Consider the following 133114-nt stretch of genomic DNA (forward strand, 5'->3'; position numbering starts at 1 on the left):
TCACAGGCCGTGTGCAAGCCACAGACACAGACACATCAGCCTGTCATAGATTCCCTGATTAAATCTCTTCAAGCTCAGTTCAAAGTGACCATTTCTTAGCTTTAATGCCCGCAATCCTCATCCTCCAGTCCAAGTACAATCCACTCAGTCCTAGTCCGTCACTGATATGACATTCCCGTCTCTTCTGATCTCGAGTGGAATTTCCACTTCACCTCCATTACAGCTTGGGCTCCTTCATTTGCCCCAAACACTTCTTCCATCAACACCTCATAACTTTGCAAAGCCGGAACCTCTCCAAGTCTTGAAGACTGTTCCATAGGTGGGGAAGGGGACAAGAAAAAGCACCTCATCAGAAAGGATCTTGACTGATCTCTCCCTCCTCACACACTCTCGCCCTCCTCGCTCGCACTCCCTCCCTCCCTCTCAAGTCTGTTGATATTACAGTGATCAGTACTTTGTATTTTCCTCTCTGTTCCTCTTAAGTTCCAAAAGTTGCACCTCACATTCTCTTCTTGCTGCTGAATCCTCACTACTCACTATGTTGAAATTCAAACTTGTTACGCCTTCTGAAACACATTTTCTCCCCCAGGATCTGAGAACTCTGGAACTCCTTCCTCCACTAATCTTGACCTCTGCCTACAATCTAAAGAATCCATTTTTGGCATTGCTGCCTTACCATTTTTTCCCCCTATTCTTTTTTCCTGTACACCAGCCTTGCCCCTTCAAGAATTTTCAATAAGTTTCCAAAGACTTGGATTAGATTGCCTCCAAACCAGGATAAAAGTAGCCTGTTTGTGCATTGTATGGTACGCCATTCAAACAATTCATTATTACACTAAATGCTGTATCAGCATGTGTATTTTCCACAGAAATGATTAAATCCCTGAGATATCTGCCGATGTTATTTGACAATAGTTTGACTACAGCGAATGCCTTTAAAAATCAGATAACTGAGGAAGGTGCTGTATCTGTGTCATAAATCTAATACAGGTTCTATCCTTTGAAGATTTTATACAGGGGGAAGGGTGATGGAGAGAGAGGTTCAGTGTCAGCCGTGGCTCAGTGGGTAGTACTCTCGTTTGATTCAGAAAGTTGTGAGCTCAAGTCCCACTGCAGAGACTGGAGCACAAAAATACAGGCTGACTTTGCTGCAGTACCGAGGAAGTGCTGCATTGTCGGAGGTGCCATCTTTCAGATGAGACGGTAAACAGAGGCCCCATCTGCCTTCTCAGATGGATGCAAAAGATCCCATGACATTATTTGCAGAAGAGCTGCAGAGTTCCCCAACTACCCCTGGTGTCCTGGACAATATTTATCCCTCAATCCTCACAAAAAATGATTATCTGGTCATTATCATATTGTTGTTTGTGGGAGCTTGCTCTGTACAAATTGGCTACCAGGTTTCCTGCATTACAATGGTGACTGAACTTCAAAAGTACTTCATTTTCTTTCTTGGATTTTATACGTGCTGAGGTGGGGGAGTGACAGGGGGGATTCTGCCCAGTTGGAATGAATGAGAAAGAATTTGGTCCAATGGATTTCATAAAGGGCTAAATCCATTGGAATTCTATCCAGTGGGAATAGGATTCACTCCCAACATCTTGATCCAAGTTGAGTAACTGAATCTTGATCCAGATATTAAACATTGCTAATTAGCTCATGTTTGAGTCTTGTGCACCTCTCTGGAGGCAGTAGATATTGTGTTTTTTATTTGCTGAATGCGTGATTAAATGGAGTTGGGGATTGAGGTTTGCTGATTATTTACAGAAATACTAATCTAAGCAATAACCAGCAGTTCTTGGCAAACTCATTAACATTTATCCCCAATCAGCTGTTTCTCGTTGGCTGATTTTACTTTCTCATGTCTTGTATTTTTCCAGTCTCCTGTTAATAAACAGAGAACAGAACAAGAATTTGTTCACCCTGCAGCCTCATGGGGTTGAAACCAGTCAAGGTAAGCACACAGTCAAGTCACGTTCCTGTCACATTAGTAATCTCCTGTTAGTAGCTGCATGTGGCACTTCTCTGCTGATGCTGCATTATCATTGTAAAGAAGGTGAACCCACCACATCTGATGGTGTCCAAGACTTGGCTTTCATGTTACCCAGTAGTAAGTAGAGAAAGAGTGGCTTGTCCCCGTCTCCATGTCAGTCCCTGTCCCCAACATTCAGCCTCCACCACCGAGAAGGACAAAGGCAGCAGGTGCATGGGAACATCACCACCTCCAAGCACACCTACAAGTCACACACATCGTCACTGGGTCAAAATCCTGGAACACCCTACCTGACACCCTGTGGGAGCACCTTCATCACACAGCCTACAGCGATGCAAGCAGGTGGCTCAGCACCACCTACTCAAGGGTGATTAGTGATGGGTAATAAATGCCCGCCTTGCCAGTGCCCCACACAAAAACAATTCGATCACTTCTGAGATTCCTTTCGGTGCTGGAAAGCTGTATGTTCTCCATTCATTCTCAGATGCCCACAACTCAGCTGCATTTTGTGTCTGGCTGACTGTTTGCCTTTCCTCGTATTCTTTCCAAAACCGCCCCCACTCCCGAACCAGGATGGATGGCAAGCACGATGTGGCTCTTTTTCTCACAGTCTGTTAGGTAAGGTGTTAATTGTGATCTTTATGTTAATGAAACTGTTTCAGGAGCAGCACTTCCTCCCGAGAGACGCAGATCAATTCTGCGACAGTTTTACACCCTAGCTGTCTCTGCATATTTTCCAGCAGATTCAAGTGAAGACAAGCCTGGTAAGTGAAAATGATTAAACCGCATTACCATTCACAAGATTAACTCTTTCTTTCCTGCCACTCCCCCCCCTCCCCCCAACGGAAAGCATGGAGCCCAGCGGGGGATACAGGTTCTATCCTGACAGTATCAGTGCTTTTCGGCTCCACCCCTGCTTCTCTCCCCCTCCGATCGTGAATAGAGGATTGGCTAACCAACAGGAAACAGAGAGACGCAATAAATGGGTCATCGTCAGGCTGGCAAACTGTAACTAGTGGAGTGCCACAGGAATCAATGCTGGGACCTCAAATATAAACAATCTATATTATTGACTTGGATGAAGGGACTGAGTGCATTGTAGCCATCTTTGCTGACGATGCAAAGATAGTTAGGAAAGCAAGTTGTGAGGAGGATACCAAGTGTCAGCAAAGGGATATGGATAAAGTGAGTGGGCAAAAATTTGGCAGATGGAGTATAATGTGGGAAAATGTGAGGTTGTTCACTTTGGCAGAAAGATTAGAAAAGCTGAATATTTTTTAAATGCAGAAAGACTGCAGAATGCTGCAGGATAGAGGGATCTGGGTGTCCTTGCACATAAATCACAAAGTCATAGAGTCATACAGCACAGAAACAGGCCCTTCGACCCATCGTGTCTGTGCCGGCCATCAAGCAACTAACTATTCTAGTCCCATTTTCCAGCACTTGGCCTGTAGCCTTGTATGCTATGGTGTTTCACGTGCTCATCTAAATAGTTCTTAAATGTTGTGAGAGTTCCTGCCTCTACCACCTCTTCAGGCAGTGTATTCCAGATTCCAACCACCCTCTGGGTGAAAAAAGTTTTCCTCAGATTCTCTCTAAACCTCCTGCCCCTTACCTTAAATCTATGCCCCTTGGTTATTGACCCCTCCGCTAAGGGAAAAAGTTCCTTCCTATCTAACCTATCAATGCCCCTCATAATTTTGTATACCTCAATCAGGTCCCCCCTCAGCCTTCTCTGCTCTAAGGAAAACAACCCTAGCCTTTTCAGTCTCTCTTCATAGCTGAAATGCTCCAGCCCAGGCAACATCCTGGTGAATCTCTTCTGCAACCTCTCCACTGCAATCACATCCTTCCTATAATGTGGTGCCCAGAACTGTTCACAGTACTCCAGCTGTGGCCTAACTAGCGTTTTATATAGCTCCATCATAAGCTCCTGCTCTTATATTCTATACCTCAGCTAACAAAGGCAAGTATTCCATATGCCTTCCTAACCACCTTATCTACCTGTGCTGCTGCCTTCAGTGATCTATGGACAAGTACACCAAGGTCCCTCTGACCTTCTGTACTTCCTAGGGTCCTGCCATCCATTGTATATTCCCTTGCCTTGTTAGTCCTCCCAAAATGCATCACCTCACACTTCTCAGGATTAAATTCCGTTTGCCACTGCTCCACCCATCTTACCAGCCCATCTATATTGTCCTGTAATCTAAGGCTTTCCTCCTCACTATTTACAACACCACCAATTTCGTGTCACCTGCGAACTTACTTATCATACCTCCTATATTCACATCTAAATCATTAATGTACACTAAAAACAGCAAAGGTCCCAGCACCGATCCCTGTGGTACGCCACTGGTCACAGGCTTACACTCGCAAAAACAAACCTCGACCATTACCCTCTGTTTCCTGCCACCAAGCCAATCTTTGATCCAATTTGCCAAATTGCCCTGGATCCCATGGGCTCTTACCTTCTTGACCAATCTCCCGTGTGGGACCTTATCAAAAGCCTCACTGAAGTCCATGTAGACTACATCAACTGTTTTACCCTCATCTACACATCTAGTCACCTTCTCGAAAAATTCAATCAAGTTAGTTAGACACGATCTCCCCCTGACAAAGCCGTGCTGACTATCCCTGATTATTCCCTGCCTCTCCAAGTGGAGATTAATCCTGTCCCTCAGAATTTTTTCCAATAGTTTCCCAACTACTGATGTTAGACTCACTGGCCTGTAATTACCTGGTCTATCCCCGCTACCCTTCTTGAATAATGGTACCACATTCGCTGTCCTCCAGTCCTCTGGCACCTCTCCCTTGGCCAGAGAGGATTCGAAAATTTGTGTCAGAGCCCCTGCTATCACCTCCCTTGCCTCACACGACAGCCTGGGATACATCCTATCTGGGCCTGGGGATTTATCCACTTTTAAGCCCTCTAAAACATCTAATACTTCCTCCCTTCTATTGAATACCAGGGCAGGCTTGAGGGGCCAAATGGCCTACTCCTCCTATTTCTGATCAAGAATTGGACTCTTTACATCTTAACAGCATAGACAGGGAATCAAACCCTGTAGACCTTTGATTTTTTTAAATCAAAATGTTAATAATCAAGGAAATAGTTTCCTTCAACCCCCACTCGGTGTGAAATGCTTACAGACAGAGTGATAAATATACACGGCATTTACATGCTCTGACTGCTGCCAGGGACTGGTCAGATGGGCCAGAATGATTTTATTTTCTGGTGCTCTAGTTTTTATACATCCACCTTTGCCTGTGTTTGCCTTTTGAGAAACAATGTCCAATTCCCCCCCCCCCCCCCCACCCCGTCCTCTTCCCTCGGTGAAACGCCTCGGGAAGTTTTGCTATGTTAAAGACATTTGTACAAGTAAACGTTGTGGCATTATCTGTGTTACATGGAGTATACAGCAGAGAAACAGGCTGGTGTTTATGCTCCACATGGGCCTCCTCCCACCCCATCAACATATCCTTCTTCTCCTTTCTCCCTTAAATGCATCTGTGCTATTCGCCTCAACTACTCCTTGTGGTCGCAAACTCTACATTCTCACTGATTAAAGAAGTTTCTCCTGTATTTCCTATTGGATTTATTAGAGACTTTTATATTTATGACCTAGTTCTGGACAAGTGAATACATTTTCTTAACATCTACCCTATCAAACCCTTTCATTATCTTAAAGACTTCTATCAGGCTACCCTTCAGTCTTCTCTTTTCTGGAGAAAAGAAACCTGGCCTGTACAATCTTTCCTGATAGATATACTCTCTCTGTTCTGGTATCATCCTAGTGAATCCTTTTTGCATCCTCACCATGCCTCAGTATTCTTTATTATAAAATGGAGTCCAGAACTGTTCAATACTCTAGGTGTGGTCTAACCAAGGTTTGATACAAGTTTGACATAACTTCGCTGCTTTTTAATTCTGTCCTTCTAGAAATGAACCCCAGTGTTTAGTATGCATTTTTAATAGCCTTATTAATCCTTGTCACTACTTACAGTGATTTGTATAGCTGAGCTCCGAGCCCTCTGCTTCTCTACTCAATTCAGACTCTTTTATTGTCCATTCTTCTCCTCTCAGCATCTCTCCATGAGGAATTTCACACCGGCTTCACCCATTCCCCAGCGGAGTGCTACATTGCTGCTGATGACCACAAGTGCTATGCCATCCAGACCCAGCAGCACCAACTGTTCTTGACCTTTACACCAGATGCTCCAACCTTTGCCCTACGGAGTATCGGAACCAAAACACTCAACCAGCTGCTGAAAGAAGTTCCTTTCTGACTGGCACGAGCTTGAGCTCCAGACTCTCTGTGATCGTAGTGAAGCAGCTGGCACCTTGCCCTAGGAGATATCATCCAAACGGACGAAACATCCCAATGTCTGTCCTTGGGAGTGATGAGGAGGGAGGTTGCCCAGATAGTTGACCCTCCCAGTTCCTAGGAATGGAAAAGAGAAACTCACTGCCAACCTCTGTTTGTGGGGAAACATCGGTTATGGAAACAGCTGCCGGGGTTACTTGTGTAAAAGTGACTGTGCTTCAGCACAAGTCATTGTGCAGTGACGCATTTTGGAACAGCTAGAAAAAGACCAAGAGCTCCATAAGTGATACTACTTTATCCCATTGGGTGAGCTTTGACTTGTGAAATGGTCTGGATCAGCAAAGGAAAGAGAAGGGGTAAGGGAAGGGGTTCCCTTGACCATTGCCACCTTGGCACATGGTAGCTCCTGTTCATTGACCACGGATGAGGAATTGGAACCTGACGTGAAGGTGTTGATACTGTGGGAGTGCTTCAATTTTGGAAGGAAAGCAAAAGTGACATATATATTTTGTTAAGCGCTATCTGCCATTTTATCCACTGACTGACTGCAGAATCCCCGCTGCATTTACAAAACCCACCTGAACGGCACAGCGGTTAAAAGCATAGTGCCATGGTGGTGGCTGTACACACAAGTAGACTGCCCGCTCCGTCCCCCACCCCACCCCAACCCTTCGACTGCCAGTCAGTGCCAAGTCAGGCTGATCCCAGCCAGCAAGGTGTGCAGTGATGGCTGCTGTGGCTGACTATCCACATAGCACTGTGTTGCGGATCATATGAGATGGCAGAGGGGCAACTAATGCCAGCGGAACCTTGAACAAGCACAGATGGAGAACGTTTTACAAAGTGTTAAAGTGGCAGGAATACTTTCTGTTCCATACCCCTGTATGTTAAGACTTGTGTGTGTCTGTGTATTTCTTGACTGCGCCACAATAAAATTCTCAACTGAATGGCCACTTAAGTTTTGATTTTTATTGCTTTGTTTCCATGGTCCCCTCCCTAATGTCTCATGAGAGGTCACTCCTATGATAAACAATACACAGTCCATCAGTTCCAATAAGTGAGCAGTATATGGCAGGACTGGGTTGCAGAATCCAGAGTTTATAACCAGCTTTGAGCCTGCAGTTCACGAATTGGTAATGTCTTACTGACCCTGGTGCAGTATGAACTGGTATTGTAACTCTTGAATATATCCTTTCGTTATTGGATTCCCACTGAACAAAGCATCAAACCATCCACAGGTGGATTTCCCCAAAAGGCTTACTTTGTGCATTCTGGGAGTGATGTCAGAAAATCACAAGCCTGTGATTTTCTAATCAGTTATAACAGACATAAAGCTCCCTCTACACTGTCTCATCAAACACTCCCAGGACAGGTACAGCACGGGGTTAGATACAGAGTAAAGCTCTCTCTACACTGTCCCCATCAAACACTCCCAGGACAGGTACAGCACTGGGATTGGCTGGGCAATTTGGAGCATTTCCTGCCAGCAATCAGGGGGAACAGCTGCACCTGTGCTGCAGCAACTGCAGAGTGGAGAGAGGAGAGTGGAGACTGGAAACTGCAGCAACTGGAGAGAGAGACTGGAGAAAGGTGAATACAGAGTGGAGAGTGGAGACTGCAGCAACTGGGGAGAGAGACTGGAGAAAGGTGAATACAGAGTGGAGGGAAACCATCAAGGAAGGCTGCAATTTTTCTGGAGAGGTGGGTGTCAGGGCACCTGAAAGACTCTTAAGTTTAAACTGTTTGGGGGAGGGAGAAGAGGCCTGAAGACTCAGGGGTGGGGCAGCCAAATCCAGTAGGGGCCTCTGTATTTGTATTGGTGTTTGCACACAGGGAGCTCCCTCCCCACCCCAACTGCCTGCTCGGGACAGTTGGAGTTGCCCGGGTGAAGACTGTCTTGTTAAAATCAGAAGAGGAGAGTACCGGGCGGCTCCAGCCGTCCCGGGCGAAGAAGCCTCCCCCAACTGGAAGACAACAAACAGTTTTGGACTGATTGTTATAAAGGTGCTCCAACTGGCAGTTGGATCAAACATCCTTTTCAGCCTTTCTCTCCCTTCCTCCACTCAGTCGCCTCAGTCACCTATCCTCCCCTTTTCCTTTACCATCCTACCCCATCCTCCTCTACTCCCACTCCACCTTGTTTAAAGTTTGCTTTATTTTAAATTGTGTAAATTTGTTTTGTTTCTTGGGGGTGGACGTGGCTCTTAGAGCCCATGGCAAGCCCTCCTTCGCCGGTGGCGGGGCCCTCCTGTACATATGCTGCTGCGGCTGCACCTGTTGCCCCGTCACCGTTTGCTTTATTAACATCGAAGCATGGGGTCAAGAGTTACGTCCACCCGAATATGACGATAGAGGCATGCGTGAAAGCAATGGCCGAGGTTGTCGGCCCTTCGGCCATTGTTGCAGCCTCTAAAATGTACGGGAAGGCAGTGTTATTCCTGAAGACCGAGCGGGCGGTGTCCCTGGCTCTGAGCAAGGGGCTCACGGTGGGCGGGACCTTTCTGCCAGTGGACCCCCTGGAGGCCACTGCGCAAAGGCTCATTTTATCCAATGTCCCACCCTTCATCCCTGGTGGGCTCCACTGTAAGGGAAAGGCATGTTCGTAAGAACTGCCCCAACCTCCCGGCTGCCAACTCCAACTCGGCGGCCCAGGGTGGCGACGCTGCACCTCCTCCCAACCCCCCTACACCTCCACCAGATACCATTCAGTCGGTACCGGAGGCTGTGGTTTTCACGGCCTCCGGCAGGGAAGGGGGTGACCGTCCAAGTGGAAGGAAGGCGCGGAGGAGAAATAAACATCGAGAGGCGCGTCCCCTGGACACCGTGACACTACCCGAGTCTGAGTTCAGCACAAAGCCCGATCTCGGGAAGTCAACTTGCCCCAGGGCTGGGCTCAGGCCCAGGGTGAATAAAAAAAAGGAGAGTGTGGAGGTGGAGGCCTCTGATGATATGGAGGTCTCTGAGCCTCTGCGCCCTGGTGGGAAAAAGAGGAGAAGGCACCCCTCCACAGAGGTAATGAGGGGCCCTGAGGCGCAGGGCCCATCTGTTGGAGGGGAGCTGTCTCCTGTCTCGGGTCCCCAGGTTTCCCCTACCGCTACCACCAAGGCTATAAAGTCCGGGCAGGAGCTCCCTATTCCTCAGGATGGAGGGGAGGGGAAGGCCCCGGTACATGAGGCCCCTCCTGAAGGAGTAAGTGGGGCCCTGCTTGTGGTGGGGGAGCCTGGGGACTCCGCCCATTCTGCCACTGCTACTGGGTCGGGTGCCCTGAGTGAAGGGGAGGGCGAGGCCCCAGAGGGTCGGCCCTCCCAGCCAGAGTCCACCACCAACCTAGAGACACCCGACCCAGTTATAACCGAGAATGCTGCCCCATCTGCTGGGCCTGTGGGTGCTGGCGGAGCGGGAGATGGCCTCCTCTCTCCGCCTCCAGTCTCGGCTCCGGCTGGTTTTCCGGAGTCGGGAACTTCTGTCTCCCCTGGACCACTCATTGGCCTGGGGACAGAGGTGGAGGGGGGTCCTGATCCGCTGGTGCCTACAGGCTCCAGTTTCACAATAGAACCCAGAGAGGACTCCTCCGCCATCGATCCTGGGGGTGGGATCGTGATGGAGGCGGGACCAGCTGGCGCGGCCGGGACGTCTGCCCCACAGTGTGCAGTGGGCGTGTCGGCCACTGGCGGTGACGACCCGGAGGAGGATGGGGATTCGGTGGGGGGCACGGAGGATGATCTTGATTCCATCGCCAGTGAGGTGGTGGAGTCCCTCGTGCCTCCCACCGAATCTCCTCTCATCCCCACGGCGGAACTCCGGGATTTCCTCACGGTTTGCAGGGGCTGCCGCAATAAAGTTCAGCTGGCCCTCGACCGCTGGTCGAATCTGGCGCTGATCATCCAGTCCGTCCGTGCCGCCCTGAAGATAACAGGCAAGCGCGCGGGCGTGAAACTGGTTGAGAGGCGCCGTTTTAATGTGTTCCTCAATGGGTTGCTGGGGGAGTGGAAGGCCAGGTGCACTTCCACTCCCTCCTCACAGTGAGCTGTTGGTGACGGGTTTTAAGTACCTTTGACATGAAGATAACCATAGCCAGCCTCAACATCAACGGCAGCAGGGGGTCTCACCGCAGATTTCACAATCTCTCAGTCCTTAGGGAAGGGAGATACGCGGTGAGCTTTCTGCAGGAAACCCATACTGTTCCAGGAGACAAAGCCACCTGGCTCCTGGAGTGGCAGGGTGGGGTCTACATGAGTCACCTCACCCCTATTTCTAGTGGGGTGGCTATCTTGTTGGCCCCGACATTTCAGCCGGAGATCTTGGGGGTCAAGGAGCTAGTGCCGGGCCGCTTGCTCCACCTCGCCGTTCGCCTGGGTAGCGTGCCGCTCCACTTTGTGAACGTGTACGCGCCCAGGCCCGGCGCGTTGCAAGCGCGCTTCTTTGAAGAAGTGTCCGCTCTCTTGAGCTCCATCGATAGCGGCGAGTGCATCATCCTCGGGGGGGGTTTTAACTGCACCCTCGAGATGGGGGATCGCTCCGGTCCCCAGCGCGGCCAAGCGTCGGTGGAGAAGTTGAGGGGACTGATCAGCTCCCTTAACTTGGTGGACGTCTGGCGGAATCTCCATCCCGACTCCAGCGCCTTCACGTGGAGGTCTGGAGGAGGGGGGTTGCGAATCGACCGCCTCTACATTTCGCAGGCGTACGTCTCCCGCGTCTCGGCGGCCTCCATGCGGCTGGTGCCGTGCTCGGACCACCGCCTGGTGTGGGCGGAGTTCACTCCGCTCCGCACGCGGGCGGGGTCCGCGTACTGGCACTTTAACAACCGGCTGCTGGAGGACGAGTGATTTCGGGACTCGTTCTGTCGATTCTGGGCCGACTGGAGAAGGAAGCAGGGGGGCTTCCCCTCCTTGAGGCTATGGTGGGATGTGGGCAAGACTCACATCCGCGTCTTCTGTCAGGAGTACGCGAAGGGGTCGACCAAGAGGCGGGAAGCCGAGATCGGGCGCCTTGAGAGGGAGGTGCTCGACTTGGAGTCCCGCCTCGGTCATGCCGTCGTGGACCCGGCCCTGTGGCAGGCGGACAAAGAGAAGAAGGGCGCGCTGAGGGACCTGCAGCTCATAGGGTCCCGAGGCGCGTACGTGAGGTCGCGGATCCAGATCCTGGAAGATTTGGACCGCGCCTCACCCTTCTACTCGCTGGAAAAATGGCGGGGGGTCCGTAAGCAGCTCGTCGAGCTGCTGGCCGACGACGGATCCTCCATCACGGATCCGGAGGGATTGGGCCTCCTGGTCCGTACTTATTACAGTGCGTTGTTCTCTCCGGATCCGTCCAGCGAGGATGCGCGCAGAGTTTTGTGGGAGGACCTGCCACAGGTCAGCCCGGAGGGCGCCGAAGGATTGGAGGCTCCGCTCACGTTGGCGGAGCTGACTGGCGCCCTCCACCAGCTCTCAAGGGGCAAATCCCCAGGGCTGGATGGGTTGACCGTGGAGTTCCTCAGGGCGTTCTGGGACGTCCTGGGGGACGATTACGCGCGGGTCATGGAGGAAAGCCTGGCGACCGGGGAGATGCCCCTCTCGTGGCGCAGGGCGGTCATCGTCCTGCTGCCGAAGAGGGGCGATCTCCGCCTGCTTAAAAACTGGCGTCCGGTCTCCCTCCTCAGCACGGATTATAAGATCTTTGCCCGGGCTATGTCTACCCGCCTGGGCTCCGTGCTGGCCCACATGATCCACCCTGACCAGTCCTACATGGTCCCGGGCCGGTCCATCCAGGACAACATCCACCTGGTCCGGGACCTGATCCATCTTTCCCAGAGGACTGGTCAGTCAGTCGCCTTTCTCTCCCTCGATCAGGAGAAGGCGTTCGGCAGGGTGGATCACGATTACCTTTTCGGGACTCTGCGCGCTTTCGGACTCGGGCCGCATTTCGTGGCCCGGGTCTGACTTTTATACGCCGCCGCAGAGTGTCTAGTCAAAGTTAACGGGTCCTTGACGGCGCCCCTTCGCTTTGGGAGAGGAGTGCGTCAGGGATGCCCCATGCCCGTCCAATTGTATACCATCTGCGTGGAGCCCTTCCTGTGCCTGCTTCGCAGGAGGTTGACGGGATTGGCTCTGCGCGAGCCGGCCATGCGGGTCATCCTCTCGGCTTACGCCGACGACGTGCTCCTCGCAATCACAGATCCCGTTGACTTGCGGAGGATGCGCAACTGCCAGCAGACCTTTTCTGCCACGTCCTCCGCGAGGATCAATTGGGAGAAATGTTCCGGACTCCTGGTTGGTCAGTGGCGGGTGGACTCCCTGCCGGAGGAGATGACACCCTTTGCGTGGAGCACCACACACCTCCTCTATCTGGGAGTCCACCTTAGCCCCGCTGAGGAAGCCTGGCCGGCAAACTGGCAGGAGTTGGAGGCGAAAGTCACCGCTCGGCTGGGGCGCTGGACAGGACTGCTCCGAGTGCTTTCCTACAGGGGCCGAGCGTTGGTCATAAACCAACTGGTGGCCTCCATGTTGTGGTACCGGTTGGTCACTTTGGCCCCGCCCCCTGTATTTGCCACCAAGATCCAGAAGAAACTCGTCGATTTCTTCTGGGGCAAGAGGAAACACTGGGTCTCTGCCGCAGTCCTGAGTCTCCCGATCGAGGAGGGCGGTCAGTCGCTGGTGTGCGTCCGCACCCAGGCTGCGACTCTCCGCCTTCGGACCCTGCAGAGATACCTGTACGTCGAGCGTCCTCCCAGATGGTGTGCGCTGGCGACGTATTTTTTCCGCCAGTGTCACTGCCTTCAAGACGACACGCGGCTCCCGGTGGAGTCCGTTAGCCGCGCCTCTCTGAGGGAGTTGCCTGTCTTTTACCGGGATCTATTCCGAGTCTGGAACATGGTCGCCTCCAGTCAGGGCGCTCCCCCGCCGGCGGAGGAGAGCGCCTCGGCTGTCCGGGCAGCCGACTCCGGGGACGGTCCGGCGGGCGGAGGAGTAGCTGAAACCCCCGGGACGCCCCTCACTGCGGGTGGCAAGGGGGCTCGGGAGTGCAGGGCGCTCCCGGCCGAGCTGACCCCCGCTCGGCCGGAACTGCTCATCGGACCCAGGACCCGAAACCCTCCTCGGGAGCTGGTCCCGCACAACCCGAGCCGCCTCTCGGAAATGCCCTCCGTGCCATTCCAATCGGCGCGGAGGGGTTTCCTGTACGGGCTGCTCTTGCACACTCTCCACTTCCTCGCCCTCGTCAGCCGGTCGGACACGCCCTGGCGGTCCGCGTTGCCATCTGGCGGCGAGGGGAAACCCCGATGGAGGTCTCTCTACGCGGGAGTCTTCCCCCTTTACATCAGGGACCTGGGGTGGAGGGTGCTGCACAGAGCAGTCCCGTGCAATAGACTTTTAAGTAGGTTCACGGACTCCCAGGCCGCCTGTACTTTCTGCAGGTTGGACGAGTCCGTGTTCCATGTTTATACGGAGTGTGCGAGGTTGCAGCCCCTCTTTGAGTATCTGAAGGGGCTGCTCCTCAAATTCTGGCTGCACTTCAGTCCCACGCTCCTGATCTTTGGGCACCCAGTGCGGAGGGGCTTGGGCCGGGAGGAGGATCTCCTCGTCGGTCTGCTCCTGGGCCTGGCCAAGGTGGCAATTCACAGGTCCAGGTTGCGGGCAGTCGGGGGTTCCGTCCTCCCTGTTTGCCTGCCCCTCTTCCGCGGTTACGTTCGCGCCCGGGTGTCCCTGGAGAAGGAACATGCGGTGTCCGCCGGTACGCTTGAGGCCTTCCGCGACCGGTGGGCACCGCAGGGACTGGAGTGCATCATTGACGCCGAAAATGGCATTTTAATTTGAGTTTTTGTTGATTTATCTGGTTTTAAATAAAGTTATTTTTAAAAAAAATGTAAATATAAAGGGGGCCTGAGGAATAAAGGCCCCCTCAACATGAAAATATATAAGGGGCCTGGGGTATAAAGGCCACCTTAAAAAAAAACGGGGGTTAGATACAGAGTAAAGCTCCCTCTACACTGTCCCCATCAAAAAAAAACGGGGTTAGATACAGAGTAAAGCTCCCTCTACACTGTCCCCATCAAGCACTCCCAGGACAGGTACAGCACTGGGATTGGAAAAAGAAAAAGAAAACGGGGTTAGATACAGAGTAAAGCTCTCTCTACACTGTCCCCATCAAACACTCCCAGAACAGGTGCAGCACAAAAAAAAACCAGGGTTAGATGGAGTAAAGCTCCCTCTACAAAAAAAAAACAGGCCTTCCTCTCCATCAACCTCTCTTCCCTGTGATGACCCCCCCCCCCCCCCCCCCCCCCCCCCCCAGCAAAGTATTTGAGGGACAACTTTTTTTTTTCTCTCAAACTCTATCTTATTCAACGGTGGATGTGACTTTTCAACCGCATGGCTTCACAGTCCTCTCCGGTGGTGGGGCCTTCGTATGCTGCTGCAGCTGCCCCTGTATCCCCATCACCATTTAAAATCTTGACATCAAAGCATGGATAGAGTGAAGAGTTACACCCACCCAACTATGACTATTGAGGCTTGCATTTTTGGCCCCTAGGCCATTGTTGCAGTCTCAAAGGTGCACTGGAAGGCAGTGTTTTTCCTGAAGACTGAGCGGGTGGTGGCCCTAGCCCTCAGCAGGGGGCTCACTGTGGGCGGGACCTTCATGACAATGGACCTGCTGGAGGACACCGCACAGTGTGTGATTCTATTCAACACCCTGCTCTTTTTTCCCTGATGAGCAACTCCTTCCCCACCTTCTGGGGGAGGTGAGGTCGGGGCTCATCCCAATCCACTTCGAACTTTGGGAAAACAGCCTCCAACATGTCAATCCTTCCGCCGCCAGCTACTCGTGAAACTGGTGCGGGAGAAGAGCACAGAAGGCCATTTTGCTGTTCAGTTCCGGGGACGGCCTACCGTGTCTTCTGGACGTTGGACAGGGCGCAGTGCCATGTCAGCAAGTGGGTGGGGCACGTTCATAAGAACTACCCCAACCGCACGGCTGCCAATTCCACCTCAGTGGCCCAGGGTGGCACCGCTGCACCTTTTCCCCCACTCCCCCTACACCACCTAAAGACACCGCTCAGTCGGTGCCGGAGGCTGTAGTTTCTAAGGCCTCCGGTGGGGAGGGGGTGCCCGTCCGAGTGGAAGGAAGGCGCGGAGGAAAATTAAAAGCCGAGAAGTGTGTCGCCTGGACCTCATGGCACAACCCGAGCCTGAATTCAGCCCAAGGCCCGCTCTCGGGGAATCCACCTGCCGCAGGGATGGGCTCAGGTCCAGAGTCACCAGGCAAAGGGAGGGGGTGGAGGCCTCTAATGACTTGGAGGTCTCTGAGCCTCCGCACCCCAGTGGGAAAAAGAGAAGGGACCCCTCCATCGAGGGAACACAGAGCCCTGAGGTGCAGGGCACATCTTTTGGAGGGGAGCTGTCTCCTGGTTCAGGTCCCCAGGATCCACCTGCCACCACCACCATCAAGGCTGCAAAGCCTGGGCAGGAGCTCCCTAGCCCTCAGGATGGAGGGGAAGGGGAGGCCCCTGTATATGCAGCCCCTCCTGAAGGAGCAAGTGGAGCCCTGCTTCAGGTGGGGGAGCCTGGGGATGCCTCCCATTCTGCCACTGGGTTGGGAGCCCTGAGTGGAGGGGAGGGCAAGGCCCCAAAGGCTCAGCCCTCCCAGCTAAACTCCACCCCCAACCAGGAGATAGCCAACCCGGTTATAATTGAAAATGCTGCCCCATTTGCTGGGTCTGTGGGCCCTGGTAGCGCAGGAGATGGCCTCCTCTCTGCGCCTCCGGTCTCTGCTACGGCTGGATTTCCGGAGTCGGGAACTTCCATCTCCCCGGGCCGCTCATTGGCCGGTGGTGGAGGGGGGGTCCTGAACTGCTAGCGCCCATCGGCTCCAGTTCCACAGGAGAACCCAGAGAGGACTCCTCTGCCATCGAGCCCGGGGGGTGGGATTGTGACGGAGACGGGACCCGCTGGCGTGGCTGGGTCATCCGCCCCACAGTGTGTGGTGGGAGTGTCGGCCGCGAGCAGTGACGACCCGGAGGCGGATGGGGAGTTGGTCTGGGACACAAAGGGCGATCTTGATTCCATCGCCAGTGAGGTGGTGGAGTCCCTCATGCCTCCCACCGCTTCGGCTTTCATCCCCACAGCGGAACTCCGGGATTTCCTCGCGGCATTCAGGGGTTGCCGCAATAAAGTTTAGCTGGCCCTCGGCTGAATCTGGCACTGATCATCCGATCCGTCCGTGCCGCCCTCAAGAAAGCAGGCAAGCGCGCGGGCGTGAAACTGGTTGAGAGGCGTCTGTTTAACACGCTCCTCAATGAGTTACTGGAGAAGTGGAAGGCCAGGTGCATGTCCGCTCCCTCCTCACAGTGAGGAGTTGGTGACGGTTTTTAAGTACCTTTGACTTGAAGATAACCATAGCCAGCCTCAACATCACTGGCAGCAGGGGGTTTCACCGCCGATTTCACAATCTCAGTCCTCAGGAAAGGGAGATATGCAGTGAGCTTTCTGCAGGAAACCACACCGTTCTGGGAGATGAAGCCACCTGGCTCCTGGTGTGGCAGGGTGGGGTCTACATGAGTTACCTCAGCCCTATTTCTAGTGGGGTGGCTATTTTGTTGGCCCCAACTTTTCAGCTGGAGATCTTGGGGGTCAAGGAACTCGTGCCGGGCTGCTTGCTCCACCTCGCCGTTCGCCTGGGTAGTGTACTGCTCCACATTGTGCATGTGTAAGCGCCCAGGCCCGGCACGTTGTAAGCGCGCTTCTTTCAAGAAGTGTCCACGCTCGAGCTCCATCGATAGCGGCGAGTGCATCATCCTCGGGGGGGGGGGGGGGGGATTTTAACTGTACCCTCGAGGTGGCGGATCGCTCTGGTCCCCAGCGCGGCCAAGCATCGGTGGAAAGGTTGAGGGAACTGATTGCTGCCGGAGGAGTTAACACCTTTTGCATTAACACTCTACTAGGGTGCTGGACAGTAAAGGCCTGCTACCTGACCCAAACCCGCTGGGCCCTGACACGGGTCTGGTTCCGATCAGACTGGGTTGCACTTCTGGGTCTGGCATTCAGGGTCAGGTTGGGTCAGGCATGCTCTATCTCAGGTAAGTGGCTCCACTGTTATGTAATTGTTTGACTAGAAAAAGGTGTTTTTTTTTAGTTAATTGAAGCTTGTGCAGATCAGCAACAAAGGGAAAAATGGAAGGTTAGTGAACTGATAGTCGGGTTGGGTGCGGAAAAAAAAAATGGAAGGACTCGGGCCGGGTCGGATGTAGTTCTTTCGGACTTGGGTCGGGTTTTTTTTTGCCGTCCCGAGCAGGCAACTGGACAGGACTACGCTGAGTGCTTTCCTACAGGGGCCGAGTGCTGGTCATAAACCTTGGTGGCCTTGGTGCTGTGGTACCGGTTGGTCACTTTGACCCACGCCCTGCATTTGCCACCAAGATCCAGAAGAAGCTTGTCGCTTTCTTCTGGGGCAAGAGGAAACACAAACTCTGCCACAGTCCTGACTGAGGAAGGTGGCCAGTCGCTGCTGTGTGTCTGCACGCAAGCTGCGAGTTTCCGCCTTCGGACCCTGCAGAGATACTTGTACGTCAAGTGTACTCCCAGATGGTGTGCGCTGGCAGCGTACTTTTTCCGCCAGGGGCACAGCCTCCAAGATGACACGCAGCTCCCGGCGGAGAACATTAGCTGTGCCTCTGAGGGAGTTGTCTGTCTTTTACCGGGATCTATTCAGAGTCTGGAACATGGTCACCTCCAGTCAGGGCACTCCCCTGCTGGGGGAGGAGCGCGCTTCGGCTGTCCGGGCGGCCGGCACCAGGGACGAACCGACGGGCAGAGGAGTAGCCGAAGGCCCCGGGCCACCCCTCACTGCAGGTGATGAGGCGGCTTGGGAGCGTGGAGAGCTCCCAGCCAAGCTGACCCGCGCTCGGCCAGAACTGCTCATCAGACCCAGGCCCCAAACCCCACCTCGGGAGCCGGTCCCGCACAACCCGAGCCGCCTCTCGCAAATGCTCTCCGTGCCATTCCACACGGCGTGGGGCGGGGGGGGGGGGGGGTTTCCTGCACACTCTCCACTTCCTCGCCCTCGTCTGCCGCCGGGATACCCCGTGGCTGTCCATGTTGCCTGTTGGAGGTCTCTCTACATGGGAATCCACCCCCCTCTACATCGGGGACCTGGGGTGGAGGGTGCTGCACAGGGCAGTCCCATGCAATAGACTTTTAAGTACATTCACGGACTCCCAAGCTGCCTGTAATTTCTTGGGATTTGGCACTAAAGTGAGGGAGTGTAGGATTGAGAACTCTGCTCTCCTATGCTAGAAAATCTGATTCAAGGCAGGGAGCTGCCAGCTCTTAACACAATTCACAATTACCTAGCCTTTCCTTTAAGGTCATTGAATTATTCAATACATTAAAAAGACATTAATGGTTTATTTTTCTTGTGTTGGAGTAGCAGTTTGTTATTTTGCTGTTTTATGACATGCTATTTACTGTGACGCCCACAATTGTTTCTGTCAAAACTAAATTAATCAGCCCTTAAAGCTAGTGAAAAAAGGCTACATTTTTTGAGATAACAGAGAGCCACCCTCACAACTGAGCCAGAGGACATTGAAAGGAGCTGTCTGTGTCACTGCCTGGCTGTCTGCCTGTGGAGCATTTTCTTTAAAAATCAGATGAAAAAAAATGCAGCTAATTCATTTCTCTGACACCTCTGCCTCAGGACTAAGATCCCAAGGGGTACATTTATACAGCTGGCTATCAAAGATTATCCTTTCTGAAGAATTTGCTAACAGGACAATGCGGTAACAGTTGCATAGAATTATACAGAATTAAAAACACAAACAGGCTCACACTGGTGTTTATGCTCCACGCAAGCCTCCTCTCACCCTATTACATATCCTTCTATTCCTTTCTCCCTCAGGCTTACTAGCTTCCTCTTAAATGCATCTATGTTATTCACCTCAACCACTCCCTGTGTTAGCAAGTTCCACGTTCTCACCACTCTCTGGATTAAGAATTTTCTCCTAAATTTCCTATTGGATTTATTAGTGACTTGTATATTTATGGCCTCTTGTTTTGGACTTCCTACAGTTGGAAACACCTTCTCTACATCTACTTCACAATCTTATCAACTGAGCCATAGCAAACAACTAAGTCAACAATGACACTTCAGGTAAAGGAATGGTGGAAGAGCAGGTTAGACCAGAACGAAGGGCAGGAGGCCTCTACCTCAGCTCCTAGCCGCGGCTTCTCTGACCAGGCTAACTCCCAGACCATGATTCCCCTAAAACTGGGCCTCAGTGTAGGAGAGGCCAAGTCTTGAGGCCCAATTCTTTTCTTGAATTGGTAGGCAGGCATCCGAGGGGAAATTCATGAGCAGTAAATGTGAAACAAGTGACTGGTGACACTTTGCGACCATGAAAGTCATACAACTGCTGGTCTTACCGGAGCAGATTCCTAAAAGTAAGGCGTCTTTGCCCACCATCTGTCCCTGGGGTCCTGCAGGCAGTGTCGAGGGTTGAGCGTGGTTAGATATCGTGTTGGAGATCATGTACCAATGGCTAATGGGGAAGGTTCCCTGCAGTACTAGACAGGGCAGCACTACTCCTACCCACCTCATGCACCAGTAGCTCCATTTGGCCAACCATTAAACAAGATGGTTCAGTGCTCTGTTCCTCCAATACTTGCTCACACATTCACACCTCTACAATTTGTTTTATTTCCCCTCTGTTCCCTTTGGAAAGCTGATAAATGTTTTAAAACCATATTCAGCCTAAGCAAAGCCTAGAAGAATTTTTGCCGCACAATATGATCACTTACCTTTAGTTAGCCGCATTTCCCTTTAAATATCCTGCCCCTCCATCTCTACCTTCCTTGCAGCTGGGCCAACGTGTACAGTGGATGTAATGTCAATCATTTCACAGATTCAGGCTAGGTCGGGTCACTACACCACTGGAGCTGTGCAGTGATCACTCTGTCGATGACTGCATGATCGACAGAGTCCTGGGTTAACCTTCCTTCAATCTGAATGTTCTTAAAATGCAAACTTGGATCCAACCAATGTTTATTTCTTGCACTGTGAACCCTGGGTTTCCAAATTTAACATGTACCCCCTCCACCTAATTCTAGAATTACAGGTGGAATATTCCTTTAAATGTTCATTGTCAATCACATTTCCATGGCGATGGACTGATATCAAGGTATTCAGAGGCATCGGGTCCAAAGAACAGAATTAATCCCTAGTTTTTCCTGCGTCTTTCTTGTTTAACTTTTTCCCCATCTCCGCTGAAGGTACTGAATGTGGCCAAGGCACAAGTTCCACTGGGCAAGGGCCGTTTCTCCTGTACCTCACCCAAGTGGGCATCCTTCATAGTGTAAGCCTATAGGAAGGCTATTCAACTGTCAGGGCATCATAACCAAGCCCAATTCCCCCCAGTCCATCCTTATTCTCACTGAGTCTTGCATCCTTTCTTGCTGTGCAAGTCATTAAAATGCAGCAAAATAAAGCAGCCCAGAGACAGGGATTGATCATAATGTTCAGAGTTTATCTAAATAGTGTCCTTCATCTTACATTTGCTTCTGTTAAACATTTTCTGTCGTTTAACACTGATGGGAGATTCACATCTCAGGTGTATACACAGGCCACACAACACACACAATATTCTAAGCCGCTCCTCTAATGAAACAGTGATTGCATAGTAACATCATAATCCTACTTTGGATTCAGCCGTACTGGTACTCAGATGTTCACTTGATCAGACACAGGTTATTTCAATTTTATCCTCCCTGCCCCGCTTCCTGCTGAGGTACAGGTACCAGTCAACTTTCAGTGTCTCCTCCCAAGTGGAGGGACTTCATGAGCAAGTTTGAACTGCAGGAGTTGTCAGGATATTCAGCAGTTGGGGGGAGGAGGAGAAATATTGCTCAATCCCACCTTCACCCGACATGTGCATGCATCCTAGCAAGAGTTACTGAGTAGTGATCAGGTACCGGCATCCTGGCTGGTTCCCCACTTTCTGGTCCAGAGCTAACCAAGCCACTTGTAGGAACCACCCGGCCCCTCACTGCCCTCACCATGATGAGGTGACTTAGCGTCATTTACATCATGTTTTGGTTTTCCCTCCTCCGCTATCCTCTCTCAGCGGCCCCTCATTTCTCATCATGCTCAACACAGATTGTGATGGTGACCCTCCCTACCATCCTCCCAAATAAATTAGCAAATGGCATGTAGCAAAAAAAGTAACCTATTTGAGAGATTTCTTTTTAAATGAATCTTTTTACCTCGTTACATTACCACTCCTGCACTAGCCTAGACCCTTGCACTTTGCATATTATCCTAGGCCTCTGATGACCGGAGATCTGCGGTTAGCAGTTACGTAAACATAGCCTGTGAACAGCCCTTCTCATCTCTTTGGAGGTGCCTTGGCCAACAGTGGGACGGGAGAGATCAATGTGTGGTAGGGTGCAGGGATGTAGAATGTCAGGTACAAAACTAAGAGCCCAACATTCTATGTCAGACTAGTGCATCTGACTCAAGGTTCCAGGTTCAAGACCAATCAAAAGGCTTGAGCACCCCAAAAAAAAAAATCAAGGCTGACGCTCCAGTACAGTACTGAGGTGGTGATGTACTATTGGTGGGGCTTTCTCTCAAGATATTCAATTGAGGCCGCATCAGGTGGATGCAAAAGATCCCGTGGCACTATTTCAAAGGGGATGGGGAGGGAAGTTCTCACTGGTGCCCTGGCCAATATTTATCCCTCAACCAACATTACCAAACAACAGATGATCTGGTCATTATTATATTGCTGTTTGTGGGAGCTTACTGTACACAAACTGGCTGCTGCGTTCCCTGCATTACAATAATAACTACACTTCAAAAAAGTACTTCAATGGCTGCAAAATGCTTTGAGATTCTGGTGGTTCTGCAAAGCACTATATAAATGCAATTCATTTTTTTTTTTAAAAAGCAGAAAACCATTGCGCCACCTTGATTACCCAACCTTGCATTCCCCCCAATAGCAAGGATTGAAAGGTGACAGGGTGCTGCAGTCAGTCTCTCGTTGCAATCAATCATTGAGGCACAGTTGATCTTACTCTCCAACCAACATAGAGGCCACCTCAACAATAAACTTCCCGAAAAATCCAGATTTTCTCCATGGTGGGATTTGCACTTGTGGGAGATCAGAACAGAATGCATCTTGTGGACATGACTGCGAATCAGGGCAGAGTGGGGTGAGCGAAAAGTCTGGCCATTTTGTAGTGAGATTGAAAGGTCTACACATTGATCACCGCAGCAAAAGGACAGAAAAGGAGGAAGTTTCAAATCTCCCACATGGAAAATGTGGACACATATGAGGGGAAGTTAGATGTGTACAGAGTCGAGAAGAAGCGCAGCACAGCTGAGGATATCCTTCAGTTTTCCTAACTTGAGACAAAGCAAGGCATCTTTAAAGAACCCGGATCTGACATCAATGAGAAACTGTTTCAACTGGCAGGGGTTGGCAACACGAGGACACAGATTTAAAGGTAATTAGCAAAAGAACCAGGGGGAACACAAAGTTTTTTTTCTATGTGCCGATCTGGAATGCACTGCCTGAAAAAGGATGGGAGAAGTAATTTCAACATTGACTTTCAAAAGAGATAAATACTTGAAAAGAAAAAATTTGCAAGGCTACGAGGAAAGAGCAGGAGATGTGAGACTAATTAGACAGCTCTTCCAATGAGCCAGCACAGGTATAATGGGCTGAATTGCCTCCTCCTGTATTGTGAGATTGTATGACATTCATCAAATACAAAGCTGACTTCATGTTGTCTTTGTTTTCTTTTAAAACTGAATTACTTGCAATTTTTCAAAACATCATTGCTTACCTCAAAGATTCACACAAATCTGCAAATGAGCAATTCTGTTAGGCTGCATCAGGTCTCTCAAACGCCCCAAACTGTTTCACATGAAACAAATAATATTTTTGCGGTGCAGTCACTATTGCTACATCAGGGAGTGCAGCAGCCATTTTACACACAGCAAGGTGAATGGTCAGAGAATCTGTTTTTCGCTGTTGGTTGAGATGAGGGAAGAATGTCAACTGGGACACTAAGAATAATCTTCATGCTTTTCCTCTAATAGTGCCACGGGATCTGTAACACTCACCTAAACCAGCGAGGCAGGCAGACGGGGACCTCAGTTCCAAATGGAAATTAATTTCACAAGAGGGTCAAAACCAATGTAAACCAATCCAGATTTTGGATAGGATGCAAGAATTTATTCCAACAGTCACAGAATTGAGTTTCAATAAATGCTGTTTGAAAACTGAATGGGCTGTATCCCTGGTACCGACTGGTCAGCAACCCCCATACCCTTTGCAGATTCATCTAAATGCCTTTAATCCAAAGTTTCATTCATTCCAATCTGGGAAGTATGCTTGTCACTGAGGGACCTCTGTCCAATTTAACAGCCAGCAACAGAGTGCTGTCTAGTGAGATATATCCAAGCATGACCCTGGCTGGTGAGCTTCATTTCCTGGCCAGGGATGCCCAGCCAGGGCTCCAATATGGGGAGGGAGGGGCTGCTGCTTTCCACCTCTCCCATTCCCCAAAGAGGTGGAGAGAAGAATAAACTTGCATTTATAGAGCGTATTTCACGGCCAAAGGAAAGCCAGTGCTGTAATGTAGGAAATTCAGCAGCCTTAAACAGTAAGGAGATAAGTACCTAGATCATCTGCTAGTTGAGGGATAAATATTGTCCAAGACACACACAACTCCCTTGCTCTTCCTCCAAAGTGTGTCATGGGATCATTTACATACACCCGAGGGGGCAAACGGGGCCTCAGCTGAAAAGGCAGTGCAGCACTCCCTCAGTACTGTACTGGGAGCGAGCGCCTAGATTACATGCTCAAGTATCGAGAGTGGGATTTGAACTCTCAAATCTTTCAAAGGAGAATGGTTTTAAAAAAAGATACGGTCAGTTTGATGAGAGACAGCCCAAATGCACAAATTCATACTGGACATGACACAAAAAAAGTGAAAAAATGCTGCAGGGGAGTTGAAGTAAAATACAAGGGTTTGGCATCTGCTTAATCAGAGAAATGAATGAATTTGGTCCCGTGTTGTACTTCTGGGGAGCTGTGGGGTGTGTTGAAGGTACGGACTAAATGTTTCACAGGGTCAGCAGGCTCTGGCTGGGCAGAGTGTTGGTCACCTCGACCAGCTGGTCATTTATAAGGTCATCGGACAGCAGGGGAAGTGAGCAGAGACGGCATAAAAGCGCTTTCTAGTAGACCAAGGGCACTGAATAGCAATCAGAAGCAGAATAGTCAGCTTAATTTCCCTAGAACTGTCACTGCGGGCAATTATAGGCTCAGCTGAAATCAGTAAACTCAACACAGACTGGAGACAGAAACCTAGGACCTTCCTGGTCCCACAGTTCAGTGCTACTCAAATGATGCTTTATCCATCAGCAGAGCTCGTAGGTCAGTGGTTTGACAAACTGCAAGAAGCACAGTCCCCATCAGGTTCTCGAAGAGATACCGTCACCACCAGGACCAAAAGATGGGCAGCTGAGAGAGGAATGTAGATCCTACCCATGACTTTCTCTCCCCAAGAGCCCACCCTAGTAGTGAGTGAAATTTTCACAGGGTATGACTCTATCCACAAATAGATCAGAAAGGGTCCCTGTAAAGGTTACAAGGAACATGAATTGCATATTATAGATAACACCCTTTAACTGTTAACCCTTACTATTCCCTTACGTTATCCTAAGCAAGTACCTCAGCTTCTGAACCAAATGTATAAAACCCACATGTCAAATCTCGAGGCATTAAATGCAAAATTACCAGTAGGGCTGGTTACACAGAGCAAAGGCTGGAGGCACACAGACAATATACTGCATTATAGATCACACAATATCATACACTTTTGCCTTGATTGAACTACGACTAAAGTGCTACACATCACTAAGTTAATCGCTTTAATACAGATTGCATTTAGGGAATTAGAAACAACCTCACTCATGATCTGTAAACATGCTGCTTTTAAACAAGGCAGGAAAGCGGTTATTGTCACAAAATGGCTTCCCTGGTTCCCAGAACACACAGCAAGCTCCGACCCACTCAAGTCACTTTTCACCCCTCTCTGTTCCCAGAGCTGAGTGTAGCCTTCCTGTCGTGTCTACTACCAAGTGCAAAAGGATTAAGTCCACTAGGTAAATGGTAACCCAAACCATTCAACTCCCAGCTGTCTTCATTATTAAGACAAGGCGAAGTGGTGAAAGGCACAGACTGGAATAGAAGCCTAACAGGGCCCACGGGTTGTCGAGAATCCTTCTCCAACAGATAGAACTTCCAAACTACAGCCGACAGCCTAACACTTTCCCACTCAAAATGGCTGTAGAAAGTGCGCACAGAATGTTTCATAGATGCTTAGAGTTAGCAAAACTGTTTTCTTCTGTAAAATTCTCCACCCCAACAGCTCGACTCTTCATGGACTATGGTCCCATGGTTGCCATTCAGTATCTTCTCCAAGTGGTCTGTGTTCTAGTGCCTGTAGCTGACTATTCCACTCTGGAGGGCTTCACTGCCATGCCTGATCCTGTGCTCTCACAACTGACTGGTTTTTGAGCAGCAATTGCCTCATAGTATCTAGGAGAAGGGATGTTGACTGATTTCTCTAGACCAAGTGCCCCTCCTGCCAGCCAGGCACACTCACTACAGACTAGTGATTGGACCTGGCCCCTTTCCTGCCTGTAGAACTCAGTTTCACACTGCAAAGTGCCTTGAACCAACTGCCTTACAGCCCTCAATGTGCAAGGACTCAGTCACACTTGGAATCAAAATAATTTTGCTAAAATAACTCCTTGATCCTCATGCGTGTTTCTGGAAAAGTCGTTCGAAAATCATGAGGTGGGACAGTAAAGTGAATTGACAGGAGTTTTACCAATTGAAGATTAAAATTAGCCAATTCTATATGATGTACCCATTCATATTTCATAAAGGTGCAGTACTATCAAAATTACTGCATGAGCAGCTTCCCCTACAGACAGGTAATGTGTGGACCAAGAACTGAAAAAAATCTATATTAAAACTTACATCTGGATGCACTTCCCATCAACTTTTTACATCATAAATTCTTATCTCCATATTTAGAATGGGAATTGCCATATAATCATGTCACGCTGCAATTATACATCCTTGCCAGTGGTAGAGCTACAGCTTGACAAATCTACATACAAATCGCGTCAATAGAAATATGAAAGATGGAATGGACAATTTTTTTTTTTTTTTTAAACGGGGACTAAATTACATCCTAGTCACAGCCCGTTCAGTTCTTGGAAACAGTAATGAATGGAGAGCGAGCTAGAATGCAAAAGGCGAAGCCAAAAGGGGTAAAGGAGTTGCTTCTGAGCTTTTTCCAAATAAAGAGGAAGGAAATTCCACACAAGGGCATTAAGGGCTATGGAGAAAGGTATGAAATGTGGAATGGAGGTACAGATCATCCATGATTAATTGGGGAGAGCATGGCTCGAGGGGCTGAATGGCCTCCAGTTCAAGTCCTTCCATGAAGCAGTTGCACTCTGTTCATCGCTTGTCTACATGATTCTCAAACACTTAGTCCACAACTTCCAAGATGGAGGAAACAGTCTACTCATAACAAGCAGACCGGTCAAAGACATCTCACATCCTGACATGTAGGCAGCCATTTTAAAATGGCTAGGTTTCTAAGTCAATTGTATGACTTTCATGTTATTAATACAAGAGTTAGGAATAGGAGTAGGCCATAAGGCCCCTCAAGCCTGTTCTGCCATTCAATAAGATCATGGCCAAACTTCTACATTGAATACATTTTCCAACCCTATCCCCATATCCCTTGATAATGCCCAAATATTTATGGATCTTAGTCTTAAATGTACTCAAAAACTGAGCATGCACTGTCCTCTGGGGGAAAAAGAATTACAAAGGCTCTTTTCAATCCAACAGCACATCAAGTTACAAGGAACCCACCGAACAGATGACTCTAAGACAAGAACGCTCCACGTTTAAAAGTAACCTTGGGTAGTGTTGCAGTACCTTAACTCCACTGCCAAGTAGTGCTATTGTTCTCGACAACCCCAAATCCCTCCTCAGTAGCAGCTTCTAGTGGTAGAAAGAATACTGCACTTGCTGCTGGAATGGGTAACTTGAATGCTTGGAACGATCCTCATTGAGAAAAAAGTATTTTTTTGTTTGACTAATGTTGCACAGGGTGTAAATCGGGTTCATTCCTCTAGAGTTTGGAAAAGGGGAAAAAACCAAACTTGACAATATGCCACAATGTATAATGAAGGGCGAATTTCCTCAGGGCTCCTTCCAATGGCCACTGTAACTTCAATGGAAAAACCACTTACTCACATAAATAGGTTTTCTGTGAAAGGTACAATGGCACAGGAGAAGCAGCTTGGGTGGTTGAAATTAATGATCCTTTGCCTGCTTTCAACTGTGCTAATCAAACAGACAGAGCACATCAGAAACTGTAGGATCTGCCTGATGTAATGTAGTGCGTGTTGTACAGTAAAGACAAGCCGGGAACTTTATTCACATTCGTTTTCTTGTATTTTTTTCCTTTTCCAGGTTACATTTTGACTCGAGTATTTCACGGAGGTCATAGCAACTCCATTAGTTCATGGTCCAATGCACTGTTGACAGTGAAAACTCAACATGGCGTCCCCATCCCCGTTAGTTTGCTGTTGCTTTTGTTCTTGTTAAAATCAGCCTTTAAAACTGGTTAAGCTCTCTCTATTTTGTACAGCACAGAAAAGAAGCCCCACTGCCAGGTTATCCAGTTGCTTGGGTTAGTTTTATGTACAGGTATTAGGCATTGGGGATCCTCTTGCACAAACAAGGATAGGTTACACCTTATCTGGAGCACGCACAGCACAAGTTTGCTCACCATTTACAAGACAACTCTCAGAGCAGTAGTCGGGTGAAAGAAATGGGAGGCAGGGGATAAGCAAGCAAGCCAACCCCAAAAAGATAAAAGACACATTCATAAGTGAAGGATATTTTGAGTGAAGCAGAGAGCAGAGAGAGGGGAAAAAAAAAGAGAAATTTAAACTTTTGAAAGCAGGAGACAAAGCAGTTTGGGCTGCATTTCCTCTCTATGATGCTAAATCCAGTTCCTTTTATCCACTGCAACAGAAGTGTAAATCCATGATGAGCTGGGTCTGCACAGGCAGGGGGAAGCTGGCTTGAGAAGTGTAGACGCTGAGGAGCTGGCTCATGGACACAGACTTCCCAGACTCGGAACCAAAAAAAGCGGCACTGGCATGAAAGCAGATTCAGAGTAAGGAACAATTTACCCCATCGTCACATTCTGTTGCATTAACACTAAGCAAGCATTTCTGCTCAACTGCACGCATCATTCAGGAAACTAACAACAGGGAAGGAGGGAATACCAGTTTGTTGAGTGGGGTTCCAAAAGGTGGTGTGGGAGCAGACTTTGTTTTCTATAAGAACCAAGGGAAGACATAATGGTCTAAAGGATTAGAAGGGAAGTGTTCCAGTCTTTTTGCACTTGTAATAAAATGTTAAGCTTAAGGTTAAATTAAAAAAAATTCACCCACCCTCAATTTTCAGTGGTAACATTTAAACAGCTAATTTAACATCAGTGACCAGAGAGTAAATTGGTTGTACAGGTATGTCTATCCAGCCCTAAAAGAGTTATATACAGATACATTTTACAATTACTTCATACATTTTTAATATAAGGAATGACTATATCGATTAACAGCGAGGTGGGGCTTCAAGTTGTTTGGTATTCAGCCATCACATTGAGTTCTGCAAAGGAAGTGGGAACCAAAAGGGTGAGTCATCTGACAGCTATGGAGAAATTCTGCTCAATATCCTCCATCACACTCACCATCTCTCAGAAGGGAGTGTCTTCCTGCTAAAGGACAGTTCTTCAGGCAGTAAGCATCCTCCAACACCCTGCTCAAATGACTGTTCCCCGTGTGTCAGCCTAGACAGCAAACTATTGAACAATAGCAGCGCATTAGAGCAGAGTCTGATCCCGCCTTCACCAGACATCTGCACAGGCCCAAACTCTAGTAAAGCAACCAGGAGACACACAGCCCACTGTCCTTTCTCCTCAACCTGGGGCTACTGAAGGGACAACACCATCCGAGCGAGTGCTAACTCAGCACACACTGCAGGTTGACCCTTCCTGGTCCGTGCTCTACATGGTGCCAAGCTGTGGGATGGGAGGTGCCTCTCTGCTCGCTGATATCTTGAAAATGCAGGCAGTGAGGCTTGCAGCTATCAAATTTGACATCCCTCGTTACCGAAAGCATTACAATCATTAAGCGCTTCTGTCAACACAGACGACATGGACCGCGGGCAGCAGTTACATCACTAATAGTGTTGACTTCACTGCAATTTGGCGCCAGCCCGGCTCACCCTTTCCCTCTTCCGCTGCCACGTTTGATGCCTCGCATACCAAAGAACCTTTTAAGTCCCTCAATAGCAAAAAAACCTCTACAATCACGTAAACATATACTGTACTTAAAGGACATCACATGATACTAAGATGTCACCAGACGTGGCGCATAGATATATGGACCTTCACACACACACATGCGCACGCACACACACACACAACCCCCTCACACGCTCAGACTTAAACAAACACACAGTATAGTGTAAGAGATCGATTACATGTAGGAGACTTCAGAACTGTTGAGACAGTAATGCGCATAGTCGCTTCGACACGGTCTCCTTGCTTGTGCGTAGTGTGAGGCGATACATCTGGGGGAGGGGAAAGAGAGAGGAAAGCATGAGCTCACAATGCAAGTCACTTCCATTTGGCACCTCCTGCCTCAACAAGAGCAGAATGAAAGGTTCCCACCCAAATCACACCCACTAAAGGGAGTGCCACTGGTTTGTTCAGACAGGATATCAGTTTGGACACAAGTAAAGTCAAGGAGGAGAAAGCACCCTCCAGCCCATTGAAACCTACAATCTCCCATATCCTGATACTCCCCCCATCCTTTTCTCACCCAACATTCACCTCCAGGATCCTTCCAGCAAGGGGAGCTGATGGCACTGAGGCTAAACTGCCGCCCTGCCAGAGTCACCCCCATCAGCGACCATTTAACTGCAAGCACAAACTGCAGATCGAAGCTTCAGGTTGCCAATCTACAAGCTCAGGGTCACACCAGGCATTGTCGCTACTCACTGACCCATCGGGGAATAATAGCACATGGCTCTCAAGAAATAAACTTGGTAATCTGATCTGCAAAGCCTGATGCACCTGTCATGCCGCCAAGCAACACAAGAAAATTGGGAGATTAAATGTCACCAACCTGTGCCTGACTGTTGGGTTCCAGCCTCAACAAACATCCGACCTGGATGGATTTTGTGTGAATGACTCCCGCACCGACAAAGTTGTCACGATTGGGGTCGACATCTTGCAGCAGAGCAGATCCGAATCCTATCAACTGCGAGAAGGAAAGAAGGAAAAATAAATTGAAGTGTCCCAGCAAAATCCCAGCCAGCAGTACTGCTCTGCAGGGTGAAAACCTCCTACAGCACCAGTCCCACTCAATAAGTTACATAAACTTTCCACAGCCTCACTAATTCCCTCCCTGCTATTGCTTGAAGTGCCTACTGGACTCCCACTTACTTGACACTAGTGTGCAAGGTAAAGTTCCATGACTAGCAACTACCCTCTGGCACCTCATCCCCAGTGATCATTCTTCATGTGTTATGGGATATGGCAAGAGCTGCTGGGCTATTCTACACTAACAAGATAAGGCTGGAAAATAGTGATGCATTTTGAGCACGACCAACACCATTCTTTATTCCGCACTTCACTGTTTTACTATATTATAACGTGCAAACTGCGTCGAAAGCAGCGAGACTGCTGCAAGCACTGGGCATCACGCATCAGAGCTACACAGAGAGACCAAGGAAGGTGACAATGTTTTACATTCAGGAGACAATGTAGCAAGGTTCTCCAGATTTTAAAGGGGCAAAGAATCCCAAAAAGCCACTGGACCACAAACCACAAACTCTAACCAGTGGGTGCAGACTCGGTCACAGTAGGGCAAGATCAACAGCTGCTTTAGAGTCATAATACAAGAAAGAGGCAGATAGTGTCAGTAAATTCAAAGGGACCTTCACGATTTTTTGGCAAAAGAAATACTTATCAGGAATGGATAAACAGGCTGTGTATTTTTTCTCTTGAAACAGGAAGGCTCGGGGATGGGGGAGGCGACCAATAGAGGTCTTTAAAATTATTAAAGGTCTTGATAGAGTAAACATGGAGAGAATGTTTGCACTTGGAGGGAAGGGCAAAACTAGAGGTCATCAATACAAGGTAGTCAAGAAATCTAATCGGGAATTCAGAAGAAACATCTTTAACCAAAGAATAGTGAGAATGTGGACCTCACTACGACAGGGAGTAGATATGTGAATAGTATAGATGCATTTAAGGGGAGGCTAGATAAACATATGAGGGAGAGGGGAATAGAGGGTTAGGCTGATCATAGAATGGCTGCAGCACAGAAGGTAGCCATTTGGCCAGAGTTATACAGCACAGAAAGAGGACCATCGTGTCTGTGCAAATCGTGTCCCTACTGGCTCTCTGCAGAGCAACTCAGCGAGTCCCTTGCTCTTTCCCTATAGCCCTGCAAACAGTCTTTAGGTACTTATCCAATTCCCTTTTGAAAGCCACAATTCGAACTGCCTCCACCACACTCTCAGACAATGCATTCCAGATCCCAATCACTTGCTGCATAAAACACTTTTCCCTTGCCTCTTATGCCAACCATCTTAAATCAGTGTCCTCTGGTTCTTGATCCTTCTGTCAATGGGAACAGTTTCCCTCTGGTTACCCTGTCTAGACCCCTCGTAATTTTAAGCACCTCTATCAAATCTCCTTTCAACCTTCTCTTCTCTGAGAAGAGCCCCAACTTCTCCAATCTATCCATGCAACTGAAGTCCTTCATCCCTGGGAACCATTCTCAAATCTTTTCTGCACCCTCTCTAAAGCCTTCACATCCTTTCTAAAATGCGGTGCCCAAAATTGGACACAACAATCCAGTTGAGATTGAACCAGTGATTTAAAGGTTCACCATAACTTCCTTGCTTTTGTACTCTATGCCTTTGTTTATAAAGCCCAGGATCTTGTATACCTTTTTAAACCACTTTCTCAACCTGTCCTGCCAAAGATTTGTGCAGATATATCCAGGTCTCTCTGTTCCTGCAATCCCAGATGAGGAAGAACAGGAGGAGGCTCGAGTGGAGCATAAATGTTGGCATGGACTGGTTGAGCCGAATGGCCTGTTTCTGAGCTGTATATTCTATGTAATCTATGTATGGTTTTGAATGCTGGGACTAATGGGATAGGCCAATTCTTACCCCAGCTGAAATCAGTTAAGAAAGCCGTGTCTTTCCTGGTCAGTACTGTTCGCTGCCATTACACATGGTGCACTTACCCACTGAGCTATTGGAAAAAAGGGGAGCTTTAATCATTAAAGGGCTAATGGATGGGAGGGAGAAGCTTACCTTAGCCTTTGTGACCTCCGCATCCATGGGATGATTAGCTTTAAAGATCTTCTGTGCTTCCTGCTGTGGACTAGAGAGACAGCAAGTGGAAAATGTGCCATAAATAACGCAGGCATCAACAAGTGAAAGCTTACTCAGATCATTAGAGGAGTTCTTCTGCAATTGCAATGCCTGGCAGTTCGTGCCATCTGAAAATTTTCTCTATACGCAACCTCTCCATCGCCCGGCACTCCCTCCATCACACTCTGCTGCACCACTGCCCTTTCCACCACCCCAGACTCTCCGTTCTTTCTGTACCTGCTAAGCTGCTTCCAGCGCTGGAAGAAGTCTTCAGACGCCATCTCTGTTGGCTGGAAAAACTTGTTAACGGTTATGGGTAGCTTTAGGGTGATATTCTGCAGGGTTCCGCCATATCTACCAACAAAGGGAGAGAGAATTAGCAATTGCAGTTTTTAAAAAAAGTGATAAGATTTAGAGAGGCATGATTCATAATTAGTTTAATTATTCTTTCACCTGGGTTTAAAGTCCCATGCAGAGGAAATTAAGGCTTCTTGCTTTTGGAAGGAGTAGGCTACAGCTGCAAAGTATTAACCTACACATTGCATTTAACTAGTGAAAACAACTAGCACTTGTTTTGCTAATCCAACAAACAGCCAGATGGGTACTTTGGTACATCCAGCATCAAAGCACAGGGCATTTGTTAGATCTCGCTTCTATTTGGTGTCAGGAGAATTTTCCGTCTTACTCAGTTTCCCATTATTCCAAACAATTACTCCCTTCATTTGCTGTCTGAGTGAGCAGAGGAGCTGCCTGCTGTCAGACTGCTCAGACTGAAGCACTCGCGAGAGTAAAAAGGACAGCAAGAAAAATAAAGAGGGAAAGAGAGCGCGTGCGCGATTTCAGATGCAAGAGGGTTATAGGGCAGAGGATATTAGGACCAGAACAAGGCAAACCCAGTACCTGAACTGAATGTTCAGCAGGGGGGCTTCAGTGAAATCCGACAAGCATTCGATGTTAATCACTTGCTGAACCTGTGCTCCACCTTCCACGATTGGCTCCACAGGCTTGGCCTGAACATTCAGCTGTGGCAACGGTGTTAAAGAATTTAACGAGTTATCTATTGCATGGCACCCACTTTCTTTGCCTCTTCCCTAATTCTCTCTCCTCTCCTAAATACCCCTCAGTTGGGCACAGTTGCATGGTCAGTGATTGCCCTTCAGCACCTTAAATCCCTGAACTTCAGTTGAATACAGACACAGCAAGTTGGCAGACTATTCGACTGAAGACCATCAGTCAGCCCAGTTGTATTATGTATGCATAGTCACGCACATGTAACACACACAAAGGACACCTACATAGAAAACCTAGATAACCAGAAACCAGGAACATTTCCCCATCTCACCCAGCAGCAAAGTCAAATGCAACATCCCTACTGCCAGGCCAGATTCAGATCAGCTAACTCTAAAGGGACTGATCCTGGCTAGCTTTGAGGCAGACGTGCCAGCTATGGCTCAGTGGGGGAGCACTCTTGCCAGAGTCAGGGGGTCATGTGTTCAAGCCCCACTCCAGAGACTTGAGCACATAATCCAAGGTGACATGCCAGTGCAGTACTGAAGGAGCACTGCACTGTCAGAAGTGCCATAAAAGATCCCGTTTAGAAGGTGACCAGGGGAGTTGTGTTTGTCCTGGGCAAAGTTAAAACAGATTATCTGGTCATCACATTGCTGTTGTGGGAGTTTGGCTGCCACATTTCCCACATTACAAGAGTGACTATGCTTCAAAAGCAAGACGGCTGTGCCCCGTCCCACCTCCGCTCCCTGTACCTTGCTTTCAAACACAGAACCTAGTATTTTCAGTAAAGTTCCTGCTATCTTCACAGAGTTGATCTGGGTCTAGGCTGGAACACCACTGAGGATGTTCACACTGCTGGTGAGATGAATGCTATTGCACAATCTCAATGAAAATCGGATGCATTTTCGTAGGTGCCATACTTCAGATGATATCCCGTTTGCCTGCTCAGGTCCTAGAATCAATGAATGATCCAGCATGGGAGGCCATTTGGCTCACCATGTCTGTGCCAGCTCTTTGAAGGAGCTAATTAGTCCCACCGCTCCCCCCGCCCCTGCTCTTTTCCTAAACTCATTCAAATTTTCCCTTTCAAATATTTATCAAAATCAAATTTTGAAAGTTAATATTGAATCTGCTTCTACTGCCCTTTCAGGAAACACATTCCAGATCACAACTCGCTGTTAGAAGAAATTCATCTCCCCACTGTTTCTTTTGCCAATTATCTTAAACCTCCCTTCTCTACTGATCAACCCTCCTGCCAGTGGGACAGTTTCTCCCTATGTGTTCTATCTACCCCATCACAATTTTGAACACCTCTATTAAATCTTCTCTTAACCTTCACGGCTCTATAGGAGAACAATCCCAGCTTCTCTAGTCTCTCCACATAACAATTAGAGTCTGTAGCACTATTTGAACAGAAGACTTCTTTCATGTCTTTGATGATGCTTCAGAGAGACATTATACACAATCTGTAACCTTCCTTTTTGAAATCTTCACTGCATCCCATGATGAACAGATGCACACTCCAACTAAACTCCTTTCCAAGCCGATTGGAAGCAAAAGGATATCACTCTGCAGCTCACCAGGGCAGCTGACATTCAGTGTGAAGTTGAGGAACTGGACGGACGTCTTGTTCCCAAAGAACAGGTACATTCGACCTAGACACGGAGACAAAAGACAAATAAATCAGTACTCTCATTGACAAGGTCTTTGGTGAGGCTAGCCAAAACAGACAGCTTCGAAATTGAGAGACTGTTTACTAGGAATTTTAATCTTCTAAATGGAAATTATATCCTAGCAATCCAGAGACCAGGAAGGCACCAGTTTCACTTCCTGGTCTGTGCCAAGTTAGCTCGCAAAGGCATTATGAAATTGGCCTTGGGGTGTCCCAGGAATCTGGACCTTGGACAGAGGTTGGGGTATGCAGTCATTTTAGGGCTCCCACTCCCCCAGTTGAGAATCCAACCTTACTGGAAACAGCATGTGAGTGGATGTCAGGTTGAGGTCAAGATCCAACTTGGACTGTGATGCTTTTGGTGACATTGCTGGTTGGGAACTTACAAACTGGACACTCACACGCAGGGCCACTGGTGCTCATGGGAGCATGATGCAGCAAACCAGTGCCTTCAGGAAGAAGGGACAAATGCTGTGGGTGGAGGAATACCAGTCTTGAAATTTAAAAAAAAGTTTTTAAAATGGCAGTAACAGACTTTGCCAATACACGTGCGTCAGCAATGACTGTGAGCACGGGTCCACGAGATATCAATTTTATCCCAACTAAGGTCCGCCAATCTGGTGAAAGACAAGAGTCACTCACCCAGATTCTGTCGGTATTCCGACTTTATTCCGATCTGCAGAAGCTGGTTTTCGAACAGGACTCCATTGTTTTTGCAGACAAACCTACATTGGGGGCGGCAAAAGGAGTGGAAAGAGGAAACAAAAGATCAGCTGACAGCGACAAGCACCATTTACATCTACAACCAGGACAGTGCAGACAAAAAGCTGCTGAAAGGCTCAGCCCAGACCAGTGCTGTCACTTGCATTTTAGCACCACACACTAGAAAATCAGCATTAACATTTACTTATCCTTGCAAATATAGATTTACAACTGATAGTGGGAGCAGACACCAACAGCATTGCATTACAGTTCAAAATACTCTCTTCAGATGCAAGCCAAGCAGGGAAGAATAGAATATATTATTCTACTTCTGGGTGAGTACAAGAGGCCAAAATGTGGATATTCAGCTATGAAATCCCAGTGACAACACTGCAGGCTCAATCCCATCTGAACCCAGATTTCTCTTGAAAAAAAGGAAAACATTCTAAAAGCAAAATGCTGCCATCCTTTTGTACGTCTATACTGAGCTACGAACGTTTGGAACAGGGCGTCAGGCAAAGGCCAGGGTCATCTCAACAGTCACGTGACATCAACACCAACAGCATGCCACAATCGAGGCCCTTCCTGCTTCAAAACCTGACATGCACTGCCCATCTCCCCAAGCACGTTTACACTCTGCTGAGCTTCGATGTGAGTGTGCGACCCTAATATGTAACTAACGGCTCCACAGTCAAACAGTGCCCAGGTTTCATAGAATCAGAAATTGCCGCACATGGAAGCAGCCATTCAATCCCTTGTCCCTGTGCAGCCATCATCTCCAATCCCATTTTTTTGCCCCGAACATATCTTCAAGTATTTATTTAATTCCCTCAAGTGCTAGACTTTGCTTCAACAGCCCCTTTAGTTAATGTGTTCCATTTTCTAACTAGCCTTTGAGTTAAAACATTCCATTTCTCCCCCTTTTATATATCTAAATTTATGCCCCAGTGGATGCACAGAAGGTACAACATGGACACAGGCCATTCCACCCAACTAGTCTGTCATTGGCACCAATTCCCTGGCCTGTACACATAATCTTCCACCTTCTCAAAATTCATCTAAACAATGAGCATTTCTACTCGGACCCTGCTCAAATCCAGCGAATTACAGTCCCAACTTTTCCAAGTCGCTGATTCCTGGCAACTTGCGAATGAATCTACACTGCAGTGGCTCCAATACTCTCCTCCATAATGGGATACCTATTACTAACTGTACACTTTGTGTAAGGGGCGAAAATATTGCTAGTGAAACTGTAGGCTTTGGAAACCAGACAATGTAAAGGATTCCAAGTCAGAAGCCAAAATGATTCTTATACAAATTGACTTTCTAGTGGGACTTGGCTTGTCAGATGGCGGTCGCATTACCACCACTAACCAGCAGGTGGTAGGGATGTGCCCTGCAACCCACAAGCAAAAAGATAGATAAATATATAAACACATACCACAGGATTCCTGCCCTCCCTTTCTGTTGGCGAGACGATCACGTTCCTTGCTATTCAAATGATCAATAAGACTGCAGGAATGTCAGGCTACATCAATCATCCTCACACCAAATGGTCCACTTAGTGGTCTGGCTAATGCCATGCAGTCACCTACCTGACCAAGGCTAGGGCCGTACAACCAGCAGTGCCAGCTTTTCTCAAGTTGGGAACTAGACAGGGGCCTAGTAGTTGGACTCAAACTTGGAGATTTGCTTTGCTGCTGAAAAGTCATGCTTGTTAACTGATAACCCAAGACACAAGTGGAATCGTGGGACTGTGTTGCGAATAGGGAGGCCACTCCACCAGCTCACAGAGAAACAGCAGGCGGCCAAATCAGCCCCTCAAGCTGGTTTTGCCATTGCCATTCAATTAGATCATGGCTGATGTGCATCATTACTCCGTTCACCTGTTCGGCTTAATACTCTTGCCTAACAAATGAATCGAAATCTCAGTTTTGAAATTTTCAACTGACCCCCAGCATTTTTTTTTTGGGGTGGGGGGGGGGGGGGTGGAGAGGAGGGGAAGGGGAGAAGAGCATTCCAGATTTCTACCATCTTGTGTGTGAAGTGCTTCCTAACATCTCTCCTGAACGGCCTGGCTCTAATTTTAAGATTATGCCCCCTTGTTCAGGACTCGCCCACCAGAGGAAATAGTTTCTCTCTATCTACCCTATCAAATCCTTTAATCATCGTAAACACCTCATTTAGATCACCCCTTCATCATCTGCAGGGAACAGAAACATAGCCCTCAAAATTTAATCTTTTCAGCCTCCAGTTTAATTTTGGTGCATCTGCATTGCTCCCACTACAACGCCAATATATCCTTCCCGAGATGCAGTGCCCAGAACTCTTTGGGTTAAAGAGCTGGTCTATTTAATCCTATTCCCTGTGGGGCAAATTCAAAATTCAGTTCTGTATTTCAGAGATGTCAAGACAAGCCATTAATTAAAACAAGACCAAAAATAATTCTGACTGCCCGGACCAAAAATTAACACATGGATGTGACAACCAGGCAGCGATCACCTGACACAGACTCCAGGTGCTGAGCTGCATGTTCTACAGAGAGGGATCGGCCCTAATACAAAGTCAAATCCCCCTCGACGCCCAACATCAGAAAAAAAGCAACATGAAGTGGACAGAAAGTGAAGTAACCTCCTTACTTGTTGAGGAGATCGTCAGCATCAGGTACAGGCAAAGCAGGGTCCTCAGAGCCAGCAGCAGGCACAGTCGTGACAGTGCTGAGGGGAAGGAAAAAAAAAAGAGAGAGCGCGGGCGAGACGGGGAGGAGGAGGAGGAGGGCGGGCGAGACGGAGGAGGAGGAGGAGGGCGGGCGAGACGGAGGAGGAGGAGGAGGGCGGGCGAGACGGAGGAGGAGGAGGAGGAGGAGGAGGAGGGCGGGCGAGACGGAGGAGGAGGAGGAGGAGGGCGGGCGAGACGGAGGAGGAGGAGGAGGAGGAGGAGGAGGGCGGGCGAGACGGAGGAGGAGGAGGAGGAGGGCGGGCGAGACGGGGAGGAGGAGGAGGAGGAGGAGGAGGGCGGGCGAGACGGGGAGGAGGAGGAGGAGGAGGAGGAGGAGGAGGAGGAGGGCGGGCGAGACGGGGAGGAGGAGGAGGAGGAGGAGGAGGAGGGCGGGCGAGACGGGGAGGAGGAGGAGGAGGAGGAGGAGGAGGAGGAGGAGGAGGAGGGCGGGCGAGACGGAGGAGGAGGAGGAGGAGGGCGGGCGAGACGGGGAGGAGGAGGAGGAGGAGGAGGAGGGCGGGCGAGACGGGGAGGAGGAGGAGGAGGAGGAGGAGGAGGAGGAGGAGGGCGGGCGAGACGGGGAGGAGGAGGAGGAGGAGGAGGAGGAGGGCGGGCGAGACGGGGAGGAGGAGGAGGAGGAGGAGGAGGAGGAGGAGGAGGAGGAGGGCGGGCGAGACGAGGAGGAGGAGGAGGAGGGCGGGCGAGACGGGGAGAGGAGGAGGAGGGCGGGCGAGACGGGGAGAGGAGGAGGAGGGCGGGCGAGACGGGGAGAGGAGGAGGAGGGCGGGCGAGACGGGGAGAGGAGGAGGAGGGCGGGCGAGACGGGGAGAGGAGGAGGAGGGCGGGCGAGACGGGGAGAGGAGGAGGAGGGCGGGCGAGACGGGGAGAGGAGGAGGAGGAGGGCGGGCGAGACGGGGAGAGGAGGAGGAGGAGGGCGGGCGAGACGGGGAGAGGAGGAGGAGGAGGGCGGGCGAGACGGGGAGAGGAGGAGGAGGAGGGCGGGCGAGACGGGGAGAGGAGGAGGAGGAGGGCGGGCGAGACGGGGAGAGGAGGAGGAGGAGGGCGGGCGAGACGGGGAGAGGAGGAGGAGGAGGGCGGGCGAGACGGGGAGAGGAGGAGGAGGAGGGCGGGCGAGACGGGGAGAGGAGGAGGAGGAGGGCGGGCGAGACGGGGAGAGGAGGAGGAGGAGGGCGGGCGAGACGGGGAGAGGAGGAGGAGGAGGGCGGGCGAGACGGGGAGAGGAGGAGGAGGAGGGCGGGCGAGACGGGGAGAGGAGGAGGAGGAGGGCGGGCGAGACGGGGAGAGGAGGAGGAGGAGGGCGGGCGAGACGGGGAGAGGAGGAGGAGGAGGGCGGGCGAGACGGGGAGAGGAGGAGGAGGAGGGCGGGCGAGACGGGGAGAGGAGGAGGAGGAGGGCGGGCGAGACGGGGAGAGGAGGAGGAGGAGGGCGGGCGAGACGGGGAGAGGAGGAGGAGGAGGGCGGGCGAGACGGGGAGAGGAGGAGGAGGAGGGCGGGCGAGACGGGGAGAGGAGGAGGAGGAGGGCGGGCGAGACGGGGAGAGGAGGAGGAGGAGGGCGGGCGAGACGGGGAGAGGAGGAGGAGGAGGGCGGGCGAGACGGGGAGAGGAGGAGGAGGAGGGCGGGCGAGACGGGGAGAGGAGGAGGAGGAGGGCGGGCGAGACGGGGAGAGGAGGAGGAGGGCGGGCGAGACGGGGAGAGGAGGAGGAGGGCGGGCGAGACGGGGAGAGGAGGAGGAGGGCGGGCGAGACGGGGAGAGGAGGAGGAGGGCGGGCGAGACGGGGAGAGGAGGAGGAGGGCGGGCGAGACGGGGAGAGGAGGAGGAGGGCGGGCGAGACGGGGAGAGGAGGAGGAGGGCGGGCGAGACGGGGAGAGGAGGAGGAGGGCGGGCGAGACGGGGAGAGGAGGAGGAGGGCGGGCGAGACGGGGAGAGGAGGAGGAGGGCGGGCGAGACGGGGAGAGGAGGAGGAGGGCGGGCGAGACGGGGAGAGGAGGAGGAGGGCGGGCGAGACGGGGAGAGGAGGAGGAGGGCGGGCGAGACGGGGAGAGGAGGAGGAGGGCGGGCGAGACGGGGAGAGGAGGAGGAGGGCGGGCGAGACGGGGAGAGGAGGAGGAGGGCGGGCGAGACGGGGAGAGGAGGAGGAGGGCGGGCGAGACGGGGAGAGGAGGAGGAGGGCGGGCGAGACGGGGAGAGGAGGAGGAGGGCGGGCGAGACGGGGAGAGGAGGAGGAGGGCGGGCGAGACGGGGAGAGGAGGAGGAGGGCGGGCGAGACGGGGAGAGGAGGAGGAGGGCGGGCGAGACGGGGAGAGGAGGAGGAGGGCGGGCGAGACGGGGAGAGGAGGAGGAGGGCGGGCGAGACGGGGAGAGGAGGAGGAGGGCGGGCGAGACGGGGAGAGGAGGAGGAGGGCGGGCGAGACGGGGAGAGGAGGAGGAGGGCGGGCGAGACGGGGAGAGGAGGAGGAGGGCGGGCGAGACGGGGAGAGGAGGAGGAGGGCGGGCGAGACGGGGAGAGGAGGAGGAGGGCGGGCGAGACGGGGAGAGGAGGAGGAGGGCGGGCGAGACGGGGAGAGGAGGAGGAGGGCGGGCGAGACGGGGAGAGGAGGAGGAGGGCGGGCGAGACGGGGAGAGGAGGAGGAGGGCGGGCGAGACGGGGAGAGGAGGAGGAGGGCGGGCGAGACGGGGAGAGGAGGAGGAGGGCGGGCGAGACGGGGAGAGGAGGAGGAGGGCGGGCGAGACGGGGAGAGGAGGAGGAGGGCGGGCGAGACGGGGAGAGGAGGAGGAGGGCGGGCGAGACGGGGAGAGGAGGAGGAGGGCGGGCGAGACGGGGAGAGGAGGAGGAGGGCGGGCGAGACGGGGAGAGGAGGAGGAGGGCGGGCGAGACGGGGAGAGGAGGAGGAGGGCGGGCGAGACGGGGAGAGGAGGAGGAGCGCGGGCGAGACGGGGAGAGGAGGAGGAGCGCGGGCGAGACGGGGAGAGGAGGAGGAGCGCGGGCGAGACGGGGAGAGGAGGAGGAGCGCGGGCGAGACAGTGAGAAAGAGAGCGAGAGAGAGAGACAGAGAGAAAGAGAGAGAGAGAGAGACAGAGAGAAAGAGAGAGCGAGAGAGACAGGGAGAGAGAGCGCGAGATGAAGAGAGAGAAGGAGGTTCAGAGAATGCATTAGAGGGGTGGGTGGGTGGGGAAGACAGCATACAGCACAGTTCTGTTATCAATATCATTCAGAGAACAAAACAAGAAACTGTTTTCAAGTGTTAGAGACTGAACTGTTAATCTTACAGGTAAAAGGGTGCATGCACCTCAAGCCGAACTCAGGTAAAAAATTTTTAAAACATGAACACAGGCTGGATAATGTTTACTTACAAGTATACACTTGTCTACACACAAGTGCGAATATATACACACGCACACACAAAGCTTCTCACTCCTAATCGTCTCTTTTCCTTGAGACTCTTTCTAGAGTTATGACTCCTTTCGCAATTCGGCCTCAGAGATCTCATGGCCAAACCTATTGCTGTCCTTTTTGCACGTATGCATGCACATACTCATGCTCCAGCACAAGTCACTGGGCAGTGATCAGGAGCAGAAATCCTGGCTGATTTTGATCTCTAGCCAAGGCCGACAGAGTCCTGACGTAGGGCCCCCAATTTCCTCATCTTCTGAATGATGCGTTGCCATACGACTATATAGATATCTCACTCAGCTTATTATATGCAAGCCTAGACAGCAAATCTTACCAAACTCATTTCATGCTGGAGCCCAAGAGCTAAGTGGGTTAAAGCTCTGCCTGATGCAGCTCTGGTACCTACAGACCAGCCAAGTCTCAGCTTGGATTGACCATCTGTGCAGAGAGTTAGCAGATCCCAGAAAAAAGATAGCTGGGTGGGCTCGGAAAAGTTTCTTTTTTAAATATAGGAAGTCTTTTCTCACTTAATACGGACCACACAACTCAACAGCATGTCTGACTACAACAAGCATGCTTTCAGGGACCCATACAAGGTATTTTTACTTCCAAACTTATTTCAAGGCAAGTGACATTCACCGGATGCTCTTCAGCTTTTAAGTAATGAGTCGGTTGTGCTGCTGGGCTTTGCTGTGCAACGGGGAGACTCTGAACAAACTGGAACTGTCTCCCCACATTTACCTGACAGAAACCTGGCTCCAGCGACCCGGGTTCAATTCTGGGTACTGCCTGTGTGGAGTTTGCAAGTTCTCCCTGTGTCTGCGTGGGTTTCCTCCGGGTGCTCCGGTTTCCTCCCACAAGCCAAAAGACTTGCAGGTTGGTAGGTAAATTGGCCATTATAAATTGCCCCTAGTATAGGTAGGTGGTAGGGAAATATAGGGACAGGTGGAGATGTGGTAGGAATATGGGATTAGTGTGGGATTAGTATAAATGGTTGGTTGATGGTCGGCAGACTCGGTGGGCCGAAGGGCCTGTTTCAGTGCTGTATCTCTAAACACTAAACCAAGCCCCTTAATCTGATTCTTGGACTCACAGCTGCATGGCTCGCTGGCCCATCTTATACTGTGCGAGTCCAGTTGGCTCCCAATGCAAAGGTCTTGGGCAGTGGCCTTTGACATTTGCCAGATGCGCTAAGCAAGGAATGCAGTTGACCTTGATCAACCAACAACTTGCATTTATCGAACACCTTTAATGTTGCAAAAAGTCAAGGGATTTCACAGGAGTGTTATCAAACCAAATTTGACAGAGCCCCATGAAAGGAGATATTAGAGTAGATGACCAAAAGCTTGGTCCAAAGGAGTGGGCTTCAAAGGAGCTTCTTAAAGAAGGAAAAAGAGGTGGACAGGCAGAGGGGTTTAGAGAGGGAACAGCTTAAGGCCTATACAGCTGAAGGCATGGCCAACGGTGGAGTCATTAAAAATTGGGGATGTGCAAGAAACCAGAATTGGAGGAGCACACAGTAGGGCTGAAGGAGCTTACAGAGATAGGGAGGGATGAGGCCATGCAGCCAGCAAGTTTTCAGTTGGTGTTGGCAGTGGCTATGCAAGACCTGTGCCTTCAGGATCCAGTGGCGTTAGCTCAGCCAATGGAGCAATATTCAAGCAGCTTAGTTCATGGACAACTGCTTTCCATTATGGAATGTAGGCAGTAGGGGAAGAAACCAGCGTCTGCCTCCAACTCCACTCAAGACAATGTAGAAGCACAACGATTATCTCTCGCTCCACTATTTGCTCAGGGTCTGGTGACAGCAAACTACCCCCTTCTCAATCACAGTGCACCCTCAGTGACCTTGTAGCCAAGTGTCTCGTCAGCCTCAGTAATCCCTCATTATCAATCGGGTGCCCAAGCTGAGGATCACAGCACCTTAACAGGCTGCACATAAGAGAATAAACTCGTGGTGCCCAGTTACTCAAGTAATAGATATTGCTCAGTGTCAGAAGCAACTGCACAACCCAATCATCCACCTAAAACAAGTAATCCTCCTTCCAGCTATACAATCTATTTATGACAGCGGTGGGGGGTGGGGTGGGGAAGAGGGGGAACATGCACGAAGACAAAAATCTAGACTTCTCTAACTAACTACAGACAGCAATCAATAACCTTAGTCTACAAGACGTGACGTTATTTGGACCTTCATCTTTCATTGGTGGATGAGTTTTTTTTTTAAAGTAGACTAGGGAAAGACAGGGAACATAGTTAATTATTCTAGCAAGATATACCGTGACTACTTTCCTCACCACACACACTCACCCCTAGCTAGTCACAGATATAGATTTACGAAAGTCAGTATTTCAGTTTTGGAATCGTATGGGATTGCTCCTTCGTCTTATAGGAATCACGGTCAACAATTCTACCTGTTTATAGCGAGACCCCCTGGTTTACTTTGAAAAAAATGTCAGATTCTGGAACTCTGCAATTTCTTCTACATTCCACAAAAACTATAACCAGTGGGCTGGACAATAAATTTCAGAGGCGTTTCTATCACCTCTCTTAGTCTAACACACAATTCGTAGAGCAGAAATATCTGCCGTTCAACTCAGTTGGTGCTGGCTCAGCTATTCTCAGTCAGGGCAGTGGTAGGGACCCTACACCACGACTGGAGCTCACTGACGTGAACAAAATTGTCTGGGGTTTTTACTCCTGATTTGATATCCAATGACATGAGTGCATAATAGTCAGGGACAGCGTTGTGGTTGGCTCCAATTCCCTTACGATTAAATAACCCATCAGCATTCACATGCTCTAGGCTCATACTTGAAAGAATGGCCTTTGATCAAGATCAGTCAGGGTGACTGGAGCCTCTGGATTTGCAGCCAAGCAAAAGTATCAAGGCCTTCAGAACAGAAGGGCAGAAAACAGGACAGGGAGGAAAATAAAACAGTGGAATTATGCAGCATGGCTAACTGCGCAGTGATGTGTAGAGGCCAGGAGACTCCTCACTCAAGGATGAGAGGAGAAAAGGGCCAGGAAATTAACAAAAATGTTTCCTCAAGCCTAGTGCACACATCTTCAATGGTCCTAAACGGGAGATGCAGGTGCAAGGGTGAAAGAGAAAAGGGAAGCCAGTTATGGAGGAAGAGGCTGGGATGGTGCTCTTAATTGCTATGTCATCGAAGAGATAAAAAACATTTTAAAGAGTGTATATATTAACCTTCACAGCGAGAAAAGACCATTACAAATAGATGAACACACAATTGCCAGACCACAGGAGAAACAATCACTGCAAGTTAAAACAGATAATGGAATAAGATGATTGGCCTGACCATCAATGGATAGGACAAGTGATCTTGGTCTTCCTTCAGCAAATTCTGCTCAATTCTATACTTACTGCAGTAGGAGTTTTGCATTAGAAGTTCCAGATGCATGAAATTGCCAGTTTGTGGCCGATAAATCACTTGTCCTAACCCCAAGCTTCATTTTCATAAAATAAAAATCACCCAACATTCACTAAATTGAAAATAAATTAGAAAACATTCAAAAAAAAAAATCACTAGTGCACTCCATGCCATTTAAAGTCAGATCAGATTAAAATCTCCATGCAGAACTGCAGAGAACCAGGCCTTCACTCAAGTCACCTCAAACCTCAACGCAGATCGAAACTGAGCGATCAGGACATATGACAAGACACAGACATTCCCAAGCTGCTGCATACAAACATACACACCCAAACACAAAAATAACCACATCAACCTGGTAATCCAAAACAATCCTCTTATTTTTGATGAAATATATACTGCACATTTAGGGTCTAGTGGGTTGAAATCTGACTGCATACCAGCAAAAATCCATTTTGAATGATTATTTTTATTCATATGCAGGATGTGGGCATCGCTGGCAAGGTCAGCATTTATTGCCACCCCAGTTACAACTGAGGGGCTTGCTGGGCCACTTCAGAGGGCAATTACCACCTTGGCGTGGGTCTGGTGTCACAGTCCCAGACCAGGTAAGGGCAGCAGGTGCCCTTTGCTGAAGGCAATTGGTGAATCAGTTGGGCTTTTAATTACTATTCCAAGTAACTGTTATACTACATAGCATCAGCATATAGGACACATTAACATGCTCATGTAAAATTCCTTTGTCTGCTATTTTAAAAATGCAAACCCATTTTGAACTGAAACAAAAACATGACTTAGCAGGAAGTTGAATTGTTTTACAATTAAAAGTACTGGAGAGAGACAGTTGCAAGGTCCCTCAACTGCCTGGACACTTTCCAACACTACAGCCAAACAGAAATGCAGGAGTACATTATATGCTGTAAATATTTGGAGTACAAATATTCTTTTTTGGACCCTTGACTGTTTTGGAGCTGGGGTTTAGACAGTCCAGCTCCACTCAGTAATACGTGGCTTACTCTGGACCCAGGGCTGCGTCCACCAGCAACGACGCAGGGCTCTCACCGGGCAGATCCAAGCTTCTGCACGATCCCAAATCACAGGCAAGCGTGCAGAGGAACAGAAAAAAAAAAGGAGAAACCAAATCACAATGCAGCCGCTACACAAACTACTCAGAAAGATAAAGTCACAAGGTTTCACCTTGAAATATTTGGATTTTAAAATCAGTTTAGTTTCAGCAGTTTGTGCACATCACGGCTGGGGAATGCAACATTTGCTCCCAGGTCAGGTCCCGCAGAGACTAGACTTGGAGCAACACTACCCCACCAAGCACTCCAGACTCTCATGCTGCACAGTTTAGGTACAGAGTAAAGTTCCCTCTGCACTAACCCACTTCAACCACACGCTCAGAAGATTGCTCCTTCCTGCAGCAGCATGACATCTCAGTTTCCAGTTATCGTGTGGTCTCTGAATAAGATTGCTGATCGGTGCCAAGTCAGGAGCTCTGGACCCAACTCAAGCTTTGTTGATAGCAAGAGAAAGGAGTTTAACCAGAGACGACTCCAATCACATTTGGTCAAGGCTAGAATCGAACTCTTGTCCCAGAGGTGAAAAGAGTCCTAATATCCCTTCCAGAGACAGATTTTAAAGGGCTTTAAGTACTACAATGCAGGTTCTTCTATTACACGTGGACCAAAATACATGGTTAATGTCTATTATTAGAGAATTAACCGCTGACAAGGGGAAGAAAGTGTTTGAATGCCTGCTCATGCCTCTAGGACCAAAGTTAAGATCCAACCTAGACCTTTAACATAACATGGATTTTGCTGTGGCAGCTATAAGGGTCCAAAGTGGATCAAGCTTGCGGAGGGAGCCATGATCCACTTCAAATCTCTGCCGCTGCATGTGAAATTGGCTGCTATCTGTTTAAGGGAATCTCTGCCTTGCACAGGTCCTTTGAAAACTCCAAAAACAAGGGAGGATACAAAGAGGAAAACCTTGTTGACTTTTCAAATTGAAAGGTGAAGCAAGTGTTTTACAAACACAAAATTAAGCACCTGAAATAGCTGGCACCACTAAATAGTGATCAGAAACATTCCCATGCACTTTGCATAATGAATTACATTACTGTTACCATGGGAGTAAACATGGCAGCCATTATGGCGCACAGCAAGGGCCCACAACCAACAAAAACTTGACTGACACTGTCACCGAGAAGTTCAACATCTCATTTGACAGTGCTGCACACCCTCAATGCTGTACTGGAATGCCAGTCTAAATTGTCTGCTCAAGTCCTGAAGCAGGGCTTGAATCCACAACCTTTGTACTCAAGAGACGAGGGTGCTACCAAACTGAGCCAAGCCTGACACTTGACTCGTTAACGTGTGAAGGTTATTAGCACCAAATGGCTATAGCAGCATTGCGTACTTGAAAATGGTTACAAACTGAAACTAGGAAAACTTCACTCGGGACCTCACACGGCAGGAGAGGGACTTGTTCTTTTGCATGCTGGAGTTGATCACAAATCCTAGGAGCTCACAGGGTTTATTTTTCCTCTTCTCATCTGAAGGTATTAACTCCTTGCTCAGGAACTGTTCCACGAGTACAGGGCCACAAACACAAATCAGTCACTGACCCCCTCTGTTATCCAGCGACTGCTGGAAACGATGCATGCACAGGCACTGGTGAGCTCACTGTGTGATTAAGCTGGCCAACAACGCTCACTGTCCAAGTTTGCAACTTGTCACGTCGGACACCCACACTGTGTCCCATCGCCTGTGCGCCAAAGCAGTTCGTACCAATACAGTAAAGTCAGCACCTGTGCATCTTCACTCGTTAACGTACAGGTAACGGATATACAGAGGCTGGTCGGGTGCCAATAAACAGAGTTTCGTGGTTGTGTCAAATTTAGAACAAAATCTTGACCAGAAAATTGTTTTTCACTCAATTCTTTAGGTATTTAATCATCAACACCTAATGACAGCAGTATCAAGTATAAAACAATTCAACAGAAGCAGCCCTTTCCTTTGTGAGCCATGGGGAAAAGCTCAAATACAACTTTGGAAGTGTGTGCGTACTTGGGATTGGAAGACCATTCGCCACCAATTCTCACTCCAGCCATAGGGTGGAGTACTTTGTGGAAAAGCACTTCACAAAGGGGCATTGAGCAGGTAACAGACTAGCCTTGCACAAAACTCTTTTTTTTTTGTTTAACCAACATTGACAATAATGGGGAGAACACAAAGGCTCAAGGAGCAGGGGATAGTGTAAGTTTTTTCAAAGCTGCTTTATGAAAATCAGAAAAAAAATAAAAATTTATACAAATATTTTTTGATGCCCTCATCATAGAAAGTTTACAGCACAGAAAGAGGACATTTGGCCCATCGTATTTGTGCCACCATCTTCCTCCACTGCCCCCCCTAGCATGGCCTGGCAGCTGTGCATTTGCCTGAGTAAAGCTGCTCTAGTCCTGCCCAACAGTGAGGGGAAAGCTGAGCTGGCCAGGCCTACAGTGAAGCAGTGAGATAATGAATGCTTTCAAAGACCATCTTACTTGAATTTTCTAAAGAATATATACAATTATTCTGAACAAAACACTGTCCTGGAAGCACCCCGTTGGAGCACTCTAAATATAACCTCAACAGAAACACAATTATCTCGCACCCAAGCTGCAAACCTCACAAAGGACTGGCGACTGACAGCACGCTGCCCACTCACCGGGAGAAGTTGTCTTCAGACCCAGGCGCCAGAGCACCAGTGGCGGGTACCGCATCAGAAAACACATCCACCAATAGGCTGCCTCCGCTGGCAGGCGCGCTCTTTAGGCCCAGAAGGTCAGCGGAAGGGGAGGGTGTGGACTGGAAGAGACAAGACGATCACAGGTAGAATAGTTAGAAATCACATTATTGCACTGCAAGTTGGCATTTATAAAAAAACACCACAATACCCACAAAAGGCTGTTTCACTTTGTCCAGAACAGTAGAACCAGAGGACCAACCTGCACTTGAAGGGAGTAAATTCAGAAACTAATTAAATTTTTTTCCCCCCCAGATTGAGTGGGTGATCGATCACTATGAAATAGGCTCCCCAGGGAGATGGTGGAAGACTTAGTATTGATTCATTCAAATGAGAGATTTTTTTTTTCCAGAAAATAGCATTTTGGGGATCCAGAGTATGAGTAATTTGAAACATGCGTGTGCTGAGTGTATGAGCTTGGGAGGAACAGGTGACTTTGGTCCGATGGTTCCCAAAGCTCTCCAGCACTGCGGGGTTCCTCACCTCATGTCTGGGTCTGTTGTAGATTCACTGATAGAGATTGATAGCTGTGATTAAACAACGACTCCATTATCACTGTATCATGCGACCACCAGAATGGTAGAACTAGAGGGACCATGATCTTTTATCATCTAGCAATTCCTCGGTTCCTACAGCCAAAGTGCTAAGTGAATCATATCCTATCTTGTCAGTATCCTGAGAAATTCCAAGACTTGGTTAAAAGGGTTTATCCACAAGTTACATTTTAAAAAAAAACTTAGATGCACAGAATATATTGGGAACACTCAGGTGGTTCTGGTAGCATCTGTGGAAACACCAAATAAGTTACTGTTTGTGGCCTGAACCCAATTCTGAGAAAGGACCCATTTCTGCTAACTTGGCCATTCTGTTTTTCTTTCAGATTTTCCAGCATTTTTTTGTGCTCTAGTGCACCTAGGCAATGTTCCTTTTTCTGTATTATTTAATTCCTTTCCTTCACACCTGGCCACTTTGTACAGATCAGATGCAGAAGCTGTTTTCATACCACTGCATTTAATACAGCACTTGCAACATTGCAGTACTCCCTCAGTTCTGTGCTGGAGTGTCAGCCTGAATTTTGTGTTCAAGTCTCTGGAGTGGGACTTGAACTCACAACCTGACTCAGAGGTGAGAGTGCTACACACTGAGCTGTCTTGTGGTGCTTGAACCATCACAGCAGTAGTCAATAGATGCTTTCCACCAATACTGTACTCACCACCGTGCTGGCATTCACAGCAGGCTCAACACCACCGTTAACCTCAGTTTGCTCCTTCTTTCCTTCTTCCATGTCTGTCACAGTGCCTGGTCCCTTCTTCTTCTTGAGCTTCGCAAGGATAGAGGATTCCCGCTCAGGGAATGGAGGCATCTCTTCCAGTACGGTGGCCTGATAAGGGACAGGGAGAGGTCAAGTTACTTGGCTGGGACTGAACTCTGATTATTGATGTCTCTTCTCACCCCTCCCCTTATACCGAGATATAGCCCATAGGTACCAGCAGTCCTGAGGTATCTTTACCCAAATAATCAATCCAGGGTTGTGAATTTTTGGAATTCTCTACCCAGGGCGATTGGATGCTCAGTTACTGAGTATATTCAAGGCTCAGAACGATAGATTTTTGGGCATTAAGAGAATCAAGATATATTGGGATAGTGTAGGAAAATGTAATTGATGTAGATGATCAGCCATGGTTTTACTGAATGGTGGAGGAGGCTTGAAATGCCATATTGCCTACTCCTGCTCCTATTTCTTATATCTGCATATGTGAGCCTAGAGTGCTGGCAGACTTTTACCATGGGAGGCATAACAGCTTTCCATCAGAGGTCATTACAAAACAGTCAGTTGGTTGAAGCAAACTGTTGTTCCCTTACCATGGCCCCAGCAGACAGCTGCTAACTCGGTATAGATCAGGAATCGAACTGGAGACATTCTACTTTGTATGGCTCAATTTTTCATACTCGCTTTACCAACTGTGCGAAACTGCTGTTTCATTTAAACATCTCATCCGATAAACAACAGAGTGCAATACTCCCTTAGTACCGGCATGGAGAGTGGCAGCCTATATTGTGCTCAAGTCTTTGGAGTGCAACTCAAACCCGCAAGTCTCAGTCCAGAAATAGTTTCTCCCAATCTACCCTGTAAGCAGCAATAATTCGAAGCCAAAAGCCTCAGGCTAGAGCTTTTTACATACCAGAACGTCAGTGCTGGCAATTGAGCTGAGCTTGAGGTACTCAACGGCACGCTGCTGTAGCTCCACGTCTGAGTTTCTGAGCTGGCTGTCGCTGCGCAGTACGTCCTGGATGGTGGTCTTGGTCTCGGGGAAGAGGTTGACAAACTTGATGTAAGAGGAGAGCAGCAGAGCACGGGTTGGAACACTGCACAAGTGGAACTTGGAATGTAGCAAGTTGAACTGAACCAGTGGACTGAAATGACAGGAGGAAAGGGGAGGAATAAAAACGTTCATTAGAAATAACCACACACAAGCATATGGAAAGTGATGGGACAGGAAAAGACCAGCTGGTCCACCAAGCCTGCCTTACAGTTATGACTTAAACATCATGATTCACAATATCCTACCATCAGCAGCCACCTTCCAAACCTGCAACCTTCACCACGTAAAAGGAGAAAGGCAGCGAGTACACGGGAACCCTATTACCTCAGGTTCCCCTCCACTATTCTGACATGGACATATATCAGCCGTCCCTTCGCCACTGTTGGGTCAAGATCCTGGAACTCCCTCCCTAACAGCACTCTGTGTACCTACATCACATAGACTGAAGCAGTTTAAGAAAGTGGCTCACCACCACCTTCTCAAGGGCAATTAGGGGATGGGCAATAAATGCCAGCCTTGCCCACATCCCAAGAGTGAATTTTTTTTTTAATATCCTGGGAGAGGCAAAAGAAAACAGACATGATGTTGCATTTCCCTCTTGCTACTCTGACAACACACAGTCATCGCTGCATTTAGGATGCCAATACACAACAGGGAGAAGGGAAAACAAATTATATTGCAGCCTTTATACTTTATTATACAGCCTTTATTCATCAGCAATCAGCTATAGGAAAAATCCCACTTAATATTTTTAACGTTGTGCCAATATACTTCTCGCATAAAAACAAAAACAAAGATTACAGGGAAACAAACTGCAGGTAAGTTAGCATCTGTGAAGAGACATTTTGGTGTATGCCCATCAAACCAAAGAGAAAGCAGTGCAAAATGGCTGAGCACCAACATGCAAACAACTTGACAGTATTTTTCAATGAATAGCAAGTATAGAGATGTGGGACATGGATCAAGTCTCAACCTTACACAAGGCCAGGGCAGCAGGCACATGACATCACTGCCTCCAAGTCACACATGATCCCAACTTGGATATGTATCAGCCATTCTTTCATGGTCACTGGGTCAAAACTGACAGCATAGTGGGAGCATAGACAATTATTACCAACCTTGCCAGTGACATCCTAGGGATAAATATTTTTTTTAAAAACAGACTGGGAGGAGAAGGGATGGTATCAACTGCTGAGTAGAAGTAAAAGCTAAAGGGAGGGCAAATCACCCCAAAACGGAAAGCTTTACACTGACAAAGTAAGGGGTGCTCTTCCAAAATTGAGGTTGGGGGGCGGGGGGGTTGGAAGTAGAGGGAATTCTACTCTGCATCAGACCTGTGCTACATCAGAGTGCTTGATGCTGACAAGAAATGACAAACACAATGCGCTGATATCTAGCAAAATGATTCACACAAAAATCCAGGTTGGATCTCAACTAAATGGAGGGAACAATGAGTTTCTGACAGAATACACCATTACGTAACACTGGCATCCTCCCAACAGTTTGCACTGAAAAATATACTTCTTCTGTGTCTATGGTGTTATAAAGGAGCAGTATGACATTTAAGGCCCTTGCCTGTTCACACACTTACTCAACTTCAAAACAGTGCCAAGTGCCAGGGTCTCAGTACAAATTAGCCACCTGAATCTGGATAAAGTACCAGGCTGAAAGCTTACGGACCATCTCTTTTACCTTCTCCAGCTCACCTGGATCGTGGATCACCCGCAATGAGATTCCCAAATTCTCCCAGGATGTATCCGCCCACCTTTACCATGTTCTCATGACAGGCTGGGGCCTGGAGTGCCTGAAGACCAAAATCGAAATAGTTTAATGTAGACGGACATTTTGCGTGCAAGAGGGGCTCTTTTAGCCACACTGCCAACACCACCCCCCACTACCTACACACTAAATTTAGGCCCCTCTCATGTGCTGCTTTTACTTTATAAAGGGAATGGTGTAATTATTCAATATATTTCTGAATGCTGTAATCAATTTTGCAATCAACACTTGTGCAAAGTATTCCATATTCTGCTACCTCAATGTTTCTTTTAATTGCATTCTTTACACACCATGATTATCTTGAGACCACAGCCTTGCATCTTCAACTTATCTCCAATGGACACAATGTCTTATCCTTTTATCATTGATAAATACATTTGAGATTACAAAACAATCATAAGAATGACAGATTAGCCAGTTCCTGGTCAAGGCAAAATGCAGATTAGACTGGGTGTCATTTGGACAATGGCTGGTTTATACTTTCAGTACAGCTTAAAGAATGGAAACTCCCGCAATGGCCCATCAAGTGGGTAAACACCTTATCCAATGTGGTACATGACCTTTGGATTGCTAGTCCAGTACTATAAACACTAGGCTACCATACCCCATCTTCCAGAATCAGAGCAACCAAAATACTTTGATCCTGATGTTCCCCCTATGTGCCAATATCACAAATGTTCCTTCAACAGGTTAAAAAGCAGCGAGGAATTTTCATCTAATGCTCATTCAATAAATTAGCAAAACTTCCCAAGGCAATTCACAAGTGGATGTCATATTCTAACAGGAGTAGGAGAGATAGCCCACTGCTAAGAGACAGGTTTCTGAAAATGGTAGTTATAGGAAAAAACGTTTGAGAGTGGAGTAACATGTCTAAAGACTCAGTCACCAAAAGAGCTGAGGTAATGGGGAATAAGCAGCCAGCCAGAATTGGAGGAGAATTTCCTACGTTCCCACGAGCAGACAGCCAGATGAGACAATGGAGCAGATCAATGGAAACCACAGAGGGATTTGAAGGCAAGGACAAAGATTTTGAATTTGATGTACTGAGGGAAGGTTGGCAAGGATGAGAACTTGTGGGAGATTGGAGGTGAGTGGAGAAGTTCTGGATGAGGGAGGGGTTTGACAGGTTAGTGGGGAAGGGCCTGTGGGGAAAAAAAAAAACACGTGGAAAAGGCATGAATGAAGGTATCAGCACCAATAGAGGTGACAAAGACAGAGACTGGTAATATTTCCAGAGGCAGAACTAGGTTCTCTTAGTAATGGGCTGGCTGTGGAGTTTCAAAATGAAGCTCAAATTCTAATATGTCTCGAACTGTTTTAAGAAATCCAGGTCAGATGTTTACCTCGAACACAGTCTTCGCTGCATAACCTTGGACGTCGTCACGGTTAATTACGATCTGAATGACTCGGTACCACACTTCCTCGCTGACATAGTCCCCTGCAATGCGGATGAGGTTCAGGATTGTGTCCACGTACCATGTGTAATCCACTGCATATTTCTCTGCTAGAATGGCCACCTTCAGAACCTAACAAGGATTTAAAACAAAGGAATATCGTGAGAGGTGCATCCTTTCTAAAATACTGCAGTTGCCCGAAACTGATTACTGACTCTGTTAAACAAAGCGGAGCAGTACTGAACCACATAAACTAGGATCTAGTGGCCTTCCTGGTCGGTGTGTGGATACATATAACCCAAGAGGAGGAGAATCCATTTCACTCATTGTTGAGAGTTCTTTCGTTTACACGCGCTATTGTTTTAAATTAGCAAAAGCGAAAGAAAGGGAAACTCACAATCTCTTCACGAATGGAATAGTCAGCTGTTTCCAGGTAACTTAACATTTCAGCCACAATTTGTGGTGCGTTAGTTCGGTCACACATGGCATATAGGAGGTCTGCAGCTCGTTGGCGAACACTCACATCCCTCTCCGTCTATTCAAGAAAAAACACACTCACAGGATAAGCAAACAATTGCATCTCACAGATGTACCTGCTGGAGTATCAATCCACCTGAGAAAGTGCAACTTTAAAATAAAGTTATCATACGAGAAATGTGCAAAAGTAAGGAATTACTATGCAATGTAACTGACCAATGCCGAAGAAAAAGAGAATTCATTCAAATCTGCACACGTGTGAGCATTGTTACTAAATGGGAAGACATCACGAGCCCTTTCTTTTGCTGGGGTCATGACTCCACGGGGGCTGCTAGCTCTCCAAAACCTTGTCTTAGAGTAATTTTCTTCATTTTTGAGCCTAGACAGTCAGCTATTCACCTGTGTGAGGCATCAAAGCCACATCCAATCTCATTTTAGCCCATACATGTACACATTCCAGAGAGAGATCATGAAATGGTGATTACGAGCAGATACCATGACTGACTGCTCCTTCTCTAGTCCAAGTCAAAGTCAATTACAATACCCAACCACTGCCAGAGACCAGCCAACAGTCCATGAATCAGAGATCTTTCTGGTCTGTATGGCTTATTCTGGGTGCTGCCCTTTCCCACAGGACCTCTTTAGAGGGGCTTTGTACTATGGCAGTCATGCACTGAGGAAAAAAATCAGGGACTGAATGTTGGGTGCAAGTCTCTTTGACGACCAAAGATCTCGTGTGAAATGAGATTTATCAGTAGCAATTCAATTCCCACAAAATAAAACTATACCTAATTTCACAACATAGTGGTCTGGAATGAAGATTCACAGAAGAGACCCAACTTAATCATCCACTCATCGTGCTGATCTCAAACTAGGGCAGGGCAGTATCATCCTGTCATTTTGATACTTCCTATTGCAAATGATATTTGCAGTCTAGCTTCAAAATGGCCAGATGGTCGAGATACTGGAGGAAGATCAGCAGTTATGGAACCGTAGCTCAATGCCTCACGAGAGGAGGATTTGCAGGACTTTTAAATGAAAAAGACCCCCAGGTGAAGGAGCACGATCCAAAGTTGAGGACTCTACCAAGGTTGGAGAGAGTAGGAAAGGTGAGGAGATATAAAAGAGACTTCAAGTTATTTTTTGAAACTTTCATTTGCATAGCACCTTTCACACTTTACAGCCAATGAAGTATTTACAACGTGTAGTCACTGTTGTAATGTAGGAAACACAGCAGCCTATTTGTGCACAGCAAGCTCCCACAACAGCAATGTAATAATAACGAACAGATAATCTGTTTTTGGGTTGTTGATTGAGGGATAAATATTGACCATGGCACTGGGATAACTCCCCTACTCTGGGATCTTTTACAGCCAGTCAAGAGGGCCTTGGTTTAACATCTCACCTCAATGTGCAGTGCTCCCTCAGTATTACACTGGAGTGTCAGTTTTGATTTTTGCACACAAGTCTCAGATATGGAACTTGAACCTACTCTGACTCAGGCAAACATGCTACCAACTGAACCATAACGGACGCTAGCATCAAGAAATAATGATAAGACACTAAGCTTGGATTTTAAGAGCCTAGAAGATGTATGAGGAAGGGAAGATACAGAGGTAAGGAGAGATTGCAGTTGTTGGGAAAGAATCAGTTAAAACATGAGATGAGGGAGGACGATGAAAAATGCAAAGGGAAAAGTATTAAGCTTAAGAGAAATAAGAGAGAAGTTCAGAAGGTCAATGACCATAGCGTCAATTAAATAAAAGGGACACAACAGAACTGTTAACAGGCAGAAAAGGTTTAGAGACTGGAAATGAGAGAAGAAAAACGGAGAAATATTGCTCATTGGAGAGAGGAGGAAGCGTGTTCTTATGTTGGCGTTGTTGAATCTATTGGGGTAGAATGGAGGGAGATCTACCCTGTATCGAACTGTGTTACACCTGGTTGTGGGAGTGCTTGATGCAAACACTAGGTACCCGAAGTTGAAAGAAGGGTTTCATTCTGCAGCATCAACCTTCACCATGACGGGCGCATTTTAAAAGACAGTACTGATGTTGCTCACCTTCAGCGCGTTGATAACCGTTTCAATGTGGGTTTTGACAGCCTCGTGAGAGAATTCCGATCCCGCCAGCAGACACATGCTTTCCAGAGCCAGGTATCGCAGGTTAGTCTCACGGTGCTGCAGGAACTGGCCGAGTTGGTTGCACGCACGCACTAACAGGTTTGGCTCGCTGCCGGGAAATTAAGAAGGCGTTGGTATTTTTTTTTTTAAATATGTTTTTAAAACAAGTGTTTCATCTTCCTCCCTAGTCGTACCACATTGACAAACTAGCTTAGCACCCAAGGCAGTGATGCCGACTCCGGATACGAGTCTCACAACAATGTAAGCTTGCCAGTGAATCAGAACAAGTGCAGCACTCGGCAATACAGAAGCAACTTGCAGGTCCCATGACACCCAGAAAGGAGTGGGCAAGAAATCTACACTTGGCCCTCTGGTTGTTAAGAGAGTGCACAGAAGCATAGGAACATAGGAAATAGGAGCAGGAGTAGGTCATTCAGTCCCACGAGCCTGCTCCGCCATTCAACTGGATCATGGATGATTTTCTACCTCAAAGCCATTTTCCTGTACTATCCCCATATCCCTTGATATCTTTAATATCTAAAAAGCTATCGATCTCTATCTTGACATAATCAATGACTGAGTCTCCACAGCCCTCTGGAGGTAGAGAATTCCACAGATTCACCATCCTCCGAGTGAAGAAATACTTCCTCATCTCAGTCCTAAATGGTCTGCCGCTTATTCTGAGACCCCTGGTTCTAGACTCCCTAGCCAGGGGAAACATCCTTCCTGCATCTACCCTGTCGAGCCCTGTAAGTTTTGTATTCCTTCAATGAGATCATCTCTCATCTAAACTCGAGAACATAGGCCCATCCTCCTCATTGGACAATGCCACCCTCCCAGGAATCAGTCTGGTGAACCTTTGTTGCACTCCCTTTATGGCAAGTATATCCTTCCTTAGGCAAGGAGACCGAAACTGTACACAATGCTCTAGGTGCTTTCTCACCAAGGTTCTATACAAGTGCAGCAAGACTTCTTTACTCCTGTATTAAATCCTCTTGCAATAAAGGCCAACATACCATTTGCCTTCCTAATAGTTTGCTGCACCTGCATGTTAGCCTTCAGTGACTTATGAACAAGGACACCCAGGTCCCTTTGGACATCAACACTTCCCAATCTCTCATCATTTTTCCTACGAAAGGGGATAACGTCTCATTTTTCCACATTATATTCCATCTGCCATGTTCTTGTCTACTAATTTAGCCTGTCTAAATCCCCCTGAAGCCTCTTTGCATCCTCCTCACAACTCACATTCCCACCTAGTTTTGTGTCATCAGCAAACATGGGACCTTCTGGTCCACACATCCAAACCATTGATATAATTTATGAATAGCTGGGGCTCAAGCACTGATCCTTGTGGTACCCCACTAGTCACAGACTGCTAACCTGAGAATGACCCATTTATTCCTACTCTCTTTTTGTCCGTTAACCAATTCTCAATCCATGCCAATATATTAATCCCATGTGTTCTAATTTTGCTTCCTGAACTCGTGTGGAAAGCCTTCTGAAAATCCAAATACACCGCATCCACTGGTGCCCCCTTATCTATTCTGCTAGTTACATCCTCAAAAACTCCAAGAGGTTTGTCAAACATAATTTCCCTTTCATAAATCGATGTTAACTCTGCCCAATCCTACCATTATTTTCCTAAGTGTCCAGTTGTAACATCCTTTATAATATATTCTAGCATTTTCCCTACTGATGTCAGGCTAACAGGTCTGTCGTTCCCCACTTTCTCTCTCCTTCCTTTCTTAAATAGTGGGGTCACAAGTGCAATTCTGTACCTACTTCCCATGCTTACCTCTCCTCAGTGATACTTTGATGCAACTGCAATCAAAAGGCTCACTGATACAGGGAAAATTGCAGCCTTCAACTCATGCCTTACTGCCCCATCTGCAAATTGGTGTCCCTGGAGGTCAGGTGCTGCCACCACCCACCGTCCCGTATGAATTTCTCTAATACACCCTCTGGGGTACAAATCCCAGAGAGCCCAACCGGCTCTGTGCAAGCCCAGAGAGAGACTGAATGCTGGTGGGCTATTTCACTGCAGAGTACATCAAAGACAAATGTTCTAAACTAATGAACAAGCTGCATTGTTTACATTGCACCATACCCTACCCCCTGAAGTCACGCACAGATGTCACGTCACATACCTGTCGTAATGTATAATAAGGCTGATTGCTTCAAAAAGAATTGCATTCTTAGCGTTGGAGTGTTGTACCTTCTTGGATTTAGGTGGCTCCTGAGCCTTATTCAGGATAGTCTCCATACATTCAATCAGGCGACCCTTCACAGCAGTGTCCTCTGCAAAGGATGAAACAGAATGAGTGGAAAACAACTATCCTCACTAGCCCAGGGTGCCAAGGTCAATTAGAACACCTTTTCTAATGTACTGGTTGAGATCCGCCAACAGCACTGTGCAAGCAATTGAACCAATCTTAAATATCTTTTAAAAAAAAGGGGAAAGTTTTTTTTGTTGAAAAACAAACCTCTGGTGATAAGGTACTACTAAAGTGTTTTTTTTTAATTCAGCGTAGCTTATTAAGGACTTTAGATTGGAGTGGGTAGAACAAGGCCCCTAGTGTAATTAGTATTGATTAAATTCAGGGAGTAACTAATTAATCGAAGGGTAAGTCATGACAGGAGAGCTCAGCCCCATGATATGCTCCTCCTGCGCTATGTGGGAAATCAGGGACACTTCAGGGAAATGGGCGAGGTCTTAAATGAATACTTCTTGTCTGCATTTACCGTGGAGGTGGTCATGGAAGCTAGTCATCAGGGACACTTCCAGTGTCCCTGATGACCATGTGTGCAGGAAGTGTAGCCATTTGCAGCTACTGGCTACCCGCATTATGGAGCTGCGGCTGTGGGTGGATTCACTGGAGCATCCGCGATGCTGAGGGTGTCGTGGATAGCACATTTAGTGAGGTGGTCACACCACAGGTAACGGCTGCACAGGCAGAAAAGGGATGGGCGACCAGACGGAGTAGCAGGCGCAAGCAGGTAGTGCTGGAGTCCCCTGTGGCCATCCCCCTCTCAAACAGATATGCCGCTTTGGATACTGTTTGGTGGGGGTTGGGAGGGGGAGGGAAAATGACCTCCCAGGGGAAAGCAGCAACAGCCAAGTTCGTGGCACCACGAAGGGCTCTGCTGCACAGCAGGGGAGGAAAAGGGTTGGAACAGCTATAGCGATAGGGGATTCTATCGTAAGGGGCGCAGATAGGCGTTTCTGTGGCCGTAAACGAGACTCCAGGATGGTATGTTGTCTCCCCGGTGCTAGGGTCAAGGATGTCTTGGAGCAGCTGCAGGACATTCTGAAAGGGGAGGGTGAGCAGCCAGAGGTCGTGGCCCATATTGGTACTAACGCCATTGGCAGGAAGAGAGATGAGGTCCTGCAAAGCAAATATAGGGAGTTAGGCAGAAGATTAAAAAGCATGACTTCTAGGGTTGTAATCTCAGGATTACTCCATGTGCCACGTGCTAGTGAGGGTAGGAATAGGAGGATAAGGCAAATGAATACATGGCTGAAGAGCTGGTGTAGGCGGGAGGGCTTCAGCTACTTGGATCATTGGGATCTCTTCTGGTGTAGAGGTGACCTGTACAAGAGGGACGGGTTGCATCTGAACTGGAAGGGGACCAATATCCTTGCGGGGAGGTTTGCTAGTACTACTCGGGAGGGTTTAAACTAGTCTTGCGGGGGGTGGGACCCAAAATAATAGTCTCTCCAATGAGATAGTTGAGGCAAGTGTAAAGGATAAAGCAAACAAGTCCAGTAGGTAGGCCGGGCAGGACAGGGATCAAGGAAGGTCTGGTAAGCTAACCTGCATTTACTTTAATGCAAGAAGCCTTACAGGTAAGGCAGATGAACTCAGAGCATGGATCGGTACATAGGATTTATATTATAGCCATTACAGAAACGTGGTTGAGGGATGGGCAGGACTGGCAGCTCAATGTTCCGGGGTACCGATGCTTCCAGCATGACAGAGGTGGAGGTAAGAGAGGAGGGGGAGTTGTGCTATTGATTAGGGAGAACATCACGGCAGTATTTAGAGAGGATATCCCGGGGGAATGTCCAGCGAGGTCACATGGGTAGAACTTAGAAATAAGAAAGGGGTGATCACTTTGATGGGATTATACTATAGGCCCCCCAATAGTCAGAGGGAATTGGAGGAGCATATATGTAGGGAAATCACAGATAGGCGTAGGAATTATAGGGCTGTAATAGTTGGTGATTTTAACTTCCCTAATATTGATTGGGCCTGCCTTAGTGCTAAGGGATCAGATGGGGAAGAATTTGTTAAGTGTGTCCAGGATAGCTTTCTGAAGCAGTATGTGGATGGCCCTACTAGAGAAGGGGCTACACTCGACCTCCTCCTAGGAAATGAGGCTGGGCAGGCGGTTGATGTGTCAGTGCAGGAGCACTTTGGGACCAGTGACCATAACTCTATTCGCTTCAAGATAGTTATGGAAAAGGATAGGACTGGTCCTCAGTTGAAGTCCTAAACTGGGGGAAGGCTAATTTCGATGGCATCAGACAGGAACTCTCAAAAATTGAATGGGAGAGGCTGATTACAGGTAAAGGGACATCAGGCAAGTGGGAGGCTTTTAAAAGTGAGATAGGAAGAGTTCAGGGCCGACATGTTTCTATTAGATGGAAGGGCAAGGCTGGCAAGTCTAGGGAACCTTGGTTGACGAGGGATATTGAGGGTCTGGTTAAGACAAAGAAGGAGGCATATGTCAGGTATAGGCAGCTGGGATCAAGCGAGTCTCTCCAGGAGTATTGGGAATGTAGGAGTACACTTAAGAAGGAAATTAGGAGGGCAAAAAGAGGCCATGAGATTTCCCTGGCAGATAAGATAAAGGAGAATCCTAAAAGATTCTTTAAGTATATGAAGAGTAAAATGGTAGCTAGGGAGAGAGTAGGTCCCCTTAAGGATCAGTGTGGTAATCTATGTGTGGAGCCACGGGAAATGGGCGAGGTCTTAAATGAATATTTCTTGTCTGCATTTACCGTGGAGGTGGTCATGGAAGCTAGTGAGTTCAAGGGAGGGAACAGCAATATCCTGGAGCATATCAACATTACAAAGGAGGTGGTGTTGGAGGTTTTGAAGCTCATCAAGGTGGATAAATTCCCAGGGCCTGACCAGGTGTATCCTTGGATGCTATGGGAAGCAAGGAAGGAGATTGCTGGGGCCCTGGCAGAGATTTTTGTATCATCGTTAGCCACAGGTGAGGTACCAGAAGACTGGAGGATAGCTAATGTTGTGCCTTTATTTAAGAAGGGCAGCAGGGATAAGCCAGGGAACTACAGGCCGGTGAGCCTTACATCAGCAGTGGGAAAGTTATTGGAAGGGATTCTGAGAGACAGGATTTATATGCATCTGGAAAGGCAAGGTCTGATCAGGGACAGTCAGCATGACTTTGTGCGTGGGAAACCATGTCTCACGAATTTGATTGAGTTTTTTGAGGAGGTAACCAAGAGGATTCACGAGGGCAGGGCGATGGACATTGTCTACATGGACTTTAGCAAAGCCTTTGACAAGGTCCCGCATGGTAGGCTGGTCCAGAAGGCTCGAACACATGGGATCCAGGGTGAGCTAGCCAATTGGATACAAAATTGGCTTGGTGATAGGAGGCAGAGGGTGGTAGTGGAAGGTTATTCTTCAGATTGGAGGCCGGTGACCAGTGGTGTGCCGCAGGGATCAATGCTGGGCCCTCGTCATTTATTTTAATAACTTGGATGTGAATGTAGGGGGCGTGATTAGTAAGTTTGCAGATGACACCAAAATTGGTGGCATAGTGGACAGCGAAGAAGGTTGTCTAAGGCTACAACTGGATATAGATCAACTGGGAAAGTGGGCAAGGGATTGGCAAATAGAATTTAATGCAGACAAGTGTGAAGTGATGCATTTTGGGAAGTTAAAACAGGGCAGGACATATACAGTGACTGGCAGGGCCCTGGGGAGTGTTGTTGAGCAGAGAGACCTTGGGATGCAAGTACATAGCTCCCTGGAAGTGGCAACACAGGTAGACAGGGTGGTGAAGAAGGCGTATGTCATGCTTGCCTTCATTGGCTGAGGCATTGAGTACAAGAGTTGGGACATCATGTTACAGTTGTACACAACGTTGGTTCGGCCGCATTTGGAGTACTGTGTGCAGTTCTGGTCGCCGCACTACAGGAAAGATGTGATTAAGCTAGACAAGGTGCAGAAAAGATTCACCAGGATGTTGCCTGGTTTGGAGGGCTTGAGTTATAAAGAGAGATTGGATAGGTTGGGTCTGTTTTCCCTGGGGCGAAGGAGGCTGAGAGGGGACATGATGGAGATATATAAAATTAGGAGAGGCATAGATAGGGTAGATAGCCAGAGTCTGTTTCCCATGGTAGGGGTGACTAAAACTAGAGGGCATAGATTTAAGGTGAGCGGGAGGAGGTTTAAAGGGGATCAAAGGGGTAAATCTTTCGCTCAAAGAATAGTGGGTATCTGGAATGAGCTGCCTGGGGTCGTGGTGGAGGCAGGAACAGTAGCAAGGCATCGAGGGATATGGAATTAATGCAGGGATGTGGGATTAGTATAGATAGGCATTATGGTCGGCAAGGACACAGTGGGCCGAAGTGCCTGTTTCTATGCTATACGACTATGAGTCTCTTCAGATTTGTGACACAGACACACACATATGCAGGCTCTAGATCTGAGGTGTCCCTATGAAGTGGGTTTCTGAAGTCTCAACTCAATTTCCACCTTACATTTAACAATTATCTATCAACTGACTATGAGCAAAGCCATGAGTAATAATAGTAGCAACCAATGGACTATTCAGTCACAATAACATACAGTCGTAAGCAGCTAGGTGCCTTACCAGGTGGAGGATAGCACTGTAGGAGTCTTAGCAGCTTGACAGAAAGCCAGGGTGCTGGAACAAAGTAATATGTGTAATCCTGCAGGTCAGTGGAGGCAGATGACACAATCTGTAACAACCATGAAAAAAAAGAACCAAACTATTGGTCAATTGTAAAAGACACTTCTGAGCGATGCCAGACAAAGCATAGATTTTGATACCAATCTTGTACTCGAGAGAAATGTTAGTTCTGGGGAATGGAACACTTTCTATCTCAGGCATCCACCACCAGTATCAAACATGCCCAGATCAGTTACAGCATGGAACAAACACAAACTGCTGGAAGTGCTAAGCAGGTTGGGTCGATGAAACATTAAGGATTTAAGGATGCTGCCTGACCCACTGAGCAATGTTCCCTTCCAAGCTGCCCAATTGTGCAGCAACCCAAAAGTTCCCATGCGCAAGCTGGCCCTTTAAGTTACTGTGCGTGTATAGCCATGCGAAAAAATTTAAACGGACCTGCGCGCTTAAATGAATTGGCCGAGAACTACAAAAAATTAAATTATAGGGTACATTGCTGCTGAACATTTCCAGCATTTTCTCTTTATTTTAGATATGCAGCAGCCACAGTACTTTGCTTTTGTATCACTTACAGCACAGGTTTGCTGTAAAGCAAAGCCCCTTCTACTCTGCTCCAACAGCCTGTCTCAGAGCCAACTTCAGAACAGTAACTTTTACTGCACAAGTAAATGGGCATCCTGCAGAGTCTCAGATAGAGATTGCCTCCAACTTCCAAGTAGTTGGCAGTTTGGCATTAATGGCTAATGAACACTACAAGCTGGAATGAAACTGTCCAATCTCAGTTCACTTAGAATGCATGCCTTCATTTCCGCCCATACGGATCCTGGAGAGTTTGGGCTGGATTTAAAGTCACCGCCCATTGGTAAAGATTAGTGTCTAACTCATTGCACCATTTGATTTCAAATGGTTAATGCATGATCACTTACCCGACTAAGTCTGGAAACGGCCAACGAGACACACGTCTTGAATTCATCGGGGTTCTTCTTGCTCAGACAAGTGATAAGACTGGTAGCAGCAGTCACAACCCCCTGCAATGAACCAGGACAAGTGTGAAACAGGTTTATTGCACATAGATTGTCCAAGGCCATGCGTATTGACACGTTGCTTTGGAAAAACAAAATCATATTTGAACTAATAGGCTTTGATGCTGTGCAGTATGGCCCTTGCGACACTCATCACTCACACGTGGAGAATGTGGCAAAGTGGTAATGTCATTGGACTAGTAATCCAGAGGCCCCAGCCCTGGGAACATGGCTTCAAATCCCACCAAGGCAGTTGGAATAAAAGCTAGTCTCAGTAATGGTGCCGCAAAACTATCAATGGTCATAAAAACCCATCTGGTTCACTAATGTCCATTAGAGAAGGAAATCTGCCTACAAATGACTCCAGATCCACGGCAATGTGGTTGACTCTTAACTGCCCTCCAAAATAGCCTAGCAAGCCACTCAGTTCAAGGACAATTAGGGATGGGCAACAAATGCTGGTCTGCCAGAGACACCCACATGAAACCATGGAAGAATTTTTAAAAAATCTCATCGCTCTCAGCACCAGTGACAGGCCTGTAACCGGCAGCACTTCATCTTACTGTTGCAAGTCCTTTGCATGAGGTGTTAAACTCCATTTGCCTAGTCCAGTGGTTCAAATAGCTGCTACTTTAAGATTGGGGAGTTCTGATGGCTTGGCTAACATTTTTCCCTCAACTAATATCACAAAAATTATTAACTGGGCATTCAAATAATTGCTGCTTGTGGGATCTTGATGTATGCAATATGACTGCCATATTTGAGACATTTGAGAAGGCATTACATGAATGCAAGTTCTTCGTTCCATCACTCAGTAATCCCTCATTTAAGCTCAGAAGACAAGACCTATAATTATACTCCAATAAAATAAAAGCAAAATATTGCGGATTATAAGACCTATAAATTATACTGCTGGGTGCTCAATAGGATGGCACTCTCAACATCATGCTTTGCTAAATTCCTAGCGACAACCCTGCTTCTGGCACCTTACCCAAGTGGACACTTTCGACTTGCAAGTGCTGGCAAATATTCTTTATGGTCCTCACAACCCAACCCAATCCAATCCAATCCAATCATCAACCAATTCCAACACTCTATGCTTTCCAAAAGCAATCACAGGGAAGGAGACTGAGCTGATTTTATTTCTCCTTTATTACCTAGAATATTGAAGTTAATTGTAGCTTCTGACAGATCAGCTAACCAAAGAGGGAAAGAATTTGGGATAAAAACAAGAAATGCTGGAACCACTCAGCAGGTCTGGCAGCATCTGTGGAAAGAGAAGCAGAGTTAACGTTTCGGGTCAGTGACCCTTCATCGGAAGGGGCCTTTCTGTTCAGTACAGCTCTTACCAAAAAGTGAGCTAGAATTTTTTTTTTTGACTTAGATTTTTTTTTTAAAAAGACAATATATTTGTTTACCAGATGCTGGTCGTTGAGTAGATGGACCACTCGGGATGTCCACTCGCCCATGGGTACCAGGTCTGGAGAAGTCTTGTAGAGACGCAGCAGACACAAGGCAGCACTCTGTTTTACACTGTCCATGGTATCACTGTCAACACACCAGTAACAAGTTTAATGGAAGAAATGAATCCTGGAGTTGGAGGCACTGATTACAGATAGTAGAGGGGGAAAAAAAATTCTAAAATCTCGGGCTTAGGTTCATCAGGTTGAAGGATTTGGATACTGGACGTGGAATACTTTCCTTTTGGGAACTCAAGGTCAACATCAAGCATGAATTAGACACATTCCTAGGTCAGGTACAGCACAGATTAGGTAGAGAAGTGTTCCCCCCCACTTTTCCCCCCCAATATTGTGTTTTAGCCCCAACCTCAGAACAATAGTTCTGAGCATTAATGTGGCATTTCCCCATTTCTCATACCAGCCACCCTCTGAAACAAGGGCAATTATTGTAAAATTCAGAGAACTGTTTACCTGCTGCTCACGATCATTAGGAAATGGATCAAGATTGCCCTACTTCACTTTCTATAGAACCATAACAGCCAGTTGATAGAGAAAACTATCATAAAAAGTAGACAGCAGTCACATGAAAAAATGCTTACCCAGCCACCAGGATTTTGGGAATCTCGGAAGCAAATGCCTCCGCCATTTCCCTGCTCCCAACGTTTGCGATGCAGTGCAGAGCGAGACACATGAAGATGGGGTTGCGGCTGGCCAGGTCGTTCTTGATGGCGTTGTTAATCAGACGGATCAGCTCACTGTTAGAGTTCACCAGCACAGAGATGAAAAGGTAACCCTGAGAACATTGAACACATGCCTGAACCTGGACTTCTGAGGTATAAGTGGCAATCTTAGAGGAGTCTCAGTAGACTTAACACTCAACATGTCTAGCCAACGCAGAGCTGCAAATATTAGCCACAATCAGAGGAAATCATGATTAAACCATAGAGCTCTGGTTAGACCACACCTTGACTACACATCGTCTAGTTCATGTCACTGAGACACAAGGGACATAGTCAAGTACTTAGAGGCAGTGCAGAAAAGGGCCAAAAGGCTGATCCCAACTGTCAATGGTCTGAGTTACAAGGAACAACATGGACACAGTTTTTTCTTTTAAGACTACGAGACAGTTCATCTTCGAGAAGAATGTAATTGTAAGCACTACGGAAATCTGGAATATTACTTTATATTAAATTGAAAGAGTGGCACAAGTGATCACATGGTCAAACAGTGAAAGATAAATGCAAGAACATGCAAATAATCATGGACAGGAAAAGACATTCCGGTCCATCCAGCCTGGCACACGATTGAGCACAATAAATACATTCTGCATCCCACCCAAAGCCATGCAGGACTATTACCAGGAAGCTCTACTTCACACAGAGTGATCAACACAAGAAATTAATAGAGCAGGGAGATGTAAACTCTTCAATCATTTAAGAATGTAGTTCTTCCCACTGTCCTGGTCAATATATATCCCTCAAGCAACATCACTAAAACAGATTATCTTCTCATTAGTTCATTGCTGTTTGTGGGAGCTTGCTGTGCAGAAACTGCCACTCTTCCCTGCATTACAACAGTGATTACACTTCATTGCCTGGAAAGCACTGAGACTTCACGAGGCCATGAGAGGAGCTTTAGAAATGCAAGTTCTTTCTTTCTTTAGAAAATATACATGCACGGCTTTCAGCCAAGAAGAGGACCAGTCTCAACTGTAGTGCCCTCCTTGGTTGAAGGACATGTTGGCCCTTGCTGTTTGAAGTTCAGGCATTCGGGAACTTTGGTGAGGCAATCATCTGACACGTTAGAGAGAGTGTTACTAATCAGAAATCTTGCTCAATGCAGTCTCCAATTTCCTTCCTATCACTGTATGCAGCGAATCTGAAGAAAATAGGTTTACAAGAGGAACCAATTTAATCTCATTAGAAAATCAGCCCATGCAGTTCTTTAGCAGGGTATAAGTTTTCCCCTCAGCACAACCCGCTGCCCAACCCCCATCTACCCCTGCCAGTTTTGATTGAGCAGAGATACTCACAATCTGTTTCTCCGTGTACTTATTGGAACTGAGCAGGTTGACTGCCTCCATGTGGCCAAAGTCAATGTCATGGCCGAGCAGGAAGATGAACAGCAGCTTGCAGACATACTTCTTCTTACTGTAACCATCCAGTGCCTTGTCCCCTGCAGCGGAAAAAACAATTTCATAGAATGTGCAGCACAGAAACAGACCACAAGATGTTATTGGAGTTGCTCATCATCAACATCAGAATAGGATTTGAAACTTTTAACTTTTTGTAAAGATTATCTCCTTAAACTCTGGAAACCTTGACGGACTGATGTTTATGGGTTTTTTTTTTAAGAAACTGGTCCATGCCAGGAGTGGAGAAGAAAAATCAGCCTGGTTTCTTGTTCCTAATTTCCGTTCAGTGACCTATGTTGGAAAATGTGCCTGTGTGGCCATCAAGTGAGACTAGGATTGGGCTAGTATGTGATGCTTTGCAGAGTCAAATAACCTGCCAATATTTGCTGCCTAGGTTCACAACAGTCAATCAAGCAAATAGCTAGACTGCCACCAGCACCTGTGAAACTGTACTCAGAGCGTAACTTTTTCTAGGGGAGGAAAGAACGGGCCCTGTGATTAACCAAATTATTTGAGCTGAGGCTCCAGACATACTGCTGACTCATGTGAATTTAATTGTGTTGGGAGCAAAGGGGTGGCAGGGGTGGTGGGGGGTGAAATCAGCTGACACAGCGCAGGAAGAGGAAGCCAGGACATGCTGAGGGAAGTTGTTATTGCTTTCTTTCAGTCCCGTGTTGATTGCATTTTGACTTTAGGAGGAGAGATGTAAAGGAAATAAAACACATTCTGGGACTAAGCAGAAAATCAAAATTATGCTGACCCACTTGTGTTTGGAGGAGCCTGGCAGTCCCACACTAACTGGGAAACTACAACTATTATTATGCACAAACTACCACTGCCGCAGCCAGACTTGCAAAAGCAATCCAGTTTCCCTATCTCAATATTTGAAACTATATGTTTCCCAACTTGCATTCCTGCTAACACCAAGACTTGTATTACACTGAAATCCATTCTCTCCTCTCGGACAGCAGTGTGTACAGAGTGCAGAAAGGAAAAAAAGACATACACTCAAGCAACCTTTGCCAATTATTGTTAAAAAGTAATGTTCTAAATGTATTTGAAGTTTCCTAGTTCTCTCAGGTTATCTCTCCTCCCCTGAAGACAGGAACAGGTGCTCCAGTACATCCCTACAGGTGCAAGAAGCCTCCTTCAAACTCAGCCATTCTCCATTGGCAGACTGCACTACCATGGAGTCCTACACTCCATTTTTCAATACAGACCACTTGACAGAGACCAGCTGTTGGAAACCTGACCCATTTCCTTTCCCCCCCTCTTACCGGCACACAGACAAACTTTATCACCCAAACTCTTAACCGCTGGAGTAGGGAAACTTCTATTTATGTCTAGCACAAATCAATCAGCATATCATGTGATACTAGGATGGTAGAAGCTGAAACAGATGGACCATGGTCTTTTTTCATCTAGCGATTCCTATGTTTAACTGAAGGCTAGACGTGCAATTAGTTCCTCCACTAGAAGCACAGCCTCCTATTGGCACCATTGAAATGTGGAGGAAAAATGCAACGTGCAGGAAGAATATCAACTGGTGTCCTGCTACTCTGTCTCACTGAGGTGCTCAGTATGTGAACTGTGAGCCCAGACAACAGTTACAGGGTACCTGAAGCATTCAGCTCTCACACACATGTTCATTCAACCCCTTGCATCTCTCCCCATCTCCTGTAGGACACGCTATTTGGAAACTGACTGATCTCTCAATTTCCAACAAAAATAGTCAGGAAAGAAATTCCAAAACAGACCAACATAGATATTCATTTTGAAGTAAACAGGATTAGGCAAGGTAACTGACAGGGCTGAGGAGGAACCAAGAACACAGTTGCTTGTACACTTGACTGGAAGAGGTTCAAGCTCCACACACCAAACACGCCAAACTTATTTTGGTCTTTAAAAAAAACTGAACTAATTTTAATGCATTTCATAGAATGCACTGCATAGAAACAAGCCATTCAGCACATCTGGTCGATGTCAGTCTTCATGCTCCATGAGTCTCCTCCCACCCTATTTCATCTAACCATCTCAACATATCCTTCTAATCCTTTCGCCCCCATATGTTTATCTGGCTTCCCTTTAAATGCATCTATGCTACTTGCCTTTTTTTAAAAATTCGTTCATGGGATATGGGCATCGCTGGTTAGACCAGCATTTACTTCACACCCCTAATTGCCCTTAAGGTGGTGGTGAACCACCTTCTTGAACCGCCGCAGTCCATGTGGGGTACCCACAGTGCTGTTAGGAAGGGAATTCCAGAATTTTGACCCAGCGACAGTGAAGGAACAGCAATATAGTTCCAAATCAGGATGGTGTGTGGCTTGGAGGGGAACTTGCAGGTGGCGGTGTTCTCATGCATCTGCTGCCCTCGTCTTTCAAGGTGGTAGAACTCACGGGTTTGGAAGATGCTGTCGAAGGAGCCTTGGTGAATTGTTGTAATGCATCTTGTTGATGGCACACACTGCTGCTACTGTGCGTCAGTGGTGGAGGGAGTGAATGTTTGTGAATGGGGTGTCAATCAAGTGGGCTGCTTTGTCCTGGATGGTGGCAAGCTTGTGTTGTTGGAGCTGCACTCATCCAGGCAGGCAAGTGGAGAGTATTCCATCACACTCCTGACTTGTGCCTTGTAGATGGAGGAGGACAGGCTTTGGGGAGTCAGGAAGTGAGTTACTCGCTGTAGGATTCCTAGCCTCTGACCTGCTCTTGTAGTCACGGTATTTATATGGCTACTTCAGTTCAGTTTCTGGCTTATGGTAACCCCCAGGATGTTGATAGTGGGGGATTCAGTGATCGGAATGCTATTGAATGTCAAGGGGAGATGGCTAGATTCTCTTGTTTGGGATAGTCATTGCCTGGCACGAATGTTATTTGCCACATATTAGCACAAGCCTGGATATTGTCCAGGTCTTGCTGCATTTCTACATGGACTGCCTCAGTAACTAAGGAGTCACAAATGGTGCAGAACATTGTGCAATCATCAGCAAACATCCCCACTTCTGACCTTATGATCGAAGGAAGGTCATTGATGCAGCAGCTGAAGATGGTTGGGCCTCAGACACTATCCTGAGGAACTCCTACAGTGATGTCCTGGAGGGGAGATGATTGACCTCCAACAACCACAACCATCTTCCTTTGCGCTAGGTACGACTCCAACTAGCGGAGAGTTTGCCCCGATTCCTATTTGGCTCAAGTTTTGCTAGAGCTCCTCGATGCAATACTCGGTCAAATGCTGCCTTGATGTCAAGGGCAGTCACTCTCACCTCACCTCTTGAGTTCAGCTCTTTTGTCCATGCTGGAACCAAGGCTGTAACGAGGTCAGGAGCTGAGTGGTCCTGGCAGAACCCAAACTGAACGTCAGTGAGCAGGTTATTGCTGAGCAATTGCCGCTTGATAGCACTGTCGATGATGCCTTCCATCACTTTGCCGATGATCTGGAGTAGTAGACTGATGGGGCAGTAATTGGCCAGGTTGGATTTGTCCTGCTGTGTGTGTACAGGACATACCTGGGCAACTTTCCACATTGCCGGGTAGATGCCAGTGCTTTTGCTCTACTGGAACAGCTTGGCTAGTGGTGTGGCATGTGGCAAGTTCTGGAGCACAGGTCTTCAATACTTTGCCGGAATGTTGTCAGGGCCCATAGCCTTTATGGTACACAGTGCCTTCAGTCGTTGCTTGATATCACGTGGAGTGAATCTGATTGGCTTAAGACTGGCAACTATGATGTTGGGGACTTCAAGAAAGGAGGCAGAGATGGATCATCAACTCGGCGCTTCTGGCTGATGACTGTTGCAAATGCTTCAGCCTTATGTTTTGCACTGATGTGCTGGGCTCCTCCATCATTGAGAATGGGGATATTTGTGGAGCCACCTCCTTCAGCCAGTTGTTCAATTGTCCACCACAGTTCACGACCGGATGTGGCAGATTGCAGGGCTTAGATCTGATCCATTGGTTGTGGGATCACTTAGCTCAGTCCATCACATGCTGGTTACGCTATTTAGCACGCAAGTAGTCCTGGTTGTAACTTCACCAGATTGGCACTTCACTGAGGTAAAACTGGTGCTGCTCCTGGCACGCCCTCCTGCACTCTGCATTGAACCGGGGTTGATCCCCCAACTTGATAGTAATGGTAGAGTGAGAGATATGCCGGACCATGAGGTTACAGATTGTGGTTGAGTACAATTCTGCTGCTGCTGATGGCCCACAGCACTTTATGGATGCCCAGTTTTGCATTGTTAGATCTGTTCAAAAATCTATCCCATTTAGCACAGTGGTAGTGCCACGCAACACGGTGAAGGGTATCCTCAAAGTGAAGTCTCCACAAGGACTGTGCGGCGGTCACTCCTACCTATACTGTTATGGACAGATGAATCTGCGACAGGCAGATTGGTGAAGACGAGGCCAAGTATCTTTTTCCCTCTTATTGGTTCCCTCACCACCTGCCATAGACCCAGTCTAGCAGCTATGTCCTTTAGGACTCGGCCAGCTTGGTCAGTAGTGGTGCTACCGAGCCACTCTTGGCAACAGTCAATTAAGACCCCCACCCAGAGTACATTCTGCACCCTTGCCAGTCTCAGTGCTTCCTCCAAGTGGTGTTCAACATGGAGGAGTACTGATTCATCAGCTGAGGGAGCAGTAGGTGGTAATCTGCAGGAGGTTTACTTCCCCATGTTTGACCTGATACCATGAGACTTCATGGGGTCCAGAGTCGATATTGAAGACTCCCATGGCAACTCCCTCCCAAGTGTATACCACTGTGCCGCCACCTCTGCTGTGTCAGTCCTGTTGCTGGGGCAGGACATACCCGGGGATGGTGATGGTACTGTCTGGGACATTGTAAGGTACGATGCGGTGAGTATGACTATGTCAGGCTGTTGCTTGAATAGTCTGTGGGAAAGCTCTCCCAACTTTGACACAAGCCCCCAGATGTTAGTAAGGAGCACTTTGCAGGTCAACAGGGCTGGGTTTGCCATTGTCGTTTCCAGTGCCTATGTCGATGCCTAGTGATCCATCTGGTTTCATTCCTTATCAACTTTGTAGCAGTTTGACACAACTGAGGGGCTTGCTAGGCCATTCCAGAGGGCATTTAAGAGTCAACCACATTGCTGTGGGTCTAGAGTCATATGTAGGCCAGACCAGGTAAGGACGGCAGATTTCCATCCCTAAAAGGATATTAGTGCACCAGATGTGCTTTTACGACAATCGCCAATGGTTTCATGGCCATCATTGGACTAGCTTTTAATTCTAGATTGATTAATTGAATTCAGCCTGTTTCAGTGCATTCCACCTTCTGCCATGGTGGGATTCGAACCCATGTCCACAAAGCAATACCCTGGATCACTGGGTTACTAGTCCAATGACAATACTATATGGTGTTTCCCCAATCGAGAGCTCCACTTGAGTGTCTGTCAGCTCAAACCACAAGATATCAGGGAGATGCACAAACCTTGACAGGGTGTTTCACTCTGTGCTCGGCATGTGGGGTCATGGGGCTGTGTAGAAAGGAGTAGCAAACAGCCTCTGCTTACTAGCTCCCTAGATGGCATGATTGCAAATAATAAGGGGGAAAAGGTAGCAGGGTACAATTTCTGCAGGCTACTAATTCTGGTTGGTGTCTTCTGCAATAGTGTATTATTCACCCCAGTTACATTGTCCATCAGGCCCACATGCTTTGGTTAAGAGGACATGGGATCCCATCACAAAACACATCTTATTATGTTTTGTCAATGCTGCTTCTTTGGGCAGCCAAGTGCATGGTGCTTGCCAGGCCTGCAGTCAGTCACCAAAATCCATCACCCCTCCCACCCTCCCCCGACCCCCCATCAGCACAGGGTACACATACCTTTGAACTTCGATCGGATGTTTGCCAGCTCTTTGTTTATTCGTTTAATTTCCGCTTCTTTGCTTTTGCCTGAAAGAAAAAGAGGGCATCAACAATGTGGAGAGACAGGAGCAGGTGTAATTGTTCTCCTTAGAGCACAGAGCAGAGATTTAATAGAGATGTTCAAAAATCATGAAGGGCTTTGATAGTTTTCCCCCCAGCTACTCTATTTTTACTGGCAGGAGGATCGATAACCAGAGGTTTAACTTAATTGGCAAAAGAACCAGGGTGGGTAGGCGAGAAACTCCTTTTACACCAGTTATGATTGAAATGCACTGCCTGAAAGAGTGGTGGAAGCAGATTCAACAGCAACTTTGAAAAGAGAATTGGATAAATATTTGAAAAGGAAACATTTGCAGGGCTATGAGGAAAATGCAGGGAAATGAAACTTATTGGACAACCCAGACAAGAGCTAACACAGGGACAGTGGGCCGAATGGCCTCCATTTGCACTATGACTCAAAAAAAATATTATCCAATTCTTTTTAAGCCAGATACCAAGAAGTAGAAAACACAATTTCTACAGTGCAACTAATTGCAAGCACCAAATTCTATGACACAGATATTGTTTCAAAACTCGGGACCTCGCAGATTGGCACTTCAATTCAATCTGGCACCATTAGATGTCACTAGATCACGGCTTTGAATCCAGCGCACATTGGAAATGGGGAGAAGATGAGGAGGAAGTCTCCTCTACCAGCAAAGAAAGTCAACAACTTGCATTAATGTTGCGCCTTCAACATAGTAAAAAGTCCCAAAATGCTTCTCAGCAGTATTTACCAAACAAAATTTGACACACAGCCACGTAAGGAGGTATTATGACAGGTGACCAAAAGCTTGGTCAAAGAGGCAGGGTTTAAGGTGCTCCTTAAAAAGGAGAGAGAGTCAGAGGGGTTTAGGGAAGCAATTCCAGCACTTAGTGCCTCGGCAGCTGAAGGCACAGCTGGCAATGGTGCAGCAATTAAAAATCGGGGATGCACAAGAGTCCAGAACTTGCAGACTGCAGAGCCCTCGAACGGTTGTAGGGGTTGAGGAGGTAAAATTAATTATTGTCTGTCTTGAGCCAGTTCCCAATGGTGACGTCTGTACACCATATGCTGCCTTGAAACAATTAATCAGACATAAATAGACAACTGAGAGAATGGCTTATGAGGGGGGGGAAAAAAAGGAAAAACGCTTCACTGGTACACTGGGGGCGCGGTCTTTCCTGGGCATAGGCTGAAGGAAAGAGAGAACTTTAAATAGCATTTACCAGTGCTAAAGCTTCCCCAAGTGTGCTTGGCTTTGACATGGTGATGGAATTTTTTTTTTTCCATTCCATTTCCCTCACTATGTTGAGTGCAAAATTTGTAAGAAAGCTCATTGTCCCAGTTGGGATGGATGGATTCATTCACATCCTGAATACAACATGTGCAATTTTTTTTTTAAAAGACAAAACTAGGTGAAATTGATCTTAGATTTCCAGGGCCCCAAGTGCAAGATATCAAGCGGCAAAAAAAAAATCCAGCAAGTTAGGAAATTGCGACTAAGTGACACTAATTCCAGATTTTAAAACCCAAGCCTAGACTACGTGGCTGTTGCAGTCAACTCTGACTTGAGTTTGTTGCAGTACTGAGGAACTGCTGCATTGTCAGAGGTGCCATCTTTCAGACGAGATGTTAAACTGAGGCCCTGTCTGCCTGTTCAGGAGGATGTAACTGGAAGCCATGCCTGTGAAGCACTTTGGAGAGTTTGTTTATTTGAAAGCCCATAGATAACAGGAGGAAGGAAAGACAAAAGGAGGAGATAAGGCATCACAGTTTCAAAGCCCTAAGCAAGTACAGAATTTTGGCACAATGAGTGACAATTTCAACACATGAGGATACAGGGAGAAGGAAGGCTTTGTAGATTGCTGTATTAAACAGCTTAGGTGGAATGAGAAGGGAAAGCGCAGAGTTGATGTCAACAGTTGTGCTGCTTGCATACACAGAAACTTAAAACAATCTGCACCAAACAGATGCTAACCGTCAATCTGAGAAGAGGTATGTTTAAGAAAGAAATTCCAATGACCCCAGATAACAGAGAACCATTTGACACTAACTTTCGAGAAGGAATGACTTGCATCTATATAGTATTTTATCACACTGTGCAGAAATGTCTCAGAAGTACTCCAGATGCAATGAATTACTTTCAAACAATTCATTTATGTAGGCAAGAGCTTTGAGCATTTCCACACAAGATACCACAGTCCGCAAAGAGATAAACAGCCAGTCTGTCATTTCTTTTTTGGTTAAGAAGGAAATACAGAGATGCGAACATACGAATTAGGAGCAGGAGTCGGCAACTCAGCGCTTCAAGCCTGCTTCTCTATTCAATAAGTTCATGGCACAACTGATTACTCCACATTTCCACCTACCCCCAATAACTTTCCACCCCCTTGCTGATCAAGAATCCATCTACCTCTGCCTTAAAAACAAAGGCTCTGCTTCCACCACCTTTTGAGGAAGAGAATTCTAAAGACACACGACCCTCAGAAAAAAATTTCTCCGCATCTCGGTCTTAAATGGGCGACCCCTTATTTTTAAAGTGACCCCTAGTTCTAGATTCTCCCACAAGGGGAAACGTCCTTTCCACATCCACCCTGTCAAGACCCCTCAGGATCTTATATGTTTCAATCAAGTCGCATCTTACTCTTCTAAATTCCAGCGGATACAAGCCTAGCCTGTCCAACAGTTCCTCATAAGACGGCCCGCCCATTCCAGGTATTAGTCTAGTAAGCCTTCTCTGTACTGCCTCCAATGCATTTGGTCAGGATGCAGAGAAAACTCCGTTCTTCTCCAAATAGGGCTGTAGGAGCTCAACTTCTCCATGGACCAGTGGAATAGGTAGAACGGTGTTAGTTTGACATTCCATTTCTAAGAACAATGCCACATAACACTGTTTCAATACTACACTGGAGTCTCATTGAAACATTTAAAATTCTGAGTGGGCTTAGCAGGTTTAGATGCTGAGAGGCTGTTTCCCCTGGCTGGAAAGCCTAAAGCTATGGGTACAGTTTCACAATAAGGGTCAGCCATTTAAGACTGGGGCAAGAAGAAATTTCTTCACTCAGAGGTTTGTGAATCTTTGGAATTCTCTACTCCAGATGGCTGTGGATGCAGCGTTGTTGAATATATTCAAGACTGAGATCGACAGATTTTTTTTGAATACTAAGGGAACCAAGAATGTAAGAATTGGGTGGGAAAGTGAAGTTAGGTTGAAGATCAGCTATGATCTCAATGAATGGCACAGTAGGCTTACAGCCTACCCCTGCTCTTAAACCAGAGCTTACAACATTGGGCTAACATACACAAGACCAACATAGTGATATTTTAAGATTTTATGCATTTTACATTGAAAATAGTGTTAGCTTGCCCAGTAACCTGCTGGGTTACCAGTGTGGCACAGTACAAAATGACCCAGGTTTGATTCCTGATCTGAATTGTGTGATAACACAAACGGCCCAATCTTCCAGGTTGCCTGAAGACAGTAAATGGAGCCTTTCCAGTCAGAAAGCTCAAGTTCAGTTACCAGTGCTCAACTAGTTGATCTGAGCTCAGGGTTGACAAGAGATGTTAAAAATGGCCTCCCTGCTCCCTGAATGAGGGAAGTGAATGTCAGCAAGGATATTCAGTGCCTGTGTGGATGATGGTTGGCAACATACTCAACAACTGAAGCTCTGCCAACACTGGCAGCCTGTGCTCAACATGAAATGGGGCTCTACAGTGCTGCTGTAGAACTGTAACCCAGTGTAAATCAGCAGCTTCAGGAAGGGAGAACACTGGAGAGAGGGAAATACACCCCAAAACGTTAAAGGTTAGTAACCTCATTTTCTGAACCAAGCATGTATTTTATTCTGGCCACCTGGTCCAGAAGTCATCAAAATCGATCACAGAACCCCCACCCTCAACAAACCTTTCACCCTCAAGTCTTGATTATTTCAACTAATTTTAGTGTCAACATCCTCCCCCTACCCACACAGCTGTAGGAAAAACATTCAGCTCCTCTGAGCTGTTCTTTCAGGTTGTTTTACACCATGCCTAACCCACCAAGAACAGCAGTCACACGTTGCACTTAGAAAAGCCAACAGCACTGATCAAAAGCCCATCACACAGCTAATGTGCATTCCTGCAAAGCACCTCTGAACCCCAGGAGCAGCCTTTCCATTCCCTCAGCAGCCGCAGAGGCATCCAAACCAAACTCCTCCTCAACTCTGTAAACACATCTATCACATTCAAAATCCTATGCCTGATCACATTTCCCATCTACAAAACATCACATCCTGTTAGCACATATTGTGTCAGCTTACTCTATTATAAATTCCCACGTCCACATTTCTAATGGGAACTGCCTATGTAATCTTGTCACACTGTAGTTACAGCATCCTGCCAGTGGTGACACTGTGGTGCCTCAGCTTTATATCACCATCTACAGAGAAATGCGCATGCTCCAACCAACTCTGCTTTCCAAATGTTCATATTTAACTCTAACATAAAATAATACATTCTGTGTTTGATTTTAAGATAGGCACTGAAAGACATCTACACACCCAGGTTCAATTATCCCTCATCCTCTAGCCCACTAAACTTGAAGATGTTCTGTAGTATTACACGATCAAGAACAGAATATATAAATAGTGTCTCTTCCTGCACCTTGAATCTTCAGTTTTAATCAGGACTTGGTCACACTGCCTACTAATCCAACTCATTCTCTCTTAGGAATGTCAATCATAAAATCTCTTGCACACCAGTCTCCTCCCAAAATCTTTAGTTTTCTTTTTAAAAACACAAGCTTGGTGTCAACTAAAGACTACCTTAATTTTCTTTCATATTTCTCGAGCTTACATATTAGCACTGTGGGTCTTTGCTCAACACCAAGATTATTTAATAAGGTCAAAATTAAAGCACCTCGACCCCACCTAGAGCAGCCACATCCAAGCCATTCCCCTCCTCAGTTCCCCTTCCACTTCCAGACTGAAGTGTCAGCCGTGGCTCAGCATAACACACTTCTGATTTAGGTCGTGGGTTCAAGTCCCAGTCCAAGGACTTGAGCGCAAGATCGAGGCCGACAGCCCATTTCCAATACTGAGGGAGCGCGGCACTGTCAGAGGTACCCGCTTTTGGATGAGGTGTTAAACTGAAGTCCCATCTTCTCTGGTGGAGGTAAAAGATTCCATTGGCACTATTTCAAAGAAGAGTATGGGAGTCTTCCCAAGGGCCAATATCTCACCCGCAAAGAACACAAAAAAAATATTTTCTGGTCATCATCACATTGCTGTTTGTGGGAGCTTCCTGTGCACAAATTGGCTGCCATGCTTCCAATACGGTAACAGCAACTACACTTCAAAAGTACTTCACTGGCTGTAAAGTGCTTTGGGACATCCTGAGATCATAAAAGGCGCTATAGAAATGCAAGTCTTTCATCCTTTTATACATGACATTTTCCAAGGTGCTAAGGTTTCAAGGAGCTCACATTGCTGTTCTGCCTATGCTCACAACCATACAAAATAAACTCCCACCAGCTTAATAACAGGACCCAAAATAACTGGCCCAGCCTGACATTGAAGTTTCAACAATGGATAGAGCTTGATCCTTGGTCTTTAATTACGGTTTTGATCAAAGATTTGGTTTTCTCCCCGGGGGTTCGTTTTTCATCAATGCAAACTCCTGCAGCTGGGATTGCAATTCTTGGTAGCTGGTGTGCAAACAGGCCGTACCAAAATTCATAGGATTTATATGCTGTAATTGCCCAGTAGGTTTCTGACTGCAGGTGGACCATCCAAAAAGCAGGGGGAGGTGAAGCAGCAGAGAATTGTGCATCACAGAAGGAGGCCATTTGGCCCAGCTCCCCTGCACTGGCTCTCTCAAACAGCTATCCATTTAGTCCCAATTAGGGCGGCGCAGTGGTTAGCACCGCAGCCTCACAGCTCCAGCGACCCGGGTTCAATTCTGGGTACTGCCTGTGTGGAGTTTGCAAGTTCTCCCTGTGTCTGCGTGGGTTTCCTCCGGGTGCTCCGGTTTCCTCCCACATGCCAAAGACTTGCAGGTTGATAGGTTAATTGGCCATTATAAATTGCCCCTAGTATAGGTAGGTGGTAGGGAAATATAGGGACAGGTGGGGATGTGGTAGGAATACGGGATTAGTGTAGGATTAGTATAAATGGGTGGTTGATGGTCGGCACAGACACGGTGGGCCGAAGGGCCTGTTTCAGTGCTGTATCTCTAAAAAAAAAAATTCCCTGTACTTCTACATACATTGCGCTTCTTCCAATATTTATCCGCTTTACCAAAAAATAATTCTGATGCCCTATCAGCACTTTCGCAGGGGGATAGGGAGATAAAGGGGAGGGAGCTAAATTCTGTACTACTGTACTCTTAACGACCTAGCAGTGTGGCACTGAGCCACACAGCCCAGAAATTCCCACATTCGACTCCCATTCTTTAGCAAGATAGCTAAGCTCAGACGGAACAGAGCTGGAATACAACAACCAGATGTGATGCTCCTGACCTAGGAAGAGGGAGTTGTAATGTTGTTAGTTGTTGCCACAGTTGATTTCCAGGCTTGTGGTGAGATAGGTATTGGAGGGTGGGGGTAAATAGGATGAGAAGAGAGAAACTCTGCTTGGCTTTGTGTTCTAACCACTATTCAGTGACCCGTCCAAGGGAAAATATACATGGACATCAGATGAAATCGCCTGGTTCAACTGAATAGTACCTACAGTCATTGTCTAGGTTATGCAGAATATTCACAAGTGAAAGGTAAGAATGTGAAATAGTGAAATTCGGAGGGACCAGGGTGTCACTGTACACAAATCATAGAAAGTTAACATGCAGGTACAACAAGCAATTAGGAAAGCAAATATGTTATACTCCAATCCCTTTGTAATAAAGGCTACGAGTGAAAAAGTCTTACATGTACAGGGCCTTGGTGAGACCACACCTGGAGTACTGTGTACAGTTTTTGCCTCCTTACCTAAGGAAGCATATACTTGCCTTGGAGGGCATGGAACAAAGATTCACTAGACTTATTCCTGGGATGAGGGGATTGTCCTACAATGTGAGATTGAGTAGACTAGACCTATAAACCCTAGAATTTTTAGAAGAACGAGAGGTCATCTCATTGAAAGATAAAATTCTTAAGGGCCTTGACAGGGTAGATGTTGGGAGGATGTTACCCCTGGCCGGGGAGTCTAGAACTATATTCTTATGTTACAGTCACAGAATAAGGGATCCGCCATTTCGGACTGAGACCAGGAGAGATTTCTTCATTTAAAGGTTTGTGGATTTTTGGAATTCTCTTCCACAGCGAGCTGTGGATGCTCAGTCATTGAGTATGTTCAAGACAGAGTTAATAGATTTTTGGATATGAAGGAAATTAAGAGATTATGGGAATAATGCAGAAAGGTACAGTTGAGGAAGATGATCAGCCATGACCTTATTGAATGGCAGAGCAGGCTGGAATGGCCTACTCCTGTTCTTATTTCTTATGTTTAAGAGAGGTGTCAGGGTGGGGTGGGGTGGGGGAAGGAGGAGGAGTAGGGAGGTGTGCTGATAAAATGCAGACAGAACAGTACATCTTACAGCAAAGAAAACAGCAAAAAAAGGTACAGTCTTTCAAAGCTAAATAACTTTTTTTTTTAAAAAGCAGATCTGAACAAACAAATCTCAAATGGCCTCAGTTTAGTAATTTTGCTGAATGGAAACATTAAAGCATTGCAGTGAGATGTCCAACTATCACTCTTCCCTATTCTGGGATTGACCCATAATGCTCGACCTGGGTATGGGGCATGTTTCATATTCATTTCTGAACAGAAAAGAGGAGGGAGGCAGCGGCGAACCGTTTGATGCATATTGATGGTCATGCATTGGGAAGACCAACAGAAAAGTGTTGCTGGTCCTTTGCAATCCACTCCATCGCAAAATTAATCTGGCACTGGTCTGAAACTGGATCAGCAAAGATCAGCACAGAACTGGAGAAGTGTGCAGTCATTAACGTTTATCAGTGGTCTCATAACAGAGCTGTACATGTGACCCTGATGTTGGTGGTCAAGGTTCAGTACCAATCAAGGTTATTGGGAAACTGGGAGACAGTGCAACAGGGTGCCTCTGCAACAGGACTGCAGTGGATTTTGGTGCATTAACCACAGAGTTTGTGATGAATGCACTCTAGAACTACAGAACACCCATACCAAATTTGGCTTACTTTAGTGCCATTACTGTGTTAAGCTGAGTAATCAACTCCACCCATTTTGTACTGTGCCAGTCAAGAGGACTAAAATCTTGTGCATTTACTGTTCGAATTGGCAGTCTCCATACGTCAACCCACCTTTAAAGAAACCCTCTTATTTCCTGACACTCTGTTAACAGCATCCCTCATTTTCAGCATAGGCAGTCATTACTGCATTTAATATCTTGCCCCATCCAGTCATAGTTAATATGCTGGATCGGTTAGGGGAAGGGATGCAAGCAACAAATATGGAATTAGATATGCTAGTTCTAGTTGTAAAATAAATCATGGAAATGAGGTAACAAGATTCGATCTGCTGCATGACCAGTGATTGTCCCCATCCTGTTTAAAATGGAGCGCTTTGCCCATTCACAAGGCATTCCTACTCAGCAACCGTCCCCACCCATCCCACCCAGTGCCAGAATCTCCAAGTGCTACTTGCTTTGGGTTAACAGGGGCACAAACCACTGGGCAGGGGGGCCACAATTGGCATCCAAAATGGAGGCTGCGCACCGTGACCCCACCACGGCCAACTCGCCACCTTGCCCGCCATCAAAAGGAAAGGTCACCAACTCTGATGGGATTGGGCCGAAAGAACCTTCCGGAACCACCGCCACCGTTGCCAGGGGTGACAACGCTCCATGGCATCGAGATGGAAACTGTGCCCCCCACCTGCAAAAAAAACCTCAATTTAACTGGGGTGGGGGGGGAGGGTACATATAGTGAATAAACTAATTTTATGATTTTATAAATTATTGTTTAATATTAAAAAAAAGGGGGGGGCAGATAAATTATAAATGGGCTGAAGGGCTCTGCCTGCCCTCCTTCCCCTCCCAATCCATCTGCAATCACTTACAGTTCCTAATGTCCGAGATAAACACCGCCAGCCCCCTCATCCCATCGCCTTTGGACACCGCCGGCATCTTCTCGGGTTACAAACTGCCGCCTCGACCAGGAGAAACGGGCGAAAGGAAGCGGCAGAAGCTTTTACAATGAAAAGATTCACACCAGGCCTCGGTCTGCCTGTCACTGTGCGCCTGGATCAGCAGGCCGGAACTGGTCGGGGGCCTTAGCAACACCCTCCTCCAGCCTCATTGGGTGACGTGACTGTCAATCATAGGTCCCTCCTGTCTGATTGCTCTCTTAAGTGTCCGTCATTAGGTTCTATCGTTCCATTGGTCAATAGCATGTCAATCAGCGATAGGCGGGATATTCTCAGCGCTCCACATCTTCGTCCCGGCCATCCTAGATCATTGGTTGGTGCACAGGGCAATCAGGATTTACTCCTATTTTATTGGCTAATATCCACGTCAGTCATAGGCAATGACAGAATATATTGGCTGAGGGTCGATTTGGTACCACTCGGTGGGCAGGATCGACTCGTACTTTGCGTATTGATTGAAAAACACCCTTGTCAATCAAAGCTTTGGGTCCTCTGATTGGTTGGAATGATAACCGTAGAGTAGGCGGGTTGCACGGTTATCATCTCGGGAATAAGGCGGCGGAGGCGAGGAGGAAACGCCTCCATGTCATGGACAGAATTACCGATTTGAGCAAACAGTTAAATATCTCGTCAGTTTGTTAAGGTGGCGGCAAATAGTTTTTCCATCCGGTGGTTAGTTTCAAATGGAACCAATTGATTGGTTGAGAAACCACTTGGCAGCGGATGTGCCGCCTGTGTCTACCGCTGAATCGTCATCAGATCTGCCAATCACCACGCGGTTCTTGTCGATTGGTCAGGGAAGGTGTCCATCAAACGTCGGCCCTGCTAGATCCCGCCCCAGATTGCCCAATGCCAACAAAAGGACCTTTCTCCAAAATGAGGCTGCCAATTATTAAAGTAATCTATATTGTTTCCAATTAATCAACGAACCAACCTCAGGACTACGATAAAGACTATGAGCTACGAACAGGGGTGCAATTACATAGAATCCACAGCACAGAAACAGGCCATACAGCCCAACTGGTCCATGCTGGTGAGGTGAGAGTGACTGTCCTGAACATCAAGGCAGCATTTAACCAAGTATGGCATCAAGAAGCCCTAGCAAAAGTGAAGTCAATGGGAATCGGGGAAAACTCTTCACTGGTTTGAGTCATATCTAGCACAAAGGAAGCTGGTTGTAGTTGTCGGAGGTCAATCATCTCAGTCCCAGGACATCACTGCAGGAGTTCCTCAGGGGCCGTGTCCTAGGCCCAACCATCTTCAGCTGCTTCATCAATTACCTTTCCTCCATCATAAGGTCAGAAGTGGGGATGTTCGCTGATGATTGCACAATGTTCAGCACCATTCGCAACTCCTCAGATAATGAAGCAGCTCGTGTCCAGACGCAGCAAGACCTGGACAATATCCAGGCTTGGGCTGATAAGTGGCGAGGAACATTCACGTCACATGAGTGCCAGGCAATGACTATCTCAAACAAGAGAGAATCTAACCATCTCCTCTTGATGTTCAATGGCATTACCATCACTGAATTCCCCCACTATCAACATCCTGGGGGTTACCATTGACCAGAAACTGAACTGGACATAAATATTGGTTGGGAGACTGGGGGAACACCTTGCTCATCTTTAAATAGTGCCATAGGATCTTTTACGCCCACCTGAGGGGACAGACGCGGTCTCAGCTTAACCTCTCATCCAAAAAGATGGCAGCTTTGATAGTGCTGTACTCAGTGTCAATGTAGCATGCTCACCTCTTGAGTCAGAAGGTTATGGTTCAGGTCCCACTTCAGACACCTGAGCCTATAATCCAGGCTGATATTCCAGTGCGGTATTGAAGGAGTGCTGCACTGTCAGAGCTGCCTTCTTTTGGCTGAAACATGAAGGTAGGGCCCTTTCTACCCTCTTAGATGGATGTAAAAAATCTAATAGCACTTTTTTGAAGAACAGCGAGAAAGTTCTCCCTAGTGTCCTGGCCAATATTTACACCTCAACCAACATCGCTTAACTACATATTCTCTTGTCACTATCATATTGCTGTTTATGGGAGCTTGCTGTGTGAAAATTGGCTGCTGCATTTCCTGCATTACAGCAGTGGCTACACTTCAAAAAGTATTTAATTGGCTACAAAGCACTTTGGGTTGTCCTGAGGTTATGAAAGGCACTATATAAATGAAATGCCTTTCATTCTCCAACTGTGGAGCACTCCATAGCAAGACAGATCCTCTTCTGTCTCTCTTTCTCACATACACATATTTTCCAATGCAGGTCACTAGATAGTGATCTAGAGCAGGAAGCCTGGATGATCAGGAGTTAGGATTAGAATCCAGATGGCGAACAGAACCCATTCTGCCGTCCAGGCCACTTGTACACTAGATGCAGCTCAGAGACTATGCCAGTATTTCAGATTCCAAACATGGACCCAGGCCCGTCTCGTGTGTTGTGCTGAGCACATAGCCGCACCATCACTAAGACCGCCTAGTTCCATCTCTGTAACATCACTCGATTCTGCCCCTGCCTCAGCTCATCTACTGCTGAAACCCTCATTCATGCCTTTGTTACAACTAGATGTGACTATTCCAACATGCTCTTGGCCAGCCTCCCACAAAGATGTGACAAAACACATTGATGAAGGAAGAGCAGTGGATGTGGTGTATATGGATTTTAGCAAGGTGTTTGATAAGGTTCCCCATGGTAGGCTCATTCAGAAAGTGAGGAGGCATGGGATACAGGGAAAGTTGGCTGTCTGGATACAAAATTGGCTGGCCCATAGAAGACAGAGGGTGGTAGTAGATGGAAAGTATTCAGTCTGGAGCTCGGTGACCAGTGGTGTTCCGCAGGGATCTGTTCTGGGACCTCTGCTCTTTGTGATTTTTATAAATGATTTGGATGAGGAAGTGGAAGGCTGGGTTAGCAAGTTTGCCGATGACACGAAGGTTGCTGGAGTTGTGGATAGTGTGGAAGGCTGTTGTAGGTTGCAACGGGACATTGACAGGATGCAGAGCTGGGCTGAGAAGTGGCAGATGGAGTTCAACCTGGAAAAGTGTGAAGTGATTCATTTTGGAAGGTCGAATTTGAATGCAGAATACAGGCTTAAAGACAGGATTCTTGGTAGTGTGGAGGAACAGAGGGATCTTGGGGTCCATGTCCATAGATCGCTCAAAGTTGCCACCCAAGTTGATAGGGTTGTATGGTGTGTTGGCTTTCATTAACAAGGGGATTGAGTTTAAGAGCCGTGAGGTTATGCTGCAGCTCTATAAGACCCTGGTTCGACCACACTTGGAATATTGTGTTCAGTTCTGGTCGCCTCATTATAGGAAGGATGTGGAAGCTTTAGAGAGGGTGCAGAGGAGATTTACCAGGATGCTGCCTGGACTGGAGGGCATGTCTTACGAAGAAAGATTGAGGGAGCTAGGACTTTTCTCATTGGAGCGAAGAAGGATGAGAGGTGACTTGATAGAGGGGTACAAGATGATGAGAGGCATAGATAGAGTGGATAGCCAGAGACTTTTTCCCAGGGTGGAAAGGGCTATCACCAGGGGGCATAATTTTAAGGTGATTGGAGGAAGGTTTCGGGGAGATGTCAGAGGTAGGTTCTTTGCACAGAGAGTGGTGGGTGCGTGGAATGCGCTGCCAGCGGTGGTAGTAGACGCAGATACATTAGGGGCATTTAAGCGACTCCTGGATAGGTACATGGATGATAGTAGAATGAAGGGTAGGTAGTTAGTTTGATCTTAGAGTAGGTTAAAGGTTCGGCACAACATCGTGGGCCGAAGGGCCTGTACTGTGCTGTACTGTTCTATGTTCTATGTTCTACAACTTGAGGTCGCCCAAAACTCTGCTGCCTGGGTCCTAACTCGCACCGTCCCATTCCCCTATCATCCCTGTGCTCACTGACCTCAACTGGCTCCTGGTTAAGCAACACCTCGATTTTAAAATTCTCATCTTTGTTTCCAAATCCCTCCATGGCCTTATCTCTCCCCATCTCTGTAACCTCCTCCAGCCTCACAACCCTCCGACATCATGGCATTCCTCTAATTCTGGCCTCTTGAGCGTCCCCCGATTTTAGTCATTCCACTATTGGCGGCCGTGCCTTCAGCTGTCTGCGCCCTGAGCTCTGGAATTCCTTCACTAAACATCTCCACCTCACTTATCCTCCTTTAAGACGCTCCTTAAAACCTACCTCTTTGACCATGCTTTTGGCCATCTGCTCTAATATCTCCTTATGTGGCTTGGTGTCAAAATTTTGCTTTATAACGCTCGTGGGATGCACCTTGTGATGTTTTATTGTGTTAAAGATGCTCTATAATGCAAGTTGCTGATGAGCTGCACTGGGAAACCACTTGTGATAAAAGTTCTCTTGTCATTTCAATAATCACCCACCAGGAGTCACCATGCAGCACAGCCTGTCACTGTCTGTATAATAACCACAGACAAATTCACACATTTTAAGACGATCAATTCCACAAATAAGCCTTGCACCCACCTTTCTGCCTCTGCAGTTAGTCACCGGACAGTCTGGCCCCAGTAAAGGGAGTTAACCCTTTCACACAGCTCCTGCCTAGTCCCATTCACATATCACCCCCTGTGCTCGCTAACCTAAATTAGCTCCAGGTCTAGCAATGCTTTGATTTGAAAACTCTCTAACCTCGTGTTGAAATCCACCCATATCTCCACCTCCCCGTCCTCCCATCTCTGTATTCTCCTTCAGCCCTGTAACCCTCTGAGATCTCTGCACTCCTCCAATTCTGACCTCTTGAGCGTCTCCGATTGCCTTCACTCCACCGTTTGCACTGTGCCTTCAGCTGTCTGGGCCCTAATCTCTGGAATTCCCTTCCGAAACCTCTCCATCTTTCTCTCTCCCACTCTTTACTCCTTTAAGACGGTCCTTAAAACCTACTTCTTTGACCAAGCCATTTATCCTGATAGTTCCTTCTGTGGCTCGGTGTTAAATTTTTATTGATTACTTTCCTGTGAAAGGCACTGAGATGCTTTGCTGTGTTAACAGTTATATAAGTGTAAGGTGTTGAAACCTCCGGACTTGAAACAGCAAACCTCTGACTCGAGGTGAGAAAGTGCTACCTACTGAGGCACAGGCTGACACTTCACAGACAAATTCGACTTCTCGGGGAAGTCACGTGGAACAGTCAGATAACACGCCAGCTTCCCTTCTCTTTGAACCTTACACTTTGTGGATTTGATGTGCTGGAGGAGTTGATTTTTGTCTTGTGTGGGCTGAGGCGAGAAATGCCGTCACTGGGGAAGTGAACACGTTTCCCAAACAGACCCAGCAGCATTCTGGGGGTGGGGGTGTGCATCACAGTAAAGGTGTTTCCTGCAATTCATTGCTGATTAAAAGAGTGACATTGGTTCAGTATTTGGGTGGGAATATCCCTGCTCTACAAACAGGGGTTTATTTCCTTTAAAACTGTCTGTGTTCTGGCCCTGGGATCCGATATTTCACATTCTTATAATGGGATCACTGCATGTATAAAACAGCTTCCCATTCCAGTGTCCGAGTGCAGCATTCCAACTCAGCTTTAAAATGTTTGGATTCAGAGTCAATTTCCCTACATTTTAGCCTACCACACACTTGAGCTGCAACCTCAGAGGAATGTCATCTGCAGCACCAGGGTCACCATTTTCCATTGCCCTCAGTCTCTCTGAGTGACACTGCCAATACTTCATGCAAACTAATTCCATGTAAAAAAAAAACACTTGCATTTCTATAGCAAATTTTAAGACCTTGCGATGTCCCAAAGTGTAGTCATGGTTGCAATGTAGGAAACGTGGCAGTCGATTCGCGCACAGCAAGCTCCCACAAACACCAATGTGATAATGTTGGTTGAGGGATATGTATTGGCCAGGACACTGGGGAGAACCACCCCCCCCCCACCGTCACTCCTAACCTGTTCTTCAAGATAGTGGCCGTGAGATCTCTTACATCCACCTGAGAAGCAGGCGGGGCCTTGATTTAATGTTTTATCCAAAAGACAGCACCTCTGATAATGCAGCACTCTCTCAGTACTGCACTGGGAGTGTCAGCCTGGATTATGTGCATGTTGGGACCTTTACAGTGAGCATCTAGGTCGGATTTAAATCCATGTCCCAGAGCTTTACCAAGTAGTTACCATTATTTGTTCCTCGGATGAAGTTGTCATGTCAGGAATGCACGTTGTGATATTATAAATGCATTTGTGACAATTGATGGGAACCATGGCTTAGTGGTTATGTTACTGGACTAGTAATTCAGTGGCCTAGAGATATGTGTTCAAATGACAGCTGTGAAATTTAAATTTAGTTATTTAAATAAATCAGGAATTTGAAAAAAAGCTAGTGACAGTGATCATGGAACTACTGGATTGTCATTTTTTAAAAATCTGCTTCACTAATGTCCTTTAGGGAAGGAACTCTGCTGTCCTTACCCAGTCTGGCCTATATGTAACTCCAGACCCACAGCAATGTGTTTAACTCTTAACTGCCCTCTGAAATAGCTGAGCAAACTACTCAGTTATAACAAATTGAGCTACATCAAAATAACCTTCACCACATAGACTACAATGGTTCAGGAAGGCGGCTCAACAGCACCTCCTCATGGTGCAGGGAAATTAGGGATGGGCAATAAATTTATTTTATTTTATAATAAAATCGGCTTGTTTTGCGTAAATTACAAAGTGCTCCAGACAAGAAGTTACTGGTGAAAAATGACACAAAGCTGCAGTCTCAGGGCTATTGTTCAGAAACCAGGAAACTTTAATTGTGTTGTTCAGAAAGTTTGCATGTTACAAGCCCTTTCACTTATTGAATTGCTGAGAGACAATATTCACATAGGCTGCAAGATAGGAATCTCTCAAAGATGCGCGGAATTAGAAAGGCAAAGACAGTTTCATTTGGCCAAGAATCAGTCACTCCCTCTGCCCCAGTGTTATTTCCATAAAAAAAAAGTTTGAGAATTCATGTCCCTCTTTAATGGGACTTGATACAACAAATTAGTAATCCAGAGGCCCAGGCTAATCCTCTGGGGACATGGGTTCAAATCCCACCATGGCAGATGGTGAAATTTGAACTCAATTAGTAAATCTGTTTACAGATTTAAAGTATTTGGTAAGAGAAGCAAAAGTGACATGAGGAAAAACTTTTTCACGCAGCGAGCGGTTAGGGTCTGGAATGCACTGCCTGAGAACATGGTGGAGGCAGGTTCAATTGAAGTATTCAAAGGGGAATTAGACAGTTATGCAAAAAGGAAGAATGTGCAGGATTACGGGGAGAAGGCAGGGGAATGGAACTGAGTGAATTGCTCTTTCGGAGAGCAGGTACAGACACGATGGGCTGAATGGCCTCCTTCTGCGCTGTAACAATTCTGTGATCTGGAATTATAAGCTGACCTAGTGGTGACCATGAAACCATTGTCAATTGTTGTAAAAGCCCATCTGGTTCACTCATGTCCTTCAGGGAAAGAAATCTGCCGTCCTCACCTGGTCTGGCCTACATGTGACTCCAGACCCACAGCAATGTGATTGACTCTTAAATGGCCTAGCAAGCCACTCAGTTCAAGGGCAATTAGAGATGGGCAACAAATGCCTAGCCAGTGACGCCCACATCACACGAACAAAAAAAAACAGGGAGAAAGTATTTCCGTTGCCCGGGGAGGGGGCGGACGGGGGGATGTCTGGAACCAGCGGACACAGATTCATAGTAATTGGCAGAAGAACCAGAGGGGGAGATGAGGAGACTTTTTTTAATGCAGCGAATTGTTGTGATCCGGAATGCACCGCCTCAAAGGGCGGGGGGAAGCAGATTCAATAGTAACTTTCAAAGCAAATTGGATAAATACTTGAAGGGGAAAATTTGTAGTGTTATAGGGGAGGTGCAGGGGAGCAGACCTAATTGGTCAGCTCTTTCAAAGAGTTGGCACAGACACAATGGGCCTTCTGTTCTGTATCATCCAATGATCAGTGGTTTTCCATTCAAAATCCGTAACTATAAAATACTATCTTTGGATTAAACTATTGGATACAGGGGTAAAAAAGCTGTTTGAGTGACAGTCAAGAATTATCCAATCAGGGAATGAAGAGGCTGCTTCTTTTCCAATTGGCCATGAGTAGGCGGGTCACCACAAGAATGGACATGTTGGGTGACCAATGATGGGAGGTCATGTGATGAAACCTCCAGGAGTTTGTCCAGACTTGGCAATTCTAGCTCCCAGTGAGTGTGGGTTGTAGAATCAGGTTGACTGTCTTGTAGCCTTACTTCTGATCTGTGCTCCCTGCTAGCCTGACTCCCACCGGGGAGCTGGGCATTGCAAAACCATTAAAAAAACACTACCAGGAAATTTTTATTAAAAAAAAAAGTTTATTACACACATGCTCTGGCACTGAAAGCATTTTCCTATTGACTCTGAAGAGTTCACGAGGCGCACTTGGAATGTCTTGAGGAGCTGCTTTCAGCATAGAGCGTTACTGAACCATGCGTATGATGTCACTAGGAAGCAGTTATAGAATTGGAGCTTCTAATTACAACATCTGCGGGCTTAATAACACAATGGCGTCTGCATTTCCCCCACCTGTCGGGGGCAGGGGAATCCTAAATTCATATAATCTTTGTAATTGTTTTAAAATGCTGCAGTACGTGTTATAACCCTGTAGAGGACACTCATTCAGTTGTCTACTTGAAGATGGCCTATTTGCCAGACACTAATGATGGAGAAACGGAGAACTGAATCCCAGAATTCAGAGGCGGGAGATTTCTTTTCAGCTGTATTGCTTCTCTGTTTTGACGAGCTGACAGTACATCACCAAGGACGAAATTAGCCCTAGTATCTGGAGAGGGAGGGGAAAAACATTCTCAAATTAGATAAAGAGGAGCTGAACTGGTTGCTGTAAATCTGACTTTTCACCTCTGCGGTATTTCCAGGTTTTTGAAGAGTGGAAGAGCAGCTGATGTAACTCAAGGGGTTGTGGTTCGGTGGAGCCAAGATTGGGTTTAAGAAGCCTGTAGGTAGGAAGGATGGTTTGAACCTGTTTAGTTTTCTCCCACATTCCTGGGAAAGAATGACTTGGAGGAGAAGACATATGATGGATGCAAAAAAAAAAAAGACTTCTCATTTCTGTAGTGCCTTTACGACCTCAGGACAGTCCAAAGCAATCACAGCCAATGAAGATCTTTTTTGAAGTGTTGTCACTGTTGTAATATAGAAAACGCAGCAGCCTATTTGTGCACAGCAACCTCCCATAATAAGATTATGGCCAGATCATCTGTTTTAGTGATGTTGGTTGAGGGGTAAATATTGGCCCAGGACACCAGGGAGAACTCCCCTGCTCCTCTTCGAGTAGTAGCCATGGGATCTTTTACGGGCGCCGAAGACGGCAGATGGGGCATCAGTTTAATGTCTCATCCAAAAGACAGCACCTCCAACAGTGCAGCACTCCCTCAGAACTTGTGAATCAGAGACAACAGTGCTACCACTGAGCCATGGCTGACACCCTAGAGAGGAAGGGTGTGTAGGACTGTATACTTGGAGTTTAGGATTAACAAGAGAGGAACAGTCAGAGGAGCAAAAGAGACAGAGACAGAGAGTTACAGACAAGCCACCGCTCAGGGCAGAGATATGTCTCAGACAACAAGCCTTTTGTTGAATCCTGGTGCTCACTGATTACATACGATTAGCATTTATTTATGCAGCACATTTAGCATAGAAAACAGCCCAAGGTTCTTTGTAGAGACCAGAAGAAAGAATAATTAGAAATAGTAAAGGAATGGACCACCAAACCATTTGGGGTGGGAACTGAAAGCATGGTTGGAAAAATGGTTTTCAAGTAAGCTTATAGAAGGAGAAAACCGAAATGGAGGGCTTTAGGAAAGGAATTCCGGACAGTAAGACCAAGACAATAGGGGAAGGTTGCCCAAAAAGCCAGGACATGGGAGGGGTTACCAGGCTGGAGGAGGTTACAGTGGTAGAGTAGATAGACCATGGAGGGATTTGAAAATAAGTATGAAGATTCAACAGTCGATGCATTGGGGGAAACCAACTTAAAACTACAATAACCTGCATTTATATATAGCACCTTTAATGTTGTAAAACGTCCCAAAGCACCTCACAGGAGCAGAATCAGACAAAATTAGACACCACGCCAAATAAGGAGATAGTAGGACAGAAGAGGTAGGTTTTAAGTAACATTTTCAAGGATGAGAAAGGCAAGGGAGGTTTAGGAAGGGAATTCCAGAGTCTAGGCAGCTGAAGGCATGACCGTCAATGGTGGAGCGATTAAAATCATAAGAGGCCAGAATTGAAGGAATGCAGCAATCTGACAGGGTTATGGGGCTGGAAGAGGTAACAGACTTAAGGAGGGGCGAGGACAATGATGGCACAAGGATCGGTGAGGAGGACATTAGAGAAATTGAGCCTAGGGAGTGACAAAAATGAATTCGAAGACAGAAGGGCGGAGATGAGCAATGGTGAGGGGCTGAAAATAGGAAGTCCTAGTGATAAAAGGGATCTGGGGTTTGATGCTCAGCCCTGGATCAAGCAGAATACATTGGTCTTACACAGTGTGGTTCAGCCTGGGTGAGTGACTGGGGGTGGAGTGGGGGGCTGCCAAAGGTGAAGTCAATGGCTTAGTCCCCGTCTTCAACTGGAAGAAGCTGTGGCTTTTCATGTCAGTGTGATAGCATGGAGCTGCTCATAGGGTCAAGAAAGGTCAAGAAAGCCATCAGCATCCAATTGAAGGTGGCTCTTTGTCTTTGGTTGATGTTGCTGAGAGGCAGGATGAAGAAATAGGACAGGGCCAAGAACGAATTCTTGAGCAGCTCCAGAGGTGACAGAAGAGAGAAACCATTGCTGGAGTCACAATGACTGCATTTGATCAGGTAGGAGTGAGATTGTGCAAGAGCCATACTGCAGAACTGGACAGCAGAAGAGAAGTGTTGGACAAGGATGTGGTCAACCACTTCTAATGCCACAGGGCGGAATAGAAAGAATGACTCACCAGGGTCATTCCTGATTTTGGCCAGGGCAGTACTGCAAGAAAGGTAGAAACTGAGTCTGAGTGAGTTTGCAGACAGATGAGAGGCGAGGGAGGACCTTAGCGAGGAGACGGTAATTGGGGCAGAATGACTCGGATGAGGGTGAGATATCTGAGAAGGTGGGTGCAGGCGGAACTTTTGAAAGGGAGAAGGACGATGCTTGAGAAGGGAAGCCATTAGAACATACAAACATAAGCTGGAGTGGGCCATTCGCCCCTTCAAACCTGCTCTGCCATTCAACAAAATCATGGCTAATCCTCTACCTCAACTCCACCTTCCCGCACTATCCCCATATCCCTTCATTCCCTTAGTGCCCAAAAACCTATCCATCTCTGTCTTGAATATATTCAATGACTGAACATCCAACGCTCTCTGAGGAATAAAATTCCAAAGATTCACAACCTTTGACTGAAGAACTTTCTCCTTTTCTCAATCCTAAATGGCTGACCCCTTATTCTGAGACTGTGACCCTGTGTTCTAGATTCTCCACATTTTCTCAGTATCTAGCCTGCCAAGCCCCCTTAAGAACTTTACATGTTTCAATTAGATCACCTCTTGTTCCTCTAAACTCCAGGGAATATAAGCCTAATCTACTCAATCCCACCTCATAGGACAATCCCCTCATCCCAGTTTAGTAAACCTTCATTGCACGCCCTCTAGGGCAAGTACGTCCTTCCTTAGGTAAGGAGAACAAAACTGCACACACCTGTATAATTGTGGTAAGACTTCTTTACTCTCATACTCCAACCCCTTTGTAATAAAGGCTGACATACCATTTGTCTTCTTAATTGTTTGCTGTCCCTGCATGTTAACTTTCTGCGGCGAGTGGCAACACTACACTGGTTGTGGATTGGCAAAGCATGCCCAAGATAGGATCCCCTCGGGAGTGCAGGTAACATTTGACATTCGTTCTATAATGTAATGTACCTGTAACACTGGAATGCAAAGTCCGAAGATGCAGACAGCCACAATGTTGTCCTTCAGCCACTCGATGACCTTTTCATAGCATGGCTACAGACGCAAGGAAACAAGTTAAACTTTTGGGAGAAGTGAGCATCACATGAAGCTTTAAGGCTTAGAAGGGACAGTCCATGATGCCGTGCAATACTCCAACCCTGGAGTTTCCCTGAATTGCAACACTGCTTTAGTTATATTTTCAATTATGAATTAGCAATTATTGACTCCTTCTCTCAAAGGAACATAGGAGCAGGAGGAGGCCACTCAGCCCCTCAGCCTGTTCCGCCCTTCAATGAGATCATGGCTGATCCGTGACCTAACTCCATATACCCACCTTTACTCCCATATCCCTCAATACCTTTGGTTGACAAAAAATCTATCAATCTCACTTAAAATTAACAATTGAACCAGCATCAATTGCCGTTTCTGGAAGAGAGTTCCAAACTCCTACCTCCCTTTTCCGTGAAGGAGTGTTTCCTAATTTCACTCCTGAAAGGCCTGGCTCTAATTTTTAGTCTGTGCCCCATGGTCCTAGATTCCCCAGACAGCTAAAATTGTTTCTCTTTATCTACCCTATCTGTTCCCCTTAATATCTTGAAAATTTCGATCAAATTACCCCATATTCCTTTAAATTCCAGTGAACACAACCCCAGTTTGTGTAATCATTCCTGATACCTTGGAGTGCAGGTATCATTCTGGTAAATCTATGCTGCACTCCCTCCAAGGCCAATATATCCTTGCTAAGGTGTGGTGCCTAGAACTGCTGACAGTAACTCCAGTTGTGGTTTAACTAGGGCTTTGTATAGCTGAAGCATGCCTTCTACTCACTTGTATTCTAGTTCTCTAGATATAAAGGGCAGCATTCCATTAGCCTTTTTGATTATTTTCCGTACTTGTTCATGACATTTTAATAATCTACGTAGCTGGACCCCCCACCAAGTCTCTCCTGCCGATTCCGGTTGGGAGTCAGGTTCCATGAACAGAACAATCTCCACGTGTGAGCCAACATTCTTTCTTTTAATATTCATTCTTGGGATGTGGGCATCGCTGGCAAGGCCTGTGTTTATTGCCCATCCCTAGTTGCCCTTGAGAAGGTGGTGGTCCTTTTTTTGGAACCGTTGTGCAGCCTGCATTCATCCCCACCCACCGCCCCCCTCCCCCCGTGCTGTTTGCCACTCCACTCCCCAAACCTACCCGCACCTGCCTGAAATTGCGAAGGTCTGGCAGATGGAGCTGCCAATTAGCAGCCACATCTGTGTGCTAATATTACAATGGAGCCCTGGGACCAATTCCTAGAGATCCTCAGACCTCTATCTATTGGTGTAGGATCGTTCCCTATGGCCATTTGCTGCCTGATGCTGGCCTTAACCAAATTCTAGATTTATAATTCAAAAAGAAAGACTTGCATTTATAAAGCATCTTTCATGACTGCAAAACTTCCCAAAGTGCTTTAAAGCCAATTGTAAAGCACTTTTGAAGAGTGCTTACTGTGGTAATGCAGGAAATGCGGCAGCTAATTTGCACACAGCACAACAATGTGACAATGACCAGATAATCTAGTTTTTAAGCAATGTTGATTGAGAGATAAATATTAGACAGGACACCAGGGAAAGCTTCTCTACTCTTCTTCAAAAGGTCTTTTACATCAACCTCAGAAAGCAGATGGGGCCTCAATTTAACTTTTCATCTGAAAGACAGCACCTCCGACAGTGCAGCACTCCCTGAGTATTGCGCTTGGAGTGTTGGGCTTGAATTACTGGGATCAAGTCTCTGGAGTGTGACTTGAACCCACAACCTCCTGGTTCAGGGGCAAGAGGGCTTCCCACTGAAGAAATTTCCATCAAAGCTCAAAACGTAAGGATCCCTTGTCATATAAAATAAACAATAACTTGTACTTACATAGTACTTTTAACTTCATAAAACATCCCAAGGCACTGCACAGGAGCGTAATCACAAACTTCGACACCAAGCCACGTAAGGAGGCATTAGGACAGGAAAAGTAAGTTTTAAGGAGCATATTAGAGAAGAGAGAGGGAGAGGTTTAGGGAAGGAATTCTAGAGCTTAGGGCCTCAGCAGCTGAAGGCACGGCCGTCAATTTTGAAGCAATGGAAATCAAGGATGAGCAAGAGTCCAGAATTGGAGGAGCACAGAGATCTCAGAGGGTTGTAGGGCTGGAGGAGATCAGTGAGATGGGACCTTCCTTAGAGCATACAAACTTTGACTCACATCGGTCCACCAAGTTTCAGGCATAGTCGAGCAGTTGCTGACCAACTTGAAGCAGCACGAATTGGGCACTTTTGTTCCGTTCAAGACGCTGAACCAGTCATTGTAATTGATGACACCACAGCACCGGAACTGGACAGGGAAAGAATCACACACATACACGGTCAGTTTCACTTCCGACCAAATCCCTAACCAGTAACAGCCGACGGGGAAGTAATTGGCGGAGTGACCTTACATCTGTCTGCACAATGTCCCAGCCGTTGGTCAGCCCGGCGTTTCCAGATGTGTTGTAGAATTGCAGCCCATTCCTCAGCTCGTCCTTTGCATACAAGTTTATCTAGGATTAATCCACGATAAAATCAGGACATGGGTTTGCATAGGTCATCAATCAGCGCCAATACCAATAGCTGGGTGGCTGATCGGATACTACTTGATCAATGAATTCTAATATGAGGAGACAGCTGGTCGATCAGATCTGATACCTTAGGCTGGCAAGCTGATTGATTGGAGCCAATACATGACCCCAGCTGATCGATTGGAGCCAATACCTGACCCCAGCTAATCAATCGGAGCCAATACATGACCCCAGCTGATCGATTGGAGCCAATACCTGACCCCAGCTAATCAATCGGAGCCAATACCTGACCCCAGCTAATCAATCGGAGCCAATACCTGACCCCAGCTGATCGATTGGACCAGCACTGTTTTGGGATTTCAATGTATATTACATTGGTGCCTGTTTGACTGGGGGAAGGGGAGTGGTGCCAAGGACATTGACATTAATGTTTGGGCAGTGCTCAAAATGGAAAAATAGCCCCAGAATCCACACTTACAGTTTCCTGGTTACACAGGAACAAGATTCCGATGATCATTTCGAGGAGGAAGATGATCAGAAGGACCACGAAAAACTGCAGGAAAGGAGAAGGTCGTGAGAAGTCAGAATCGGAAACCGACTGAAATCAGAGACACGCGGTACTGCCCCGTTGTGAGCAGCAGACAGTGATGGACCAGACCATGTACAGCCTCTGATCCATGGCCCAACTAACCCGGGCCTGGAGATTGCAGTGGGAGAACCAAACCTCAAGCTTGGGTTCAAATCCAGCCCAAACTGCAAGAGTGAAAGTCTCTGCTATCCGTTGGATTTGTGGGTGTTGTTTGAAGGTCCTTGGTTGAGTAGGTACAGGAGCACAGCAGATCAGTAAATTGCACACTTCCAAATAGTGCCGTGGGATCTTTTTACATCCACCTGAGGGGCCTTGACTTAATGTCTCATCTGAAAGACGACACCTCCAACAGTGCAGCACTCCCTCAGTACTGCACAAGGAGTGTGAGCCTGGATATTGTGCTCAAGTCTCTGGCGTAAAGACATGACCTATTGACCCAGAAGCAACAGTGCTACCCACTGAACCACAGCTGACACATAGAGTGACAGAATGGATTATGGACTAGAGCTCTCACTCTCATACCAAACCTGAACTAAACAAAAGCTCCTCCCTTTAGACCTGCCTAGACCAGTTGGGCTGAATGGCCTGTTTCTGCATTGTAAAACCCGACGGAATTTGGTACTCACGCTAAGCAGGAGGCAACGGTTTTCAATCACCGCTCCGAGGCATCCGAGGAATCCCACGATCATGATCACCGAGCCCGCAGCAATGAAGAAGTTGGCCGCGGTGAGTGACGGGAAGGATGACGAGAGTGTCACAAAGTTTCCCTGCGTTATCACTAGCCACACTCCGACTCCCAGAATCCCACATCCTCCCAGCTGTAACAGGATGCAACAACTTTCATTTATGTAGCGCCTTTAACGCAGTAAAAAATGTCCCACAGCACTTCACAGGCACGTTATCAGATAAAATTTGTCACCGAGCCATATAAAGAGATATTAGGACAGGTGGCCAAAAGCTTGGTCAAAAAATTAAGGAGGGTCTTAAAGGAGGAGAGTGGTAGAGAGATACTTAAGGAGGGAATTCCAGAGCTTAGGGCAAAGGAGGCTGAAAGTGCGGCTGCCAGCAGATGGGTGAAGGGAAATCAGGGATTTGCAAGGGGCTAGAATGGGAAGAGCGCCGAGTTCTCAGAAGGTTGTAGGACTGGAGGAGATTATAGAGATAGGGAGGCCTGAGGAAATGGAGGGATTTGAGCACAAGGATGAGAATTTTAAAATTGAGGGGCTGCTGGATCAGGTCAGCAAGGGTGAAAGGTGAATGGGACTTGGCGCGAGTTAGGACACAGGGCAGCAGAGGTATAAGTGGAAAGTTAGCAAGTTGGGAAGCTCCCTTAGTGCCTCTGTTGGTTAGGTGTATCCCTAACTGTGGTGATGAGCGGTACTCACTGCAAAGGTCCCATCTGCAATGTCTGGTCACTAATCAGTTAGCCAATTCTAACCAGCACTGTGCTAGGGGCTTTATATTAGAGAGGCAGAAGAATGAATTACATTTATATTGTGCTTTTCACAACCTCAGGACATCCTAAAGCAGGTTACAGTCAATTAAGTACTTTTGTTTGAAGTATACGAACATACGAATTGGGAGCACTCGGCCCCTCAAGCCTGCTCTGCCATTCAACACGATCATGGCTAATCTGATTGTAACCTCTACTCCATATTCCCGCCTAACCCCAATAACCTTTCACCCCCTTGCTTATTAAGAATCTATCTATCTCCGCCTTAAAAATATTCAAAGACTGCTTTCATAACCTTTTGAGGAAGAGAGTTCTAAAGACTCACGACCCTCTGAGAGAAAGACTTTCTCCTCATCTCTGTCTTAAATGGGCGACCCCTTATTTTTAAACAGTGAACCCTAGTTCTAGATTCTCACACTAGAGTATAGTCGCTGTTGGAATGTAGAAAACCCGGCAGCCAATTTGTGCACAGCAAGCTCCCACAAACAGTAATGTGATAATGACCAGATCATTTTTTTTTTAAGTGAGGTTGATTGAGGGATCAATCAAGGACAACGGAGATGACCCCACTGCTCTTCTTTGAAATAGTGCCATGGGATGTTTTACATGAGAGGGGCAGACTCCGTTAATAGTATATCCAAAAGATGGCACCTCTGAGCATGCAGGTACAGCAAGCAATTAGGAGGGCAAATGGCATGTTGGCCTTTGTTGCAAGGGGATTGAAGTACAGGAATGAGAAAGTCTTGCTACAATTGTACAGGATTTGGTGAGAGCACACGTGGAGTACTGTGTGAAGTTTTGCTCTCCATATCTGAGGAAGGATATACTTTCCTTGGAGGCAGTACAGCGAAGGTTCACTAGATTGGTTCCTGGGATGAGAGGGTTGTTCTACGATGAGGGGCTGAGTAAATTGGGCCTATATTCTATGGAGTTTAGAAAATCAGAGGTGACGTCATTGAAACACACAAGATTCTGAAGGGGTGTGAAAGGGTAGACACTGAGAAGTTGTTTCCCCTGGCTGGGGAATCTACAACATGGGGGCACAGCCTCAGATTAAGGGGTCAATCATTTAGAACTGAGATGAGGAGAAATTTCTCCTCATCTCAGTTCTAAATGATTGACCCCTCATTCAGAGGGTTGTGAATCTTCAGAATTCTCTACCCCAGAGGGTTGTGGATGCTCCATCGTTGAGTATATTTAAGGCTGAGATAGACAGATTTTTGGTGTCTCTGGGTATTAATTGATATGGCGAGCGGGCGGGAAAGTGAAGCTGAGGCAGAAGATTAGCCATGAGCATATGGAATGGCAGAGCAGGCTCGTGGGGCTATATGGTCTACTCCTGCTCCTGTTTCTTATATTCTTGCGTTCTGACAGTGCAGCACTCCCTCAGTACTGCACTGTGAGTGTCAGCCTGGATTTTGGGCTCAGGGTTTCTAGAGTGGGACTTGAATCCATGATTCAACTACACCCCAGCACTGACTACACTTCAAAAAAGCTACCTCATTGGCTGTGAAGTGCTTTAGGACTTCCCGAGATCGTGATAGGCGCTATATAAAGACATAGGTTGGTTTTACTTCAGTAACTGAGCCATGGGTCAAATGAAAGAGTTTCCACGGCAACTCGGGTCATTAGTGTACTTGGAGCTGCGTTGTACAAGAACGCAATGCTTTTGCAAGAGCTGATCCCATCGTCCGATGATTTGGATTTGGTCGCTGCTAGCAGGTCACATTGCTGGGCACTGCTCCCACCTTCCCTTGGCAGTGTTCAACACACGGAGCCTGAAGCCAAGGTCTATTATGCTTGGCTCAGGATCTCGACACAGTTGCACTGAAGCCAAAGAATATGAATAAGGAGCCCCCCAGGAACTGGAGCCGATGCTTACACATGAATGGGAGAGGCCCTGACTGCTCTTTTCCAGTTGAAACAGAGCATGAAGACAGAGTCCTCCATCTTATTGAAGGGATAGGAAAGCGTTGGGGGAGATACTTATTGTTTAAATAACTCTCCACCATATTTTATATCTGAAATTTAATCTGGACGGCCCCTGGTCAGGGTTGATATTTTATGATTAACAAAAACATTTTTAAATCATCTGTTTTCAGTATTAAAAGTACTTTGGCCCGTCTTCTCTTTTACTGGAGTTCCAGCCTATCATTAGATGTTGCGATTACATTGATGACTTTGGACTTGTTTTCATCACAGCTCTTGTAATCGGGGCTCACTGACATCGTCCTACTCAGGTCATAAATCACAGAGAAACATCATAGGGAGGAGGGAGATTTAGGCAGTGAGCTGTCAGGAATCTAAACTGACCTGTCTACAACAAGGCTGCCGCAATGGGTTTGCTCCAAATGTGACTGTGACAGGACAGGCTGTGACCTGTGACAGAGAGGACCCATTGTGTGTCAGGGTCCTACTCGCGGTGCAATTGAGTGGGTCTCAAACCAGCTTTCAGTGGGAATGGGTCCAAAGTGCATCTCACTGGTGCAGCAGGGGCCACCTATAAAGGTTTCGGCAGATTAGTGGGAGCTTTACTCTGCATCAGCCCTGACCTCACAGTGCCAAAATTCACTGGGATGAACACAAAAGTTACCAAACAAAAAAAGATAGAAATGTGTTTACTCACCCAAAAGATGAGGTTGAAGATGAACAGCAAGTATTTCATACATTGCAGACAGCTTTGCCCCATATCGAGCTCCTTGATGTCTAAGAGTAAGAGAAAAGACAGGTGGAGATGATACACCCTCACAATGTTTTCCATCACCTCCGAACAGCCATCTTTGGCAGAGCAGGTCTCTGGATCAACACAATCCCCACAAATGGGGAGCTTTCTTCTGCTTGTTTGCTCTCAGGATATGGACGTCACTGCCTAAGCCGCATTTATCTGCATTGGCTTTCAAAAGAGCTGGCACAGACTTAATAAGCAGAATGGCCTCCTTCTTTGCTGTACTACTCTATGATTCTATTGCCCATCCCTAGCTGCACTGAGAATAAGATGTTAAACTGAGGCCCCGTCTTCCCTCTCAAGTGGATGTAAACAATCCCATGGCCACTATTTTGAAGGAGAGCAGAAGAGGTCTCCCTAGTATATCGGACAATATTTATCCGTCAACCAATATCACTGAAACAGGTTATCCGGTCAGTTTCACATTTTTGTTTGTGGGATCTTGCTGTGCAGAAATTGGCTGCTGCGCCTCCATTACAGCAGTGACAACACTTCCAAAGTACTTCATTGGCAGTAACTGTTTTGGGTTGTCCTGAGGTGGTGAAAGGCACTATAGAAATGCAAATCTTTCTTTTCCCCACTTCCCTGCCTAGTGGTCAAAGCACTGGGAACTTGGTGTTGATTCCCACCGTACACAGAGGTAAACGTTCTCAGCCGCAGCTGCATCCCCTGTGCTAGGGAGAGGGTAGAAACAGGGTGCAGTAATGCCTGTGTCTGGTGGGAGGGCTGAGCCTGGACATCTTCCACAGTTCAATAGCTTTCGAACACCTACAGTCTGGCCCCAGACATAAGGAACTGTACGCAGGTTAGGGCAACAGACTCAGGACGACAAGGAGAGAAAAATGGAAGAACACTGACTGGGTGCTGGGTTCTCAATGAGAGAGGAGTGTGCCCACGAGCGTGTGTGCGTGTGTGTAAAATAGAGGCTGTTTCCCTGTTACAGCCCCTCACAAATGGGAGACATAGCCTGTACAGCCCAGACAGAAAACTAGTGTCACCACTTCGGTGACCAGAGCAGCACATTAGAAACAGAGAGCACGAGGTACACACCTGGATATGTAGATTGGAAAAAGACTCAGACATGTTGAATGAAAGAGATTAAAAGTCCAGTATGACTTGCCTTTTGTTATCTGTGTGCAACAAAATGGATAAATCGTGTTCCACCCAAGCTGAGGATTAAACACTCAGGGAGAAGGGAGGGTAGAGAGTGCTGAGGGGCGATAAGGAGAGAGGGAAGAAGTGGGAAGTGATCTTACAGCCAGATACACTGCAAGGGGTCTAACATCAGTCATCGATCTCTGGAAACTCTCACACAGAATGCACTGACTCGGCAGCCTTTAACCATATATGTGTATAAAGAAAAATTCACCACCGTCACACGAGGTCTGTTATCCATTTCCTCTGGAATGTGCTGGAATTCCACACAGGACTGAAATACAACCCAAACAACAGCACAATCGTTGCTGTTTACCCACGGGGACACACACTACAGTCACAAGGTCATGCTCAAAGACCGGTCAAACAGTTCATCTATCTTAGGCTTCATCACCATTTTATAACATGAAAACATTGTTACACAAGATGTCTGAGTCCACTTTGCTTTTTTAATCGTCCGCCTCTCACGAAGGACTTGGCCGTCTCTTACCAGAACACAATTTCATTGCCACTGATTGCCTTGCCAGTACCAGCAACAACTTACATTTATATAGTGTCTTTAACGTTGTTACGACCCAGTGAGAAAGGTATCCAGGTGTCCCTTTCAGCCTTCACCTGGTCTTACTGTAACAGGGTTTAATTTTAAACACACTGTGTTTTTAGTTCCCCATTAGTGAATCATTGTTCACCGCTTTCCAATTATAAGGCAAAGAAACCAGCACAAACAGGCTTTCTTAGGTTTAAAGAAGAAAAGTTGAAATTTATTAAACTTAAACTCTAATTCAGTTGATTCCAACGGATACATGACGTGCCCACACTAGCATGTATATACGGTACGCATATGCAAATAGAGACAGAAAAGAGCAGAAGCAAAAATAAAGGGAAAATTTTGAGGCAATATCTGAAGAGTTTTTGTTACGGGTCTTCGAGCTTGCTGTAGAGTCCTTGATTGTGGGTAGTTCTTGCTTTTCGTTGGGGCCCAGTATTCTTCTTAAACCTTCTTTGCTGTAGGAGACATTTCTCTCTTAGGGTTTAGTTTAGAGATACAGCACTGAAACAGGCCCTTCGGCCCACCGAGTCTGTGCCGACCATCAACCACCCATTTATACTAATCCTACACTAATCCCATATTCCTACCACATCCCCACCTGTCCCTATATTTCCCTACCACCTACCTATACTAGGGGCAATTTATAATGGCCAATTTACCTGTCAACCTGCAAGTCTTTGGCATGTGGGAGGAAACAGGAGCACCCGGAGGAAACCCACGCAGACACAGGGAGAACTTGCAAACTCCACATAGGCAGTACCCAGAATTGAACCCGGGTCGCTGAAGCTGTGAGGCTGCAGTGCTAACCACTGCGCCACTGTGCCGCCTAATGTGTCTTCAGTGGATTCAGATGCTTGTGAGAAAGAGATGGGAGCAGACAGGAGAGATCTTCTCAGTCCAGGAGCAAACAGTCTTTTCTGTTCAAACTGTTTGTACAATTCAGAAAAACCCAGGTTGCCAAGCAGGTTAGTCATGTGGCTATCTAGTCTGACCAGGTCTTGGCTCTATGGATTGTATCAACTTAGCAGGGCCTGGAATGTGCTTCCCTGCCTTCAATGTCTGGTGCTTAAAGTCCATTGTGGGTTAAATAGATAAGGGAAGTAACCTTTAGTTTTAGTTTTAGAGATACAGCACTGAAACAGGCCCTTTGGCCCACCGAGTCTGTGCCGACCATCAACCATCCATTTATACTAATCCTACACTAATTCCATATTCCTACCACATCCCCACCTGTCCCTATATTTCCCTACCACCTACCTATACTAGGGGCAATTTATAATGGCCAATTTACCTGTCAACCTGCAAGTCTTTGGCATGTGGGAGGAAACAGGAGCACCCGGAGGAAACCCACGCAGACACAGGGAGAACTTGCAAACTCCACACAGGCAGTACCCAGAATTGAACCCGGGTCGCTGGAGCTGTGAGGCTGCAGTGCTAACCACTGCGCCACTGTGCCGCCCTTTCTTGTCCCTATTGGTATGTAAATGTCTTGCAGTCAAGTGACTGGCAGCCCGAGTAACAGGCCTTCTCTTTTTCCCAGCAACAATTTGAAATTTAATGTCCATATGGCGAAATTAGTATGCCTCATTCTTGGTAGGTGGGGGTCTAGCATGACACCTCCACAGCCAGTGGAATGAAATGCAATTTGAGAAAAGACGCATTTTATTAAAAGGGTCAAGAGAAAATATAAGATACAGGAAAAAAACATGCATTTCTCTCATTCGTTCCCATTCATTCATAAATCCTAAAACTTATTACAGCCTGTCTTTTCTTGGTGCCAGTGCTGCTTTAATTGCCCCTTTTTTGGCATCCCAATAAACATGTGGTTCTTTGGGAAAGTTTTTCTTCAGTTTGCCCATTTCCATGGCTGCCTAGGATCTTTGAGATTTTTAGGTTTAATTAGCCCTGAGTTGGAATTGTTTTTTCAGGAGAGTCAGTAGTGGACGGGTCTATCCTGGACTCTCCTTTAGTGCTTTGCTGAGTCATGCAAAGGCTTTTAACTTTAGGGGGATGGATGGTTTTCTTTTTTCTGACTGCAGAGGAGGATTCTTTGCTATTCCCCCCTTTGTCCTCTGGGGCACTCTTGCCTGCAGGTATTTGTGCAGACTCTACTGTACTCCCATTGGCACTTCGACTAGGTGAGGTATCACCCTTGTGGTTTCTGTGCCCCCTAGAGGTCTTTCTTAGTTTCTGCAGGTTCCTGTAAATACTGTTAACAACTCTGGTGGGGTGCTTCTAGTGTCTGCATTTACATAGGAGGATGTGGGGTCTAACTTTTCAAATTTTTCGGGTTTAGCTGGCCGGACAGTAGGGGTTTTCATCTGGGATTCCTCCCAGACTTTCTTTAACCTACTCTCTTGGTTGCTTTTTCTTCTTCCCATTCTAACCTTTTGCCAGCCCTGTGCCTGCCTATCCCCTTTTGTTCTCGGCAGGGGTCCCTTACAGTTCACCAACCCCAACAGGACTTAGGGGTGCAGGTTTCACTGTTGGTTGGGGTTTCCCCTCAACCTGGTACATGTGGCAACTCCTGCAGTACTCTACCACATCTATGTGGAGTTTTGGCCAGTCAAACTGCTGTCTTATGCGAGCTTTGGTCTTTCGCATACCCGCATGTACAGCCACTGTAGTCTTGTGGGCCCTTCTTGATATTTCTCTCTGGTACCTCTGCGGCACCACTAACTGATGAACTACTGTCCACTCGTTGCTCTTGGGTCTGTGAGGACAACTCCATTTCCTCATCAGTGCTTCATTCTTTAAATAGTAGCAATCAGGGACTCCCTCGTTTCACTTTCAGAGTGGGCAGCCTGAGCTACCTCTCACAACACTGGGTCGGCTCGCTGAGCCTCAGCTAGGGAAAATATATTTAATTCATTCCCTGGGTCTTCTAACTTCCCAAAGAAAGTCTCGGACAGACAGACCTCATGGTCATCTGCCTGCAGTGCCAACACAGTCTCCTCTGGGGGAGCTGGTTTAATCATGGCCTGATTCATTACACATTCAGGGAAACTGCAGGCGACCGTCTCCTGCCACTGCCCTGTCTCTCTGACCTCCTGCAGTCTTTCTTTCACTATTGAGGGGGCTACCACCTTCACCCCCGCCAGATCATTACCTAGGAGCACTACCCATCCACAGGCAAACTAGGGACAATCCCTACGGTCACCGGTCCCGAAACTAGGTTGCACTCCAGGTGCACCCGGTTTACAGGTACAGGCATACACTGCCCTCCAATACCATTCACCACCATTCTGGTGTTCACTGCACTCTCTGGGGGAAAGTTCAGGCCTTTTCCCAGTAAAAGGGATCTAGTGGCTTCTGTGTCCCTGAGAATTACTATGGGCTTGCTTGCCCCACTCGAGGTGTATGGGGTTACTTTCCCTTCAAACACAAAACCCTGATAACCTTCAGGAATCCTATTAACTTTTCCTGCACTTGCAGTCGTTAACGTCCTGGGTTGCACTCTTACTGCAGTTAAAGATACAGCTTGCTCTGCTGTGCTTTCCATCAGGGTCTCTTCTTCACTCAGCAGATGTGCCCTGATTAACCCTACCTGTTTTCCCTTTTGTTTCCAACTGTCAGCCTTTACTTGACCTACCTTATTACAATGGAACCACACAGGTCTCCGGGTCTCACTCTTGCTCACAGCACCTTCCCTTTTGGCTAGAGGAGGGCCCCCTGTGTCTCCTGCTTATCTTTCTCTCCCAGGACTGCTTGGGCTCCTAACACCTTCCCACCTTTTGTCTTTTTCGGATTTGTGGGGGTGACTAGGAAAGGTTCTCCCCTGGGAACCTGACTTAAAAATTAAAGCCAGAAAGGCCACTTGCCAGGCTTTCTGAACCTGCTGCTCCTCTACATGTGTCTTTATGGAGAGTGGGAGAGAGTGTTTAAATTCCTCTAACAGAATTACTTCTCTGAGATTCTCATAGCTGAGCTGTACTTTAAGAGCCCTCAGCCACTGGTTAGAAGCCAGCTGCTTACTTCTTTCAAACTGCAGATAATTTTGATTAGCTTGCTTCTTGAGCGTTCTAAACTTTTGGCGATAGGCTTCGGGTACTAATTCATATGCCCTGAGGATAACTTTTTTTGTCAGTTCATAATTTAATGAACTCTCATCTGGCAACAGGGGATAAACCTCATGGGCTTTTCCAGTTAGCTTGCTTTGTAATAAAAGAGGCCAGGTTTCAGCTGGCCATTGTAGCTGCCTTACCAGTTTCTCAAAAGACACAAAAATTCTTCTACGTTTTCCTCATTGGATTTTGGGATTAGTTGAGCTAGTTTTAACAATTTTGTACCCAGCCCTGAATTATGATCCTCCATATTAGCCATGTTTTCACGGAGGTTACTCTGTTGACCCCAGTTAACTCAAGCTGCTTCAGCTCTTTCTCTTCACATTCCTTCCGGAATATTCTTTCTTTCTCCCTCTCCTGCCTTTCATTTTCTTCACGTTCCTTCTGGAAGGCTCTTTCTTTTTCCCTCTCCTCTAATTCAAGTTTCCTCTGTTCCAATTGTATCTTTGCTAACAATACCCTGTCTGGGTCTACTTCTAACCCTGCTTCTGCTTCTTCAGATTCAAGGGGAAAATGGTTATCCACTAGCCTTAGGAGTTCAGACTTCCTCGCCTTGCCACGTACAGCGATCCCACACTGCTCAGCCATTTTTCTCAACTTCTCCATAGACAGTGCTTTTAACTTATCCCAAGTTACTTCCCCTTGGCTTGGGGAGTCACTAGCTTCAGTTGCAGACATGTTAGTACACACAACCACAAGAAAACCTGTATTGAAATGTTGCTCTTTTTTGATTGGGAACAATTTGGCTTCCCACTTCCAATTTCTCTCATTTGTCTGTGGGTAAAATCCAGGACGGTAGCACCCAAATTTCTGTTATGACCAGGTGAGAAAGAGGTCTAGGGTTCCCCTTCAGTCTTCACCTGGTCTTACCGTAACAGGGTTTAATTTTAAACATACTGTGTTTTCAGCTCCCCCTTGGTGAATCCTTGTTCACCGCTTTCCAATTATAAGGCAAAGAAACCAGCAGGCACACAGGTTTTCTTAGGTTTAAAGAAGAAAGATTGAAATTTATTAAACTTAAACTCTAATTTGGTTCCCGCCTACGGATACATGACGTGCCCATGCTAGCATGAATACGGGTACACACATGCAACTAGAGATAGAAAAGAGAAGAAAAAATAAAGTGAAAAGTTTGAGGCAATATCTGAAGAGTTTTTGTTACAGTTCTTCGAGCTCACTGTACAGTCCTTGACTGTAGGTAGTTCTTGTTTTTCGCTGGGGCCCAGTATTCTTCTTAAACCTTCTTTGCTGTAGGAGACTTTTCTCTCTTGGGGTTCATGTGTCTTCAGTGGATTCAGACGCTTGTGAGAAAGAGATGGGAGCAGACAGGAGAGATTTTCTCAGTCCAGGAGCAAACAGTCTTTTCTGTTCAAACTGTTTGTACAATTCAGAGAAAAACCAGTTTGTCAAGCAGGTTACTCATGTGACTAACTGGTCTGACCACGTCTTGGTTCTATGGATTGTATCATCTTAGCAGGGCCTGGAATGCACTTCCCTGCCTTCAATGTCTGGTGCTCAATGTCCATTGTGGGTTAAATGGATAAGGGAAGTAACCTCTCTTGTCCCTATTAGTATGTAAATGTCTTGCAGCCAAGTGTCTGGCAGCTGTTGTAACAGGCCTTCTCTTTTTCCCAGCAACAATTTGAAATTTATTGTCCACATGGTGAAATTAATATGCCTCATTCTTGGCAGGTGGGGGTCTAGCATGACAACATCCTGAGGCGCCTCCCAGGAGCATAAATCAGACAAAAGTTTGACACAGAGCCAAAGAAGAAGACAATAGAACAAGTGATCCAAAAGCTTCGTCACAGTTGTAGGTTTTAAGGAGCTTCTTAAAAGGAGGAAATAGAGGCAGAGGGGTTTAGGGAGGGAATTCCAGAGCCTAGGACCCAGGCAGTTGAAAGCACAGCCGCTAATGGTGGGGTGGAGGAATGGGGAATGCGCAAGAGGCCAGAGTTGAGGGGCGCAGAGTTCTCGGAGTGTTGTAGGGTTGTTCCCAGTATCCATTATTCACGTGTCCTGTGAGGGTCAGTGGGCTATCTGACAGCAGATAATATCACAGCTGAGCCTGACCTCTGACCCCAACTGGTCCCATATGCATGTACTTCCATCCATCGAAGAGTTGGAAGCGGAAACACCAATTATCCATCTCTTCCCAAACTTTGCAGCCAACTCTAGACCCCTGCCGCTATCCACATAAAACTCAGCACAGACTACAGGACTCCCTTAGTCCGAACAGAACCCGAGTTCTGAGCCAAAGGTATAATCCTACAATTCCAATATTATTTAAAGAAATGCTTCCTTGTGTGCCCCTTGCCCCCACGTTCCACCACCCCCCCCCCCCCCACCCCGACCCTGCACTGTCTATTCGACTGGCATACACTTGAGCACAAAATTAAGCTGACATTCCAGTGCAGTACTGAGGGAGTGCTGCACCGTCGGAGATGCCATCTCTCAGATGAGACGTTAACCTAAGGCCCCGTTAACCTCAGGTCAATGACGTTCTTTTGAAGTGTATTCACTCTTGTAATGTAGGAAACACAGCAGCAGATTTGCGCACAGCAAGGTCCCATAGACAGCAGTGTGATAAAAACCAGATACTCTGTTTTTAGTGATGTCTGTTGAAGGATAAATATTGGGCAGAACACTGGGGAGAACTCCCCTGCTCTTCTTCAAAACAGCGCCCATGGGATCTTTTACATCCACAACTTGCCCAACACAAAACACCAAACTGAAATAAAGACAGAAAACACTGAGAGTACTCAGCAGGTCAGGCAGCATCCATGGAGAGAGAAACAGAGTTAACGTTTCAGGTCGATGACCTTTCGTTCGCTGATTATTGCCAGGATCTTCTGTTTTTATTTTAGATCCCCGGCATCGGCAGTATTTTGCTGATGTTTTAATCACAATTGGGCAAACTTAGTGAAAAAATGCAAAAAGAGGAGAGCCAGTCATTTCATGCTGGACTTTTTCTGACCTTGAGAAAACCTGACCTCTCACCGAGAGCAAGAGTCAGGCAGCTTTTTGTCTAAAGAAACTAGCAACTGCATTGAGCCTCTAATTGACTTGCGGACTTGGCTGAGGCCTCCACTCACAAGGTCTGAAAGGGAAAGGATTGAGAAATGCTCTATAATTTACTCACAGCGGAGAGAACATAGAGAGGAGAGAAAAAAAAGTAAGGGTGAGAGAGGGGAGATAGAAAGAGGGATGGGGGAGAAAGAACATGAGAGAACACAAGAGAGGGAGAGAGGAAGAAAATATGAGAGGAGAGAGAAGCCGAGGGGGGAGCAGGGGCGGGAGAGAGGGGAAAAAGAAAGCATGAGAGGGAGAGAGAGAGAAAATGCACAAGAGGGAGGCGAGAGAGATGGGAGGGGACGAGTAAAGACGAGAGGGACAGAGAAGAGGCGGGGGAGAGAAGATGAGAGGGATAGAGAGCACGAGAAGATGAGTGGGGAGAATGAAGACGCGAGGGGTAGGGAAAGGGAGAGACCATGAAGGAGGGGAGAGTGGGAGAGCCATTTATAGAAGTTTATATAGGCAGCACTAAGAACAAGTGGAGCAGCAGTAAGTGAGGAGCTTGTGTCTGTACGCTGACAGCTGAGAGTCAGTGATCTACACCTCCAGATTCATGTGGTTTCTGAACACTTGTCAAACCTGGCACAGAGGCCAAGAAGGTTGTGGAGAGCTTGCTGTGCCTGGCTGCGAGTCGAGCTCAGGGGTGTGGAGCTGAGAGTGGAAAGTTTGACTTGTAGTAAATGGAATTTATTCCCCAGGCCCACTCTGAAATCTAATAAAATGCAGAAAGCAGGTCCGTTCTTCAGGCTTGGCTTTGCGATGCCAAATCATCCTTGCAGTTACTTTGGAAATCATGGAGTTTCTTTTCCCTCAGTTTTTCCCCTCCTCTCCCAAGAGACTGACGCATGCTAGTGTACCGTTCCATGTGCCCACACCAAAGTGGACATTTTAAAATGTATTTATAAGCATGAAAAGTTATTAAAAGCAGGCTGGGGTGTCATAATTTGAGCTTCCGCCCTCATGTAAATATAAAAACTTCAGAAGGACATAGGTCAACAGATAGTAGGTCAGAAGTTCATGGGTTCAAGTCTCATTCCAGTGCAGTGCTGAGGGAGTGCTGCACTGTCAGAGGTACTCTCTTTCAGATGAGACATTAAACCAAGGCCCTGTCTGCACTCTCAGGTGGATGTAAAAGATCCCAGGGCATTACTTTGAAGAATTATCCCTTAACCGACACCATGGAAACAGACTATTTGGTCATATATTTGTGGGAGCTTGCTGTGCACAAATTGGCTGCCGTGTTTCCTACATCACCACAGTGACTACACTTTAAAAATACTTCATTGGTTGTGAAAGCACTTTGGGATGTCTTGAGGTGGTGAAAGGTGCTTCAGAAATGCAAATTACTTATTTCTTTTCTATTCCTATTTCTGTCACGGGGCACCACAGCCTCATCTTGTCTTCACCGGATGTCCTTTCCCACTGGATTCACTGGCGGGATTAGGAATCAAGCTGATTTCTCTCCCTCCTCAATCGTTTAGACTAATTGCAATATCTGAATTACTGTTCTGGCTGAGATCCTGGTTCATTCTAGTTTGACATTATACTGTGAGGAAAAAAAACCCCAGGACACTTTCTATTAGAATTACAGGAACAGGCCATTCAGCCCATCAGGTCCCTAGTGTTTATGCTCCACACGAGCCCCATCCCACCCACTTCAGCTCACCTTTTCAGAATATCCTTCTATCCCTTTCTCCCCCATGTGTGTATCCAGCTTCCCCTTAAACCCTTCTATGATATTCGCCTCAACAACTCCCTGTGGTAGCGAGTTCCACATTCTCACCACTCTCTAAGGGAAAGAGGTTTCTCCTGAATTCCCTATTGGATTGTATTGAGTTTGGATCTCCCCTGCAAGTGGAAACATCTTCTCTACGTCTACCCTATCACACCCTTCCATAATTTTAAAGACCTCGATCAGGTCATCTCTCAGTCTTATCTTTTCTAGAGAAAAGAGCCCAGATTGTTCAGTCGTTCCTGATAGTTGTCATTTCTCAGTTCTGGTAGCACTTTTTTTTATTATTTAGAGATACAGCACTGAAACAGGCCCTTCGGCCCACCGAGTCTGTGCCGACCATCAACCACCCATTTTTTATACTAATCCTACATTAATCCCATTACCCTCTCACATCCCCAACTTCCCTCAATTCCCCTACCACCTACCTATATTAGGGGCAAATTATAATGGCCAATTTACCTATCAACCTGTAAGACTTTGGCTGTGGGAGGAAACCGGAGCACCTGGTGGAAACCCACGTGGTCACAGGGAGAACTTGCAAACTCCACACAGGCAGTACCCAGAATTGAACCCGGGTCGCTGGAGCTGTGAGGCTGCAGTGCTAACCACTGGGCCGCTGTGCTGCCCCAGTGCTTCTCTATCCAGTATGTATCCTCATGCATGCTTTATTTACCTCCAGAGCTGACTATTCCAAGGCTCTCCCAGCTGACCTCCCACATTTCAGCCTTTGTAAACTTCAGCTCATCTAAGACTCTGCTGCCCGTATCCTAACTCGCACCAAGGCCTGTCCCATGTGCTCAATAACCTAGGTTGGCTCCCGTTCCGGGAACACCTTGAATGTAAAAATTCTCATCCTTGTGTTTGAATCCTTCGATGGCCTTGCCCCACTCTGGACTGAATTTTCACCACGGAGGTGGGAAACAGGAGTCGGGTTTGTTTTCAAGTCAGAAACCTGCCCCCTCCCACCCCACATCACTGGGGGGGGGGGTGGAATGGGGCAGGGTGCGTGGAAACGGGGTGAGCCCTTAATAGGCATGGAGATGGTTTACAGTCCAAATAAAGGCAGTGGGCGGGCTCTCGAAGCTGGAGGGCAAATCAGAGGCCTCCCAGCTTCAGAGGAGCACCCAGCTGCAGTAGAAGGTAACTGTGAGGGTGCTTCAACATGATGGTGCCTTGGCACCAACATTTAAAAAACTTTAATGAAAAAACAGAAAAAGCAGCCAGGCCACCGCTGGAGGGTGGGGTGGGGGGGGTGGGGGGGCGGGGGGAGGGAGGGGAGCTTCTACAGAGTGGTCTTTGGCTGTACTCCTACCCAGGCAGACTGGGAGGGCCTGTAGGCCTGCCGCTGAGTGCCCATCCAGGGAGTTGATCTGTACCTCCCCACCCCCGTCTGATCTCCTCCTTTGAGATGCTCCCTAAAATCTAAATCTTTGACCAGACTTTTGGCCTCCAGTCCAAATATCTCCTCACTTGGCTCGGTGTCAAATTTTGTCTGATAATGCTCCCGTGAAGCGCTTTGGGACATTTCATTATGTCAAAGGCGCTATATAAACGCAAGCTGTTGTATCAGCTGATGGGATGTTGGCCCAACTAACACTTCAGGCCTTAACGAGGCATCATGTGACACGACATGAAGTGTCACCATCGCGGAGAGCTCGGCAAAAAGACACTCAATATTTTCAAGTTTTGCAATCGCTGGATGCAAAGATCTAATCGCAAGTGAGGAGGAACACTGTGACACTGTTAATAAAGTAGGAGGAAGTGTGAGCGAGGGCCTCAGGGCCCTGAGAACAGGAAGTGCACACAGTTTCCATGGAAACTTCAGCTCTTTAAATCCTCCAGGGGAACATACAGAATTATAACCATGAACTTCTTCTAACACCAGAGATGCAAACCCCAAATCAAAAAATCTTTATATTTTGAGAAATTAAAACATTCTCTCCTTTGTTTTATTAACAGAGGACATTCCAGCTGGAGCCGAGGTGCGTGTTGTTTTTTTAAATGTTAGTTACCCCCTCACCGCCATTCAATTTAATTTCCCTCTTCCCTTCTGAAGCTGTTGACCTGTGGGTGCCAGGCAGCCCTCTGATACCTCACCTGAGTGACCATTCATGCTATTCAACCATGACAGCCATGAGAGTCCAGGCCAAGATCCACGTACAGGGGCTTTCCAGCAGGAATCACTGGATGTGTGAATTCTACATCCACCAGAGTGGGCAGACGGGGCCTCGATTTGTAAAGTCTCATCGAAAAGACATCACCTCCTTCATTTTGTCCAGTTGAGAGAATGGGCAGAAGCATCACCACTTCAGAAAATGGCATGTAAAGATGACAAACTTGCATTTCTCAACTTCAGGACGCCCCAAAGTGCTTTACAGCCAATGAAGTACCTTTTGAAGTGTAGTCACTGTTGTAACGTAGGAAATGTGGCAGCCAATTTGCGCACAGCAAGATCCCACAAACAGATAATGATCAGATGATCAGTTATATCACGATATTGGTTGAGGGATAAATATTGTCCAGGACACCCAGCAGAATTCCCCTGCTCTACTTTGAATAGTGCCATGGGATTTTTGCATCCATCTGAGAGGGCAGGTGGGGTCTCAGTTTTTAACATCTCATCCTAAAGACAGCACCTCCAACAGTGCAGCACTCACTTAGTGCTGCAACGAGAGAATCATCCTGGGCTCAAGTCTCCAGAGTGGGACTTGGCTTTCAGACTCAGAGGCATTACCAAGGATCCTCGGCTGATACCAGGTTAGCAGCAAGCTCTGAGCAACAACAAGAGAAAAACTGACGAGTCAGGAAATATCCCAAAGTATTTATTCAGACACTCTCGTCGAGCCCCTGAGGAAGAGGGGCTCCAAATCGCCCCACAGGTTAATCAAAAACTGATATTGTCGGGCTTAACCCTGCCTTGCAAGAGGAGGCAGTGAGGAGACTAACTTGCCTTCAAACGAAAAGTAGGTGAGGGGTGAAATATGCAAGAAGGCAAAATGTTTGGTAAACACCCTCTTAAAGATGGGGAATCATGAAGAGCGATCAACAGGAGGCCAGGGCAACAGCTGGAATCACTCATTCAACCACTGGAGCAGATTGCATCAATTTAATTCCAGCTTTGAACATTCTAGGTCACACCACAAAAGTCAGCTTCGTGCTGTATCAGTCCTGGAAACAGTATAGGAGCAGAGGCCATCGAGGTGGAGACAGAGTGGGGGAGGAATCGGCAGACAATGAAAACAGACTCAGTGATAGGAGCCCAGCGAGAGGGGCATGAGGCCAGCGAGAGAGAAGGGGGCATGAGGCCGGTGGGGGAGAAACGGGCACGAGGCCGGTGGAGGGAGAAGGGGGCACGAGGCCGGTGGAGGGGGGATGGGGGCACCTCAAGGTTGGGGACAGAGTGTGGGGGGCGGCCAAGAGGCCGGCAAGGGCTGGGGGGGCTCAAAGCCAGTGAGACGGGAGTTGGGGGGGGGGGTGCATAAGAACTTCCTAACCAATGAAAACTCCTGGACATTAGTCTAACATTCCAATCTAAGTTGTCAACTCTGACCTGGTGCATTTGATAGAAGTCGGTCCCAAGATCCCAACGTGACTGGACTGAATGTTCTCCACACAGCGTTTGATTATCTGCTATCCAGTCTTCTCACTCTCCCCTGTGTGTCTGCAACATGCAGTACAACCCCTCAGTCTCAACTGCATCCACTTTTACCCCCATTTCTCACTGGACCCCCATTTTCTTTGGTGCCGAGGGAAGATTTAATTGAGGTGTACAAAATTATCAGGAGCCTAGATGGAGTGGATAGGGAGGACCTATTCCCCTTAGCAGAGAGGTCAATAACCAGGGGGCATTGCTTTAAAATAATTGGTAGAAGAATTACAGGGTATTTGATGAGTAATTTTTTTTTGACTCAGTGATGGGGGTCTGGAACTCACTGCCCGAAAGGACGGTAGAGGCGGTATATGGATATGCACCTGTAGTGCTGTAACCCATAGGGCCACAGACTAATAAATGGAAAGAATTATTAGAATGGATAGCTCTTCTTCTGCTGGCATGGATACAATGGGCTGAAGGGCCTCCTTCAGTGCTGTAATTTCTCAATATTCTCCATGCACTTTTCTCTCTCTCCCCATTGCACTCTGTACTCCAACTGCCCACCTAAGTGAGGACTGGATCCGGTGCGTGTTCTGAAGCCCCTTAACTCCTTTGAAGCAACAACTCAATGCATTTATATAGCACCTTTAACGTAGTAAACCGGCCCAAGGTGCTTCACAGGAGCATTCTCAAACAAAATTTGTTACATTAGGCGATATTTGGACAGGCGACCAAATGCTTGATCAAAGAGGTAGGTTTTAAGGAGCATCTTAAAGGAGGAGAGAGAGAGAGAGAGAGGTTGAGAGGCGGAGAGGTTTTGGGAGGGAATTCCAGAGCTTAGGGCCGTGGCAGTTGAAGGCACAGCCGCCAATAGTGGAGCGATGGAATTTGGGATTTGTAGGAGGCTGGAATTGGAGGAGTGTAGAGATCTCGGAGGGTTGTAGGACTGGAGGAGGTTACAGAGGTAGGGAGGGGCAAGGCCATGGAGGGATTGGAACATAAAAATCACCCGATTTTGTTCTGCTGTAGCTAAGGTGATCCTCCTTCAATGCAGAGCCCTTGCTGTCTCAATCATTTTCCGAAGCTTAGGTTTCTCAATTTAAACAAAAAACCAACTGTACTTGGACAATGCAAAGCCAGTCCCACTATGTCCAGTGTGCATTAGCTGAAGACACGCGATGGCACTGAATTACAGTTGCACGGGCACAGCCAAGTCTCCAATACCTTGCCTAAGTGACAATTCTTTGGGCATGAGTCTTGAGAGTAAGTACTGCCAGGCTATTGAACCATTGGAGGCATCACATCTGATCCGGATCCAGTCCTCACTTGATGACCAGATGCTTTGAGCATGGGTTTGGGGCTTGGGAACCTAAGGAGGGGGGGGGAGGTGTGGGCATGATTTTACTCCCCTCCCTGTGACCCCCCTCCACCCCCCTGCCCAGCCCCTGCTCACCCACCCCACCCCAAGTAGCATTGCCCTGGAGCCTCCAGGAATTGAAGTTTATTCTCCGGGCACGTGAAAATTGGCTGCCACGTTTGCCTTGTCGCATTAACTGCGTTCCAAAATGATCTGAAGCTGTGGGATATTTCAGCGTGGCAAGAGGCTGTGCAAACAGCAATATGATCTGTAAAACTCGCAAATCATCTGACTTTGTGCAGCAGCAGATAACAGGGAGAATGATGAAGCCAGACGGAAAGATAAAGATAGCACTGTCTTTATGATGGCACTCACAGTTCAACAATAGACCTGAATATTGGGCAGAGTGCATCATCAGCGTCTGCTGAGATTCCGCCTGCTTTGCACCTCCTCCCCCACCCCCACTCATGTCCAATGGCACCACACATGTAAGATAATCACTAATAAATCCAATATGTAATTCAGAAGAAACTCCTTTACATACGAACATACGAATTAGGAGCAGGAGTAGGCCACTCGGCCCCTCGAGCCTGCTTCACCATTCATTAAGATTACGGCTGATCTGATTGGAACCTCAACTCCACATTCCCGTCTAACTTTCACCCCCTTGCTTTTCAGGAATATTATCTACCTCTGCCTTAAAAATATTAAAAGATTCCGCTTCCACCGCCTTTTGAGGAAGAGAGTTCCAAAGACTCACGATCCTCGGAGAAAACATTTCTCCACATCTCTGTCTTAAATGGGCGACCCCTTATTTTTAAACAGTGACCCCTAGTTCTAGATTCTCCCACAAGGGGAAACATCCTTTCCACATCCACCCTGTCAAAACCCCTTTGAATCAAGTCACTTCTTACTCTTCTAAACTCCAGCGGATACAAGCCTAACCTGTCCAACCTTTCCTCATAAAATAACCCAGCCTATTCCAGGTATTAGTCTAGTAAACCTTCTCTGAACTGCCTCCAATGCATTTACATCCTTCCTTAAATAAGGAGACCAATACTGTACACAGTACTCCAGATGTGATCTCACCAATGCCCTGTGTAGCTGAAGCATAACCTCCCTACTTCACCCAGAGTGTGGTGAGAATGTGGAATTCACTACAAGACCAGATAATATGTTGGTTGAAGGTAAATATTGCCCAGGACTCTTCCCCTGCCATTCTTTGAAATGGTGGCTGAGGGATTTTTTTTTACATCTACCTGAGAGAGCAGACGGGACCTCTGTTTAACACCTCATCTAAGAAACGGCACTTCCAGCAGTGCAGCACTGCTTCAGTACTGCACTGGGAGTGTTGGCCTGGAATTTGTGCTCAAGTCCCTGGAGCAAGGACTTGAAGCCACAACTTTTCTGACTCAGAGGCAAGAGAGCTACCCACAGCTGACACCTCAACTAGAAGTCCAAGATGAGCTGTTTAGTTTTATGGCAGAAAGTGACTTTACAGAGGGATCTGAATTTTTCAGGGAATAAAATAAAAGTACATTACGTTCATGGAACATGGAAACTTTAATAGGAATAGTTAAGAAGTGACTGATATAGCTTCAGTGTTTAGCAGTGAGATTTGTGAGGCCTAATTGGAAACAGGTGAATATTTCATGTTAAGCAGGATGCGTGAGAAAGCTTGTCGTCTGCTGGTTAATCCTTCCCTCACCTGTAGCCTCCAACCTCCCTCTCTCATGTCCTTCTTATGTCTCTCTATTTTATTGAGAGCTGATCTGTGCTCTTCTAAATGTTTCTGCTCTTGTCCCTCCTAAACTCGCAAGGCATTCTTCTGCATATTCTTCCTCCTCTCCCTCACATCCATGCTCTACCGAAACCAGAGCTCATCGCAACATCTCCAACTCTTACTCACTCTTTCCCAGTTCTTCAAACCTGTGGCGTCCTCATCTCCCCCAGTCTTCCCTTCTTCCAACAATCTGCAGGTTTTTAAAACTTTGCGTCGTTCAATTGCAACATTTTGCTTGATCTCATCTTCTCACTTGCTGGGTTGCCCTGGGCCACAGATCTTCATTCAACTTTAATCGTTAAATGTCCCCCAACACTTCTCTGGTAGTTAGATGGGCTGTGCAGGATTGTATTAATCTAGGTTGAATTTTAAAGGGTCCCAGAATTCTAGCCCTGGTCTGGGTTGCATTAGCTGATCCAGGCCCTAACTCTGGAATTCCCACCCTAAACTTTGCCACCTCTCTACCTCGCTCTCCTCCTAGAAGACACTTCTAAAACCTACTTCTTTGGTCATATGACCTAATGTTTCCTTATGTGGCTCAGTGTCAGATTTTTGTACAATTATGCTTTGAAGCACCTTGGGATATCTTATTATGCTAAAGGTAGTGGGATCTTGCTGTGTACAAATTGGCTGCTGCCTTTCCTACATTACAAGCAGTGACCATCCTTCGAAAGCACTCCATTGGCTGTAAAGCACTTTGGGATGTCCTGGGGTCGTGAAAGGTGCTATAGAAATGCAAGTTCTTTTTGTCTTTAGATAAATGTAAGTTGCTATTGTTGTTGTTGTTGCACTCAGCCAGGAGGATGACTATCAAATTGGCCTCAGTGCCACTGAGATAGGGAAGGTGGGAAAATATCCAACCAGAGACTCACTCCTGATGTATTTTCCAGAATTCCTCCTTACTGGAAAGTCTGGAATTCAGGGGTGGACAGAATCAGGTTGGGCTGTGATGCCCCCACAGTTGAATAGCCGATCTGGGCTCACACATGAAGAATGGCCACTTGGCCAAACGTTGCTGGAGAGATTACAACTGCAGCAGAACTTTACATGCCAGCAGCTAGTGGCGTTGGGAGATGAGGAGACACTCAGTCTGCAAAGGTATTAAACAGACTGACAGAATGGGAGGCTCGGGCTGGGGAGCGAGTAACTGCACCCGGCAGAAGCTCCCAGCCCCCATCCCCCTGCCCCACCCCCATCCCCCCACATCCTGCCCCTGAAGCTGTTCCACTTCCTCTAGTAATAAATCTCAAGGTGTGAGGCCCAGAACAGCAGCTCCAAGACTGCAACTGTGTCCCAGGGTACAAATAAAGACAGTCTTTAACACTCAGACTGTTTTGCATAGGGAACAAGGCCTGTAGCAGAGCAGCAGTTACAGTGGTGCGTGTCGCATGCACGAGCGTGTCCATGAGCCCAAGGGGATGTTGTTGGGAGTTACACGCTAACTACTCCTTGCACAGTTTGTTGAACAGCTGGGGCTCCTCTCCCCAGTACTGCTTTAATGATTCTGTAATCAGCTTCAGCCAAAGACACAGCCAAGATAAACAACAAATCTGCGTCTTCCTGCCTGAGCCATTCACACAATAGCCCAGTGCCAACCGTACAGACACACAGTCATTCTCAGGTAACAATCCCTTCCCATTCCTCCAGACAATCCCTGCTGCCCCCTCACCCCGACAATCCCTGCCCCACACCCCTCATCCTGGATAATCCCTGCCCCACACCCCTCATCCCCGACAATCCCTGCCCCACACCCCTCATCCTGGATAGTCCCTGCCCCACACCCCTCATCCCCGACGATCCCTGCCCCACACCCCTCATCCTGGATAATCCCTGCCCCACACCCCTCATCCCCGACGATCCCTGCCCCACACCCCTCATCCCGGACGATCCCTGCCCCACACCCCTCATCCCGGATAATCCCTGCCCCACACCCCTCATCCCGGACAATCCCTGCCCCACAACCCTCATCCCCGACGATCCCTGCCCCACACCCCTCATCCCGGACGATCCCTGCCCCACACCCCTCATCCCGGACGATCCCTGCCCCACACCCCTCATCCCGGACAATCCCTGCCCCACAACCCTCATCCCCGACAATCCCTGCCCCACACCCCTCATCCCGGACGATCCCTGCCCCACACCCCTCATCCTGGATAATCCCTGCCCCACACCCCTCATCCCCGACAATCCCTGCCCCACACCCCTCATCCTGGATAGTCCCTGCCCCACACCCCTCATCCCCGACAATCCCTGCCCCACACCCCTCATCCCCGCCAATCCCTGCCCCACACCCCTCATCCCCGCCAATCCCTGCCCCACACCCCTCATCCTGGATAGTCCCTGCCCCACACCCCTCATCCCCGACAATCCCTGCCCCACACCCCTCATCCTGGATAGTCCCTGCCCCACACCCCTCATCCCCGACAATCCCTGCCCCACACCCCTCATCCTGGATAGTCCCTGCCCCACACCCCTCATCCCCGACAATCCCTGCCCCACACCCCTCATCCCCGACAATCCCTGCCCCACACCCCTCATCCCCGACAATCCCTGCCCCACACCCCTCATCCCCGACAATACCTGCCCCACACCCCTCATCCTGGATAGTCCCTGCCCCACACCCCTCATCCCCGACAATCCCTGCCCCACACCCCTCATCCCCGACAATCCCTGCCCCACACCCCTCATCCCCGACAATACCTGCCACCCCCCCCTCACCTGAACAGTCCCTGCCACCCCCACCCGGACAATCCCTGCCCCCCATCCGTCATCCCGGACAATCCCTGCCCCACTCTCATCCCGGACAATCCCTACCCCCCCCCCATCCCGACAATCACTGCCCCCCAACTCCCTCATCCCGGACAATCCCTGCCCCACTCTCACCCCGACAATCCCTGCCCCCCCCATCCTGACAATCCCTGCCTCCCCCTCACCCAGACAATTCCTGCCCCCCCAATCCTGACAATCCCTGCCTCCCCCCCACCCTGACAATCCCTGCCTCCCCCCCACCCAGACAATTCCTGCCCCCCGCCATCCTGACAATCCCTGCCTCCCCCCCCCCACCCAGACAATTCCTGCCCGCTTGCCCCAGCACGCACTGGCTGAATGAACTGCAGTGGGGGGCTGTACCCAGGGAACAGTCCCTCCAGCACAGGCGACAGAATTGGGGCAGGGGTAAAACTAAAAAAGAAATAGAGGAAGAGAAACTAGAGCAAGGGAGAGGGAGAGGAAGAACGAGTTGAATCCCTCTTGTGTTTCCACTCAATATCTACGCTCTCAGCGAGGAACAGAATGAGACCGTTGATTTCCTCACTCCTGATCTTGTGACTATATGTGACCTGACCACAGGGACAACTGAGGTCCAATAACTCGGGATAGGTCATGAATTGAACTTTGAACCTTCCTGGATCAGCTGACTCACTGTGCCAGGGGAGCCACTGAGCGCCAACTTAAAATTAGAAACAAAACAAATTCCTTTCTCTGCAAAGCGCTGTTTTAAAAAAAGAGTTCCAGCCTTTCCGTGTTAATGCGTTTGGCAATCAATGGGAGTGTTATTTTTCCGGTTAAATTCAGAGTTTCCAGTGGCCTGGCCACAGGAATATTAGCACAGGAATGTATACAGAATTTCACGACCATGAAAACATCAGGATTCCAGGGGCAGTGAGCTAATTGACACAGTGAAATTAGGGAAGATTAACAGAGCAGTGGCTAACTGCACCACCCAGTGTATGGTAAATTGGGTGTGGCACTATGAAACTCCCTCTCCGCCTCTCTCCTCCTTCAAACCTGCCTCTTTGATCAAGCTTTAGGTCACTTGTCCCAATATCTCCTTTCATGGCTCGGTGTCAAATTTTGTTTGGTAATCGCTCTTGTGAAGCGGCTACATTAATGCATGTTGTTTCTGTACCGGCTCACACCTATCTGGAGATCCCAGTCAGAGCCGTGACTGAAATAGTCCAGTTGATACCCTTGGTCAAAGGAGAGGACAAAACTCATTGTCCAGTGACCATGCATGTAAAAGATTCCAGCATGTGGGTGCAGATCAGATATGTCTTGTGGTCATAGAGTTATACAGCAAAAAACAGTCCCTTCGGCCCATCGTGTCTGTGCCGGCCATCAAGCACCTAACTATTCTAATCCCATTTTCCAGCACTTGGCCCATAGCCTTGTATGTTACAGCGTTTCAAGTGCTCATCTAAATACTTCTTAAATATTGTGTGGGTTCCTGCCTCTACCATCACTTCAGGCAGTGTATTCCAGATTCCAACCAACTTCTGGGTGAAAATTTATTTCCTCAAATCCCCTCTAAACCTCCTGCCCCTCACCTTAAATCTATGCCCCCTGGTTATTGACCCCTCCACTAAGGGAAAAAGTTTCTTCCTATCTAACCTATCAATGTCCCTCATAATTTTGTATACCTCAATCATATCCCCCCTCATCCTTCTCTGTTCTAAGGAAAACAACCCTAGCCTATCCAGTCTCTCTTCATAGCTGAAATGCTCCAGCCCAGGCAACATCCTGGTGAATCTCCTCATCCATTGCAATCACATTGGACGTCCAATCGCTCAACACCTCCATCCCCCACCAGGATGGTTTGAGGGCTCTCCGCTTCTTCCTGGAACAGAGGCCCAACCAATCCCCATCCACCACCACCCTCCTCCGCCTGGCTGAACTTGTTCTCACATTGAACAACTTCTCCTTCAACTCCACGCACTTCCTTCAAGTAAAAGGTGTTGCTATGGGTACCCGCATGGGTCCTAGTTATGCCTGTCTTTTTGTGGGATATGTCGAGCATTCTTTGTTCCAGTCCTACTCAGACCCCCTCCCCCAACTCTTTTTCTGGTACATCGATGACTGTATCGGTGCTGTTTCCTGCTCCCGCCCCGAACTGGAAAACTTTATCAACTTTGCTTCCAATTTCCACCCTTCTCTCACCTTTACATGGTCCATCTCTGACACTTCCCTTCCCTTCCTCGACTTCTCTGTCTCCATCTCTGGGGATAGGTTGTCTACTAATATCCATTATAAGCCCACCGACTCCCACAGCTCCCTCGACTACACTTCTTCACACCCTACCTCCTGTAAGGACTCCATTCCATTCTCCCAGTTTCTCCGTCTCCGACGCATCTGCTCTGATGATGCTACCTTCCATGACGGTGCTTCTGATATGACCTCCTTTTTCCTCAACCGAGGATTTCCCCCCACTGTGGTTGACAGGGCCTTCAACCGTGTCCGGCCCATTCCCCGCACCTCTACCCTCACCCCTTCTCCTCCCTCCCAGAACCAAGCGCAGACTGGGTGACCGCTTTGCGGAACATCTCCGCTCAGTCCGCAAGCAGGACCCTGAGCTTCCGGTTGCTTGCCATTTCAACACTCTCCCCTGCTCTCATCTCTGTCCTGGGATTGCTGCAGTGTTCCAGTGAACATCAACGCAAGCTCGAGGAACAGCATCTCATCTACCGATTAGGCACACTACAGCCTGCCGGACTGAACATTGAGTTCAATCATTTCAGAGCATGACAGCCCCCCATTTTAATTTCATTTTTAGTTATTTTTTTCTTTCTCTTTTTTTTTGCATTTTTTTCATTTCATCTTAGTTTGTTCAGTGTGCTTACCCACTTTTTTTTTCAGGTTTGCACTTGCTGCTGTTCAGTATTCAGTGTATTAACAGCAAATCTGTACTAATGCTTTGTCTTTCAACACATCATTAACATATTGTTTGCCTTTGCTCCGTGACCTTTTGGTCAGCTATGTGGCCTGGTCCAATCTAGACCTCCTTTGTTATCTCTTGCCCCACCCCCACCTCACTTGCTTATAACCTGTGACTTTTCTAATATTTGTCAGTTCCGATGAAGGGTCACTGACCCGAAACGTTAACTCTGCTTCTCTTTCCACAGATGCTGCCAGACCTGCTGAGTGGTTCCAGCATTTCTTGTTTTTATATCACATCCTTCCTATGTTGTGGTGCCCAGAACTGTACACAGTACTCCAGCTGTGGCCTAAGTCGGACAGCTGGTCAGTGTTTCACCTTTTAGGCTCAGGACCCTCAGGCTCATTGGAAGCCCACTCAGTGACTGTGTGTCTCGCACCTGGAGGAAACTGGGCACTGGCCTATTGAGACACAGGACCAGCATGGCACTGAGTGCACAGCCTTTCCGTTACACAGCTGTGTGGGTAGCCTTGCCTGCCTGTCTGGCCCCATTCGAAAGCTGCTCACTGATAAACCTGCTGGAGTGTTCAGTCCTGTGAAAGTTTTCCAAACTCTATGGATTTCCTGTTGGAGCACCAAAGAAGGAATTTCCAGGTCACCGCCCTTTTCCTCCGCTACATCTATCCTCAACGGACTGACTGTTTTGAGGGTGATGGCTATGCAGATCTCTGCCTCATTCATTCCTCACATCTGAGACAAGACAATGAATGGGGTGGGGGGGAGAGTGGAGGAATGGGGTGCGATCGAGTCTCACAAGTAAAGAGGAACTCAGTCACTCAATGCAGTCCAAGATCACTGAAAGCAATGCTGTGAATTGTTGTTCACCCCCTCAGTGACGCCCAACACGTTATTTAACACTGGCAACCTCACAATAATATCGTCTCAGACAGCACAGAAGAGGCTATTCGGCCTATCGTGCCTGTGTCGGCTCTTTGAAAGAGCTATCCAATTAGTCCCACTCCCCCCTTCTCTTTCCTAATTGTCCTGCACATCTTTCCTTTTCAAGTATTTATCCAATTCTCTTTTGAAAGTTACTGTTGAATCTGCTTCCACCGCCCTTTCAGGCAGCGCATTCCAGATCACAACAACTCGTTGCATTAAAATAATTCTCATCTCCCCTCTGGTGAAAAGCTAGAAACAGTGGAGGTCCAGAGACTTGGTGGGGAGGGGAGGGGAGAGGGGGTGGGGAGGGGAGGGGAGGGCAGGGGAGGGGGGTTGGTACAGCTACATAGTTTATTAAAATGTAACGAACAGAAAATAATCAAAAAGGCTAATTGAATGCTGACCTTTATATCAAGAGGACTAGAATACACACCAAAGTCATGCTTCAGCTATATAAAGCTCCGGTTAGACCACACCTGGAGTACTGTGAGCAGTTCTGGGCACCACACCTTTGGAAGGATATACTGGCCTTGGAGGGAGCGCAGCGTAGATTGACCAGAATGATACCTGGACTCCAAAGGGTCAAGCTACAAAGAGAGATTAAACAAACTAGGCTTGTATTCCCTGGAATTTAAAAGGTTAAGGGGCGATTTGATATGTTTTCAATATATTAAGGGAAACAGATAGGGTAGATGGAGAGAAAGCATATGTACTGGTTGGAGCATCTGCGACGAGGGGACAGAGTCTGAAAATTAGAGCCAGATCTTTCAGGAGTGAAATTAGGAAACACTTCTACACACAAAGGGAGGTAGAAGTTTGGAATTCTCTTCCACAAATGGCAATCGATGCTGGATCAATTGTTAATTTTCAATCTGCAATTGATAGATTTTTTGTTAGCCAAAGGTATTAAGTGATATGGAAGCCATAATTTTATTGAATGGAGGAAGATGCTCAAGGGACTGATTGGCTCCTCCTGTTCCTAAATCTCCCTTTAACCTTTTCTGCTCTAAGGAGAACAATCCCAGCTTCTCCAGTCTTTCCACATAACTAAAATCCCTCATCATTTTGTTCCAGCATCGTTTACTGTAGATGTCAGCCATGGCTTAAGTGGCTGTAAAAGATCCCATGGCACTATTTTGAAAAAGAGTAAGGGAGTTCTCCCCCGTGTCCTGGCCAATATTTATCCCTCAACCAAAATCACTAAAACAGGTTATCCGGTCATTATTTCAATGCTGTTTGTGGGATCTTGCTGTGCACAAACTGGCTGCTGCATTTCCTACATTACAACTGTGACTACACTTCACAAAAAGTACTTCATTGGCTGTAAGGGAATTTGAGGTTGTGAAAGGCGCTATAGAAATGCAAGTTCTGTCATTTCCTTGTACCGTTAGTGTCAGTGTCTTCAGGAACTATATCCTGCACTCTGGAATTCCCCGCAAGTCTGTATGGAACTTGGTCTTGTGAGCTGCCTTAGAGGAGAGGGAGAGGGTGTTTGGTTATGAGAAAACATCACTTTTGATTGTAGAATAAGCACAGCAGCAGTTTCACCTCTCCCTCTGCTTTCTAAACACATGTCAAGTCCCTCACTGTCACGTTCCACACAAGCTGCAGACTTTCCTGAGACAGTGAAGTTGGGAAAGTTGGGCTTGAGTGATGAGGGATACACTGTGAGTCTCCTCTGGAGGCTTAGAGCAGGGCAAGTTGCAGGTTAAACACTCTCTGTTACTATTCCCTCTTTTTAAATTCTGTCTGTGCCATTTCATCCTGATAAAACTGATCTGAGGGCTGGGAGACTCCATCACTCAGCTCCAAACACATTTGTAAAGTGAAGTTAAGTTTGTATCACCCTTCCCTCTCTAATGTAAAAAGTTACTGGCTTACTTGTGTCTTCCAGGTTGCAGAAGGCGATTCTGAGTTGATCACTGGCCCCTGTTCTGCTTGTCCAGAGCTAGATTCTGCTGTACTCCCTTCTCGGTAGAGATGCTAGGAAAGGTCTGCAGTTGGATATTCCCTGCCTTGGGTTACAGACAGGCGGAAGTGGGAGGGAGTAGAAACAGATTGACTCTTACATGGCTGAAAGGCAGAGAGGAGGGGAAAGGAAAAAAGGTTTGGTAAGCAGGGAAAAAAACTCAGGGCAACTTTAGAGGAAGAAGTTTATTTTAAAAAAAAGTCGATTCAGTAAAAAGTTTCAAGAAGGGAAAAGTTTATAAAATCAAAAGCAGAAACAGTTAAAAGTTAAATAGCAAAAAGTTTAAATGGTAGAAAGTTTATAAAAAGTTTATACAGAAAGCGAATAAAATGTTTAGACGGAGAAAAAGTTGGAATTTTAAAAAAAATTTAAAATGTTTAGACAGGGAGAAAGTTTAAATTTTAAAAAAACTTTAGTTTAAAAAATATTTAACGTGAAGATTGATCAGGAGAGTAAGTTTGGAGTAAATGTTGTTGGATTGAGAGTATGTTTATCCTGTAATGTTTTACAGACAATGAAGTTCTTGTCTCTGGATGGGAGCTTTCTGAAACGTCAAACTCCAGGAAGCTGTTGCTTTCTCTTACTGTGAGCTTCAAATATAATCACTAAAACTTTCCTCTATCTTACTTACTTGGAGATTAAATTCTGTCAGTGTCATTAATGATTATTTGCAATCCCATTGCTGAGCTCACTCACATATTCATTTCAGTTAAAAAGAAATAATTGTGAATGGCTTTAAAAGTAATCAACTACTTAATCCAAAATATCTCTTTTAGCTATTTGAACATCTCATACAGTGTAAACAATAAAGATGTATATTAAACTGCAGTGAGCTGCCAAACTTTCCCTTATTCTGCTTTAAAAGTTGTATTTTGCTTAGTTCCTTTTCATTCTTGCTGTCCCCCGCCACCGACTTCCCTTTGGCCCCTGTCCCTAATTCTTCATCTATTCTTCTACCCCTTCTCCGTGTTCCAAAATAAAATCGTAACATTTTAAACAGACCCCTCCCGTTTCAATATTTCCCCTTCCCCTTATTTCCAACTCCTAATCCCTTCAACCCCTCGCTTTTTCTTATTCCCCCCATTCCCCCCTCCCATTTCACATCTCCAATCCCCCTCCATTCTGCCCTACCCATTTCTCCTCTCCCATTCACCCTTCCCATTACTCCACTCCCATTTCCCCATCCCCCTTTCCCTTCTCCCATACCTCCTCCCATAACTGCCCCCCTCCCATCTCCCCCCCCACCCCACCTCCCATTTCCCCCCACCCTGCTCCCATACCCCCTCCCATTTCCCCCACCCTGCTCCCATACCCCCCTCCCCCCATCTCCTTTCCTTCCCCCATTCCCCCTCCCCTCTCCTCTCCCCCTCCACTCTCCTCTTCCCCCACCCCTCCCCTTCCCCCCCCTCCCCTCCCCCCTTCTTCCACCAACCCCTCCCCCTTCTCCACCATCCCCTCACCCTCCCCCTCTCCACCATCCCCTCCCCTCCCCCTTCTTCCACCATCCCATCCCCACCCCACCCCTCCCCCTCCCCACCCCCTCCCCCTTCTCCACCATCCCCTCCCCTCCCCCAACTTCCCACCATCCCCACCCCCTTCTTCCACCATCCCTTCCCCCTTCTCCACCATCCCCTCCCCTCCCCCTTCTTCCACCTCCCCCCCACCCATCCACCTTCTTCCACCTCCCCCCACCCATCCCCCTTCTCCACCACCCCCCCCCTACCCCCTTCTTCCACCTCCCCCCCCACCCCCTAATTCCACCCTCCCCACCCCCTCTTCCACCTCCCCTCCCCTCCCCCTTCTTCCACCTCCCCCTTCAACCACCAACCCCTCCCCTCCCCCACCCCATCTTCCACCATCCCCTCCCCCCCCCTTCTTCCACCATCCCCTCCCCTCCCCTCCCCCTTCTTCCACCATCCCCTCCCCTCCCCTCCCCCATCTTCCACCATCCCCTCCCCTCCCCCTTCTTCCACCATCCCCTCCCCTCCCCTCCCCCTTCTTCCACCTCCCCCTCCCCCTTCTTCCACCTCCCCCTCCCCCTTCTTCCATCTCCCCCCTCCCCTCCCCCTTCTTCCACCTCCCCCTTCTTCCATCTCCCCCTCCCCTCCCCCTTCTTCCACCTCCCCCTTCTTCCACCCCCTCCCCTCCCCTCCCCCCTTCTTCCACCCCCTCCCCTCCCCTCCCCCTTCTTCCACCTCCCTCCCCTCCCTCCACCTCCCCTCATCCTCCACCTCCCCACCCCCTTCTTCCACCTCCCCTCCCCTCATCCCTCCACCTCCCCTCCCCCTTCTTCCACCTCCCCTCCCCTCCCCCTTCTTCCACCTCCCCTCCCCTCAACCTCCTCCCTCCACTCATCCCCTACTCCTCCCTCCACTCATCCCCTACTCCTCCACTTCCCCCTCATCCCCTACTCCTCCACTTCCCCCTCCCCCCACTCCTCCACTTCCCCCTCCCCCCACTCCTCCACTCCCCCCCCCACTCCTCCACTTCCCCCACCCCCCCACTCCTCCCCCCCCCACTCCTCCACTTCCCCCACCCCCCCCACTCCTCCACTTCCCCCACCCCCCCCACTCCTCCACTTCCCCCACCCCCCCCCACTCCTCCACTTCCCCCAACCCCCCCCACTCCTCCACTTCCCCCACCCCCCCCCACTCCTCCACTTCCCCCACCCCCCCCACTCCTCCACTTCCCCCACCCCCCCCCACCACTCCTCCACTTCCCCCACCCCCACTCCTCCACTTCTCCCCCCCCACTCCTCCACTCCCCCCCCCCCCACTCCACCACTTCCCCCCCCCCCCACTCCACCACTTCCCCCCCCCTCCCACTCCTCCACTTCCCCCCCCCCTCCCACTCCTCCACTTCCCCCCCCCTCCCACTCCTCCACTTCCCCCCCCCCACATTCCTCCACTTCCCCCCCCCACATTCCTCTTTCCCCCCCCCCACTTCCTCTTTCCCCCCCCCCCTCTTTCCCCCCCCACATTCCTCTTTCCCCCCCCCCACATTCCTCTTTTCCCCCCCCCACTCCTCTTTCCCCCCCCCACTCCTCTTTCCCCCCCCTCTCTTTCCCCCCCCCCACTCCTCTTTCCCCCCCCACTCCTCTTTCCCCCCCCCACACTCTCTTTCCCCCCCCCCACACCTCCTCTTTCCCCCCCCCACACACTCCTCTTTCCCCCCCCCACACACTCCTCTTTCCCCCCCCACACACTCCTCTTCCCCCCCCCACACACTCCTCTTTCCCCCCCCACACACTCCTCTTTCCCCCCCCCACACACTCCTCTTTCCCCCCCCCCACACTCCTCTTTCCCCCCCCCCCACACTCCTCTTTCCCCCCCCCCACACTCCTCTTTCCCCCCCCCCACACTCCTCTTTCCCCCCCCCCACACTCCTCTTTCCCCCCCCCCACACTCCTCTTTCCCCCCCCCCACACTCCTCTTTCCCCCCCCCCACACTCCTCTTTCCCCCCCCCCACACTCCTCTTCCCCCCCCCCCACACTCCTCTTCCCCCCCCACACTCCTCTTCCCCCCCCCACACTCCTCTTTCCCCCCCCACACTCCCTCTTTCCCCCCCCCCACACACTCCTCTTTCCCCCCCCCACACACTCCTCTTTCCCCCCCCCCACACACTCCTCTTTCCCCCCCCCACACACTCCTCTTTCCCA

General features: G+C 47.7%; 3 protein-coding genes across 5 annotated transcripts in view; 1 reads left to right on the forward strand and 2 right to left on the reverse strand.

Annotated features, from left to right (window-relative positions):
- The window catches only part of fuz (fuzzy planar cell polarity protein), a 38040-nt gene extending 30775 nt beyond the window's left edge, over positions 1-7265 (forward strand). The window contains exons 8-11 of the mRNA XM_068019949.1: positions 1233-1435; positions 1881-1954; positions 2656-2757; positions 6078-7265. Of these exons, the coding sequence (XP_067876050.1) occupies positions 1233-1435; positions 1881-1954; positions 2656-2757; positions 6078-6280 (582 nt within the window). The 3' untranslated portion in view covers positions 6281-7265. The remainder of the gene's footprint in view (positions 1-1232; positions 1436-1880; positions 1955-2655; positions 2758-6077) is intronic.
- Positions 7266-20791: 13526 nt separating this feature from the next.
- Positions 20792-84371, reverse strand: ap2a1 (adaptor related protein complex 2 subunit alpha 1). Of its 3 annotated transcripts, XM_068019749.1 has the most exons (24): positions 84176-84371; positions 75038-75106; positions 69091-69233; positions 67658-67851; positions 67017-67146; positions 65503-65604; positions 64517-64625; positions 59812-59962; positions 57602-57770; positions 55460-55597; positions 55012-55194; positions 53596-53693; positions 51749-51980; positions 50779-50946; positions 49488-49627; positions 46790-46852; positions 36186-36268; positions 35436-35526; positions 33761-33883; positions 33098-33214; positions 32801-32870; positions 30595-30729; positions 29948-30037; positions 20792-28555 (listed from the first exon to the last, which is right to left on the reverse strand). In XM_068019749.1, the coding sequence occupies exons 1-23, from the start codon at positions 84240-84242 to the stop codon at positions 29960-29962; spliced, it is 2853 nt and encodes a 950-aa protein (XP_067875850.1). In that variant the 5' UTR covers positions 84243-84371; the 3' UTR covers positions 20792-28555; positions 29948-29959. The 3 variants fall into 3 exon arrangements, with proteins under 3 accessions (XP_067875850.1, XP_067875849.1, XP_067875851.1); XM_068019748.1 differs by having other exon boundaries at positions 20792-30037; XM_068019750.1 differs by lacking the exon at positions 46790-46852 and having other exon boundaries at positions 20792-30037.
- An 8228-nt stretch (positions 84372-92599) lies between these two features.
- tspan4b (tetraspanin 4b) lies at positions 92600-129556 on the reverse strand. Its single transcript, XM_068019751.1, has 8 exons — positions 129368-129556; positions 103485-103564; positions 100032-100223; positions 99295-99369; positions 98697-98798; positions 98465-98593; positions 96208-96291; positions 92600-93077 (listed from the first exon to the last, which is right to left on the reverse strand). The coding sequence occupies exons 2-8, from the start codon at positions 103545-103547 to the stop codon at positions 93009-93011; spliced, it is 714 nt and encodes a 237-aa protein (XP_067875852.1). The 5' UTR covers positions 103548-103564; positions 129368-129556; the 3' UTR covers positions 92600-93008.
- Positions 129557-133114: the final 3558 nt, after the last annotated feature.

The sequence above is a fragment of the Heterodontus francisci genome, chromosome 41, assembly GCF_036365525.1.
Source record: "Heterodontus francisci isolate sHetFra1 chromosome 41, sHetFra1.hap1, whole genome shotgun sequence".
NCBI lineage: Eukaryota > Metazoa > Chordata > Chondrichthyes > Heterodontiformes > Heterodontidae > Heterodontus > Heterodontus francisci.

Bases quoted from the DNA above. Each gene is read 5' to 3' on its own strand.
- tspan4b (XM_068019751.1), bottom strand. From the start codon at position 103,547: ATGGGGCAAAGCTGTCTGCAATGTATGAAATACTTGCTGTTCATCTTC. The intron at 98,594-98,696 runs GTAAGGTCACTC...TTCCCTGTCCAG, and splicing joins GGGACATTGTGCAGACAGAT to TTCCGGTGCTGTGGTGTCAT. The intron at 93,078-96,207 runs GTACATTACATT...CTCCCTCTCCAG, and splicing joins TTTGCATTCCAGTGTTACAG to ATACTAGGGCTAATTTCGTC.
- ap2a1 (XM_068019749.1), bottom strand. From the start codon at position 84,242: ATGCCGGCGGTGTCCAAAGGCGATGGGATGAGGGGGCTGGCGGTGTTT. The intron at 53,694-55,011 runs GTAAACATCTGA...TTTGGTCTTCAG, and splicing joins CAGCGAAGACTGTGTTCGAG to GCACTCCAGGCCCCAGCCTG. The intron at 51,981-53,595 runs GTGAGCTGGAGA...CTGTCATTTCAG, and splicing joins GCGGGTGATCCACGATCCAG to TCCACTGGTTCAGTTCAACT.